This window comes from Telopea speciosissima, chromosome 5, assembly GCF_018873765.1.
Source record: "Telopea speciosissima isolate NSW1024214 ecotype Mountain lineage chromosome 5, Tspe_v1, whole genome shotgun sequence".
Lineage (NCBI taxonomy): Eukaryota > Viridiplantae > Streptophyta > Magnoliopsida > Proteales > Proteaceae > Telopea > Telopea speciosissima.
In genome coordinates this window covers 62,720,389-62,834,366 of record NC_057920.1, presented here as the reverse complement: position 1 = coordinate 62,834,366, position 113,978 = coordinate 62,720,389, and the positions used below count along the sequence as shown (strand labels likewise).

General features: G+C 40.9%; 6 protein-coding genes and 1 non-coding gene across 7 annotated transcripts; 3 read left to right on the top strand and 4 right to left on the bottom strand.

Moving 5' to 3' along the window:
- The first annotated feature begins 801 nt into the window (after positions 1 to 801).
- On the top strand, positions 802 to 4,535 carry LOC122661232 (glycosyltransferase BC10-like). Its single transcript, XM_043856574.1, has 2 exons — positions 802 to 1,152; positions 3,876 to 4,535. Exons 1-2 carry the CDS (start codon positions 817 to 819, stop codon positions 4,518 to 4,520), a joined length of 981 nt encoding a protein of 326 aa, XP_043712509.1. The 5' UTR covers positions 802 to 816; the 3' UTR covers positions 4,521 to 4,535.
- A 5,384-nt stretch (positions 4,536 to 9,919) lies between these two features.
- LOC122662213 lies at positions 9,920 to 16,129 on the top strand. Its single transcript, XM_043857790.1, has 4 exons — positions 9,920 to 10,023; positions 14,677 to 15,162; positions 15,274 to 15,505; positions 15,642 to 16,129. The coding sequence occupies exons 2-4, from the start codon at positions 14,695 to 14,697 to the stop codon at positions 16,115 to 16,117; spliced, it is 1,176 nt and encodes a 391-aa protein (XP_043713725.1). The 5' UTR covers positions 9,920 to 10,023; positions 14,677 to 14,694; the 3' UTR covers positions 16,118 to 16,129.
- Positions 16,130 to 26,893: 10,764 nt separating this feature from the next.
- LOC122663229 (vacuolar iron transporter homolog 4-like) lies at positions 26,894 to 27,529 on the bottom strand. The gene has a single exon (XM_043858919.1). The coding sequence runs from the start codon at positions 27,527 to 27,529 to the stop codon at positions 26,894 to 26,896; it is 636 nt and encodes a 211-aa protein (XP_043714854.1).
- Positions 27,530 to 37,341: 9,812 nt separating this feature from the next.
- LOC122662241 (vacuolar iron transporter homolog 3-like) lies at positions 37,342 to 45,000 on the bottom strand. Its single transcript, XM_043857825.1, has 2 exons — positions 44,972 to 45,000; positions 37,342 to 37,884 (listed from the first exon to the last, which is right to left on the bottom strand). Exon 2 carries the CDS (start codon positions 37,825 to 37,827, stop codon positions 37,342 to 37,344), a length of 486 nt encoding a protein of 161 aa, XP_043713760.1. The 5' UTR covers positions 37,828 to 37,884; positions 44,972 to 45,000.
- LOC122662240 (vacuolar iron transporter homolog 4-like) lies at positions 44,375 to 45,310 on the bottom strand. Its single transcript, XM_043857823.1, has one exon. The coding sequence runs from the start codon at positions 45,100 to 45,102 to the stop codon at positions 44,428 to 44,430; it is 675 nt and encodes a 224-aa protein (XP_043713758.1). The 5' UTR covers positions 45,103 to 45,310; the 3' UTR covers positions 44,375 to 44,427.
- Positions 45,311 to 57,166: 11,856 nt separating this feature from the next.
- On the top strand, positions 57,167 to 79,534 carry LOC122662446 (alcohol dehydrogenase). Its single transcript, XM_043858077.1, has 8 exons — positions 57,167 to 57,507; positions 58,307 to 58,442; positions 60,127 to 60,196; positions 60,346 to 60,439; positions 68,370 to 68,583; positions 74,286 to 74,427; positions 76,492 to 76,662; positions 79,244 to 79,534. The coding sequence occupies exons 1-8, from the start codon at positions 57,207 to 57,209 to the stop codon at positions 79,433 to 79,435; spliced, it is 1,320 nt and encodes a 439-aa protein (XP_043714012.1). The 5' UTR covers positions 57,167 to 57,206; the 3' UTR covers positions 79,436 to 79,534.
- A 29,318-nt stretch (positions 79,535 to 108,852) lies between these two features.
- Positions 108,853 to 108,934, bottom strand: TRNAS-UGA. The gene has a single exon. It is a non-coding gene; the product is annotated as a tRNA-Ser (tRNA).
- Positions 108,935 to 113,978: the final 5,044 nt, after the last annotated feature.

The window sequence follows — 113,978 nt, the reverse complement described above, 5'->3', positions numbered from 1 at the left end:
AGACACAACGCTACGCAAAAAGACCGGTGCAGCCCTTGAAAAGGTGAAAAAGACTAGAGGTGCATCTGGCTCTCCTCCAACTGTGTCCAGAGCTGGAGGATCCAGTCCAAAAAAAACATGGGGGTTTTGGTCATTTTATAGGGGGTCTGCCTGTGAAATGATTCAAACATGCTTATTTTTGGTCAGTTGGATCTTTCATCTCCCGCCACGGCTAGAGGAGAGTCAAATATGGACACAAGTATACGCCGAGGCACAACACCGATTAAAATTACTTTTCCCTTTATTTATTTATTGGGTTCTATGTATTGGATGACACTTCTCAAGAAAGTGTTAAGGGAACTTCAAGTTTCCTTGTAGCCTATGAAATCCCCTTTCTCTGACATTGCCAGATGGTTCCATTCTTGCTTCTGTTCTATTAACATTCCAAACAACTAGCCCTCTTTGAATGCTTCATGTTCTTACAATCACTCACCTTCTCTCTGTTCTCATAAGCAAAAAACAATGAAGCAGCAAGAGCACAAACAACCAACCTCCATCTTGAAGCTCTTCAAGGATCACTTGCGTCTCCTAAACTTTCTCTCTTATTTCCTATTACTTGGCTTTGGTTTAGCCCTTGGAGCCATAGCCAGTTGCTCTCTCATCTATAACAAATCTCTCCTTTTTAATGTCACCCAATTCTCTGTCTCTCCACCACTACCGCCACCGGCGGCACAGCCACAGCTGCTGCCAGCATCAACAACTCTTCCACCGCCGTCGCTGCAATCGACAAGTCTTCCACCTCTGGTGACTCCACCACAAGCACAGAAACCAGTATTGATGGCACTATCTCTAGAAAGAAATGACACCAAGGTTCAGCAAGGTGGAATGAAAGATCACTTGAAATTACCTAAGGCTATGCATGAGATGAGCGATAGGGAGTTGCTATGGAAAGCTTCAATGGTCCCAAGGATCCAAAAGTTCCCAAACAAACAAGCCCCAAAGGTTGCTTTCATGTTCTTAACAAGAGGGTCATTGCCATTAGCTCCTCTTTGGGAGAAATTCTTCAAAGGACATGAAGGGTTGTACTCGATTTATGTGCACTCCAATCCATCCTACAATGGATCTGTAGAACCAAAAGGGTCTGTGTTTCATGGTCGAAGAATACCCAGTAAGGTCAGTTTTATCTGTTACTTTTACTTTCTTTAACTTCCATTCTTGAAACCCATTTAGCTAAAATGAAGGTAGTTCTATTAATTTTGAGGCAATTCATGCTAACTCATTAAATTAAAAACTCCCATTTTGATCCTATTTATTGCATGTATTAAGCTTCCACCTTAATATGGGTCAAAGTGGGGTGGCCTCTTGTGGCTCTTATACTTGATAGTTGGAGCACCCACAGACAATGTGAGATTAGTACCTCAATACTCCTCTGTGCGTGCAGACCTCTTCTAGGCTCTGTCTTCGTGGGTGGAGCAGGACCCATCATCGACAAAGACCCAACATTCCCGCTCTGATACCATATTAAGCTCTTGCTGTTCTTAGTTCTTACCTCAATTGAAGACTAAGGTCTTGGTGTTCTTAGTTTTTACCTTTTGGGGTTTTTGGCTCAGAAAATGGGTACAATGGAATAACCAATGTAAACAAGTCATTCCAACCACAGAAAAATTATATCTGAGTCTTGCTTTGATTCTACTCCTCAAACTTGGATAGGAAACACCATTTTATTTTTTATCTCCTCATTTCCTTTTTCTTAACCTTCCTTTACAGAAAAATTCCTTCCTTTCTTTCTGAACTCTATTCATCTTTTATGGTTGGTTCTGTCTTTCACTTTAGTTTTTCTCTTTTACCTTTTTAAGTTAAGAAGGATACATGAATCTTGTCGGTAGAGAAAACAAAAATAAAAAACAGAAATTAAGCACGAGTATAGATGTTCTAAGGAGAATCTATTAATTGCAGGTTTGGAAGTTAAATAAAGAAAACTATTTCTAACCTCCAAACCAAGACAGAAAAGCACTTAAAGTCTCACACCGACATTAGGCTTCACACTTTGTTTAATGTATACTTTAGTTGTTTCTAATTGACTTGGAAACTTCAACAAACAACTTTTAATAAAGGGTGTTATCTAGGATACCTGACACAGTAATTTAACTCAATAATTGTTTAACATTTCTCCGTGTGTTTAGCTGATGTGAGACTAGAGGCATTGGTGCTTATTTGAGAATCTGTTTAATATCCTTATATTGGGAGAGTCAAACATTAAATAGAAACCAAAAAAAAAAAGATGAAAAACATATGAGAAAGAAAAGCACCACCTAGTCGTGCAGCGCACGTCGCCCCTACGCCTTGACATAGGGGCATATAAAATGATCTCTAAAAATGACCAACGATGAGGCGGTTATTTTGCACGCCCCTGTGTTAGGACGTAGGGACAATGTGTCCGACGTGATCGGGTGGTGTTCTTTCTCACAAAACATATATATTGTAATCTTAATTTTTCTATTTATAACATAATTTTTTTTCAACAAGAGCACTCGAAAAAATGTGAAGCTTTAATAATAATATAATAAAAATCACTTTTAAATTATTTGGAAAACCCTTATTCTGTCAAAGAAACTCCTAGGAATAAACCAAGGGGAATCAAAAGATGGTTACAACTTGGTACTTTACCATTTTTTGTGACAATAAGATGCTCTGTTTTTTAATTATTAAGGGGAATAAGGGTACTGGTTGAACCAACTACAAAGGAATCCTTAGTTGACAAGTCTATTTTTGCCACATAATCCTTCTACATAATAAAAGTAAATATGCCAACCAAGAAAGAATCATGATTGGCCGAATCAAGAATCTTTTTGTCCTCTTTCTATTCTTAATAACAAAAAATAAAAAAATAAAAATTGTATGCCATAAGCCTAAACTATTGATCGCTTTTTATACCTTTAATTAGAGATTCATGCATATATACAATTCTTGCAAGGAAAAAATTTATTCATATGACATTTAAATTCGGTAGACATATTGTCCACATCATCATTTATTAATTTAGAAAGTTTCAGTTCAATCCACTTCTCCCGCTTAGACACATGGAAAATATAAAAACCAGTTGATATTTCAACTTGGTAATAATTAATTTTGCGATTGTTACATTTCAACCATTAAAAATACTAAGATAAATATCCTAATATGGAGGACCATATAGTGAGATAGAACTAGAAAACATGAAAATGACTAACCAATGGATGACTTTCCTATCCAATATTTGATTTTGTCACCACTTGCCATGTGCCACAGAGGGAAGGATGTGGGTGGGTCTATGTGATAGAAAACCTTACATCCATTTTATAAATCAATTTTGACCTAAAAAACATATACACGTTGGTAAGTTATAAGAATATGATTTTAGGGGAAGTGCAACCGACCCTGTGCACTGACACAAGGGTGCATGAAATGACCGCCACACCCCCCTGAACCCTGGAAATGACCTGGGGTGCGGCGGTCATTTCCCGCGTCCCTGTGTGAAGGTGCAGGGGCAGCATTCTTTCTCCCGAGATTTTATTATAATTGAATCTATGGGCTTTATGTAATTTCGGTAACTTTGAACTCATTTCTGAGGTCTGAGGCACTTCCCTTCTTGTTTGGGGCTAAAGCTTCACCTATGAGGTGGGCTTTGGGTCCTAATGAGCATTTACCCATATTGAATAGACTATCTAAAAACATTGTCTCAATGGGCCTTGGCCCATGATACCAGATAATGGACCACTTTGACAATCTCAGTATATTATTTCCAGCACAACCCAACTCATAACACTTGGACTTCTATATTTGAGTCCAATTAAAACAAGGAAAACTCTAAGAACTACTATATTTTAGTTTCTCAGTTTAATCTTCTTATGGTGCAGGAGGTGAAATGGGGACAGTTTAGCCTTATTGAAGCAGAACGCCGCCTACTGGCCAATGCACTCCTTGACTTCTCAAACCAAAGATTTGTTCTTCTATCAGAGTCATGTATTCCCCTCTTCAACTTCTCTACCATCCACTCTTACCTCATTGGATCTACTAAGACCTTTGTGGAGGTTTATGATGATCCAACTGCTGTTGGGCGTGGCCGGTATAACCACCGTATGAAACCACTTATCGATCTCCGGCAATGGCGAAAAGGGTCTCAATGGTTCGAGATAGATCGTGATCTTGCAATCGAGATTGTTTCCGACCATAAATATTTCCCAATTTTTGGTAGATTATGTAAGGGCTCATGTTATGGAGATGAACATTACTTACCAACATTTGTGAACATAAGATTTCCAGAGAAGAATTCAAATAGGACTTTGACATGGGTTGATTGGTCAAGGGGAGGTCCACACCCAACCAAGTATTACAGAACATATGTGACCATTGAGCTTTTGGAGAAGCTGAGGAGTGGAAGTGAATGTGAATATAACGGCAAGAACACAACCATTTGCCATTTGTTTGCAAGGAAGTTCTTATCCAACACTCTGTATAGGTTGATGTTGTTTGCCCCAAAGGTCATGAGTTTCAACCCTTGAGCTATATGAGATGTACATATATAAGAGGTATTGTTGATCCTTTATTTGTATCTTCCTTAATAGTTATAGGCATGACTATATTCTTTATTTTTTATTTTTTGGATTTAAAAGTCTTGAAGACTACAAGTGATAGGTGATGAACAGCAGGGGTTGGAGACCCTTTATAGATAATTGTTTATGTGTTTTGTAAGAAAAATATTATATATTTTTTTTTTTTGTAAACATAAGAAAAATATTTGTTGTCTTATCTTTTTTTTGTTCGAAATTTTTTTTTTTTTTTTTTGATAAACTAAGAAAATATTATTTGACTAGGGTTTTTAGGTTAGATGGGTTCTATCCAGTGGGGCCCATCGCATCCTGATTCCTTATTCAAGTAGACTTATATTAGGACATATTTTAGGGTTATAGAATATACCCAACACTACCTTGCCATGCTAATTTATGTGCAGGTAGAATCAAAAGTCTAGGTTGCTTAATTATTATTACAAACCGGAAAAAACTGAAAATAGTTTTGATATCCCGAAGTAGATGAAAAAGTTCCCAAGGCTATGGATTGGTGTCCACATTTGTCAGCCAATTCTTAAGTTCTTCATAGTCCGTCCAAATTGTTAATTCTCTGCATTCCGATATAAGTGCCCCTTCAAGCCCTTCTTTGAGTCCTCTGACCTCTGTTTCTTGTGTTGTCCCTACCAATCAAAAATTCATTGAAAATGCATAGAATTGATGTTTGAAAAATAGAGCAGAACCCCAACCCCCTTGTTTAGAGGTGTGGTTAAAACTCCCATATGTATTCGGAATCCATGGTCTCTAGATCCTAGTAAAAATCCATAGGATACAGAGCCTATTGTTGTGAAAGATTCTGAGAAGATTGGATGTCCTCTACACTTGTATTGATTAGATGATTATCATTCATCCATCTGTTTATGTGCTCGAGGATAATACATGGTAAAAAAAGTTAACATAAAAGGATGAGTATACTAGTGGTATTCTGTAAGCTAAAACCCTATGTGTCTATCTCTCTCTTCCTCCCTTTGAGGGGTATGGGAATCATTTCAAAGGACGGAAGAGAGAGATAGACACATAGGGTGCTAGCTTACAGTATACCGCTAGCATACCCATCCCTCTCCCAAATGTTAATTTTCCCTTTATTTATTGGAGAAATTCATTCTTACGACCCACTCTCATTGTGCCACATGGATAAGATGATATGACCATTTTAACCGTTAGATAGATAGGAAATGGTCAAGATTAGCCATATGACAAATTTCAGGATTCAATTAGATAACCCCTAATGTATGTCTATGCACACCTACCATATGAACGTTGTTGTGTACTAATTGTCTTGATTATTCAAAGTTTTATTTTCCGACTTGGCAAACTCTGCTTAGGTGAAAATTTGACAAGTAAATAAGGGAACATGGGGTTTATATGCCCAAAATATTTTGGTGTCATCCTATCTGTCAAATGGTAGATAATTGGGAAATTGATAAGCTTATCAAAGTGACTCATGTTGGAAAGTTTTGCCCGGAATCTCTATATCCCATAACAAATGATGTAGTTATCTATTTGTTAAAGGAAAAAGAACTCATTTTGTGTGGTCCGCGCTTAGATAAGTGATCCATCCTCATTGTGTTATGTGGAACGATGATCTAACAATCCTAAATATTTGATACATGAACTGGACTAGGCGTATGTTAAGCTTTAGAGCCTATTCAATCTATATATTGGCTTGCATCTCCATGTATGTCCATGCTCTATATGTGAATCTTTAGAGTTAATTCAATGTACCGATAGCAACATGTGTTGGGGGTACAACGACTTGTATTCTATTGCTTGTGTTTGTCGGCTTTTTTTTGGCTAAAGGTCAGCAATGTATTGATAGTAAAATAATAAAGTGAGTTACATTACATAGTTGCGCAGCCAGTGGCTACCACTCAAAGCATCACTCAAATCTGTAAAATGGCCGGCCCATTGCTTCCCATGCTACTGATTGCGAAATGAAACCTGGTGTAGAACTCCGGTTCCATGATAATTTTGAAACAACCGCCTTTTTTGCTAAGGCATCAGTAGACGAGTTCCCTTCTCTGAAACAGTGAGTAATTCACCATTGGTGGTGCTAAGGCATCACCACCATGCTTGAAGAAAAGCCCATGGAACCTTGGACGTGAAGATTGCAATGACTACAGTTGCGGAGTCACATTCCACCCATAGCTTCTCAATTTTTAACCTTTGCACTTCTTTGATTCCAAAAAAGAAAGTTGCCATCTCTGCATTGAAGTTTGTTTCAACTCCTTTATATGTAGCAAAGCAACTGATCACTGTACCCAGGTGATTCTTGAATATCCCCCTTGCCCCAGAGGACCTGGGTTCCCCAATGAGGCTCCATCAACATTCAGTTTGAACCATCCTGGTGGTGGTGCCCTCCACTTCACTTCCATTAAGGACTTAAGGCCTCGAGGGTTGGAGGAATTGGCTCACCTTGCATGTTATCTTTGTTAGTGGAGCCTCAACAAACTCAGCTAAGGTCCATGCAAGGGTTCAGGGGCAGCAGTCCCAAGGACATTTTTTTACAGCTACATGGGTATTTCAGCAATGTGTGCCTATGTAGGTTAATTTCTCTAAAAAATTGTAATGATGGTTCATTCTTTGTAATTTGAGAGAGGCATGAGGATGAGCGGTTGTAACTCTATTATTCATTAATAGTGAAACAAATCTCATCTCACCGTAGACATTGGCAATCTTTTTTTATTTTTTTATTTTTTTGGTAATATACGTAGGCAGTCTTGTCAAACCACGTAAATGTTTGTTTACAGTTTTTGATTGTTTGTTTTCGATTTCGAGTAATTTCTTACATCATTATAGGTTTCAGTTTCTACAACATGAATCCCATGTATATCCATCAATGTTTATGGTACTCAAACTACTACTATATACTCTATAGTCGTGAATTTTCAAAGCTCTATTTTATCACTGGACGAACTTCATTTTGGCTAAAATTTCACATGCAAGGGATATGGGTTTATGGCAGATATTTGGGCCGCCATTTTGAAAAATTGTACCCTTGTGTTAAATGCCACAATTAGTAATAGTAAATGAAATTTTAGTTGACAGAGTAATGATGTGTCTAATTGAATACTCAATATTTTTTTTTGGTAAAAAAATACTCAATATCCAAGTGAAAATACGTGATCACTAAATGCATAATCAAGATGTTTAAACCTATACGTGAAATAAGAGATACAAGAATGGGGTTGTAAATATGAGAACTCTTATTATAGAAGAAAAAAAAAATACGAGAACTCTAAAATTGAATTTGGTGTGCATTCTAAGTCAATTTTGTATTTTAAGATGACAAAAACGAAACAAGAGATACAAGAATGGGGTTGTAAATACGAGAACTCTAAAGTTGCGTTTGAGATAACAAAGTATTATTTTGTAAATGTAAAATCGACCTAGAATGCATTCTAAGAATACATTACAAATGCAGTCTAAGGCTATGTTTGGTATGCATTCCCATTTTCAATACTCAGAATACATTCTTAAGTGAGAATGAAAACATTGTTTGTATATTCAACCAAAAAAAGGAAAAAAAAACCATTGTTTGTATACATGTTTGATTAAATGCATTCTTGATTTTAGAATATTAAGGCATTTCATCGAATACCTCATAGCCATTCCATTTGTCACATATCTCTTATTCAATTCCCCATCATTCCTCGTTGCACATTGAATGGGATTTGAACAATACAGGGGTGGGGAAATAAATTCCACAGTATTATTATAAACTTGCGCTTTAGATTCCTTTCCAGCCCTTGAATTGGCGGCTTTTTCACCAAGATATCCTCACTAGCTTTAAAGAGTTGTTTCATGAATGCATATGCTCACTCCTTCGTATTTATACTAAAACAAGTTCAACCAATCAAAATGCCTTCCCAAAATTTCCCTCTTCGATTTGTTTTACACAAGATGTAGATGTTCTTCGAGATCTTATGCTCAACTTGCCGGCTTTCAGAAACCTAGTGATTAAACCTAAATCCAAACGCTCGTCCTTCTCTTCGAGAACTGAAAACCCTGGTTCTCACTTCTTCTCCAGCCACAGTGGAACCCTAGTGGCGGCCACCCCCTTCTTCTCCGGCTCCGTTCGCCATTCACTGATGATATCAGTGGCGGCCAGCAACTGAAACTCTTCACCTAACCCTTGCCCTTCAAAATACCAAACCAAAGAGCACTGGGGTTGGAAGTTGGAACCCTAACGGCCTAGCCCCCTTCTTCTCCGGCTCCGTTCAGATTGTTCCCAGATGATTTCAATGGCGGTTGGCGATTGAAGTTCTTGAATATTGATTCATATACCTCGAGTTGAGCCTCTGCCCCCGGTGCTCCCTTCTTCTTCTTCTCCGTCTCTCGCAAATCAACGAGAATCGCTACTGTAAGTTTTTTCTGTAAATCTAAACCTATATCTCTCTGTATATATAAAAATTAAAGAGAAATGTAATGAACATGTGCCATGAGTAGTCTGGTTTCAGATGATCGCTTTGTTCTTTTTCATTTCGTTAGTGTTTTTAGCTTATTGTCTTCTACAAGTCCTAATAGATTCTACAATGGTTCTTTCAAATCTGGTTTTCATTTTTATGGAGACTGAAAGACGGATCAAAATTGCAAACTTTTTAGGTGATGGTGTTCCAATTTGACATATTTGATGTAGATAAACTTTGAGGTTGGCCATGAGATTGGTTATTGTTAATCCTGCTACTGAAATTTTCTAACAAACAATAGCTAAGTTATTGGTGATTGCTGCCTAGGTTAATAACGGCTTGATTTGCAAGGATTTAGGGCTTGGAAATGGGATCAGTTATTGTTAATTTTGATTAATACCTAGTCAAGTTGGTTGATATTCTTTTTTTTTTGGTAAACAAGTTGGTTGATATCCCATCGATCCAACTTGGGCAGTCAAAAGGGGATCAGCAAGTCAATTGGGATGGGGTGATTGAGGATGAATGCAGCATTTGAACCCAAATTTGTAATGTAAAAATTGATGATGTGCATCAATAATCAAATTTGGGAACATTAGCAAATGCTATTATTGTGTTTATTAGGTGCACATGCTTGTTGCATGGTGAATATATGTCCGTATTTTTGCTCCCGAATTTTTACAGAGCAACCATATTAAACATGTATTAAACACATGCCGTATCATTGCTGTACACGTTTTATTACGCCAGATTTTTGAAAAGTATTATTGCTGTGTAGTCCATTAAATTGCCGTACGTATCCGTACCAGTATTATTGCCATTCCCAAACTTACTAACTATCCGTGTGAGATTGTAAATGGGAAGCAGTGGGCACACAACTTTCTCTGTACCCAAGACCAAGAATGAAGAAAAAAAGAGTGAAGTAATTTCAAAACTGCAAAACCCTACTGCTCTGTGCTGTACTGTGTTTGCTTCCTCAGCCGAGAGATAGGAGACAGCACAAGAACACAAAGCAAAGCAAGGGTGAAACAGTGGTAGGTTGGTGAGCTTCATCTTTTGTCTCTCAAAGTTCAGATTTTGGCTATGCAGTTTGATAGTTTGGTTTTTTATTTGACCTTGAGATAATTTAGGTGTTGTTTGTTCTCTTCGTTTATAATTTTTTGTATCTTCCTCAGAATGTGAACCTGAGTCTGACGAACAGAGCTTTGTGAGTCAATGGAAACTGAAAAACCCAACTGATTAGGTTTGTGGCGAAACAAAAAACTTCATGTATTGAAGGATATGTATTTGCTGCTACTACACATTGACTGTATGGTAAAATACTAAAAAATGAAAAGTCATGCAAAACTAATCAATTGAACCTTCTTACTCCACTCCCCCCCCCCCAAAACAAAAAAAAGAAGAAGAATAATGGCTGCAGCATAACTGGCTGTTTTTCATTTTTTATTTTTTTCCTTTGGGGTGGGGTGAGGTGAGGGTGAGGGTGAGGGTGGGGGTGGGGTTGTGTAGAAACAAAATCCTACATGCACGATGCAGAAAAATAAATGGAAAACAAAAAGAAGAAACAATCACACAACAACAACGCAAGTATTTATGTGGTTCGGCAAGGTGCCTATGTCCACGGAGAGATGAGTGCAGTTTCAATAACAATGGAGAAAGGGTTACAAGCTCTCTTCCTCACGCCTCTCTGTGTTTACAAGGAATTCATAGTAAACCTAATAACCCCCCACCATAATAATTTGTAGGGAAACAAAGAGATACAAGTTTCCTGAATTACCCCCATGTAAACCTTAAAAAATATTAATGGTGCTTTGGAGGCATCCCACAACCCAGTCCACAGAATACAAGACATCAACCCTCAACAAGTGGGCGTGGGCCTAGGGAGCTTAAAGGTGTTGCCTCTGAGAAAAGTTAAGTAAATTTCTGGCCAAAGGCAAAAGGAATTGCAATACACCTGACAATTCCCATATTTTCTTCTGATACAATTGTGACCAATTTATCTAACAACATAGTGGCTCGAGCTTCTAGAGGAATAGCTTTAACGTGAATTACCTTGGTGTGGAGTTGGAAGGGATATCCTAGTTTCTTGCTTGCACATATAAAGTTCAAGGTTTAACTCTCAACTTTATATGTTGTCCACATCTGATGCATGCAACAAAACTTTCTGGTACACGTTAAAGTGATGGTAAATTTAAGCCTACAGAAGATATTCCATTACGAATCTCTGCATTGAATGTGACTACTTTATTTCTCCTTCAAGCCCCCCTCTAGGTGCATCCGGAGTATTGTGTGACCGACGCATTCCATTAAAGCTTAAAGGAAAATTCTACATGATTGTTGTACGACCGACTATGATGTATGGGGCAGAATGTTGGGTAGTTAAGAAATGTTATATTGAGAAGTTATGTGTAGTAGAGATGAGAATGTTAAGACGGATGTGCGGAAAAACTAGAAAGGAGAAAATGAGGAATGAACGTATTAGAGCGGATTTGGGGCTTGCCCCAATCAATGATAAGCTTCAAGAGAGTCGTTTGAGGTGGTATGGTCATGTTCTACGGAGGCCAAGGGACGCCTCAGTAAGGAAGAGTGTATTGATCTTGATCAAAGGAGTTAAAAGAGATAGGGGCAAACCTATAAGACTTCAAACGAGGGAAACCAGCGGGAGATCGATTGCAGCAGGATCGATACAATGAAATGAACAACAACAGAGTTCAAGATTGAGGTCTAGTGGACTCCTTAGGGGCCTGAAGCAGTCCTCCGAGTATCACTCTGATTGGGAGAAAGAGTGCTGAGATCAAGACCTTCAAATCAATAGTAGTGAATAGGAACTGATGCAGCCGCAAGTGTGGAAAGGGGTCTTCTTTGCCTCTGGACAGCAAGAACAGATTCAGTTGTTGTTTAGGATGCTCGCTAGGTCTTCACAGATGTAGTAGTAGGTAGCAGCATTTGATTGCACTCACACAACAGCAGGAACAGTAGGGAAACGAATAAGAGAAGAAGGGGAAAGGGATAAGGAGATTCAGCTCTCTCAGCCCTAGGATTTTGGCTCTCTCAGCCTGGCCTCCCAGGCCTTCATGTTACACACATGGACAAGAGAAAACTTGCTCAAAGCAATAATAAACTTCATTAAACGGTCTGTTTGGCTTCTAATAGCCTTACATATAAATAGGTTGCAATGACATGTTCCTCAAGTTCCAAAAATTAGAAAGTTTTAACTTTGACAAGTCCTAAAATTGCAAACTATAAAAATGGAAACAATAAAATAGCAAGTCTCTTATAAGGCTGAGACTTGGATTACAAGCAATGAAACTAAACTAGAAACTAACTGAAATAGAAACTTCTAAACAAAAGCTAAGCAACTAAAATAGAAACTCTAATTTAGAAACAAATAGCTAACAAAATAGATACTAGGCCTATGCCAAAATAGAAACTAAATTAATAACAGCTTCTAATAGAATATTCCACCAGCATCCAACACCTAATCTTCAAACCCAGCAGTCCATATCAACCCCAAATCGCTGTTCACGTGAACAGTAACCCGTGGTACTGTTCACGTGAACAGTAAATTTTTTTTGAGTTGTCTGTCTGTCTTCTTCATGCTTCGATCTACATCAAAGGACATGCATAGTGTAGGTCTTGTGCCAACTATGGCTTCGGATAGAGCCTATTGGAGAGTAAGGATCCATGTAGTAGATCCCATTTAGCGAAGATTCTCTTGACTTACTGGGCTGTGCATCGTTCCTCTTACTTCTATCTTTTTTCTTTCTTTGCATTTGCCACCTTTCATTTGTCAGTGTCCATTCTCCATTTTTTTTATTCATGTAGCTGACCCCATTAAGTTGGGATAAGGCTGAGTTTGTTGTTGTTGTTGTATACTTTAGTCAGACTTGTTTAGTTGATTATGTTCAGTGTTTAGAAGTAGAACTATTTTTGTAATTATGAGGGATCCTAAGTAATGATATCATATTTCAATCATAAGATTAAGGACGGTTTTAGAAATTAATTGCAATCTACATTTTTCCTTTAGAATGTATTGGCATATTCACTATGAGCCAATTAACAAGTAACCTTTTACAAAGGAGATTGTTTTGGTCACTCAATTGGCTTGGGTAAGAACCCTCCACATGACTAAATGATGTGAAGTCAAGTCCCAAAATGTTTAATCCCTTTGTATACTGAGTATTATTGTAAAAAAACTGTCGTTTTGTTCCAGAGGGGAGATTGAAATTTGATGTAGGTGACTTGTTAGAGTGGCGAAACTTAGAGAAGAACTTGTCACTGTCCTCATTTTTCTGACAATTAATTAATGAATAGCCACTTTAAGTGACAATCATATTTTTACAATTTGTGCAATTTTAAGAAAATGATTTAAATCTTCGATCTAATTATATACAATATAACTTAAACCTTAAAAGAAGTTTATTATAAGATTTCTTTGATTAGATTTATATCTTATGATTTGAATCCCAAATGGTATGATTTCTATGTGAGGACACATTGTATTTTCAAAATTCTGCCATGTTGAAGACTATTTCAAAGTACAGGAGGGTCACTGAGATATACTACTTGTTTCTAGACGATTTTTCCTGAAGGTGCTCTGTCTGACACCAATACCATGTCCTTTATCCTTGTTAATTAGTAGGATTGTTTTTTTATAAAAACCCCATTTTTTTATATTGCTATTATTTCAGTGGGAAGTGATATAGTTACAAGATTTACAGGTCTTGTACTTTGAAATCTTTTTCATTTTCTTTATTGGTATTGGATTCTTGTAAATTTGATAGAGAACTGGAGCAGTCATCTTGCCTCTCTTCTTTTTCATTCTGCCCCTCTCCATCCCTTTTGTTGAGCATGTATTTATTTCTCTGGTATGACTCAGTATTGGATTGATCTTTGGGTTTATGGCTCTTTCCATTTTGGATTGAGACAGTTGAAATCAAGTGCTATGTTTTGAGTCTGCAAGCATGTCCGTTGATCCCAGTGCACCAGCGACATTTGTGCAGGACGAAGCTTCATCACATTCAGAAGAGGACGTGAACATGTTGGATGGACACAACAAGCATAACTCTGTGATGCCACCGAATTCAGGTCGTCGCAAGAGAAACCGCAGATCTACTGTTGATGCTATAGCAGATGCTATGCTAGAAATAGCAGCTGCTTCAAAAATGAGGGCAAATGCAATGATGAAGAATGATGATCCATTTTCTATAAGCAAGTGTGTAAAAGTACTTGATGATATACTGGGCATTGATCAGGGCCTCTACTTTATGGCTTTGGATTTATTTGAGAACACTAATGCTAGGGAGACGTTCATTTCTCTTAGAAGTGAGAAACGATTGACATGGTTGCAGGGAAAGTGCAGTGCTCCGTCTAGTTCTTTGGTGTGAAGGACTTCCTGGAATATATCTTTATAGTGTTTTCTATTCTGAATTTGTTTGTCATGGCCAGAACAATTCAAAAGATTTCTTCTTATCTATCTTGTGTGTGTTCAGTTTAGCATTGATGTTTGTGACATTTCTGGGATGAATGAATGATCCTAAATTTAATATTAATGGTTTTAAAATATCATTTCTTATCATGGTTTCGTGTCTGTGAAATTTAAAACACTTGCATATTCAAATGAATTTGCACAGTAGCCATTGATTTTGTATTATTTGTTATGCATTTTATTTGTTAATTCTATTGGCACAGATATATCAGCACACATGGATGACTATGATTTAGAACTGGATGAGATGGAATTAGTTGCAGCTGCTGCAGGCTATTTCTATTATAATCACATCTGTAAGCAGCCTTCTGAATCATCAGTTATCAGATCTGAATTTATGGATGAAGTGCTAAATGGTAATGATGATCTTTTTCGTGAAATGTTACGGATGGATAAACATGTCTTCTTTAAGTTCTGTGAAATCCTCCGACAAAAAGAGCTGTTACGTGATTCTGCTGGTGTTAGAATAGATGAGCAATTGGCAATATTCTTGAACATTATTGGCCACAATGAGCGTAATAGAGTCATCCAAGAACGCTTTCAGCACTCTGGTGAAACCATCAGCCGACATTTTAATAATGTATTGAAGGCAATCAAATCACTGTCTCGTGAATTTTTACAGCCAAGGCAGGCCACCACTCCACCAGAAATCCTCAACAATACTCGATTCTACCCATATTTCAAGGTCTGGTTCTGATGACAGTATTTTCTTTTAATATTCATTCTGTTCATTTTCCCTCAGGAATTTTCTTTTAATATTCATTCTAATCTTTTCATTGTGTTCATTTTTCCTCAGGATTGTATTGGAGTAATAGATGGCTTACACATCCCTGCACATGTCCTAGCCAAAGATCAATCTCGATTTCGTAATAGAAATGGTGTTCCATCTCAAAATGTGTTGGTGGCTTGCACTTTTGATCAGCAGTTTATTTTTGTTTATCCTGGTTGGGAGGGTTCAGCTGCAGATTCACGTGTATTGAGAGCTGTCCTTAATGACCCTGATCAGAATTTCCCTCAAATTCCTGAAGGTTCTCTCTCTCTCTCTGAAGCGCACACACAAAAATCCACTAGTTATATTCTCTACCCCTGTATTTATATCTTCTGCCGTGCATTTTTTTAAAGCATGAGCTCCTCTTTACTCATCTTGAAATGGTCATGCTACAGGTAAGTACTACCTTGTCGATGCTGGTTACATGAATACGGTGGGTTTTCTTTCCCCATATCAAGGTGTTCGGTACCAGCTCCATGAATTTAGGGGTGCTAATCAGCAACCGAGAACTGCAAAAGAGTTATTTAATCATCGGCACTCTTCATTAAGAAGTATTATCCAGCGATCTTTTGATGTGTTGAAAGAACGGTTTCCTATCCTCAAGTTGGCTCCTCAGTATGCATTTCATATCCAAAGGGATTTGGTTATAGCTGCTTGTGTTATACATAATCATATACGACGTGAAGAAAGAAATGATTGGTTGTTTAATAGTGTCCGACAGAGAATGGTGAATGAATCACAGGATCCTGACCAACCCGAGATGGATTTTGGTGCCACGGTACAGGTACACGATGAGTTTGCTTCTTTTCTACAGGATTCAATTGCATCTACAATGTGGAATGATTTCGTACATGAATGGGAGGAATGGTAATTGGGGTTGTCAGTGGTGGGATTGTGCATATGTTAAAATAGGTGACCCATGACTTAGTCCTTGTGTTTCAGAGACTCCATTTGATATGCTTTCTAAGGTTCCTTTCGTTTTTTTTCTCAGGTAGGTCGTCATGTTGATGAATGATGATATTTGACAATAGCTTTTCTTGGTTCATTTTCTTTTCTTTCTTTATGATAGGATACATATTTCTGGCAAAATTTACAAGGACATCAGCGGTGTGCAGTGAGAGTTCTTGGAATGGAGAGGTATTGCCATCTAGCTTTCTTGGAATTTAGCTTCTTTTGGGTTTGGAAGTAGCTAAGTGACAACTGCCTCCACCACAAACCTTGATTGAGTAGGTAGTGGCATCAAGTCCTTCAGCCATTCATCACTGCGGTCATCTCCTTCTCATGGGTAGTATAGCATTGCTCGGTGTTGTTCAGCTTATGACTCTCATAGGTGATAGGTATCTTTCTTGCATCAACACCCATTCCTATTGTGAAATCAAATGCATCTGTATGCACCTTCAATGGTTTGCCATGTTACTCCATGACAAACCATTGCCATGTCTTCTTTAATCAGCCGATGGTAGTTTACTAAGCCAAGGATGGACCGTAGCTCATTCACCTTAAGGTGCATCCCTTCTTGTATAACCCTAACCTTGCTCTTTTTAGTTATGCCAGGAATTTGATTTCATAGAACAGGCTAGGCTGGGCTAAGATATGGATTTTAAAGCCGCAGATTAGGCCCCGGTTTGGGTTGGGGTAGGGGTGAGGTTAAAGAACTTATGCGGCCCATCCAAGTTGTAGTCCCTAGTTAAGTCAACTGTTCCCTCCATTGAAAATTTTCAGGAGGCATTTCAAATTTGTTGTAAGGTGGAATTGTGGAAGTGATCTTAACAGAGTTTATACTGCCCTTTTGGTAGAAGCTAAAGCGAAGGTAAATCTGAATTTTGTAGAGCTAAAGCATTACCACTACATATTACTAAGATTTTGGACATTGGGGGTGTCAAATGGGGTCAAGTAACCAAATCAGAACAGACGGACCAATATGAAAAAGAAAATAAGATTGACCAAACCAATCATCTATTTGGTCTCGTTTCAGTTTTTTTTGTTTTTGGGATAACATCGTTTCAGTTTAAGACATAAGAAGGTTATGCCTATTTGAGTAATCATGAGAAATCATCCAAGTAGGGTTAAGATCGATCTAAACCAGTCTCATTATCTATATGATTCATCAATCCTACCATTAAACAACTTATGTGATTTAGGAGTTTAGGGTTTTCACTTACTAATAACTCTCTTGGCCAAACCTATTCATGTTATGAATTATGAAGTTTATGGGGAAAAAGTTCTCTAAGCAGCTAGGGGAGGGTACAGTAGTACTCTCTGTCTCTCCCCTGATGTAATAACTTTAAGTAGACCACTTTGTTTATGTATTCACCACCAAAGGAAGAGCTTTTAGGATTAATCGAAAACCATATGTTTGGTAGTGTTCGTTGAAAGGAGGGATCTGGATCCTGTACTACCGAGCTTCCCCAATTTCCCTATTGTGTAGACATAGTAGGGTGTGAAATGACCGCCTTACCCTCACTCGGGCAAGGTGCTCGGGTAGGGGTAAGGCAGTCATTGCGCACCTTATTGTGTCTACACAGTAGGGCGCAGTACAGGCAGCTCGGCAGTAATGGGATCCAACCTTGAAAGGAGAGACGGTACGTATCTCCCTTTTTACATGGATGGGAACCATCTTCGGGTGTACCTTCTAGATGAGGGCCACATTTCGGTTTTACCTATTAACACATCCATTTTGACAGGATTATTATCATCCCCTATCATCTTGATCATGCCCGTGAGGATTGCATCCATTACCATATCTCGGGTTTGGGTTGTGATACTCTTAGGCTATGCCTTGCTATTTTTTATTTTTTTGATGGGTAATATGAGAGTATATAAAGAAGAAAAATAAATTACAGGAGAAGGCGACCTATTTCCACCCCTTAGATATCCCTAAGGTAGAGGAAAAAGCCCCACACACACCGAGGACACTCCCCTCGGACATACAAGAGCAAAGCCTCCCCAACCCAATCATGGTTGTCTAAAATATGTCTTCCTATCAGTATCATCCCGAACTAGCCTTATTAGGTCGTCAGGAAAACCTGAAGGATACATAATAGTTTCCCCATCCCCACTATCAATGGAAGCCACAAAATCTATCGGTTGATTCAGTTCTCTCCAAACATGTCTTACTTCTACTTTAGTCAGTTGGTTGATCAGAATTGTGATTTGGCATTTCAACACATACACCATCCATGGACAACTTGTCTCACCAGTAATAATATCCACCGCCAATTTTGAGTCAGATCTAATACACACACTATGGAATCCCTTCTCCAAGCACAAGGTCACCCCTCTATGTATAGCTAGTACCTCCATGCTAAACACTGACCTCTCCCCCCCTTTACCAACATAGGCTAGGATGGGTTCTCCTATGCTGCTTTATCCGCATTCAACGATCCATCACAATGAAGCGCCACCATATGGGAAGGAGGCTATAACCAAGTGCAACATACAGGGTCCGAAATTGTCCAATGTACTTGCACCCCCCACTTTTCAACCAAGAACTGGTTTCTAGGATTGCAAACAATCTTAATAGGAGGGTGAGAACATTTAGTGGCTACATCAAATTTAATATCTGCCCAAATCCTGTCTATAGTCCTAGCTGTATTGCGGAAAAGGCGCTGATTCCTCTCCCACCAAATATGGTAAATAGATGCGTCAAAAGCCAGCTTTGGAATAACATCTAGCTTGTCATTGGTGCATACCACAAAAGAAAGCCACCTAACCACATCCGCTAGGCTTGTAGGCCCCTTCCCATCAGGACAGCATAAAGAGCTAACCCCATCCCATATTGTCTTGGAAAAAGGACACTCAAAGAACAAGTGGCTATGGCTCTCCACCCCCCCCCCCCAACACAGGACACAATGCTGCCCAACCCGAATATTCCTTTTAACAAGTTGGTCCTTAGTTGGAAGACCCTCCTTTAGACACCTCCAAGCTGTGCATGAGTGCCTAGGAAAATACCCCGGAAACCAAACAATTTTGAAACATTCCACCTTATTAGCATTCCTTCTTAGCATCTCCCAAGCCGATTTTGTGGTAAATAAACCATTAGAGGTTTGTTTCCAAACAATATGGTCCTTCCCCCCCCTCACTATAGGAACACTAGGGAGATCTCTCCCAACCGTGATCAAATCATAGGAACTCAGACGAGGTGCACGCCAATCACCATCCCTAATTAAATCTGAAACCAAAGCGAGGCGATAGGATCCAGCATCAAACTGAATACGTTCCCCAAATCTTTTTAGCAGAACTCCTTTAGGGTGCCAATGATCAAGCCAAAGCCTAGTTGATCGACCATCCCCAATGATATGGAAGATATTGGCCTCAACTAGATCTCTGTACTTAAGCACTTTCTTCCATACCCAAGAGCAGTTTTGTGGAACTTTAGCAATCCAGATAGAGTCATTCTTGAGATATCTGAAATTCACCCATCTAACCCATAAACTATCCTTCTTAGAGACAATCCACCAGATTTGTTTAAGTATACCAGCTGTATTCATGTCAGAGATTCGTCTTATACCTAGGCCTCCTTTAGATTTAGGTTTACAGATATTGTCCCAAGAGATGTAGTGTACCTTTCTTTCAAGTGAGGGGCTGGACCACAGAAAATTGGAGAAGATGGATTCCAGCTTCTTCTTGACAACACCAAGAATGGCAAAAATACCTGACCAGTAGATGTAGCAGCCTTGAAGCACAGAACTCAACAATTGAACCCGTCCTGCCAAGGACAGAAATCGGCCTTTCCATCCCTCAAGCTTGCTCCGCACTCGATCCAAAATACAGGAACAATCTGCAATACCCAGCTTACGAGAGATTAGAGGCACACCAAGGTACCGGATAGGTAGCTTGGTGTCAACAAAATTCGTTAATTCCAGAAGTTGTAGTTTGGCAGTATGGGTAAGGCCCCCTAAAATAATAGAGGACTTAGCCCTGTTGAGTTTCAACCCAGAGAAGGTATGAAATTCATCCAGGGCCCCCAGACAGGTCGAAATAGAGTCACTAGCGGCCTTCACAAACATCATCAGATCATCTGCAAAAAATGAGGTGGGATTAATGTGAACTCCTACACCTGGGTAATAAACTGATCCTTCCCTCCACTTCCAACTTCCTCATCAGAGCTGAAAAACCTTCCATAGCAATAGTAAAGAGATAGGGGGAAATGGGATCCCCTTGCCTGATTCCTCTTCCCCCCTTGAAGTAGCCAGCAGGGCTGCCTTTCAGCATAATACAGAACCAAGGAGAGTCTACACAAGCCTTCACCCACTCAATAAATTTCACTGGAAATCCCATTCTTTCCATAATGGCAAATAAGAATTTCCTGCTAAGAGAGTCATATGCTTTATGGAGATCCACCTTCAACACAGCTGTAGGGCTTGTACCTTTCTGCTCAATTCCTCTAACCACATCATGACACACCAAGATATTGTCCACAATAGATCTTCCTTTAATGAAAGCAGATTGAGAATCACTAACCACCTGCCCAACAACTCTCCGTAATCTATTAGACAGAATCTTGGTAATTATCTTATACAACAGATTACACAGAGCTATAGGCCTATACCTAGCAAAAGAAGAAACATCACTAGCCTTGGGAATCAGGCTTATAAAAGTAGCATTAATCAAGCCAGCGAGGGAAGACTTTTGAAAGAACCACTTTACTGCCAAAGTCAGGTCTTCACCCACTACAGCCCAAGAATGTTTGAAGAAAGCAGCCCCAAATCCATCAAGCCCTGGTGCCTTGGAATTCTTCATATCAAACACCACTTTCATAATTTCCTTATTAGACACCTTCCCAACAAGAGCTTCCTGATCTGGTAACGACAGCCCTCCTTGTAATGGAACCGAATCAGGAAAAAATCCTCTGTCATCAGCATCTGCCCCAAACAGCTTCTTATAAAAGGACACAACTTCTCCCTTTATGAGATTGGGATCCTTCACCAATTCTCCTCCTTCCCCCTGAATCTCTAGAATATGATTTCTATTCTACCTATAGGTCATAGATTTGTGAAAATAGCTGTTATTTCCATCACCCAACTGAATATGCTTTATCCTTAACTTCTTTTTTAAAAATTTTTCCTCAATGGCTAATGCTTCCCACAATTTCACCTTAGCCTGAGTCTCCATAGCAACCAAATTCGGGTCATCTGGATGTGCACCAAGTGTGCTCTGAATATGGTTCAGCTCCTCTCCTGCTACCTTTACCGCAGCAAACACATCTCCTACACTCTCTTTGTTCCACTTCTTTAATTCCTTCTTAACATTTCTCAGCCTGGCAGCAAAACGAAGAATGAGATTACAAGACATGTCAATAGCCTGTTCCCAGCCCCTGACCACCGCATCATCAAACCCATCTCTTCCAATCCAGGCCTCAAAAAACCTGAAAGGTTTAGGGCCGAAATCAATCCTGTCTAAAATAGCAAACACTGCAGGGGAATGGTCAGACAGACTTGGAGGGTTAAACACTGCCTCAGAAGACCGCAGAGCATCCATCCAGGCTAGGTTTACCATCACCTTATCCAATTTATAGCATATTCTATCAACCCCACTTTGTCTATTATTCCAGGTCAGCCCTGCCCCCTTTTCAAGTCAACCAGTCCTGAGTCATCAATAAAGGAGTTAAAATCATCAACTGCCTCCTGCTGAATTGGATCCCCTCCAACTTTCTCTCTTTGGCTCCTTATCACATTACAATCTCCTAGCACAGCCCAAGACCCCACTATAGAATTAGCTAGTGTCCCTATATCCCTCCACAATTCCTTCCTCCCATCCAAGATACCCGAGCATGAATAAATTGCCTAGATTTTTGGATTTCTTCCACACTGAAAACTTTAGGATCCCACCCCATCCATATTCGAATAGAAGAATTAGCCTCTCCATTGTGCAAGTACTTCCAATCTGTAATAAAATGGTTAAAAATAGACGCACAATTTTCCACCTTCACTTTAGTCTCTAATAGGAAAGCTAACTTAACTTGATTATCCACACAGACCTTCTTAACCGCTAACCGTTTGACAGAGGCATTCATGCCTCTAACATTCCATGCCAAACACTTCATTTAGCAATATTTAAAAAGTGGGTCCCACCCGACTTCTTCCCTCCTAAAGCCGTTCCATCTAATTTCTTTTTCAATGTATTATTTAAAACCACCTTCTGGGCCTTAGACGTTGGTACAGCCCTTCTCTTCCTTAAATTATGGGCAATAACCACCTCCCTATTTTGGTCCACTTTCAAATTCTTATCCAAGGATTCAATATGATTATAACTCTGAGAAACGTGCACCATACCTTTAGAGAGACGATCAGAATCCTCCTCTATTTCACCTTCCTCCACATCCACATGGCTTCTCTGCGCCTTTCCTTCCAAAGACCCCCGTGCAAGCTGGACACCTTCCTCCACCCTAATCTGAGCCCTTCCCTTCTTACACATTGCTTCTATCTTATCTCCTCTCTCCTGCTCAACCGAATCCACCTCCACGCCACTAGGAGTCCCACCTTGAATGGAATAATGCGAATTACCCATCCCATTCCCTTCCTTATTTGAACCAGCCACTAGAGGAGAGCCAAGTGTCACATCCTCCCTATTATCAAGAGCCAAAGAATCCTCCTCGCAGTCCACAACCGAAAGAATATTCAGATAGGAATTTAGCTCCCCATGTGATCTCTCCTTATTCATCTCAACAACCTCCTCTTGCTCCCCCACCGAAGCAAGGACTCTAAACGAGTTCCCTGTAACGATAGACTTCCCACGAGAATTCAAATTTTGAAATAACCTCTTCTCCGGCACCGGTCGCTCCCCATCTCCGGCCACATGCTCCTGCTGATGGATATTTGGCCCAGACCTGCTACCCACCTGCCCTTTCTTAACTCGCCATTCCCTCCTGATAATTCTCTCTTCCTCAGCCCTTCCTATCAATCCACCTTCACACTGAATAGAGTGATGTCCAAACACCAAACACGTCTGACAACGAGGAGGCTTCCACTCATACACAACCCGTTGGGAAAACACCGAGCCATTCTCATTATGGACTGCCACCGCAGTTGGAAAGTCACACGCAACATCCACTTCCACACAAATCCGAGCATGCAACAGGCGCTCTTGAGATTTTGTCATTTTATCCATTACAATAGGCTTCCCAATAACACTACCAATTGAACTTAATGCCTCTGTAGACTAGAAATGGAATGGCAGATTGGGTAAACAAACCCACACCGGAATCGAACTCAAACTGATTTTCTCCAGCTTCATATCTGGACTCCATGGCCTCAAGATTATTGGCCTTTTTTGCACCGCCCAAGGCCCTCCCTCCAGGACCCTAATCTTATCCTCCTCCAGGCTAAAACGAAATACAAAGAACCCCCTATCCAACAGCTTCACATCCACACGCCCAGCTAGCTTCCATTGTTTTAAAAGAATCTCCTTAGTGTAGACAAAACTAGGCCTCCTCCCAATAAAATGTCCCAGCAACGTGTTTTTCCATTTAATTAACTCCCCCTATAACCCTGCAGCAGAACACTGGGCTACGCACTTGCCATCGACCATCGCTGGCATAATGAATCTCAGTTCAAGCCCTTCTCCACTGACGGAAGGCGCTCTAGAAGAGAACAAAGACGCCCAAGACACTCCTTTCCTGCTTTCAACACCTGCCGTCCCACTCGAGCCAGCTGCATCCCCACTCGCACCTGAGGCCTCCCCAGTCAAAACCATAGCTAGCACTCCTTCACCTCCATAAGAAACCACTCCCTCTTGCTGTAACTGACCCCCACCACCCTCAGCGCCATCCTCCACAGGGCCTGGAACCGCCACCGCACCACCACCTTCACCCGAACCTCCCTTCCTACCAACTCCTCCTCGCCCAGATGAAGGACCATTAGCCAAAGCTAATGGCCTGCTGGCCATGACCACACCAAACCCAATCCCCTCAAACTCCCAACATGCAACAATCTTGATGGTACATGGGTCTATGAAAACCTGTACTTGGAGGCACACTGTTTTTCTATGTTTGAAATGGTTCGACGCTAGATGCCACCTGCCTTACAAGAAAATCCAACTTGGGTAGGTATGGTTGCACAGAAATGTCCAATTCTGATTAAATCACCTAAAAACCAAGGTGGGCTTCGTTATCAGGTTTTAATTAGAGAACTCACCCTTTAAGTGATGGTGTGTGGTTAGGATTTTAGAAACCCTAATTGGTTAGTGAACGTTCATGTTGGCTTTGCTTTGGATAGAAGCTTGAAGAATAAAAAACTTTCAATCCCCCGCTATGCCCTGCTATTGATATCACTATACAAGCTTCCAAGCTTTTATTCTGCAATTTGGATCCTCTACTGTCACTTGCCCATCTTGCACCATGCTACGTAGACACAGCAAGGCGTGCAATTACCGCCTTACCCCTGCCCGAGCGCCTTGCCTTATTGGGGGTAAGGCGGTAATTGTGCGCCTTGCTGTGTATGCGCAACACGGCGCAGGACGGGTAAGCAGCAGTAGAGGATTTGGATCCTTTATTATGTTGATGACTTCTTGCAAAAGGTGGCTACTGTGAAAAAATTATCTCCTCCAGTTCCCTACCCAGTCCAGTTCCCCCGTGCCTCTAATAAAGGGGAGGTGCACCCCACCTGGGCAGAGTGTTCGGGTAGGGGTAGGGTGGTCATAGCTCCCCCCTTGTTAGAGGCACTGGGGAACTGGGCCGGGTAGAGAACTGGAGGGGATAAAGATCCGGCTACTGTAAGGGATAAGTTTAAAAAGGGTGGTGTTGTGGATGTTGAAGCCACAACAAGAATAATTCTACATGACTAGAATTAAGGTATGTTTGCTGGACCGAATTGGTTTTTAATATGGGAGTGTCTTACAAGTGTTATTCCGTGAAATAACTCGAATTTCAAATCATTCACTTGCTTCAACTACTCATGCTATGGATGTGGGAGCATCAACTCTGTCCTTGTGGGCTTTTGAGGAGCGGTAGAAATTGTTGGAATTCCATGAAAGAGTCCCGGGATAATATATGTTGTATATGTATATTTATGAAAATTCTAAATGTGAAAATATGCGGAATTCACCCATGAAAGGGTATAAGATATAAGAATAGGCGGAAATCAATATGCTTATGCTGAAATAAGAAACAGGGGCCAATGAGATAGAAATATGGAAACCTTGAGGGTATCAATAAGAAAAACCCTTATAATTGAAATGAACTCTGAATTTTAACATGTGACTAATACAAGACATGTACTAGCTATTCAAAAGTCAATTGCACATCAACGTCACAAGTAGCACAATGAGATGAGCCTCCTTGATAATCTTATTAAGACCCATGTATTAAAAAAATGAAGTTTCTTATTACGAAGTGTTTCAACCTCCCCCTTTTCTTATTGTATTTTTTTTAAAGGAAAAAAAATCTTAATTATTATATTTTTATTGAATGTAACCTCCTTGCTTATAGGGTTGAGAAATGAGAGTTTAACCTTTTACATGTCTTGTTTTTATTTTCTTTTATTTTTTTTTGGAGAAAAGTTCTCTGTAAGGTAATGTACCATCCACGCCCAGACACAGTTAGAGCAAAATGACTGCCCCGACCCCATGATGCCAATGCATGTGGTCTCATTAGCCCTCGCACATGTGCCAGTCCACACTTCCCAGAGAGAACATCAACATTTTTTTGGTGGAAAAGGAGTTCTATTAGAGGGTGAGGGAAAGAAGGACAGCAGCCGAAAAACCAAAAGAAGCAATGGAAAGGTCTCATGCTCATTTGCATTCTTTCATTTCCTAAACTTTACAAAGAAACTAGTAGATTGTTGGTGGCTTTGGTGATGAGTTGCGAAGGTGGTACAAATTCAAAGTTCAATGATATTTTCTTACTTCTACTAGGTTTGGATAATTTTGTCACTTCATTAATTAGGATTTCATGGAAGTAATTAAGGTTATTGGATGTGGCCAAAGTAAGCACCTGTGATATGGGAGGGCTTTTTTGTATAATTCTATCTCAAATTTCTTGTGTTTCTTCTCTTTTTAATTGTCAAATTTTCCTTGATTCTACTGTAGGGTTTTTGTATATTATTATACGTGGTTGATGAAAGTTGTTTTCAGGGTTTCTTGTTATTAGTATTATATCTAATATTTTTCCCCAGAAAGGGGTGCATCGAGGGGAAATTTTGCTATATAAGAATGGCTTAAATCTGTAATAAACTATGAGTCCTTTGGTTCATATTTTAGATTCCTTGTTTTCTTTGAAGGGGCTTCATTTCATGCCAAAATATTTCACTGAGAGTAGCCTAGCCTTTGACGAGAGAGAGAGAGAGTAGAGTAATAGTGGACAACCTATATTTGCATGTCATTAAAATTAATCTTAACAAGATGACATAAAACAAAAAAGGTGAAAAGAAATTTCTAACAGGAAAAAGAACTATGTTCGGGAGTGTGACCTACACCAATACATCCATGAGTCTATATCTCTCTTTCCCAAATGAAAAGATACATCTGACTTGCTGTGAAGAGGAGAGAGATAGACACATGGGTGTACAGGCGTAGTCCACACTCCCGAACAAAAAACTACTTATCCTTCCTATGCGAAGGAGATCCATCTCCCCATACATGTCACGTAATTCCATAACTTAAAAAGAGAACAAGAAAATAAAATATAGATAGGAGTTGGCAAAACTAAGCATCATATCCCAGCCAGCCCAATCAACTTGGTCAAGCCATAAGTTATAGCCATGGCCAACCATCCCCCAATTAATACCCTCAAGCAAGATCTCTTCACAGGTGCCTTCCCTACTACAGCACCTAAGACTCCAAACACCACCAAAGCCAAGCTTGACATAGCAATTACAACCCCCAATCTCACCTTGTAATTCTGTATAAAAGAAGCTGATAGTAATGGCACCCCAGCTCCAACAACAAATGAAAGAGCAGATGCTCCAGCAGCCATGAATGGGTTTGGCAAGTCTTCTTTCTCACTCTCATCAACACTTCCTTTCCCATCTGAAGTTTCATTCTGTCTCTTCAACTGAGAGAGCTCTATGTCATACTGCGAATACACCGACACAAACTCTCCGATCGCCATGCTACATGCTCCGGCAACCATCCCTGCAAAACCAGTAAGAATCATAGATTTTACATCTTGCTTAACAGCTCCTACTCCCATCATTAATGATGTTGTGGAGACCAAACCATCACTGGCTCCAAGAACTGCAGCTCTGAGCCACTGTGCCCTTTGGATGTAGTTGATACCATCAATCTGTTGCTCAACATCATTATTGGGGACTGGTTGGTTGGTAGCTTCTAGTTCTAAGGGTGCCATGAAGGGAGGGGAATTAAGGGGAGATGAAGAAGGCTTGTGGAAGCCACACGCCCTTAGAAGGGTATTTATGGAGGAGAGGGTCATGGCCAGGGACACTTACATGACATAGCCAACAAAAAGGCAATATCTGGTGATACCAATAAGCCTGCAACATGACACACTAATTGAGGTAATGGCACGTAATTAAGATAACTATATGTACTTATTTAATTATTTTGGATCCAATTAGTTTTTTGGGTAGAAATCTAGAAGACACATTAGATGGTGTCATCAATTAGAGAATACATTTTACCAGATTATATCTGAGCATGACCAGCATCTCAAGTGCCATTTACTTGATCAACTAAGAAATTCAAATACATTTGAGTCTTTTTGTGGTTTTTGGCATTAGGGTATTCTTCCCTTATTCCATTTGTTCTTGTATTCGTCTGGGTATGTAGTCTTGACTTTAAACATTTGTTATTTTTATTTTTTTCTTTCTTATTTATAAAATCTTGCTGACGTTTTGCAGAAAAAAAAAATAATACAAACAAGGAAAGATGGGAACACCTTATGGTGTTCTCTTGTCCTAAGCTTCTGATTTTTCTAATTTGGGAATTTGGAAAGAATATACGATCTAGATTCTAGAAAACCCGCATAATAAAAATTTTGGAATTAGAAGAGGGTAAAACAGTCTTGAGCCAGGCTAGGCGTAGTACCTCTCACAAAATTTGAGCAATGTGGTAGATTATATCGAAAGGGGGAGGGAGGGCTCCTGCAATATCAGGGTGTAGTTTCATGTCTTGGAGGAGGGATATTATTAGAGAACACTAAAAATAGAGGGGGTATATGAGACATTTTCCAAGGGGTGGTGATACAGTTATCTGAGTCTTATGAAGGGTTCCAACATGCAATTTCAAATTAAGCTGGTGTTGTGCAAATCTTTTGATTTCAACAGTTGGATTAGTTACAACCCTCCCCCCCCCCCCCCCTTGGATTTACCCAAATCTTTCTCACATATTTGACCTTTGCACGTAGGGTCATTATTAACCCTTATTTTCACTGTGATGCCCTCTCCAACCAAAAACAGCATGATGAGGCTGCAAAGATTAATTCCAAACCAAAGACAATCACGACATCTTTGGATTTCTAGACATGATCACCTCCCAAGCGGATTTCACAGTGAAGACACCAGCAATGGTTTGGATAAAAAAAAAAACAAACATCGTCCACTAGGGGGGAAAGGAATTTTAATCTACCTTGCTAAATCAAAAATATTCTTCAAAAAGCCCGATTCCACCTGTGGAAAGCTTGGTTGCTATATCAGTTCAGCCAATCTTGTATCTATGTATGTAACTCTCTATTTAGAGATATGAATGAATGAATGAATTCCATTTCCATTAAAGTGAGATAGCTCAACAATAGAAGACAGACCCAGCCATTTATCAAACCAGAAACGGACCTTATCTCTGCTCTCTATTGCCCATCTTTCATTGCTTGAGACAAAATCCCACATCCGTTTAATTCCAAGCCAGATCGAGGATGACTTGTAACATTGCTTCAACATTCCATCCTGGTTCAAGAATCTTGCCCGCATGAAGAAACCCAAACACGACAATACCCTTAAAATAACTCCCAACATGCAATATAACCTTACAACCTACTGCCTGCAATCCCCGAAACTCCAATCATGCCCTTAAAATACCTCCCAACATCCAATATCTTTGCAACCTGCTGTCTGCAATCTAGTTCATCAATCCACCCTGAAACTCCAACCATGCCCTTCTCCTCCTTCCACTCATCTCACCCCTTTCTCTCTCTCTCTCTCTCTCCTCCTCTTTGTAAATCTGACCGTTGATTGGGCGGGATAGCTTATCCTTATCGTTCCATGCCCTTCTCTCTTCTCCTCTCTGCAATTCCAATTGATATGCCAATCTTATCCGTATCCACCACCCCCTTCTTGTTAAGGTTAGGGTTTTAAGCACAAGGTTGCTTAAAGCATTACACCCTGAGTATCTAGTTTGGAATACCCAGACTGCTGCCTCCAGCTAGTATATATAGGGAAACTAGGGTTTAGGTCAGATGGGCTAATTACTAGATTGCTCCTCACAGCCTGGGCATCAACAAAAGTAGGATTATATTAGAACATATGAAGGGATATTACATAAATACCCTTACAATCTCCTCCTGTGTTCTACATATATCCATTACACATGTATAGGAACCATTGTTCAATCAATAATTGAATCAATATAAATTGAATATCAATAATCCAATAAATCAAATAAGAAATAAGTAAACTTCAAGAAATAAAACTAGGGTTTTAGATCAAAACTAAATCCAACAATAAATCCGAAGTTCCACATGCAAGTGGCTAAACCAAAAGAAATAATCAAAAGGAAAAGTCCTTGCAATCCATGTGACTTTACTCATCAAGTAAGTCATCCTCATCAAGATCCAGATTCAACCGTTCTCCTCTATCTTCGTCATTCTCTGTAATTTGTCAAATATGAATTTCATAAGATATTATGAATTCAATCATTTGCATAATAGTATCTAGTTCAACAATAAGAACTTAGTACATTTCATATATAGCTGAAGGTAAATCAAAAAACAATAAGCATCATCATCAAGTTTCTTTACAAGAACTCGATCCTATATAGTCTCTATCATAAGGACCATACCATGTTTCCATTTGGAATACTGTGTTCGTCATATCAGTCATAGATTTATGTTGTATCATCAAATTTGGAATGGTACACCATACTATGAAAGACATGTCATCAAATTTGGAATGACATAAAGACTAGCACAATATCATTGAAACATATCAGACATTTTCCATATTCCTTTGTAGAATAACAAAGTAAGGAGACTTCACATGAAAATTTGCTACACCATCAAGTTTGGAATGGTTTCACAAACCCCCATACTTAGTAACCTAACTAAGTTATCTGAAACATGTAAACTGTCCCAAATGCTTACCAAGGCTAGATGAGATTCGAATAATTCAAAATAATATTGGGTTAGGTTAAGACCTGACTTAATGGTCTTTAACCCCATCTCCCCTGTAGTTTTGAATGTTCGATCTTTGTTCAATCCCTTTGTAAATGCATCTGCCGTATTATCCTTCGATCTCACATCAATCAAAGTGATAATCCCTTGTTCTGTTCTATAATTCAGCATGGCCTGTTTCAGCCTGATGTGTCTTCTCTTACCATTAAAGAGTGAGTTATTCACAATCGTCTTTGTTGCTTGATTATCACAGAATATAGATATAGAGTTTAACTTAAAACTCCTCAATGGAATATCCATGATCAGATCCTTTATCCACTCTGCTTCATCTCCCGCAGAAGCTAGAGCATAAAGTTTCGATTCCATAGATGACAAAGCAATACTAGTCTGTCTTTTGGATTTTTATGCTACAGCTGCTCCTCCTAGTGTAAATACATAACCACTGGTGGATCTGCTGTCTCCCAAATCTGAGCACCAAGATGCATCAGAATATCCTTCCAAAGTTGGAGGATGTCCAGTATAACATAAAGCATAACTTTGAGTACCCTTAAGGTATCTCATCAGCCTCGATAGGGCATCCCAATGCTCTTTTCCAGGATTACTAGTGAAACGACTCAGCATGCCTACCGTAAAGGCTATGTCTGGCCTAGTGCAACTCATTGCATACATGAGACTACCAATCAGTTTAGAATAATCTAACTGATTCACGGTGTCACCTGTGTTAGGTTTCAACCGTTTGTTATAGTCATAGGGTGTCTCAATCGGTTTACAATCATTGTATCCCCAACTAAAAAGTAGCTTCTCAATGTAATGAGTCTGATTAAGGGTGATCCCTTGCTCACTGAAGCTTACTCTCATTCCAAGAATGGTGTCTACCACACCAAGATCTTTCATGTCGAATTCTTTGGACAAGGTTTCTTTAATGTCACTCACTACAGAGAGATCAAAACCTAGAATCAACATGTCGTCTACATACAAGCAAATAATCGCGACCTTGTTTGACTCAGACAAAAAATAAAGGCACTTATCTGAGTTACTGGTTTGAAAACCAAGGTTCTTTACTGTCTTGTCAAACTTCTCATGCCACAATTTAGGTGCTTGTTTAAGACCATAGAGAGATTTGTTTAATTTACAAACTCTTTTTTCAGAACTTTCCATGACAAACCCTTCAGGTTGGTTCATGTAAATTTCTTCTGTTAGGTCTCCATTAAGGAAAGCCGTTTTTACATCCATTTGATGCACAACATAGTGCTCAATAGATGTTATGGCAAGAAGAATCCTTATTGTTGCCAAATGGCAGACCGGGGAGTAAATGTCAAAATAATCTATCCCTCTCACCTGTTTATAGCCCTTAGCTACTAATCGTGCTTTATACCTGGCTATAGATCCATCCGGATTAAGTTTCTTCTTCAGTACCCACTTACACCCTATTGTCTTGGCCCCTCTAGGCAGATCAACAAGGTGTCAGGTCTCATTCTGCATTAAAGAGCTCATTTCCTCATCAATGGCTTCTTTTCATAACAGGGAGTCCCTAGATCTCATCGCTTCCTTATAGGTGGATGGATCAGCCTCTAAATGGTAGGATTCCAAAGGTACTCTTTAATTCTTGGGTACTCGATCTCTAGTAGATACTCTTCTAGATTCTGATTCAAGGAGCATTGTGGGAGTAGTGTCAGAAACAATTGGTTCAGATTCCAAAGGTGATTCTGTAACCACTTCAGTCAGACCAGACAAGGTCAGGCCTTTATCTCTAAGGAATTTATCCTCAAAGAATATAGCATCCCTAGATTCTATCACCACATTGGTTGATAGATCCAAAAATTGGTCTGCAACACTGTCTTCTGCACAACCTAGATATACACAAGTGTTTGTTCTAGTTCCCACCTTAGGTCTCCTAGGGTCTTGTAACCTAACATAAGCTATACAGCCCCAAACCTTAATAGTGTCATATCTACAAGGATGATTATGCCATAGTTCATAAGGTATAGAAGTCAGTTTTGAATGTGGTAGTCTATTTAGAATGTGATTTGCAGTCAACACTGCTTCTCCCCAATAGCAAGAGGGCATACCAGCTGTCAATAACATGGAGTTTAACATCTCTGTTAACGTCCTGTTCTTTCTTTCAGCTATGCCATTTGATTGAGGTGAGTAAGGAGCAGTAGTTTCAAGGATTATGCTTGCAGAGGCACAAAATTCCTTGAACTCTTTCAATTTGTATTCTCCTCCCCTATCACTTCTAAATCTTTTAATTTTCAAGTTCAACTGATTTTCTACCCTATTCTTGAAAAGTTTAAATTTTTCAAAAGCTTCATCTTTAGATTTTAATAGGTATAAATGACAATATCTAGAAAAATCGTCTATAAATGTTATCAAATACTTTCGACCTCCTCTAGTTGTGTAGCTTTTAAAGTCACAAATGTCAGAATGTATAAGTTCAAGAAGTTGAGTGCTCCTAGAAATCAGTCTGAACGGTTTTCTAGTTATTTTGGTTTGAGCACACACTTCACATCTGTTAAATCTAATTGAAGTGTCTAATGGTAAATTATGAGTTTTAGCTAGGTTGAGCATTTTCCTATAGTTCACATGTCCTAACCTACAATGTAGTATTTTGGGATCAAGTGAATTATGGTTAACCTGGTTTATTGTCTCATTAGCTAAACTCAACCTAAACATACCATTCAAATTATAAGCACATCCAAAATAAAAGGAGTTAACAGACAATGTTACTCTACCACTACTAAAAGTAATAGACATGCCAGTATCAAGCAAAATTCCAATGGAAATTAAATTCTTTTCAAAACCAGGAAAGATTTTAACATTTTTCAAAGTTAATATTTTACTCGATGATAGAACCAGGTTCGCTGTCCCTTGTTGAGGCACTTCCACGACGTCTCCATTTGCACAATGATGAGTCTCGCTACTTGAACAACATCGGTGAGCGGTCCTTGCTATTGCAAACATGACAAGTCGCTCCAGAGTCTAACCACCAATCTGAAGATGTATTGGCCAACCCCTTACCCTTGCCAACCATAGCAACAAAGTTAGTAGGCTCAGTCTTGTCCACCAGCATGTGAACTTCCTTCTGTGGTGTGTCAGTGTTCCCTTTCTTAGGACCCCTACACTCAGATGCATAGTGACCCCACTTTCCATAGTTGCGGCACTTGCCCCTCTTTTTAAAATTAGTCTTTTTGGCCTCCAACTGTTGGGGTTCTTTCTTAGGTGGCTTGGACTGCCTAGGATATTTCTTGGGTTGTGAAACCAAATTGGCAGATGTCTGTTGTTGTTTCACCATCTCCAAGTTATTCCTGGCTCTGTTCTTATCTTCGATTCTAATGAACCGTTTGAGATCATCCAGCCCCACTTGTGTTTTCTTTCTGTGCATCTCAGTTTTAAAGGAATGCCAGGTAGAGGGTAACTTAAAGATAATTGCACCCACTAAGAATGCATCAACAACAGGGATGTTTTCTTGGTTCAATTTTGTTCTCAAGTTCTCAAAGTCTGTTACTTGTGAAAGTATCTCCTTATCTTCTTGAAACTTGAAGTCCATAAACTTGTCAACCAAGTGAGTTTTTGATAGGTCCTCCTCCTTTTTGAATTGGGCTTCTAGGTTTTTCAAATCTCTTTTGCAGCTCATATTTACTATAGGTCTCTGCCACCTATCGACAGCGTTCAATAGGTAGTCTTTGCAGAAGTCCTCATCACTTATCCATTGGGTTTCAGTTAGGTCCGTACAATCAGAAAATTTATTTACTACAGTGTAGAAAATATTGAGGTACTTCAATCCAAACTGAGTCCTCCTTTTCCAAGAACTGAACTCAGAGCCACTAAAGCTTTCCAATTTGATCATCTCAATTGGAACAGCATGTTTCTCCATTGTTAAGTGATTTGTTTATATGCCCAAATAAAAATTTAAATAAAAATAAATACTTCAAGGAACAATCACACCTGATATGAAGAACCCTGGATTTAGACGACGGAGGAAAAGAAAGTGGTGGTGCAGCGGCATCGACACTTATGATGTGCACGTTGGTGCTTGTTGATGCGGATCGCTGACTGCTAACACTGGCTGCCGATGCGATCGTTGGTGGCTGATGATGGCTGCTGGTCACGGACAGGTAACCGAAACCAATAGAATAAAAGGAGAGTTTGTACGGATCTTTCCTCTTTCTTTTTTTTTTCCCAAATCCAACAAATCAAACAGCCTTGAGAATCACCACACAAAACAACTTTTGACTTTCTCTAATCAAATAATAACTTTGAAGAAAGATTCTGCCAAAGGTCAAATCACTTCTTCTTTTGATTTTTTTTTTTAATAAAATCAAGAGAAACGAATCTTGTGACAAAGCCCTTTCATTTCAAAGCAATTAATGCCTTTGAAAGCAATTAATGCGTTCACCCTTTTTATCTCTTGTTATCTAACAATGAAAGCACTGAGAAGATGCAAAAAACCGAAGCGTAATTTGAAGAGCTCTTGACAAAAGGCCTCCTGACAGCTTCTGCAAACGTACTTTGTGGTTTCCTTTGATCAAAACAGTAAGTAATTGGAGAGCTTTAAAGCCGATCGAATAACGCACTACCGTAAATGATAAATGCCAATAAATCCAGAACCGTGAAGTACGATCTCTCAAAACCAGATTTGTGAATTTCAAAGCCGAACGTGAATCCAAAAATCCAAAAATCCAAAGCGATCTTGATCGTAGAGAACCGAAATACTAATGCTTTAAGATTGTTAAGATTAGGGTTTTAAGCACAAGGTTGCTTAAAGCATTACACCCTGAGTATCTAGTTTGGAATACCCAGACTGCTGTCTCCAGCTAGTATATATAGGGAAACTAGGGTTTAGGTCAGATAGGCTAATTACTAGATTGCCCCTCACAACCTGGGCATCAACAAAAGTAGGATTATATTAGAACATATGAAGGGATATTACATAAATACCCTTACACTTCTCTCTCCTCTTTGTAAATCCCATCCACACTCTCAAAACATTCCCACCCAACCAAACAAGGTGGATGGAATGCTACAGTAACATTCCTTTTGACCTTACCCAACCAAACAAGGTTTGGGAAGCGATTTATAGGTTTTTCTCTATCCAATATAGACCATTTATGAGTGTGATTCGAGAAGCTAATTGAATTGCAAGGACATTCAAAAGGGACTCAATTGGTAGCATTGTCAAGCTTGCTTTTGTACTACCATTTCTCACATTTGGATAGAGAGAAATTTCTGCATATTTCGTAACAAAACTTGTACTAAGTCTTTGATGATAAAAGACATTAGATTGGATGTGGAGGATTTCTTTTGCGATTTCCTCCTAGGGTCCCCAAGTTTTCAAGAATTTATTCCTTTCCTTTTCTTGGGGTGTTCACCCCAAATAGACAAGGATGAATTAGCCCGGGAGGTTTTGATTGCTTTCCCCATTTCTATTTATCGGCTTATTTATTAGCCTTATTTTTGTTCTTGGGAGCAGTCAGTGAGACTGCATGTCATTTCTGTAATGAGTTTGGGGCTTCTTCTCAGTTTGGGGATAGTAGTAGTTCTTCGCTCTCTTGGGAGTGTCCTTAAGACGACCTAGAGGGATCCTCTCTTTTTTGTATATATCATTTTTCTTCTTTCTAATAAATTCGATTTCACTGATAAATTAAAAAAAAAAAAAATCCCCCAATAAAAATCCCACCAACAAGTGGGTCGCATTTTCGTCACAATCCCACCTCACCCTCCCCTCTAAACAAACTTACACCAAATGGAAAGGTGTCATACTTATTTGTACTTTTTCATTTACTCACCTTTATAAAGAAGCTCATAGAATCATAGCAAATAAAAAAGAAACTAGTGAAGTGGTGGTTTCATTGGACATTGGTGATGGGTTTGGCCACGGTAGTAAAAATTGAAACTTCAATGATAGCTGTTTATTTCTGCTCAAGGGATCTTTGAAGGAGCGAGGTTTGGATAATATTTTCACTTTATTCGGATTTCATTGAAGTAATTAAGGTGATTGGATGATATTGGAGGCTTTTTTGTATTATTCTACCGTAGATCTTATGTTTCTTCTCTTTTTAATTGTCAAAATTTTCTTGATTCTGCTGATAATAAGTTAGCTCGATCATTGTGCTTTCAATTTTAATTTTAAGTTTCACTGACTTTTTAAAGTGGCTCGGGCAGCCATGGAAAATGCTAAAGGTTAGGACCGACTCCAAACTCACTCATCCAAAGACTTTGCATATGCACTACCTAATTTGGCTCCCGCCTATGAAATGATCAAAATACCCCTGTTTTGGCTAGGCTGGATCCTCCAGCTCCTGCCATGGCTGAAGGAGAGCCAGGTCCTGCACGACCAGCACTAGGTAATTGCCTTATTTTTAATGTACTTTCTACGTGGTTGATGAATGTTATTTTGGGGTATAACAATTCCTTTTGGGGTTGTATCTTGGGAAAATTTTGCTATTTTAGAATGAGAACTAAAATCTGTAATAAATTATGGGTTCTTTGGTTGATATTGAAGATGCTTTGTTTGCTTTAAAGGATTTTTCACCTTATGCCAAAGTATTTCATAGAGATTGACCAAGTATTTTGAAGCTTAAAATAAATTAACAACAAAATCAGAGACCACATCTAAATTCAGAGATAGAGGGAGATCTGACCAACTAATCGGCTTAAAGAAGAATCATAAGTGGACAACCTATATTTACATATTATTACAATTAATTTTAAGAAGAGGGTGGGCCTTGGTGCAACGGTAAAATTGTTCCGTTGTGATCAAGAAGTCATGGATTCGAGCTTGGAAACAGTCTCTCTGCGAAAACAGGGGTAATTAAGCCTCATATCCCAGCCAGCCCAATCAACTTGGTCAACCCATAAGTTATAGCCATAGCCAACCAACCACCAATCAACACCCTCAAACAAGACTTCTTCACAGGTGCCTTCCCTAAGACACCACCTAAAACCCCAAACACAATCAAAGCCAAGGTTGACATTGCAATTACCACCCCCAACCTCGCCTTATAATTATGTATAAAAGAAGCTGATAGTAATGGCACCGCAGCTCCAACAACGAATGCAAGAGCAGATGCTCCAGCCGCCCTGAGTGGGCTTGGGAGATCTTCTTTCTCCTCCTCATCCAGACTTTCTTTTCCATCAGCTGAAGCTTTATGCTCTCTCTTCAACTGAGAAACCTCTATGTCATACTGCGAATACACCGACACGAACTCTCCGATCGCCATGCTACATGCTCCGGCAACCATTCCTGCAAAACCAGTAATAATCATGGATTTTACATCCTGCTTAACAGCTCCTACTCCCATCATTAACGAAGCTGTGGAGACCAAACCATCACTGGCTCCAAGCACTGCGGCTCTAAGCCACTGTGCCCTTTGGATGTAATTGATACCATCAATCTGTTGCTCAACATCATTGTTGGGGATGTCAAGTTTGGCTTCTTTGGGGATAGATTGGTTGTTAGCTTCTAGTTCTACAGCTGCCATGAAGGGAGAGGAAAGCAAAGAGGGGTATTAGGAAGAAATTAAAATGGATTAAGGAGAGAGATGAAGAAGGCTTGTGGAAGCCACACGCCCTTAGAAGGTTATTTATGGAGGAGAAATTAAAATGGATTAAGGGGGACAGTGTAGGCATGACACTACCCATAAAGAGGCAATATCTGGTGAGACTAATAAGCCTGAAACATGACACATGCACCAATAGAGATTGCCCAAGAAAAACCCTAACACATGTTTGATGGTGTCATCAATTAGAGAATACATTTGACCAGATCTTGTATGCTTCATGCTGCATCAAGTGCTACCGTTTACTTAACATTATCAATTAAGATTGCATTCAATTAAATTTGAAAGATATAACCTGCAAGTATACATCAAGAGGAGGTGGTAACACCTAAGTTGTTCTCCAAAAACCCTCAATAATTCAAAATTTCAGAATTAGAATGGAAAAAATCCTCTGCAACGTGGATCTGAGAGCTCGACACGTGGATGATGCGACATTCAACGGTGTCAAGCTTGAGAAGAAAGAAAAGTACATAAAAAAACTGCCTTGAAACAAGCTTGCACCATTGGATGAAGCTTCTTCCATGTGTTGAGCTCTTAGAATCGCACTATAGTGCACCGCCAAATGCACGCAGAGGATTTTTGAATAGAGTAAAACAAAACAAATCGTTATCCCCTCCAATTCCTCACATAGGGGGCAGAAATGACCATCTTACCCCCTGTTCGAACACACTGCCCAAGGTGGGGGTCCACTCCTCCTATTAGAGGAATTGGAATGGGCAGCGAATTGGAGGTGATAATTATTCAAAACATTATTGTGCCACGTTAGGCATAATCCCCCAACAAAATTTGAGCCATGTGGCAGTTGATATGGAAATTAAATTCGATCTCAATTGTTCATTAGATATATTCCCCCTTGGATGATTAGCCTCTTGTACTGGATTAATTTTTTACATATATATCCAGTCAATATGTATAGCTCTAACTTTGGACGTTTTAACTTCCTTTCGACTTTCTTTTTCAATGACGTAAAAAAACTTGGAGTAGGCTAAATTTTTTATGTGAATATAAAGTGCGGATCATGTCCTTGTATAAGTACTAGTAATGTACAAGATTCTTTAGGGTCACTCAAATGGCATCCACTGTAAGACCCACAGAAGGAGTAGATGCCGCATGGAAAAAAAAAAACAAAAAGAAATCTCAACTTCTCTACCCTAGCTCTCCTAGAGAGGCTTACAAACTGTCTTGATTACTTCTAATAGCAGAAGAATTGCTTTTTTTTTTTGGGTAGAAAATTACAGAAGAATTAAAATGTGTAATAAAACGATTTATATTAAACAATTCATAAAAAAATACTTTCTCATCAATCTTCGGGATTATCGATCTAGCTAGGTCAACAGCTCTGAATCAACTCAAGTTTCTATAGATTTACGATCCAATAGCATTGCTCTTTGGATCCCTTGAAGAAGTCCCCTTGCTTCTGCCTCAAATGCACCTTGTACCATACCATAGTCCATCCCAATGAATATAAACTGATTTTTATAAATAACAATAGACACCGATACTGCCTCCTTAGAGTCCTGGTTAAACTACCACTAGCAACAATGATGTATTTGTGGTAGCCAAGTCTGTGTAGTCGAAGAAGGAGAAAGAACCAATCTTCGGTTGGGAACATGGATGTCATCAACATAGAATTATCATTAAATATGGATAGGAAGAGGTTAAGATAGGAAACATTTGAAAATCTTTCAGTTTGTCAATCCCAACGCCTCTGCGGTCCAAAAAAACATGACATAATGATTCAGGTTCCTTTCTACGTGACACAAAGAATTTAAATTTGAGATGAATCTGAAGCTTCCATAGAAATTCCCACCATGTACAGTTATTCGTAGTAGAATTATGCAATGTGATTAATCAAAGAACCTGTCTTCATAAAGGACATTCATTTATTTATTTATCATGGAAAGGATAATTTGGGGCTATTCCACTTTATTTAATAGTTTAATTTGCAAATGTTTCGGTGGCTTGACTTTTTATTCTAACCTTGAGTTTGTTCTTATTTTCAGTGTCTTGGGTTTCATAGGAACTTTCCCTATTGGTTGGTTGTAATCCTTACCACTGATTCCCTTCATAATTCCTCAATATAGGTGAGAAGTAGAGAAATGTTCCTCTTCATAGATCTCTTCTAGGTGAGAGCGGGCTGAATCAATGGACTTGAAAAATCTTTTCTTCAAGAGTTTCACTTCTAGTTCACCTATTGAGATCCCCTACACTCAATACTAATACAGATGTAGTCCTCTGAGATGCACAGTCACATTACGACACACGGTCTGACAACCCTGACTATGGCACACATAACCATTGCTGCCAAGAGTTGGACACTCACTGATGGCATACATACACACACAAATCATACACATTTCCTCTCAAACCATAGGCAGACATACAATTCCTGTAACAAGGTCTTCTCAGTGTGCACACCCATCCTGCAAACAAGCACTCCAAATACACAAGCATACATCCACAACACAAAATATATGTGCTTCGGAAAGTTCCCTGCATGTACGGAGTAATGGTCACACTAACCTCAACATCTACTCATCACAATTTTCTCAGCATATAACTTAGAGGCCGCAACCATGGCAATTTTTTCAAGTTTCCACCCTTGATGTACACAGGCTGAGTCTTCACCCATTTACCCAAAATGTATCTAGGAGATTGCCGCAACTACGGCAAGTTTCCTGGCATCAAACCAAGAGGCCAAACAACTAGCCGATTCAGGTAATCAATACTACCAGTGTCCAGCAACCACTGAACACACCCACATACAAACAAATTTGGTCTTATTTAGATGCCCTACAATGAAATCCTTCTAGCATAGGTTATTGACAGCAATTAAACCTATCTGGCATACAAAGTGAATACACAAAATCAAATGAAATAAGCCAACAAGTAAAGAAATACTCACAACATGTACTATCTCTGAATCTGGTATCCTAGGTAGCTCCTGAATGGCTATGGAGCTTTGTTGGAGATGCTCTGGCAATGTTATCTCCACTTCTTCTTCCTCTTTCTTCTTCCCCTTTCTTGTTCTTTTCTTTTCTTTGCCAATCTTTCTGCCCTTTTCTTTTCTTTTCCTCCTTCTTCCTTCTTCCTTTTCCATTCCCTCTCCTTTTTCTTTTTCCTTTCCTTCTCTTCCTTCTTCTTTCTTTATTCTTCTTCCCCTCACTTTTTCTTCTCTTTTGAGCAATGAATCACCCAAAGGCAACAATGAGGCTTCACCTACCTTGGTAATGTCTTCAATGAACCCCAATCAATGCAGACAATAGGGTAGGAATGGATTGAAACATACAATCAAGAGGGAATAGGAGTTCTTAAGATTTTGGTACTTCTGAGGCTACAACCTCAATGCTCTCTTGCTTCTAGTGCGTAGAGCTCATCAAGCTAAGAATTTTGCAATTTCGAAGCATCAAAATGGCCACCGGATGAGGGAGATATGCCATTTTGAATTTTGACTAACCAAAGAGAGGGAAATAGAAACTCCGGGGTGGTGTAAATGTGCGTGTGCAATACCGGATCGGCACCTGTTCAAGTGAAGCGCATGGCAGGGACCGTTAGATTTGGATCTCCAGACACGCATCAAATACAGAGCATCTAATTCTATCAGACCCTGACAGATGGTCAGCGACAATCGCACTTAATCAACGTCGTCGGATTCGGATCTCATTACAAAAAGGAATGTAACGACTAGCAATGGCAAGCTACGTTTTTCCCAATCATTGGTCCATTAGATAAGACTTGATTTTGGCCGTCCGATTTTTTAGGTTTAAGAGAGAAGTAGTCTAGACCGTTCGATCGCTTTAAATGCATCAGTCATTTGCTGGGATGATCTCATCCAAGGAAATGGAATCTTCACGTGGCATTTCATACAACCACATAATACCAAAGCAGGAGTACAAGGTCTATGATCGGCGAGATTATGAACCGTTCGATAGCACTCGTTCCGTCACATGACACATGGAGCAGCCACTGACTCAGATAAAGAATCTTCAAAGTGTCTTCATGAGCAGGCATCATATTGGATCAAGATGAGATTTGGTGAAGCAGCGGCGTAGAGATTCTTCGTGAACCCAACAAATGACCTCGCTCATGGAAGAATCTATATACACTGCTAAACCCCTGTAACGTTGTTACTGCCACTATGAACATTGTAAGAGCTATGGGGATGCTGGGAACATTGCCCACTCACTGTCTGCACTACTAAAAGTTTGCCAATTTATTAAAAATGTTGCCTGAACTATTTAGTCACTGCCTGCACTGCCAAAAGTTTGCCCACTCATCTAGAATGTTGCTTGAACTATTTTGACCACTGTAACTGTCCCTCTGCTAATTGAACTACACCAAGGTGCACTGTGTTGACAACAATGACGACCAACATACAGTCACTACCATTTGCACCGTTTGTTCAACAATTCATCACCTATACTTGGTTCACAAAATGGAAGAGAATTGTTCTTGATAAGTTTAGTTTACATAAATATTTTTTTAGTGTAGAGATCACTTCAAGCAAGGTTTGTTGATGCCGACATATATCTAGCACCAAAAATAAAAAATAAAAAAAAAGAAGTCAACATAGATCTACACCAACTCGGATCCAATTCCTCTACTTCCAAGGCGGGCAGTACTTCCGTGCGCCCAACTTTGCCCAGCATACAAGGCGGGCGGAAAGTACCACCTTACCCCCGCTCGGGCAGGGCGCTTGGGCAGGGCCAAGGCGGTACTTTCCGCCGCCTTGTATGTGGGGCAAAGTTGGGCGCACGGAAGTACAGCCCGCCTTGGAAGCAGAGAAGTCTCTTCCACACCAACTCCACCTGTTATCTTTAAGTGGTGAATCTATTTTCATCCCATTAGCCGACTTATGATTTTTTTATTACTTTTTTAAACCGTATAAATCATAAGGGAAAAGAACTCTATCTGGGAACGTGGCTTATGTCAACACTATCATGTGTCTATTTCTCTTTTCTTCTTCTGAAAATACATTTCTACCCTCATCTTGTGAAGGAAAGAGATAGACACAAGGAACGTTGATATAGGCCACGCTCACAGCCGAATAGAGAACAATTTCCAAATCAAAAAAATAAAAAATTTCAAATTTTTAGGACCTCCCTATGGCCTCGATCATTTTCATATCCATAGCTCCAAAACACCTAGAACCACCCCCCCTCCCCCCTCTTCAAAATCCCAAACCCCTTAGTTCTTTTTGTTAAGAAGAGAAATTCAGAAATGGGCACAAGAAGATTAACCCAAGCCATGGAAAGAAGAGCAGCTATATAGTTTCTGCTCCCAAGTTTCAAAGCTTTCATCTCCCATGGTTTCAATAGGGACTGTATAGGAATTAGGAAGTCTTTACCCTTTCATTTTTTTCTTTTTCAATTTCATGCAGGGAAGCCAGTAGAGTTATGGCCATAGATTGCCTAAGCGTTACTGGTTCAATCTTCTATGTAATTTCATATTTGCCTGCTCCTTCAAGGTGAGTGATCTTTGGGGGAAAAAAATCTGCTTTACCATAACAGCTTAATTATGTGGTAAGTTTGGGTGGCTTGGCTGAGACTTGTTTGATTTGAAGGGTTTTTGGCTTTATGCCCTAAAAAAGGTAAAAAGGAGGATTCTAGAGGGTGGGTCAAGTTATTGAAGTTACTCGTGGAGAGATTGAAGTAAAGAACAAAATCAGGAGATGCTCACCCACAAATAAAGAAAGAAAGTGAGAAAGAAGTCTAACTAACTAAATTGGCTTAAAGCTACAAATAGATACTTTAAGTAAGAAAGCCAATATTTTACATCTCTTTATAATCTTCATTAAAAAAAAAAAAAAATAGATGGATGAAAGAAAGATTCTTCTGCAAAAGAGATCTGTCTCTCCATACATGTCTAGATTGCATAATTTTTTTTTTCTTAAAGTCAGCAAAATATTTTATAAAAAAAAAACCGAATATATTGCATAATTTTTTTTTTCTTAAAGTCTGCAAAATATTTTATAAAAAAAAAACCGAATATATTACAAAATTAACATCTTGGCATACTCAGACTACAAAAACAATACAAACATAAATTTGAATCACTTATCCACCTTCGACATGGCAATCAGCAAACAAAGAGATCCAAATCAGACATAATCACAAACCCGCCAGACGGATCAGTCAAATCTATACCGAGGTCTCTCCTGCATATCCCATCGAAGATCTTCGGCCATACAATCTGGTGTAGCTATAGTAGTGACAGAAACTTTAGTAATTGACGCTTACTTAGCTAGAGAATCCCCTCACGAAAACAATGAGAAATAACCTAAAATATTCCATATCATAAAAAAATAAAAAAAAGAGGACCTAGCTAGCTAGGGATAACCTAATCTTATATTCCAGCTAGCCCAATCAACTTGGTCAACCCAAAAGTTATAGCCATAGCAAGCCAACCCCCAATCAACACCCTCAAACAAGACTTCTTCACAGGTGCCCTTCCTAAGACACCACCTAAAACCCCAAACACAATCAAAGCCAAGCTAGATATTGCAACTACCACCCCCAATCTCACCTTATAACCCTTTATAAAAGAAGCTGATAACAATGGGACCAAGGCTCCAACAACAAAGGCAAGAGCAGATGCTCCAGCCGCCTTGAGTGGGCTTGGGAGATCTTCTTTCTCCCCCTCATCCAGACTTTCTTTTCCATCATCTGAAGCTTTATGTTGTCTCTTCATTTGAGAAACCTCTATGTCATACTGCGAGTACACCGACACAAACTCTCCGATCGCCATGCTACACGCTCCGGCAACCATTCCTGCAAAACCAGTAATAATCATGGATTTTACATCTTGCTTTATAGCTCCTACTCCCATCATTAACGATGCTGTAGAGACCAATCCATCACTGGCTCCAAGAACTGCAGCTCTCAGCCACTGTGCCCTTTGGGAGTAGTTTATTTTGATTTCTTGGTCAGTGATCTGAAGCTCAGAATCATTTTCAGGTATATCAAGTGTGGTTTCCTTGGGGATTGGTTGGTTGCTGGCTTCTACTTCTAGGGTTGCCATGAAGTAACTGAGAGGAAGCAAAGAGAGAAGAGAAAGCAAAGAGGGATATTAGGGACGAAAATGGATGAAGGAGATAAGAAGAAGGCTTGTGGAAGCCACACGCCCTCAGAAGGGTATTTATGGAGGAGAGATGATGCTACGGGGACACTGATATGACATCACCAATGAAGAGGCAATATCTGGTGAAACCAACGAGCCTACAACGTGACACACCCTATAGTACTATAGTGCCCACCCAAGAAAAGCCTGAGCTGACTACTGAGACGTTGTTCCCTTTTGTTAATTTATGGGAATGCTTTAGTGGACAGCATCCAACGGGCCTAAAACCTTTACCAAAAAAATCCAACGAGCCTAAAACGATGGATTGGTGTGTGGTTTCTATGATTACACTTTCATAAAACAAAAAACAAAGGGGTGTGTGAGTGTGGTATGTGTTGTATATATTCGACATTTCACGGTCCTAAAAGTCGATTAACCTTTTGGGATTGGTGTGGTTTGTGTGATTACACTTTCATCAAAAATAAAATAAAAATTAGACAAGTAGATCCAAGGCTTCTTGTTTACACATTAGATTTGAATTGGAGCTAGTCATGTAACACAATAAACCAACAAAATGGACCGAATTTCCCTCCACCCATGAGCGGCGGGAGAGTAGGGGTGCAAGTTTGGCCCTGTCGATCTGAACCCGCCCTGGCCCACCCTGAGTCTGAATAGGGCTTGGACTGAGATACCTAGCTCTGAGGGCGGATCAGGGCTAGAAATTTCTGGCCTTGAGTTAGGGTCGGGTTGGGCTAGGGTTGAAGACTCGGGCTGAGCCCAGCCCAGCCCCGCCCAGCCCGACCCTGTTTTAAGTTATGTTATAAATATATATATATATATATATATATATATATATATATATATATATTATAAATTTTAAAGCTCACACGTATTTTGTTATATAATATATTATATATGAAGATGGTACGTGATATAAAATTTTATTATATCTGTTATTTTATGTAAAATTGATAATTTTCTCTCCAACCCAATCCAACTCAGTCCAGTTCATGCATCTCTCCCTTCCCCCACTCCATGATCAGGGCCAATCAAGGTCAGCCCGACCCGACCCAAAGGGTGAGTCAGGGTTGACTTTTCCAAGCCCTGAGTTAGGGTCTGGTCAGGCCTGAGTGCTCTTCAAGATTATTCATCTCTGGTAACTAGCTATATATTTTGTCAGTGGTAGAGTTACTTTTGTCCCAGAAGTTAATGGAGAGCTTTTCCAAACTGCCATGTAGGAGAATTGTGGAGGTTTTTTGGAGTAGTCCGTTGTTGGATTTTCAAAATGTAGTCACTGGTAACCCGGGTTGTTCTGGAGCTAGTGGGGGTATTTAGGGATTATGGTGGTACCCTGATGCTAAGCTTAGTATATTATGAGGAAGTATGTTCTAACTTTATGGCGAAGTTTGCAGCATTCTTGATTGATCTTCATTATGCCTATGTTATGTGGATAGACAAATTATGGACTGAAAACGATTCCCAAATAATGGTGAGTTGTATCAAAAGCCAAAAAATCTCAGGGTGCTTTCAGCAGAAGTGGTGGTTTTTCAAAGGTTATTAGGATGGTATTTTACGGTCTATCTCCCATTGTTACTGTGAATTAACCTGTGCGACAAATAAATTGACAAAGCACGCGGCAACATCCAGAGTGTCGACTACTTGGGATAGTGTCCCGCCTTTTGTTATTCATGATATCAGCTGGGATTTTTAACTGACTCTGATACTGTTTTAAGTAATTGTTCCTACTTGTTTTGATTGGGTTGTTTTTCTTCTATAACCATCCCGAAGGTAAATCAACAGCCCAATACTTATCCTTTGTATTCTCTCATTTTTCTGTATTTAATCTAATACAATAGTCTTGCTGATTCTTAACACACAAAAAAAAATTACCGTACACGCCTCGATGTGTGTACAACACACATAGAAATAGAGGCAGATGGAAGTAGAGGATGTCGATTCCCTTTTGTTCCAAATTTTTAAATTAATCAAAAGAAAAAGCGAGGTGTCCAGTCAAATATATGAGGCTTAAGTGATAGAGTTCTAGCCGCTTGAATTGTTGAAGAAACAGGTTAATCATCCACAACTTGGTTTAAATAAAACATTTCTTGTTAACTACTATAGACCACATGCTTGTGATGCCCGAGGAGATAAATTAATAATTTAACATTTCATCACGTTAAACTTCTTACAAAGTCAAACTCAAAAAGGATCTTTCTGAGTATTCTAACAGGGATTTGGATCTTCTACGGGCAAGAGTTGAGCGGCTATCGTGTTATGTTCAACTCACAGGCCGTCACGTGAAATTAATGTCGATCCAATGGTTGGTAGATGGTGGTCTGGTATTTTTTTTTTAGTGATAATTTTAAATTTTGCATTGTCACCATCTACCAACCATTGGATCGTCAATTCAAAATTTAAAATTGCGCCTAGACATGGCACACTCCTCTGAAAAGACGAAAATCATCAAGGGTGTACCGGTCATGTCGTGCGGTTGTGTCTAGGCGCAGAGGCACACCACAATGCGCGACCAAGTGGCATTGTTTCTCTCTTTTTGTAATTATGCTTCTTAAGATGATGACTTCTTTTATGGACCATGAGAAAGATGACAATGGTTAAGTTTTATTTATGCAAGTGGTTAAGTAAATGATAAAGAAAGCGACCAATGGACGAAAAACAGCTTCCCAAGTGGGCTCACCATTATGGTGGCCCGGAGAGGGAGTGGGTGCTTAGTGGGCCAAGAGGTAGGGCAAGCACCGGTGCACTTGTGAGAATTTGATCAAGTGACCAAACCTCGGACATGCTTTCAACTAAGCAATGCCAAACCGCTAGGTCAAAGCCCAGATGTGCAATATCATAACAAACAAGCCGACAACAGTTATCTTATTAATAGTATGAAATGAGCGTGTGCTGTGCACGGATCTAATTAATAGAAAAGAAAAATTAGAACATAACAAACCAGCTGACAACAGTTATCTTATTAATAGTATTAAATGAGCGTGTGCTGTGCACGGATCTAATTATTAATCTATTCATGTAAACTTCAATAAAGTTTTAAATTTAGAAATAGGTCTTAGCAAAACCAACCCATCTACAAAGAAAAACAGTATTTAAATACAAATTCAAAGAATATGTACCTAAAAACAAGCTACTTTTAAAGTTTGTCCAAGAATCTTCAATAATTTTTTAAGGAGAAAGAATGCTAATCGATACTTTGTGTGTGGGCTTGTTACGTGTACCTGTGCCCAGACACAGCCCAACGCGAAAAGACTGTCACACCCTCTGAAAAGGTGGAAAGGTCCAGAGGTGCAGCAGTCTTTTCGTATCGAGTTGTCTGGGCACAAGTACATGTCCCCACACAGCACCGGTTAACATTCCTTTTCCCAAATTTTTATTTGAATTGTGTTATTATCTGTGAATTAATTTATATGTTAAAAGAAAAGTTAAATCTCTAATGACTAAATATTTGGAAAAAGATTCTTATTCCTATACTTGATAAGGTTATTTAATATTCGAAAAGGCAGAAAAAATAAATTGTTCTAGGCAGCAAATTTGGCACTTGGTAGGTTTGGGTCTTCTTCGGAGGAAAAATTTTAGGGGCTCATTTTCTCTGTGCCGCAGCGCAGGCTGCGCCCAGACACATGGGCCTGCCACTCAGGGGGGTAGGGTGGTCATTCCGCCCACCCCCATGTGTCTGGGCGCAGCCTACGCCCCCGACACCGGAACATTCTCCCAAATTTAAAATATTATTCATTAGATTCAACTTGGTTGTTCTAAGGTATCCCCACATGATTTTATTTAAAAAATTACACGGTTAATATTGCTCTTCTTCTTGTTGGGTTCATTGTTTCCAAAGAAATAGGAAAGAAAACAGAAAAAGGCAAGTAGACCATACTCTGTGCATATGACAAGAAAGGGACAAGTCACAAACTCTATAAAAAGAATATGGGATAATGTTTTCTGGGAACATCGACACAGGGGGGTTGGGCGAAATGCCTGCCCCGCCTCCTGAATGACCAATATTCCACCCTTGTCCCACCCCATGTGTCTGGGTGTAGCCTGCGCCCAAATGTGTTCCCGGGCTGAGAACATCGCTCCAAAGAATATATATGAGATAAAAGAGATTTATCCTCTACCAATAAATAGTAAAAAAAATAAAGGAAAAAGTTTTCCTCCTTAGAAAAGGATTTACCCATGATTCTATCACTATTATTACTCTTCCCTCTTCTCCTATAGGACGAATGTTTGAAACACCTCTTTCATCATTATTACACTTATCTAATAGACATTATGATGTATGGTGAAAAGAAACTTCTCTTAATAACAAATATTTATACTTCCACAAGCAATTTCCCATGTGTTTTTTTTTTTTTTTTGGTTGGAGCAATTTCCAGTCTATTTGAGCTCTACAAAAATATTAGATAAAAATTTTAAATAAAGACCAAGCCATAAGATCACTGTTAATTTTACAAGGATCACCCAATAGAATCTCACCATTTATCTTGTGGGTCTCACTCGGGATTAAATTCTTTTATCAATACATTGATGTTGAACAGAAATATCAGAAAAACAATTGATCATAGGAAATTTTAGATTCCAAATTCCTCTTTTTCCCTTCTTTTCTTACGACTAGGGATTTAATTGAACCCTAGCCTCCATTGCTCAAAAAGAGAGAGATCAAATTGCTGAGTGAAGACACCCGCACAAGTGCTAAAATCCTTAAAAAGTATTGCGCTTGTGACTACATAAGGAGGTAATTCTAACCCCTCGTTTGTTTCGTTTTAAATACCCTAAGTCGCTAATGCATATGAGGATGCGTTCATATAACCAAAATTTGATTTGGCATTCCCCATCCCTAACATGACCTACAATATTTGTGGCTTTATGCTAGAAGGAAATGTGATCTAACAAATTTTTTAATAAATAGATAATTTCATCAGCCACTAGTTAAATTGATATAATACTATTCACCCAAAAAAATTTATTAAAAAATTATCAATTTATATAATACTATCTCAGTCCAAACCCATCACACTTTTATTGGCTACCGTGCTGGTGCAGAGGCTGCAAGACCGGCTAATGTTCTTTTGCCCTAAAAAGAAATCAAAAACAATTATAAAAAGAAACATTCAGATGGGTTTTCTATCAATTTAATCAGGGTATAGGATGGGCTGAGTAGTATTATATCAATTTATAAAATAACATTATAATAAAATAAAAATGATATAATACATTTTATTATAGTGTTATTTTATGTAAAATTGATCATTTTCTCCCCGGCTCATTTCAGCCCATGCATTTTCTTTCCCCTCCCCATGATCAGGGCCAATCAGGGTCAGCCCAACCCGACCCTAAGGACGGGTCAGGCCTGGGCCAGGTAAGGGGACTTAGAGTTGGGTTAGGGTTCTATAAAGCCCGGCCCAACCCGACCCTGTTGCAGCCCTAACAGAAGATAAAGCTAAACAAAGTAGGCACATAAAACACTGATCTTTATCCTCTCCAATTCCCTGTCTGGTCTAGTTCCCAGTCCCCCTAACAAGATGGTGCAATGACCACCCTACCTCTGCCCAAACACTTTGCTTGGGTGAGGTCCATCCCCCACCCCCCCTATTAGAGGACTGGGTAATTGGAGGAGATAATTTTCTTATAAAACAGAGCTGAATCTAAGATGAGTAGGACCATAAGGAAATAATCTGTCAGATAGCTGAGAGAAAAATATTCGAAGGGGACTTGAGGCCTTTAGGGCGAAGCACTACAAAAATCTTCCACATCCCTACGGATCTCATTGACAATAGAAATCAAATCAAGCTTATGAACTCTTTATTTTTTTATTTAATATTCTTGATTACAACCCCCTCCCTACCCTACTCATTTGGTACCTATCTATCTATGGGCCTCCCTAGAGTTTCCTTATTCTCTTGTGCTTCACTTTCAAGATAGGTATTTTTTTTTAGAAGCTTTCTTGACTTTCTCTTCCAAGTAGGAAATCTAATGTATCATATACTTTAAAATCTCAATAATCATGTAAAGTGGCAGGAGGGCATTTATTTTAAGAAGAGAGCATCATTAGTGTTCACACGCTAAACTAGTTTTCAATAAGAAAGCATGATCTCATGCCTATTTAATGCTACAAGGTTTAAAAACTCCAAATCAAGTTCGGGATTGGAATCCATCGATTTTCTAATTAGTTAATTTGAATCCATTGGATTTGGTTAAAATTGGTTGGACTCGCCCTGACTCTGTAATTTGGTCAGATTAAGTAGTCGGGGATAACTGAAATCGACCCTCGATCTAATCAAACTAACTAATTTCACCCATTTGGATCTGATTTATAAAACCATTTTCCTTTTAAGTCAAATTATCATCCATAAAAGAAAGCTTTATTGTTAACAGCGAAGCTTTATTAGGCAGGATTCAATGAATTAGGAGACGGTGACGTGATGGACCAAGTTATGGGACACTGTTTTGCAGTTAAATAAAAAAATAAAAAAATGTGATGATTAGATTTTGAGAAATAGATTACCATTTAGGAGTGCCTGAAATTATCACCTAGCCCTCTACAAATAATAAAAATTACATTCGGGTTGACGTCTTTGTGTATGCTCTCATTGGCTCTCGTGCTAATGCAGAGGTTGTACGATTAAACCACAATCTTTTGCCCATAAATTTTACTTTAATTTTTATTCTAATGCCACTGAGGTTTAAGTTATACGAAAAGAACTCTGTCCGAAAGGGTGCATCCTGTGCTTAGATACAAAGATGGGTGAAATGACCGCTCCCCCCCCCCGCCCCAATGAAAGTTGGAAATGTTGCCCAATGCTTCTGCATGCATGTCCATTGCAAATTGCGCAGGCATAGGGGCGATGCTCCCGAACAGAGAACATCTTCCCTTAAGTTGTATTTAACTTTGACACTTTTTACTTCTATCGCTCTTACTTTCACTCTGTGTTTTGTGCACTTTATTACCTTCCTACCTTCTATATGTTCCAGTTCCACATAATTTTATATTACTTCAAAAGGAAAAAGAACGTTGTTTGCTCACACGTCCCCTACATCTAGATACAGGTAGTGGTAAAATGACCACTCTACCCCCCATGTTGGATGCATGTGCGAGTGCTCCTATTAACCCCCCTGCACTGGTGTAAGGGCCAAGTGACCAAGCAACACTCTCTCTCCCTACTTTACATCAATTTTACTTTCAATTTTTTTTAATAATGTGAAAACCCATTTGGATGTTTATTTTATAATTGCTTTTGATTTCTTTTTAGGGCAAGAGAACATTAACCGGTCTTGTAGCCTCTTCACCAACGCGGCAACCAATAAAAGTGTGTCCAGAGGCATTGGTTTGAATGAGATTTTTTATTTCACTGGGACTGAATGGTCATTTCGTACACAAAGGATGTTTGTGTCTAAGCGTAGAAACCACACTAACCATACGACTGTTTAGCATTCTTTTTCCCTTCCTTTTAACTTCACTTAATCACTGAAAATTAATTTTACTTTTATGTCACTGATAACTATTTTTATCATCTGAGAATGCAAAATCAACATAAAATGCATACCAAACGCTGCCTCAGATTGTCCACAACTAAATGTGTCGCTATATGAATCATGTTTCACCATTCAACCTTGGTCTAATGCCCACTTTTAATAGTTAAACTTAAAGCATCCCTATCTTTTGTGACTGCTTCTTTCCAAATAAAATTTGGTTTATCCATAGTCCTTTTAGCTTCTCTAAATTTCAAATTAATGCGCACCCTTCCTTATTAGTGCATTCAATGACATTCATTGACACCCTCTTTCAATTTATCACCTATCGGGAGTCGGGACCAGCCTAAATCACCCATAATCTGTTTATTTCCTATTATTTTCTGCTCTAATTTTGCTTCTCGTCTACTTTTACATCCTTCCTTTCAATTACACTTATTTGATTTATGTGTACTTCATATTAAGCCTTGGGCAGATTTTATAAAACTTTGGGAGGGAAACCAAAATCCTAGGTGGGTTGGGCTCGGGTTAAGGCCCACCATAAACCAAAACCCACCCAACCCTGAGCATTGAAAAATCCGAAGATGACCCAAGCATTTGTAATGTTTGGAAAAAGTTTGATTGGATTATGACCCTAACATACAAGGGGTTTTTTGTTTGTTAGTGAAAATGTAAAAAGTTTTCTCAAACCTTTAAAATAGGACCCAAACCAAATACTAACTGGGCCATCAATGGATCTGAATTGGTGTGAATCGGTCAGATCGGTCAATGTCGATTCTGATATGAATCGGTCGATTAGATCAATTGAATTACGATTTCTAAAACCCTCGTTGTATTATTGTACAAAGTTATCACTATGGATCCTATACATGTCAATGGTGGTAGAGTTTAGTAGCTTGAAGTTATAATTGTGTAAGGAGATGATGTGTATGTGTTTACTAGCTGGTGTTCTATCCATATAAATGGGTCTTCTTTATTGCCATTGTGTTTTACCAAGACTGAGAAAGCTGCCCAAGCCCAACTCAAACTAAGAAACCAAAGCCTGGCTGCGGGTATATATAATTTTGATTGGGTTGGGCTCAAGCTCAACAATCTTAAACTAGAGGGAAAGCTGGGCTCAGGCTGGGCTTGGCTACCTAAACCTTAGGTTGGGCTCAAGCAAGCCCTTCAGCCTCCCCGACCTCGCAAATGCCCACTCTTAGCCAGGGTGAGGGAGTCCCTTTTGGCCTTGTCCCCAATTCCCCCCAAAAAGAAATCCTTGTTGCAGTTCCAAGCAAAAGATGTTTTAAGAACAAAGTTTTCCTCCATCCATAGGGTTCACAAACCCCTCATAGGATTTTAGTATGTTCCAAAATACCCTCTCGATACCCATTCCCGCCCTCTCCCGTCCCTTGAATCCCATTCATCATGGGTGGAGGGAACTCGGTCCCTCAATTAAAGTAATAACCTAACTATGAGTAAAATAATAAGTAAAAACATTTCTTAGAAACAAAATCAGAACATCAGATAATAAGCAAAAACTTTTCTTAAATCAAAATCAGAACATCTGTCATGTGACCCTTTTTGTTGATTCTCAAACATTGTGGATCTAATTATGGGTTGTATTATCAAATTTGGTATTGCTAGTTGAAAATTGTGTAAAACTGTCAACCAAACTTGAAGGTGAACAAAGTAAGGAAATGTGAAGGATTTCCTCTAGTTCTTTTTGTTATGATAAAGGTAAATAATGCGAGAATAGTCAGGAAATGTGAAGGATTTCCTCTGGTTCTTTATGTTATGATAGAGAGTTTTTCCTACAGCACTAAAGTGAAGTTTAACCCATTATGCATCACTAGTTAGGGCACGAGCTTTAAAAGATCGAGTTTTCCTTCAGCCACGAATCCATTCACCTCGGTGATTTCATATGTACACAGGGGTATAGGGACGGTATTTTGGGGATTATATTATTTATAGGGTTTGTGAACCCTAAGATGGCGGTTGAACATTCACCTAATGATGGAGGACAATTTTGTCCATCTTTTAATAGTAGGTTTTTCTTGGAATTTTATTTCAATAAGCCTCATGAAGTTAATTCTTCATTAGTACACCGCAATACACCGCCTAGACACAGTTTTGCCCTACCCCCATGGAAAGGCGGAAATCCTGCCTAAGTCGATGCTTCTTCGCCCATTGGCCCGTAAGGGTGTGCAGGCTCTAGAGACCTAGGTAGTGTTCTCTTGCCCCTATATTTTATATTCTTTTATTTTTTTTATGAGAAAAAATAATTTAAAAAACCCAAAATCGAAGGGAGAAATATATATATTATAAGCTTTAAATGTCACCCATATTTTGTTATATAATATATTATATATGAAGATAATAGGTGATACAATACATTTTAAATAAATTTATTTTATATAAAATTGATAATTTTCACCTTGGCCCATTCCATCCCATGCATTTTCTTCTCCCTCCCCATGATTAGGGTTTATTGAGGTCAGCCTAACCTCACCCTGAGGGTGGATCAGGATTGAATTTTTCAGGCCCTGAGTTAGGGTTCAGGCCGAGCTTGGGCCTAGCTAGGAAGACTCAGCGGTTGGACTAAGGTTTTATAAAACCCGAATTATAAAACTCAGTTTAGAAAATAATTACACCCTGTAACTCCCTGCCCTGCCAAGATTTGTCCTTTTCTCTTCTTCTTGTTTTCTTATTTCTCTCCCTTTCAAGTAAAATATTGTCGTGGGTCCCCTGATTTGCTGTTGCAGTTTAGCATGTCTTATCAAAGCATGCTTTGGGTTTTGATCAATTGATGAAATTCTCTAATCTACCCCTGCACTCACCCCGACCTTTGGGCCGCCCTCTAGGCGCCCACTTGTTCACCTATTCTTAAAAACACAGTAAAATATTGGCAACGGTCATCACTTTTCTTGTCCATTGGTAGGTGATCTATCTCCTCCTCTTAGAGGATTTCTACCCCGTCTCTTTTGAACTATCATCATTATCCAGAGTCGCTTTCTTTCTTTGTTTTCAATCCCTTTCAGCACTTCCGATAAAACTTCATTTGCTGAGTGGTTTTCATTATGCGCAAAATAGGTTCACAACGAGTATATATAGGTTTTCAAATTCAAATTTCATGATTCAAAATATGGGATTCCTACATAGGCCGTTTGGAAAGGGAAGCAATGTCATTTGTAATATGTCAAATTTCAGCATAAATGGAATTGATCACATAATAAAACAAAGGATTGATGTTCTCTACGGGGAAATGTGGCTTCTGCGCATGCACGAGATCAATGAGAGCACAGATGTTGGTATCTTGGAGGGTGGGATTTTTGTCATTTGTGGTGGAGGGCAGTCATTTCGCCCTTCTCTACGGGGAAATGTGACCTCTGTGGGTGCACGAGGTCAATGAGAGCACAGATGTTGGTATCTTGGAGGGTGGGATTTTTGTCATTTGTGGTGGAGGGCAGTCATTTCGCCCTTCTTTACGGGGAAATGTGGCCTCTGTGGATGCACGAGGTCAATGAGAGCACAGATGTTGGTATCTTGGAGGGTGGGATTTTTGTCATTTGTGGTGGAGGGCAGTCATTTCGCCCTTCTTTACGGGGAAATGTGGCCTCTGCACGTGCACGAGGTCAATGAGAGTATAGATGTTGGTATTTTGGAGGGTGGGATTTTTGTCATTCGTGGTGGAGGGTAGTCATTTTGCACTTCTCTGTGTCTAAACGTAGATGATACACTCTCACTGAGAACTTACTTTCTAAACCAAATCATTAAAAAATTTAGAACTATAAAGAAGTTACATGGAATTATGAAAAGGGGTTCATGTATACAGATGAAAGGGCAAATGATCAAATCTGATGCTGAAATGTGTTAGTGGCCGGTAGGCAACTCCCTAACTATCCAACCGTTGAATTTGCCATATCAAGTTATCAACCTTAGTTGTGGCACAACAAAATATGCTCTCCTGACCATGGTTAGAGGTATCGTTATCGTATCGCTCATATCAGGTGATACGTATTGATTTTGCAAGTGATTAATCTTGATAATGTGTCGATACCGTATTGGTGGTATGGTACGGACAAAGAGTAAAATGATTAAAAAACATATTTTTAAATAAGATTTAAGGACAAATTTGTCTGATATAACCGATCTGTGCCAATACTGATCTGATATCGTTTTTAAAATTGATGGATACCCATGCCGATACCGTGCACTAATACATGCCTTTTTGTGAAAAAACACCAAAAAAAAACATATGCCCACCCATACATTTGGCGTAGTTGTCCGAATGGGTTAGGTTTGCGGGATTAGAATGTACTTTTCAACGGTCCAGACAAGCAGGAAAACTTTTATTCTTAAAATCAACGGTCCTCTATTGGACATTTGGACTCATAAACTGAGTCAAAACTTATGTGGGTTCCGCATCCAATCCTTAATCCTTAGTGAGTCAGTGGCCTTTTTAGTCTAATCCATTCTAGCCTTTTAGCAGTTCCATCATTTAGGACGGGCCGGCAAATTGATCAAATTGACATATAAAATTCGAGAATCTCAAGACAAGTAACGACTCCGCTGCTCTGCTAAGTGCTAGTGATTCGGCAATGGCTTTCTTCTCCATCTCTCGCTCTCTGATTAGACGCAGCTGCAACAGCACCCGTAATCTCATCTCGAAACGCTTCGAGGTATCATCGGATTCTTGTTCACGGTGGAGATCTAGCAGCCATGGCATCTCAACCACCACAAGCTCTAACTCTGAGAAAATCGATGCAAGCGGATACCATTTGAGCGGGGGACCTTCTTTCATGCGTGGAACAGTCTTCTGGGAGCCCGGCAAACCTCTCACCATTGAAGAGTTTCAAATGCCTCGTCCCAAAGTTGGTGAAGTTCTTATCAAAACCAAAGGTGAGTATTTCCTATCGTTCGACTCAATGAATCCCATATCTCCATTTGTTCCTCTGATAGAATTAACGAGGGATCGCCCACAAAAGATAGATTTAGTTAATGAAAAAAGTCTTTGCTTCAATTCCGATTTATTCTTTGTCATTAAATTCCACGTTCCTGACTACAGTCTTCTTATCTATGTTTTGTTCTATTTTTTTTTTTTCTTTTTTGGATAGTATTCTTGTCAGTCTTGAATCATCCTGAAATGAAATTAGGGAAAAAAAACAAAAATCCGTTACATTCGGTTGCTTGTCTCATTTTTTCTTTAAAATTCCTGAAAAGAAGGCATGTGAGTCACTTGTATGTAGTGGCAGCTCATCAATTCGCTTCCTTCCAAGAACGTAGAATCTTAAAAGTATCAAAATTGGGAGTAGTATCTTATGGAATGTTTTATGAACTGCTTGTCATTACTATCAGAAGCTCATGATGTAGAGCATATAGCTCTAGTTGAACGATCTCTGATGGAACGCATTTTGAACCATTGTACTATCACCCATTTCCCTTAGAATAGCACCATATCCAGATATAGACAGGTGAAGGCATCTAGTTGAGCGGAATACAGTCATTATTCATTTGGGATTTTTTTTGGGGTTAAATTTGCTTGAATAGTTGTGTTGGTGTTCTTGGTCAGTTTCAAGGACTGAGTAACTCATCTGTCAATATCCCCCCCCCCCCCCAAAAAAAAAATAAAAGAAAAAAAAAAGGTAATTTATCTATCATGGTAAGTTAATGGCCATTTAATCCTGAATTATTGATGCAGCCTGTGGAGTATGTCACTCTGATCTTCATGTCATTAAGGGTGAACTTCCATTTGCAAGCCCTTGCGTTGTGGGCCACGAAATAACTGGAGAAGTCGTTGAACATGGGCTCCATACAGATCGTGAAATTATAAGGAGGTATGGTGTGTCTTATGGAAAATATGATCATCCGTTGTTAGTGCCTTTTATTTGCTTGGTTTATTTGGATGATTCATATTATATGTATGTATGTATAAAACATGTGTAGAAAAATAAGATGTATTGAAAATATGCTGGTGATTTGAAGATATCTATGAATAAATTTGGGTAGAAAAATTCGATGTATTGGAAATGTGGAAAAGATTTTCAAATCAGTAAATGTCCACATTGTTAATGAAAGTAGGAGCATGGTGGTCTGTTAATTTCAGCATAGCTTATGGTACCAGGAAAAAAATCAACTCAAATAGGTGATGTGCATAGGGAAAGAGAACGCTACCTGGGCGCGTGCGGTGCTGCCCCTGCACCCAGACACAGGGGTGCGTGGAATGACTGCCGCACGCTCGGGAATTTCCACCTTTCCATGGGGGCTGGTGTGTTATTGGTGAAGCCTGATTTCGGTCCAAAAAGTGGTTCGGAGGATCTTCGGAGGGCCATTTTGGCCTCGAAACGATCTCGGATGGCCTAAAAAGCGGATACATCATTGCCGGAGGCTGTGTGTTGTGTAGAGCTCGTCGAGACCTTCGAAACGATATGTATTTCGACATATGTTTAGTTTTGGTCCGACCTTGACTAGTTGGTCATTTTTTGGGCTCTAGGGGTAATTCTGTACTTTCTGGGTTAGGGCTTCCCTATATAATGTTCTTTTCTCTAGGAGGGCTGGAAGAGAGGTTTTGTAACATTTCAAAGATAGTGAAATCTGTTCTGTTGTTCGACCGTGGACGTAGCTTTCATCTTGACGGTGAACCATGTAAATCCTTGGTGTTGTGCGTTGTCTGTCTTCTCTATTTTTCGTTTTCTTCTGCAAATCGCCACTTCTGGGTGTTGTTTTCTTAACACTGTGGTCATTTCACAAGCCCCTGTGCCTAAGCGCAGGGAACGCGCACCGTACACGGCCAGGTAGCGTTCTTTCTCCCATATATATATATATTTCCCAATTGGAGAACAATTATATACCTTAGTCCACATAACATCTTCACCTTTCCAAATAATGGTTCAGTCAATCTGAAAACAATCTCGATCAGACATGAGCACTGGTATATTAAAGAATATGATGAGTCATAAAAAGGCAAGGTTCTTCTTCAAACCATGGAAAGTAGATCCCTGGAGTATAATAAGCTTTTATGATGTTCCAATAAAGCTCTCAAACCTGGACTGTCCCTCTGTTTACCAGATCTTCTGAATTCTTTTCCTCTTTCCAAACCTGACCCTCTTCTTTAATAATACATAAAATAGTAACCCTACAAAAGCTTAACATTCTAAATTATATGGGAGGACCTTTTGTGGTTGTTAATTTAGCTATTTTCATCCTGGAATATTAAATGTTTCATATAGCTTGGTTGAAGGTGTTAACCAGTTTCACTGCATGGATTTGGATTGTCCTGGAACCAGATTATTCGATGGTTTTATGGTATGACTTCCCTGGTGAAATAGCTTTAGCACTGGAGGAAGTCCTTTAGGTTAATCTGGTCTAGGGCTTCACCCAAACTGTGAAGGGTCTTAGTCACCGTTTAAATGGTTAAACTGCTTCTTTCTATATCAGATTTTGGTCAAAATATTATGTTGCCATTATTAGATCTTGATATGAGAGAAATCAAAATATATAAATTTTGTCTGTGAATTTTAGGTTTCCTGTTGGAGCTCATGTAATAGGAGCCTTCATAATGCCTTGTGGTAACTGTTCCTATTGTGTGAAGGTGACATCACTGATAACTTCCCTTGCTTTATTTTCCATTTATTCATCCTTCATTGTTTACTTACACTTCTTATATGATATACTTATCTAATCATCTCCAACTACTCTTCTAGGACAAATTTTGAATCACTAATATTGTAATGAAAACAGGGTCAAGAAGATCTGTGCGAAGCTTTCTTTGCTTACAATCGTGCAAAAGGAACACTGTATGATGGTGAAACCCGGTTATTCCTCCGCAACAATGGTATTTATTCATTTTCTGACAATTTTTTTTTATCCCAACTCCCAAGTATTACAAACACTCAAGCTGATAAACCCTCATTTATTCAGGCTTGTCTTACCACATCTTATTGACCTGTGTGATAAACAAGTCCATAAGGTCATGATACGGTGTATTACTTTTAGAGTTTAGACAACTTGTATGGAATTTGACATACATGTCAATGTGTGAAGTACATCGTACCTCTTGTACAAAAAGATCTGTACTTGTGAGCTTTTCAGTACTTACACATACAGGCCTGTAAAAATAGGTACATACTTTGAGAAATTTCTTTGTAGTTTTATAGTTTTTAATCATGTATATTACTATAATTAAATATAATATATTCAGCAGAATGATCACTGTTATATTTGTCAATACCAGGCCTATAAGCAGTTGGATATTCATATAGAAAAGTTATTTTTGTACTAGGCATATAATTTTCATCCCATTTAGGACCATAAATATTATTCTATTTTGTTAAGTCAATCATGGTTCCCTAGAATTTAAAATGGTTAAGCCAGTTACAAAGCTACACATGCACATGTGAGTGATTGTGCTACTGGGGTTTTGATCATGACTAGGGATTCTGAGGTCTTTGAGGGGTCTTTCCTGCAGGATATTTTCGAAACGGTAGTGAATTATTAAATTTATCATTTTAAATGTTATATTTTATGGAATAAGTGCTTACTTCTTCTTTAGGTAATATATTTCTAACTGATGACAGTTGACTTTATTGGAAGATGGAGATGATCAAGTTCAGCAACAGGCAAACTGAAGTAGCTTCTTGGAATCAATGATTAGTTATGAAGAATGCACCAAGACCACCTTCACTTTAGACAGCTAACTGGTCCTTGATTGATGAGGTTCAACCAGGTTCCAGCATGGATGAGGAGACCACTATTGATAGGGTTTCTTTGTGGTATAGCAGGACAGCTATCTTGAGTCCCACTCCTTTAATTACTGGTAACTTAGGTATTAGTTTTTCTTCATTACGATTTTTTCCTTAAGAGAGTGCTGTCTTGAGTCCCAGACCCAAATTCCTAGTATCTTAGGTGTTAGTTAATCTTCATTGCAGTTTATCTTAAGAGGTTTTCGCTATGTTAAGTCAAGTATTTGTTATAGAAAGTTTAGTTTTGTTAATTGTTTAGAGTTTTAAGTCCTAGAAGATTTTCTTTTGGTGAATTAATTTGGTGCAAGGTTAGCGAGTCCATCAAAGTGGTCAGAGTCTTTTTGTCTTTTAATATCATTGCATGGATAGGAGGTTCCTTTAGCTTATAAGCCCAATTTGCTTTGGTTTGACTGTTGAATGAAATTGAGCAGAAGTGCTTGTAGCCATTGTCCTGTAACAACTGAAGGAATCTATTAAGTTTCTCTCTTTATATTTCTCTATATTTTCATCTGCTTCTTCTCCACTTGTTCATTTTCCTTGTGCTAACTTTTCTGTATCCTAATTCTATGTCCAACAGCTAATCCACACTACCTTTTTTTTTTTTTTGGTTCTCATTCCAGCCATTACTCAGTATCTCCTTGCTTAAATTCCAAACGCAATTTCCCATTCAATCAGTCAGATCCTGCTGCACAGGTATGACAGACCTATCTGTGATGCAGATCAGAGGAACAAAAGGAAGAAGATCCGCTGGTTAGCAAGCTTTATGCTGTTGGCTTGGTCAGACCTGGAACAAAAAACTTTGTCCAGTTGACTGGATCACTTCAGTGCCCAGAACTGTTGAAACACTTCAGCTTCTTACTCTCTTAGGGCACTACAAGCTAGTCAGTTGATTGGAAAAATTGGAGTCTTAGTAGTAGATCTTTATTTTACTTATTTTTATTATTTAATTTTATCTTCAGTTGGACAAGGGCTGGTGTTTGCAATCCAGCTCAGCTTTATCTTATTTATTTATTCTTATTGTATCCTATCTCTATGAGTCAGTCTTGTAGTGTATTAGGGAATCTATCTCTACTATTATTATTATTATTTCTTTTGGATAAAGCTTACCATTAATTCAGTCCTTATTCTATCTTGCTACTGGCTAGCAGAGTCTATAAATACATGCACAGGTCATAGGTGATGTGATCCCTGGTTTGAAAAAACCCTGTTTGGGTTCGCTATGGGTCCACACAAGTGCACAATAGCCAATAGTAGGAAGGTAATGGCTGGACCATAAATATTTCGAAGTTACAAGGGGTGCGGCAGGACCTTAATTAGCCAGAATATGAAAGGGTTGTTTGGTAGCTAATGAGGAAGAGGATACAAGAAGGTTTAAAATATATTGACCAGGGGTAGATTTGGTATAAAATAAAATGAGGGACAAACAGAAATAAGGAAGAAAGGGGGGTATTTTGGAAATAAGCAGTAATGGTTTTATTACTTATTAAGGGAGGTTGTCTTCAACCTCTAGCCATCGTACAGGAGCCAGCGGGAAGAGGAAGGGTTTGTAGATGGAGGAACTTTCTCATAGGATCTTCAAATGGCCTGAAATTTCAGAAGAGGTATCGCTCACCAAAGCTTTATTGACTCCAGTTGGTATTCATCAGAAACAACAAGTTAGTAAGCCAACTGAGGAGCCTGCAACAGAGCTTGGCAATGGTCTGCCGAACCATTAACAATCTCTGGTTCAATCTCACAGCAGGTCAATGGTTTGGGACTGAAGTTCTCGGCTTTGAGTTGCTCTAGGTAGGAGATTCGTGCAACTTCTAATAAGTGCCGATTCTTATGGAGAAAGGAGACTTGTTATCTAGACAGAAGAAGGCATCCTATTTATGAGAAAACATGCACCAAGAATAGCATCACACCAGAAATGTTTGGGAACCTGCATGTGGATCATAAGAGATCGTGCAACTTCTAATAAGTGCCAATTTTTTACGTTCAGCTACCCCATTTTGTTGAGGGGTATAAGAACAACTAGTTTGATGAATCATGCCATTATCATAACAACAATGTGATATTTCTTTTTGAACATACTCAAGTGCATTATCAGATCTAAAATTTTTAATTAAAGTATCAAACTGAGTTTTTATTTCAATGTGATTTTTTTTTGAAAATTGTAATAAATTCAGACCGATCCTTTAACATGTAAATCCACGTTGAGCAGGAGTAATCATCCACAAAGTAACAAAGTAATGAAAACCAAATCTATTCCGGACACGGCATGATCCCCAGATATCTGAATGAACTAAATAAAACAAAGATGGATTTCTAAACATACTCCTAGAGGGAAATGACGATTGCTGATGTTTTCCTAATTCACAGGCTTCACATTCGAGACGGGTAACTTACTTGCAACTGGGAACCATAAGCTGAAGCTTGGATAAAGATAGATGGCCCAGACGATGATGCCACTGAAGAAGAGATGAACCACCAGTAAGTGTAGTAGCTGCAGCAGAAGGTCTTGTGCCATCTAGATAGTAAAGACCTGCCTGTTCAACCCCGCTACCAATCATCTTCGTTGTCTGATGGTCCGGAAAAACACAATGGGAAGGATAGAAAGTAACAAAACAGTTAAGTGCTTTAATAAGTTGGCTATCAGATAAGAGATTTAATGGTAAATGTGGAACATGAAGAATAGATGACAGTGTCATGGAAGAGGTAGGAGAAACAGTGCCATGACATGTCACCTTGGTAGAGGAACCATCAACAAGAATAACAGAAGAAAATTGTCGAGATTCAGTAATAGATGAAAATAAATTGGTCTTTCCAGTCATGTGAGAGGAAACTCCGGAATCAATGATCCATGGAGTAGTCGTAGTAGTAGTTGTAGTAAATAAAGCTGAGTTACCTTTATGAGCTAGAGTGGCTGTGGAAGTGGTAGCTGCCTCAAGCTGTTGCAGTCGTTGAGGATCTGATTGTAATCATCTCGAGGAACAGACACAGTGGAAGAAGAGGTAGATGGAGTATCCACAATAGGTGCTTGCTTAGTAGAGTTATCAGTTATAGCAGAATTGACCAGTTCATCATTCAGGACGTCCATGTTTGGCCAAACATGTATCAGCAGTATCATTTTGCTTGCCACAATAGGAGCACTGTCGAGAACCTTAGTCAAAAGATTGGCCACCTGTGCCACGACCACCAGTACCTTGGCCACGACCTCCTCCAGATGACCCATGGCCTCTACTAGTAGTAAAGGCTAAACCTTCTTTGGGAGATGGGGGAGGTTCACTTTTGGAAGCAATAGATGTTTGTTGAAGATGAGTGAATGTCTCATTCAGTGAATGTACTTTTTTCACAAGCCAGGAGCTGACTCTTAATAGATTGATACTTGGGAAGCAAACCAACCAAGAACTTGACAACATGAAATTCATCTCGTTGGAGTTTTAGCTGTTCTAAATTTGTGGTGAGAGGTTGGAGTACCTGAAGTGCTTCAATGATACTTTTGTAGTTGCTAAAGTATTCATTCAAAGATTTGTCACCTTGTTTACAATTGAATAATTTCTCGTACAATTCATAAGTTCGAGAAATATTTTTCTCTTGAGAAAAGCTTTCTTTCAGATCATTCCAAACTCCTTTCGCAGTATTATGAAACTTGACGTTAGCAGCTATAGTATGGTCAATGCTGTTCCACAATCAAATCTTAAATTTGGAATTCTCACGCATCCAATCTTCATATGCCGTGAGAGAAGCGGGATCTTTGGTCTCAACTGTGGGAGGATCTTCAGTTAGGTACTTCATATTCCCTTTGGCATGAATGTAGACCGTAACAGCTTGAGACGACAGCATGTAATTGGACACACCATTTCAATTTAATATTGGTGGTCTGAACATGAACAGAATCTATTGGAGCCTTTGGACCAGCCATCATGCAAGTAGGTAGAACGGGAATCAAAGATAACATTCACCGAGTTGTTCACATTCAGTGGAATTAAAGGAATCAGTACTAGAATACCAGCAGCAGCAGCAGCAGCAGCAGCAGCTTGTAGGTGATAACCAGTAGCCGGTAGGAACAACACCCAGATTTGGGTAATTTCAAATCTCGGGATCAAAAACAGGTCTGATAGACCTAAAAGATGATCGAAGGAGAGTCTGAAGTAAGGGAATGAGTTCCCAAAATCTTAACCAAATTGAATGGTGAGATTAAAATTGATTGCAGGAAGCAGAGAATTCAAAATAGCCCTAAAAACAGAGCATCTGGAGAAGACAAGTTGCAGAGAATCAGACCAGTGAAATCCAATGAAAAGTGGATCGAATTGGCCTTAGATATAGTCTAAGTAATCCTCAAAATGAGAGCAGTATCAGATGGCTGATAAAAGAGTAATTGCAGATCTCAGAAATTCCATGAAAAAGTAGCCGCAGGTTTCATAACTTGATGTCGATCTTCAGAAAACCATGTTCTTCATCGCCAGAAATGTAGACATAGAGGAATGACCTAGTTTAATTCATAGTTGTCAATAACTAGGGCAACTTGAAGCAGGTAGGCAGCTTATAGTTGCCGCGACCAAGGATCAAAGCTTTGTTGAGAAAGAACAATCAAACTAGGATTTGAGAGGAAGGTGTTACTGGTTTAGTGCTCTGATACCATACCATGTGACAATTATCAGAATAGAGAACCCGCAGAACTGAGAGAAGAAGTTGAGGAAGAAGGGAAAAAGAGGCTGTCAGAGAGTTCAACAACCGATGGCAGCCTCCCTCTTTCCAATCTTATTTATATGGTAGACACATTACAGGGGCCTTCCTACTCAGACTAGGAAAATACAAGGAAAAGAAAATAGAAACAAACTAAGGGTATGTATGGTAACCATTTTGATTCAAAAAATTGATTCTGGGTCAGAATCGATTTTTTCTGTTTCTGAATTTTTGGAGTAATTCTGTACCAACAAATGTTGTATGGTAAAAAATTGATTATGCTATACAGAGAAACAGAAACATGTATGGATTGCCATTGATGGTTGGTTTTTCCCTCTTAGTAAGACTGGGAAGTTTTCTACAAAAATTGCTGCTAAATGGTTTACTAAGATCCATGATGGTATGAGTTTGAGGCCAGGTTTTGCCAGTTTTTGGAATTATATTTGACATCTAAAGATACATCCAAAGTTTTGTGGTTTTTTTTTTTAATGGACCCAGTCGAATCCAAACTCGATCTAAACTTATCCTATATCCTTCCTGTTGATCCTTACTGTAGTTTTTGTAAGACTGAAATTAAAACTGAGTGGCATATTTTGTTCTCTTGTGAATTTGCGAAAAGGATCCTAGCTGCTGGAGCACTAGGTTTAAGGACTGAACGCCTTCAATCATCGTCCATTCTTGAACTGTTTAAATCCTTTGTTGCTACTTGTCCTATTGATAAGAATGAAAGCAGATGTTATTATCTGTTCTTGCTGTATTTTTTACTTCATTTGGTTGGCCCGAAACAATGCTATTTTTGGTTCTCATAAGCCTAATCCCCTACGAAAACAATCCAGGTTGATTTTCAAATGGGCCAATGCTTTAACAATGAGAGAAAGAAAGCCTCTTCACCTGTGATTGGGCTCCTCTGTCCTGCCCTTCATTTCTACTTTAAGAAAAGAATTTTTTTTAATGAATTCCAACCAAAAAAGAAGGGGAAAAAAAACACAAGAGGAGGAAGAAAAAAAAGAGGGGCAAAAAAAAACACAAGCAACCTCTGTCCTGCCCTTAATTTCTACTTTAAATACAGAGGAGGATTCTCAAAGAGAGATCAATTTATAGACGGTGTTTTAATTTCGTTTTTGTGATCTAAGGTTTTAAACCCTAGATCACAAAAAGAAGAAGAAGAAGAGAAATAGTAGTAGAAGTACAGATGAAGAAGAAAGGAAACATTACTTGAGTTGAAGGAGATGCAGATGATCCAAGCTTTGATAAATCAGAGCTTTTCCCTTCGTTCGAACAGAGGCTGAAACGATGGAGAGAAGAGGGCTGGCAGTGTTCTTCGTTGGAGAGATGGAGAGGCACAGTGTTCTTCATTTGAGAGATGGAGAGGGTAAAGCCGTTTTAGGTTAGGTTTTGTTATGTTTTGAGGGAAAATTCCAAAAAATGCCCCTCTAACTTAAGTCGTCCTAAGTCTACCCAATTTTTCATAAAATCAATTCTTAGAATGGAGAAACTCCATTTTGGTGTTTCTCAAAAGCTTGCCAGAATTCATTATATCATCCGGTCCGTTTCAAAGAATCACAGAAACGGACCGGACAAACCATACATAATTTGATTCAATTCTGCCCTCAGAATCAGAAAAAACGCCAGAATCCATTTTTTGAAAGGTTACCATACATACCCTAAACTACTAGAGTCGACTTACGATCCTAATCTAAGTACGAAAGCTAAATAGAAGAATAGAAAAAGATAAGAAAGAGAGAGATAATAAGGAAAAAGGAATCCACGTTAGGAGGAGGACTCCTACCGTGGTTACATGTAGTTATAATCTTAACATGTTTCATTCATTTTATGTACTTAAGCAATCAAAATACCATATCATGGTCTGATACAATATTTTGTCTTCGATTATAGACATTCAAAGTAAATAGTAGTTTTTTGGAAAGCTTCACTTTTTTGTGAAGGTCAGATATTTTTCCTTAAACTTTTTGTTTAAGCAGAATATAAAGATTGTGAAGTGGATATGGTCAAGAATATACCAGTTTACAGAAAAGGTTGCATACAAACATACATGATATTTGTGCTCTTAACAGTTGGTATACCACACACAATAGGCAGTTCTTGGTGTTAACGTTTTGTCCCTCCCTCTCTCTTTATCCCTGCCTGCTCCTACTTTCTGTTTCTGTCACGCTATATATCTGCTTGCTTGCTTGCTTTTGTAGCGTCTCCCTTTATTGTCTTTTCTGTTGACTATTGTTATATTTGTAACTGCAGACAAGAATAATAGTACATTGACCTTACATTGTTATGCCCAGTGTCTACAAAAAATGCATTTGGCTTTTAACTAAATTTTTTTTTTGTCATATTATGTAGGAAAACCAGTGTACATGTATAGTATGGGAGGACTTGCAGAATACTGTGTTGTTCCAGCACATGCATTATCAGTTCTTCCAAACTCATTGCCATATACAGAGTCAGCTATTTTGGGTTGTGCAGTTTTCACTGCCTATGGGGCTATGAGACATGCAGCTGACTTGCGTTTAGGGGACTCAGTTGCTGTGATTGGCGTTGGAGGTGTTGGTTCAAGGTGAAGAGCTAAATTAGTGTTGTTATATAAAAATGTGTGCACTTATCTTGTAGTTATGTTTCTAGACATTCATTTCAATAGTTGTAGTCCTTGACATTCTTGCTGCATTTCTTGAATTTGTAGGACTTCTGAATGTATGATCGTAAATTGCCTTGGAGCAGAAGTGTCTAATGTGTTTCCTGGTCCTAGCAATTAGCCTTCACTTTTTCATCTTACCTTTGGATAGTACAGTTGTCTCTTGGTTGAAATTGTGATTTTTTAGCACACTAGTTGTTCTAAAGAGTTGGCATTTTCTTGGGAAAATCAATGTTCATTGACTAGTGAATTGCGGATGATTGGATACTATTAAATCCTTGTCCTAAATGAAAACAGTACAGTTATTGTAAAAATAGGATCTCTTGTGATAAATATTTATAAACAAATAATCTCTTATAGCCATAGTTGTCAAGGTGTTGCCTCCAAGGCATTGTTTACACGGTTCTTGAACCCCTAGGCAACCAGACGCCATATTGTTCAAGGTGCCCAGACAGAAAATAGGGGGAACAGAAAGGAAAAGAAAATGAGGAAGAGTGGGAAACAGAAAGGAAAGGATGGGAAATGGGGAAAAAAAGTGAAGAAATTAGAGGAAAATAGGGAACAAGAAGAAGAGAAGTCAAAATCAGAAACACTACAGCCCCTGCCGCCGCCACCACCACCACAACTGCAGCGGCAGCAGAGGTATTTTACACAAACCTCTTGATGACAACCTAGGGGCCAAGGTGACAAGGCGCCTGGTCACTGCCTAGGCTCGCCTTGCCTTGGTGGTGGGATGATGAGATTCAAACAACCATTAAGACTAAGAAAGCTAGTTTTAAGACATGGCAAAGGACTAAGGATGTATATGATCTACAAAGGTATAACTTTGCCAAAAATGAAGCTAAGAAGATTTTGGGAAAAGCAAGGGTGAAGAAATATGAAGATCTATATAACAATCTGAGCACAAAGGTAGGGGAAAAAACTATTTATGAGATAAAAGTGAGGGAAAGAAGAGTAGAGATCTTGACCATGTTAGATGTATTAAAAGTGAAGATGGTAAAGTACTAATAAGGGATGAGGACATTAAGAGAGATGGGAAGGTTATTTCTGCTGCCTCCTAAATGGAGACACTTTGAGTAATAGTATTCTGGAAGACTACATTATCCATCAAGAGTACTAGGGCTGTAAATGGATAACCGAAAATCCGAATTCGATCTGCATCCGTATCCGTTTAGGGGCATCCGTATTCGATTACAGATATCCGGAAAAAAAATCCGAATACTCCGATAAAAATCCGAATCGGAATACTTAATTATAAAAAATTAAGTAAATAATGATCTTGAGGGTTTTTGAAGATTCAACAGGTTCTAGAATATGAGGAAAAGAGAATCATGATCTAAAACTATGGATTGAGAGTGAATTGTATCCACTAGGGGGAGGAAGGTTCGGGTTACACAAGGCAGAGGTGTAAACGGATGGTCGAAAATCTGAATTCGATCCGCATCCGAATCCATCCGTTTTAGAGGTATCCGTATTCGACCAGAAAATATCCAAATCCGATTACATCCGATCCGTATCCGAGCCGAATCCGATCCGTTTACAGGCTTAAATTCAAGACATCACATATCGTAGATATATACGAAGAATTAAGGTGTTTGAAGTAAAAGAAACTTTAAGGAGGATGAAGTGGGCAAGACACAAGGCCCATATGAGATCCCAATAGAAGTGTGGTAGAGCTTAGGAATTTGTGGTTTATGTTGGCTAACCAAGCTATTTAATAATATTATGAGAATAAGGAAAATGCCAGATGATTGGAGAAGCATAGTGATTCCAATTTAAAAAAACAAAGGTGATATTCAGAGTTGCAATAACCTTTGAGGCATAAAACTAATGAGTTAGACTATGAAATTGTGGGAGAGGGTTATTGAAAATTTGAAACCCACTTGAGATAAGAAACTACTATTACGAACCAATTTGGTTTTATGCTAGGAAGATCCATGACGGAAGCTATTTACTTAATTAGGAGACTTATGGAAAGATTTAGAGATTGAAAGAAGGATCTCCATATGGTCTTTATTGACCTAGAAAAAACTTATGACAGAGTCCCTAGAGAGTTAATCTAGCAAGTACTAGAGAAGAGAAGTGTTTCAAGTAAATATGTGGACATAATTAAAGATATGTATGATGGTGTGGTGACAAGTGTAAGAACTGTGGGGGGGCCAAGATAGCGAATTTCCCACTTACAATTGGGTTGCATCAAGGATCTTGATCAGCTTTAAGCCCTTATTTGTTTGCACTTGTCACGGATGATTTAACTAAAGACATTCAAGATGAGGTTTCTTGGTGTATTCTTTTTACTGATGATATTGTTTTGGTGGATGAGACAAAAGCAAGGATTAATGCCAAGTTAGAGTTACGAGGATCAACCTTGGAATAAAAAGGTTTTAAGATAAATCGAACGGAGACAGAGTATATGGTGTGTAACTTTGGTTATGTTGAGAATGGGCCCTTGTGCCTTGGGGGTACAGGGGTAGTTTGGGTAATTTACCATGAATAGGGGCATTGTCCCTATCTTGGTTTTTTAGTTTGTTTCCATCGTTTTATGTTAGTTTCCTAGTTAGGGTTAGCTTCTTATTATATTTAGTTTCTTGGTTGTCAAGGAATGAGTTTCCTATTTTGATGTTATTGGTTATTATTATAAATACAAACTATGGGAGAGGAACTCTGAACATCGAGTTCGCTTCTTTTCTTCCCATCTCTTCTTCTTCTATCTTTTGTTCTCTGGTTTTTCCTTTTCTTCTCAGGAATTGTAACAGGCTACACTCGGACGGATAAATGTAGTCCTAAATTGGTAGAAGACCAACTAGAAACCAGACAACCAGGATCTGGTCTGAAGATTAATTCGGGTAGGCCAAAAATAGGGTTTTTGGTAAAATTAGGGTTAGGATTTAATAGGACCTAGGGTTTGATTGTAGGGTTATGTTAGGTTGATGTAGGAGAGTCTTTCAGTGAAGGTTATGTTAAGTTTTAATGGTGGGAAGTGTGCTGGAATGAATTGGCAGCAAAGTTAGGTTTAGGGTTTGGGTTTTTGAAAAGAGGAAGAAGATGGAATCTAGGGTTTAGGATGGCCAGATGAGGACCAGGTTTGGATCGAGTTTCCCAGTAGGTCAGGGGATGGTTCAATCCAAATATGGGACAGAATTGATGGGTGATTATGGCTGGGTGATGTTTAGGGTTTTGGGGGAAACCAATGGAGATGGGGTTTGCTAGGGTTTTAGTGGGAGGAAAGGGCTGCAATTTGGATCGAGTTCTCCAATGGGGCAGGGGAGTATTCAATCCAAAATTGGGGTTTTGTGGATGGCTGGAATGGTCTGGACAGTGTTCAGACCTTGGGAAAATTGAAAATAAAAGAGGAAATCTTAGGGTTGGGCTGTGAGAGGATTAAAAGAATTGTTGGGGATGAGGATGCTTCAAACTCACTGCTGTTGTAGAATTTCCTTGGCAGTAGCTTGTTTGATTGTAGATTTTGAATAAAAATTAAAACTTGAATTGAACTTGAAAGTAGAGATTCAAAAGAACAAAGAGAGTTTGAACGAACCACCCAGGCTTCACACTGCAAGGTGTCGACTGGATCAAACACCAATCCTACCAGCCTTGATCAAACACAAGTCAAAAATCTTCAATGGAGAAGAAGAGAAGCAAAAAACTTTTCATTAATATCAAAATTCGTAGTCAATACTTGCCCCCCTTACAAACTTTTATATAAAAGACTCAAAAATAGACTCCTACACTAAAAAGGAAAGGCCTAACCCAATCCTTAACCTATTAGGTAACTTAAACTGACTAGGAAACTGAAATAGACTCAGAACAGAGTCCTATTCTAGCCCCACTAAACACTTAAAAGAAAACTACTAAAATCACTTAAATTGATCCATTGGTTGAACCGATTCAATTTATGAACAAAAACACCAAAATAAAACTACGTATGGAACTAAAACAACTAATCCCGTATGCAACCCTATTACCCATACTGTAGGTCCATAAAAGTGACCTATTACGTTGGAAACCCATGGGATCAAAGGCCCAACATGCATAGAACCCAACCCTAGACTTATTCCTAATAAAAACAAGCCTATGTCAGTGATGAATCTGCATCAATGAGGTGGTGAAATTTGATGAGAGGGAGATTCTGCCAAGTGATTATTTTAGGTATCTTGGCTCAATCATAAATAAAGAAGGTGATATAGAGGATGATGTTTCACAAAGAATTAAAATAGGATGGATGAAGTGAAGAGGTTCGTCCAGAGTGTTGTGTGATCGGCGTATTCCTTTAAAACTTGAAGGAAAATTTTATAGTATAGTCATATGTCCGGCTATGATGTATGGTGGAGAATGTTGGGCAGTGAAGAAGCATCATATAGATAAACTCAGTGTAGCAGACATGAGGATGTTGAGATGGATGAGTGGCAAAACTAGGAAGGATAAAGTAAGGAATGATCATATTAGAGTTGGTTTGGGAGTAGCTCTGATACATGATAAGCAATGTGAAAGTTGTTTGAGGTGGCATGACCATGTTCAGCAGAGGCCTTTGGATGCTCCAGTACAGAGGAGTGATTTTATTCAGATTGAAGGAACTAAAAGAGCCAGGGGCAGACCTAAAATGACCTTAGGAGAAGAAGTGGTGAGGAAAGACATGCATAGCTTAAGCCTTGTATCAAGTATGACCTCGAATAGAGCTGATTGGAGGGCAAGGATCCATGTAGCTGACTCCATTTAGTTGGGATAAGGCTGAGTTGCTGTTGTTTTTTCAAGCTGGAGCCTTTGATATATATATACTCCAGCTTGAGGGGGAGTGTTAAAGTGTATCATTGGGTTGTGTTCCATGGCGGTTCCATGGGACAATGTACCATGGGATCATGTCTAATAGTTTAGTTGTTATTTCTCTTTTCTATTATAATTAGACTTATTAGACTTAGGTTGTTGTTTCCTTTCCTCTCATTGTAATAAGTCTTTGGTTCTTAGTAGACTTCCTACTAAGAGTCGGTTCTATTTTGTATAAAAGATATAGCAGTTCACAGTAGAGCTATTCTGTCTATCATGTTCTAGCTCTTCCCCCACTCTTCTCTTCTTCACAGGTTCTGGTTATTGATGTTTTGTTACAAAGCTTTTAATTAACAGGTCTGGTTTAAAATGGAGAGATATTGGGGACCTCATGCAGCAGAGCTAAGTTTTAAATTCAGGTTGAAGGGTTAGTTATTGGTGCAAAGTAATGGGGGTTTCAGGTGCTGTAAACAGGGAAATGAGCTGTGGTCATTTAGGCTATAGATTGAAGTGGAGAAGGAATTAGGTAGAGAGACTTCAAAACTACTACTTATTTTTACAATTTGTTGTGCTTATGAAAATAATATTTTTTGGTAATAGATTTTGTTGTATCTGTGGCGGTGTCTGTGCACTTTAGTTAGTAGATCAGCTTGTTTTTTGTTTCCCCCCCCCCCCCCCTTTGTTTTTTGTGTCATTTGTTTCTTTACTGGAGCATGGTGTTCCGAGTGTAATTGAGTCTCTTTTGGGAGCCAGAGGTGTATGCCACACTTTGGTCAAATTTCTCAATCATACTCTGGACATGACTCACCACCTCATTTTTTATCGGTTTATCTTGTATATGATTATGACTACGTCATATGTCCCAGTTGTTTGCAGATAGCAAGGGCATTTGGTGCTTCTGAGATTATTGCTGTTGATGTTCAAGATGAAAAACTTGATAATGCAAAGAAGCTAGGAGCAACTCACACTGTAAATGCAGCCAAGGAAGATGCTGTTGATAAGATAAAGGCACCTACTCTACCTAACACTTTAACCTTTCTGATTGGGTGCAGAATTGCCACTTAAGTTCTTTATGTTGAATTATGTTCCTTATGTTGTTTCAGAATTCGAACAGTTAGCGAATATCTTGATTTGCTGATGATTTGGGTTGGTTTATTAATACTGGATTTCATTATATTTTTAGTCTTTCAATGTTTATCACTAGGTATAAATGGTCATGCTTGATTGATTAATTATCCTGCAATGGTTGATGTGATGATTTTGAAGGTCTTTAAGATAGAAAGGTATGAATGACCTTGCATTTTTTTCTACACCTGGCTTCTCTCTTGCATTCTTGCCTTTAATGATTATTTTTCTCATTCGTCAAAGACCCTGTTAACTGTTCATTGAATTTAAACAGCAAGTAAGGTTATTATTGCCCTTGACCACTATTTTTTACAAGTTATGGGTCTTAAATTTCTTTTGGTCATTTTGGAAAAGGTATCTCTTCTTTCAAATGAAAGTCTTTACTTTACAGATGAAATATTGGAGCAATTGATGAACGACCTTTTGGCACTATTACATGTTATCGTTTCTTTAACAATTTTTTGAATGAGCAGGGAAACTTTATTTGTAATTGTTAAAATATACAACTCATTACAACCAGTATATGTTGTACCACATAGACTCAAGCTCCTCAGAAGTTTGAGTGAGCACATCTGTGAATTCTTTCTGCAACAATGACTGGTCCACTAGTAGGGAATCCAATGGTTTGGATCTTCTCATCAAATACCCTCAGTTTTATTTCCTTCCAAATTTATCAACATACTGGAAAGGGCAGCGTCTTCCAACGGGGATAAATTTGCAAAATCCATTATACAAAAGAATTTCATAGAATGTGTACCCAAACATCTTGTGAAACTTGCCAATGGCCAAAGAGACCATTAACATATTCCTCCTACAACCCTTAGGGGGGAGCACTTAGTTGGCAAAGACCACGCCTTACACTAAGAGATCATGAGTTCCACTCTCCTTGGGTCCTACCTATCACTATATATATATAGATAGATACCTCCTCCTTGGACCATAAATCAATTAACTATTTGATTTGAAACCTTCTCTCTGTTGATATTGTCTCTTCTTCAAATTATGGTACGAGAAACTGATCTAGTGCAAAAACCTGCACAAAAGCTTCTACTCTTGGTGATAGCATTTTTCCTCATATCATTCCATCGGAGATGCTACTTCATCATTTGCAGCTAATGTTTTTTAGAAGGGTTTAATGTAAAAAGAAAAGGTTTAATCATTTGTCACCTTCATGTTCTTTTATCTGATACTCGTGCAGCATGTGAGGCCTCAAATATATTACTATGTGAAATACATTCAGCATATTCTTCTCATTTGAGCTCATCTAACATTGGCCCCAAAGTGTTTTTCTTAAAGAACTAAAAGGTCTTGAAAGATTTTTAGTTTCTTTGAGAAGTACTGTCGGAAAGCATCACATGCAAAGTCTTACCCTTCTGCATCATCCAACATATAAGTATTCTCTTGGAGGTCCCATATTTAAAGCTTGTTCATGAAAAATATAGTTCATGTTTCATAATACCCTTAAAAGCACATATATAGCACCCCCCCCCCCTCAAGAAAAAAAACCCAACTACATGTGTATTTAGTCGATGCTTGACATAAATCCCAACCTCAAAATGGTCTCATCTTGTTGCTGGAAACTCCATAGCAGTCTCCCTTATCATGCATTCTTTATATTCCATTCTCAAGCCAAGATAATTTATGCTTTGAGTGCACCTTTCTGTTGTTTCAATGGGCGTTTCTTTAGACAATTTTCTGATGATGTTGAAACTTATCTTCATTCAAATTTGGTGATGAAAAATGTTTGAAGATCCTGACTTTATGTAGTGATTTTATCTGGTAATGGTGTTGATCATATTTCTTTGGTTCCTCTAGGTGTTTCACTGATCACATTATTTTACCAAAAGATATGCAAATAATTCATTCATTTCTTCTCCTTGTTCAAAATAAATACCTTCAGCCCATGGTTAATGAGCTTACCATGGTTATTGTTTACTCTACTGATAGGAAATAACTGGAGGAATGGGTGTGGATGTTGCTGTGGAGGCACTTGGGAAACCACAAACTTTTGTGCAGTGTTCACAAAGTGTAAAAGATGGGGGAAAAGCTGTTATGATTGGACTTGCACCTTCCAGTTCCATTGGAGAGGTGGATATAAACCGTCTTGTTCGCAGACAGGTGCGTGAGATTATCCATCAGAACTTATTATTGGCTCTTTCCTTTTATTTGTGAACATTGTTGAGGTCTCTACATCATAATCAGTCCTACCAAATGATGGTTTTTTTGTACCGGTTCACAATAATGGCTTGTTCTACAGCATTAAACTACTTTTCATATGGTTTGGATATATTTTCTTTCTTTTGAACGGGCATTTAGAGGCGCATCCATCTGTGTGGTGGATTCTTTTATAGTTTATACCAGTTCTTTAATTATATTTTAGGTGTGAGGTCCCCACTTGGTACAATCTTAGTAGGGGTAATGTTGTTGGGGATTGCGAGTGAAAGTTTGAGTAGTCTGGGAAAGTCCAAGCATTAATAACAGAGGTTGCTTTGACACTTTTATGGCCGGTGGAATTTTTTTTTTTCTTTCTAAAAAATGACATTCTATGCATTGGGCTGCATGACATGGGTGTTTTTTTTTTGGAAGGAAGGATAGGGTATTTTTTATTTGGGAAATTTACAAAACACCCCTTGAAAATGGACCGATACTCAGATCACCCCCTCTTATTTGAAAATACTCAGATCACCCCCTGCATGAGAGCCCTATACTCACATTAGTCCCTACCGTTAGTTTGACACTGTTAAATATATTTAAATCCCTAAATTACCCTTGACTAGTGTAGAGTTACTATTTTACCCTTGAATCTAAAACCCCCAATATCCATCTTCTTCCTCACATGACCTGCAACTTAATCTCCGCCTTTCCAGTCCAGCCATGCATCGGAGAAGAAGAAGAAGACACTCGAGCTTTTGACAGGAGCGACTGAATCAACTGCAAAGGTCTTCTCAGATCCAGCCAGAGCTTTGTTAAACTCGAAGATTCCGATCGTCAGCGACATTCGAGCACAACAGAGGAAGAAGAGAAGACACTCGAGCTCCAATCGATCCCGAACAGAGACATTGAAAAACCTTCACTTGTTCATCTCTCTGATCTCTCTTCCTCTTAGGGAAATTAAAAGTCCCTTCGGACCACTCCGCCTCTCTCTCCTCCGGCACCGGCACCGGCCTATGCATCTTCCCCCCCCCCTTTCCCCTTGACCTCCGGCACCCTCTGGTTCCAAATTATCAATCCGGCCCTGGTTCCAGATTTCATAATCTCTGGAGTCTTTTAGGTTTCCGTTGATAATAGAGATTGAGAAATCTCTTGAGTCTTTTAGGTTTCCGACAGAAGTTATACGAATCTGCAAAATAATAGTTGCAGAGACAGAAGATGTTAAAATTTTTTATTATTCTTTTCTAAATTAAAAATTTTGGCTCGTAGTTGTGGAAAAAGAGAGAAGGAAAGAGACGTGAGGATTTGATTTGGTTCATCTAACCCCTGTTGAAGGTGAAGAAGGGGTATAAAAGGAGACCCAACGGGTAGGGTTTTGCTTGAGAAATTATTTGTTTTTTTGGGAACGAAAACAGGTAGGGTTTTGCTTGAGAAATCAAAGGTTCCCCTTGAATTTCAAGCTGGTGCTGATATTAGTTAATGATCAGAGACGGTTTTATTCACCTGCTGTTTGGGTTTTCTCCCAAAATTCTGCTGCTACTTCGAGATATTAGATCTCAGCAACTATTCACTCACCTGGGGTGATATTTGGAGGATCAATTAGCACCATCAGAAGCACCACTCGACATGGTTATTGGCCTCTTCTGGGTATGGTTTGTGAGTAATAAAAGATCTCCAGATTTAAGCCTAACTAAGGAAAGTTTGAGAACTCAGAAAGAGGCCTCCGAAGGATGCATGGATTGATTAATTGCATAGAGGAAGAAGAAGAACAGGAACCACTGAAGGTCCTAAGCCGCAAAAATCAAACTGTACCATTTTAAAGAATACATCTCTGTTTATGGTTGTAACGAACAACTTTTGTTCAAAAATTCCATGTTTTCCGATGCTTTTTCCCCCGGCGGTGAAAGGTGAATTTCAAGTCAGAGCATTTACATATATGTACAGATCGATTAAGGGTCGACAGCGAAGCAGAGGCGGCGACGGCGGTGTTGCAGGGCGAAGCAGAGGCGGTGGAGTATTTTAGGTTGAAGATGAAGGAAAGGGTAGTATTGTAAATTTAATTCTAAAGTTTTAATACAAGGCTAAAATAGTCCTTTTACAACAATAATTAACAGCAGACTAACACTGTTACTGTAGAGGGGGTGATCTGCGTATTTTCAAATAAGACGGGGTGATCTGAGTATCGGTCCATTTTCAGGGGGTGTTTCGTAAATTTCCCTTTTTATTTTGGTGGGCTTGATTAGGTCAATTGAGATGGGAAGCAACTTCTTTAGTGATAAGTCCTTTTTTTTGTGATAGTAATGGGAATAGTCCACATTTTATGGTTGAACTAGTTGAATGATTTTATCAGGTTGGTATTTTGCTCTAACTAAAAATATGGTCATATTCCATAGATCACTTGTTGCATTTAAGATTATGATACTATTGCTGTTGCTATTTCCATCTCACTTTGCATATTGCTTACTGTTTATGCTTTATCTTCCTTGCAACTCATTCATGTTTTAAAATCAGAGAATAATATTTTAGCTTTGATAATATCATGAATCAGGTAAAGATTATTGGCTCGTATGGAGGCAGAGCAAGGCAAGATCTACCGAAGTTGGTTAAACTTGCAGAGACAGGTATCTTCAATCTCAATGCTGCTGTTTCAAGAAAATGCACATTCGAGGAGGCAGCCAAAGCATACCAAGATCTTGACAAGGGATGTATAGTAGGCCGAGCTGTTGTTGAGATAATGTAGATTGTATCTCTCTATGTGTTTTGCAATTTGATGCCAGCTTTTGAGTCTGCCATCTAAGATCTGTAAGGTCACTGGAAGAATAAGCAACTCACATATCTCCCCTTTTTTTTTTTGTCTGTGTGTAATTGCTGGGTTTACTTAAAGATTGTTTTCTGGAAATTGCCTTTCATTCATTATCTACTGAAAACAGGTCCATTGGAAGTGTCATACAAAGCCAATAATTGTGTATTACATCTTTTGGGGGTGAATCCTCAATGATGCTTCATGTAGGTTTTAGGGAGAAAGCCATCTGAAGGCCTAATATATACAATGGCCCCATTTGTTTAAAGGGGAAGGAAGGTGAGGTGGGATTGTTGGGAAGATGGGACCCACATGTTGGTGGGGTTTTATTGGGATGGAAATGTTGAGGTAAAGTTACTTTTTCTATTAAAAGTAACGAAAGTCCCACCAATTAGACCTGGTTCTCTCCCAGCTGTTGCGGGAGCTAGAGGATCCAGCCCAGCAAAAAAGGGGAGGAGGGTGTTGGTCATTTCACAGGGGAGCCACCTGTGAAATTACCTAAACACCCATTGTTTTGTTGGGTTAGATCCTCATCCTCCAGCTCCCGCTACAACTAGAGGAGAGTTGAATTGCTACCAATTTGGTGGGATTTTGGATAACAAAAGGGGTGGGATTTTGAAGTGTCACATCAGCAGATAGAAATTAACGATGTTCCCTTAACTATTGTAAGTTCACCACCCCAAATTAACCAAATAAGATTGGGGTGGGATTTTAAAGTGCCACATCAGCATTTCAATTCTTCCACCCCACCTAAGTCCCCTTTTAACAAACGGGGCTAAATGTCTAATGGAAACATCCGACTTATAGCAGCACCTCAAGTTTCAGGCTCATTACAAACCCAAGTTAACTTTGTTTTAAAATTTTGAAAGTATCTGGTCCTGTGGTAGGACTATGCAGCAGCGAAGCATGGCTGCCCAGAAAAAGGGATAAACTTGAACTTTTGGCTGCCAGATGTGTTTAAAGGTAAGATAATACTATGCTTTTGCCATTCCCTCTTCTTCACCAACACCAAGCACTGATCTTGTGCACCCCCTTCCCAACCGCAGCTCCAGAGTTTTGACCTCTTCTCCCTCAAAATATTCGAGACTTAGATTATGCTTAGCTATGCCATTCACAAGAAGAGTGTCTTGAAGAAACCTTCTTTTGTTCCTTTATCTTGACTGCTTGGCATTTCAATTAAAAAAGGATGGACTTTTACTCTAGCGACACTCAGGATTGAGAGTGTATAAGTGATTTCTCTCTGCCATTCTCTCTTCCCCCCCCCCCCCCCTCCCATTTCTCACAACCCATCCCTTGATCTTTTCCCTTTAGACACCATTTTTTTTTTCTTGGTAATAGCATTTTATTTATTAACGTAAAAACTCATGGTTGAAGATTACATAATTCCAAGATCCATGGATTGGAAATAAGCCAAACTGTCGTACACGTCACCGATAGGGCCTTTCTTGTCAAAGAGTCAGCCAAGTTGTTAATCTCCCTTGGAACAAAAAGAAAACTACATGTTTTCAAACAAGAAGAAAGATAAGTGATATCTTCCAATATAGGATGGAGGTTAAGCGGTGAAGAAGATAAACCTCCCTATAGATAAGTGATGATGCTCTTATTATCGGACTCCAATTGCACATGATCCTAACCCTCCGAAATAGCCTTCAATAGTGATGGTCTTATTGCCAAAGCCTCCCCGATTGCAGAATCGTTGAATACCATGGGAATAGACACAACATGAAGAGGTTTTCCATGGTAATCACGACATATAATGCCAAGTCCAAGGCCTGATTTATTTGATGGTAAACTAGCATCACAGTTGATCTTCACCACACATAATGGAGGGAGCAGTCCAAGACGGCACAGTGTTCGAAAGAGGAGTATCCACTTGGAGAGATGTAGTAGGTTGAGCATTAGAAAACTCATTGAAGGCCAAAAGAGACACTTGTATTACTTCATCTGGTGTCCAATTTCGACGCCCAAACACCTCATCGTTTCTTGCTTTCCATAGGTTCCAGTAAATAAAGGTTCAATGAGAGATCAAGAATTTCCTAATCTTCTTTAGACACCATTGGAGTTCTAGGATTTATCAGGGTTGAGTTATGAATCACTTGAGTCTTGGGTTGACACTGTTATGACTTATGATTCTCCATCAATTAATTTTCAAGGTGAAAATATATATGAAGAGGATCAATTAATTCTGTTTCTTCCAAGTTGAATCGATTGGACAATTGAGGGTGTGAATCAATTCTGGGTTTTCTGTTTGGTTCAGGTTCAGGTTTCGGTTCTCAACTGATACCCTTATTATTCTCTGTATCTATGCAATGAGAGCTTAGTTTTCTGGGCAAAGGCTGCTTTGGGACTTCTTGGCTGAAGCTTGATTATAAAGTCAATTTGCCAATGACTGTCAAAGGTTATAGGATAGTTTTCGTCCACCCATAGAGAACACAGTTCACCCACTATCTTAGGGTTCACAAACCCTTCCTAGGGTTTTGGTATTGATGAGGCATAAAACACCCCGCCAATCAGAGGCTGCCACGTGGCCGACCTGAGGTCAATCTAAGAACCGAACTGAGCTGAGCAGAGAATCGGGCCGACCCGGTCTCCAATAGGTCACCTAACAGAGCCGAGCTCACACAAGTCAGTCGAGGCTGAGGCCGAGCTCTGAGCCGAGTTCACACAAGTCAGCCATAAACTCCTGGACGAGACCAACCTTACAGGCCGACCTCCCAGGCCGAGCCCTCCTCCACAGAAGCTACCATAGCGCCCCACTGGGGATCGCGGGGCCACGTCAGCACATCCCGAGAATCACGGGATGGGGATCGAGCCACGATCCCTGCGTAATACGAAATCACACTCTACATGGACTCTTACCTTAATAAGAGCCCGACCCCGAAAATAGCTCTCCTTCCGAAAGAAGGATTCCTACCATACTAGGACTCTCCCAACCGCCTCATCTCATCCTCACTCTATAAATACCCAGGTATGGAGCACCATTCCCCAGCTTGCTTTCACTAGGTAGTTACGCTGTTGCATTGGAGACCTGACTTGAGCGTCGGAGAGTCCTTGGCCGGAGCCACACCGGCTCTCTTGTGCTCATCGCTTAGTTTTTATAGGCTCATCCATGGGTGAACCGAGCATCGGAGGTTTTCACCCGCAATAGAATTGGCGCCGTCTGTGGGAATGACATCAGTAGGTCATCGTCGTTTCTACCAACTTCAAGAGCAATGATAATGGTGCACACGAGATCAGGGCAGCATGGCTCAATTTCCCGTGTCGATGAGCCACAGCCCGTTGTGCAGGCGAGGAGATCACCGCACCCTGAAGCCTCGCGGCCGGGGGTGAACAGAAGACCCCCTCTGGCAGGGGGTGCGCAGCCCACCACGGACACCATGATCAATCCCATTCCCCCACCAGAGGGTGGAATGGGTGAGGTGTGCTAGCCACAGCCGCGGCTGACCGGGTACAGGCCGAGCTAAACTTGGGCGGGCTGGGCCTACCAGCGCCGCCGCCCTTATCGGAGAGTTTGGACCCCGAAGCCCCGGCAGATAATCGATAAGTTATGGACTTGCAGCTGCAGATGCTCCACACCAACGAGATGCTGCGGACCTTCATGAACCAGATGGCCCGGGGCGGGCTGATGGGCCAACCACTGGTCGCGCCCCCTCCAGCCCCGGTCCGCATAGAGAGAAACTTGCAGCAAAATGGTGGCCAGCATAGGGCCGAGCCTAGTCTAGCCGTGTCCTCACACCCGTCTCATCAGAAGACTACTCCTCTGCGCCTTAGCAGAGGCGCTCGACGGGGTGAGCAAGAGCATCACCGAAGCCCGAGAACAGGGTAGGAAATCGAACCACCAGGCTCGGTAGCGAGGAGGTTGATATTTTCTAGATGGCTCGGAGAGGACGGGCAGCCAAGGGGAGTCCGAGAACAGGGGAATAAGCCAAATGGGAGACGTGTTGTGAGATAAGGAGAAGGATCTCATCATAACCCCCCGTGGGTCCAACTTCCAGGTGGAAAGAAGAACAAGGAGGGATGGTGCTGACCGAGCTGACCAGAACGGCCGACCACAACGGGACGACCGAGCCTACCGACCTCGGGCCGAGGAGCCAAATGGTCGACCTAGGCCGAGCGAACAAAACAATTTGTACCGGGGGGATGAGCCGAGCGGCCGAGCACCTGAAACTGAGCTAGAGAGGCGGCTACGAGACTTGGCGGAGCAAGTGGAGGGATTGAAAAAACAAGCGACCCCGGACGCCTATTCGCTGGTCGGGCGTCACCCTTATCCTCCTGAGATCATGACCGCGCCACTACCGATCGGGTTCCAACCTCCCCCCTTCGACCGCTATGACGGGACGACCGACCCGACGGATCACATCAACTACTTTAATGCGATGATGACCATGTACGGGGGAACCAACATTGTTTCTTGTCGAGCTTTCCCTGCATCCCTCAAGGGCGCGACGACCTCATGGTTCTCCTGGTTGCCGCCGAACTCCATAACAAGCTTCGCTCAACTCTGTCGAGCTTTCGTCACGCGCTTCCAAAGTAGTATGAAACATAAGAAGACAACGGTCAACCTCCTCAGCGTGAAGTAAAGGTCCGACGAGTCGATCCGAGCATTCGTCTCCCGCCTCAACAAGGAATCCTTAGACATCAAGGATTTGGATGAGGCCACGGCCCATACGGCTATGAGCAATGGGCTCACCGACATGGACCTCATCAACGACTTGGCCCGAAAGCCGACCAGAAACCTGGCCGAGCTCTTAGAGAGGTGTAATGAATTCACAAATATGGCTAAGGTTCTCCAGGCCCTGAAGGGAAACGAAGGTCGAGCCGATAAGAAAAGGCCGACAACCGACGATCGCAAAGAAGACAAACGACCTAGGACGGATCGCCGAGCCGAGAGATCGGATCGAGCTCGGAGCCCCGATTACACCCCGCTAAATACCTCGCGCAAGGAGATTTTGATGCAAATACAGGACGGTGGGTACATCCGCCGGCCCCGACCTATGCAAGCGGGGTCATCTCGGAATCCCAATAAATATTTTCAATTCCACAAGGACACCAGTCACAACACCGAGGATTGTTATCAGCTGAAAACAAAAATCGAAGAGCTGATAAAAGTGGGCCACTTAAAGCGATATGTCAAGGAAGGCCGTGATAAGCGTGGGGGTTGGCGACCTGAAGAGCGGGAGCAAAGAAGAACCGAGCCGAGGCCCAAAAATAGGCGAATCGAGCGAGATGAAGATAAAGCCCGAGCTGAGAAGAAAAAGGACGGGTCCAGGCTGAGCAGCGATAAGGGAGCTCCCATATACACCATCCTTGGAGGGCCCGGACAAGAGGCTACTCGAAAGGCCAAGGCGAATGCGCGGTTTGTAGGAGTAGCCGAGATGCCCACCAAGAAGCTCAAGCCAGCGGCGATGATGTCCTTCACCGAAGCCGAACTCGAAGGTATAAGTTTGCCGCATGACGATGCTTTAGTGGTGTAGGTCAAAATTACGAAGAGACCCGTCCATCGAGTATTGGTCAATACCGGCACATTTGTGGACCTTATGTTGCTAAACGCGTATCGACAATTTGGCTTAGGCGATGAAGCGCTCAAGCCGGAGGGCACCTCACTTCATGGGTTCTCGGGAGCTGCCGCGACCATTAAGGGTTCAATCAACCTGCTGGTCACGATCGGACAAGCTCCATGCCAGGCGACGGTCCAGGTCAAATTCATGGTAGTACGGTCGGTAGTGGCTTTCAACGCCATACTAGGCCGCCCTTCACTGACCGCTCTTAAGCCATCATCTCCCCGACGCACTTGAAGATGAAGTTCCCCACCGAGAATGGTATCGGCAAAGTCCGAGGCGACCAGAATAAGGCACGGGAGTGCTATGCTACTTTTGTCAAGCAAAACAAAGGTAATGTTCGAGGAATGGCAATGTGCGTCGAACACCTCCCCGAGGATCAGCAGGATGAGGTCATCGAGAGGAGAGGATGACCTGTGGAAGACCTGACCGCATTCCCCCTCAGCGATGAGGACCCAGCAAAGGTGGTCCAGCTCGGATCATTGCTGAATGAAGATCAAAGGAATCAGCTTGAAATTTTCTTAAGGGCGAACGACTATGTCTTTGCCTGGTCGACCGCCGACATGTCGGGCATACCCAAGCATATAGCTGAACACCGACTCCACATAGATCCAAGCCGAAAACCAATCCGGCAAAAGAGAAGGAACTACGCCCTTGATCGGCAAACCGCGATCAAAGAAGAGGTGGAGAAGCTCCGCCGATCAGGGTTCATCCGAGAAGAAAAATTCTCAACCTGACTGTCTAATGTGGTCATGGTCCCCAAGCCAAACGGGAAGTGGAGAATGTGTGTAGACTACATCGACCTCAACAAGGCTTGTCCAAAAGATGAGTACCCGCTGCCTCGGATCGACCTCTTGATCGACGCCACGGCCGATCACGAGATGCTGAGTTTCATGGACGCATATTCCGGCTACAACCAAATCATGATGCATGAGGAGGACGAGCCATACACGACATTCCGAACTGACCAAGAAAATTTTTGCTACAAGGTAATGCCGTTCGGATTAAAAAACGCCGGAGCGACATATCAGCGGCTTGTAAACTACATATTCCACGAGCAGATCGAAAGAAACATGGAAGTTTACGTAGACGAGATGTTGGTGAAGAGCTTGAAGGCCGAACACCACTTGGCCGACTTGGAAGAAGCCTTTGGCGTATTGAGGAAGAACCAAATGAAGCTGAACCCCGCCAAGTGTGCATTCGGCGTGACCTCGGGGAAGTTCCTCGGCTTCATGGTTTCTGTCAGAGGCATCGAAGCCAATCCGGAAAAAATCAGGGCCATCCAAGAGATGAGCCCTCCAAGGACGATCCGAGAAGTACAGAGGCTAAACGGGCGAGTGGCGGGGTTAGTACGATTCATGTCAAGGTCGGGTGACAAGTGTCTTCCGTTCTTTAAGGCCCTCAAGAACATCCGTAACCCGAAGGACTTTATCTGGTTGAACGAATGCTAGTAAGCTTTTGAAGAGCTGAAGAAACACTTAGAGAACCCGCCTCTTCTCAGCCGACCCGAGCCAAAAGAGGAGCTTCAAGTTTACTTAGCCGCTACCCCGGTAGCAGTCAGCGCGGTGTTGGTTAGGGAAGAAAGTCGAACTCAAAAACCTATATACTACATCAGCCACGTTCTTGTCGACGCCGAGACAAGATACTCCAGGTTCGAGAAAGTAGCATTCGCTCTTGTTACGGCCGCAAGGAAGCTAAGGCCGTACTTCCAAGCTCATCCGATCACGGTATTGACCGACCAGCCACTCAAGAAGATATTACACAAACCCTATGTTTCAGGATGACTGATCACCTGGGCGATTGAGCTGAGTGAGTACGATATAAGCTATCATCCGAGGACGACGATAAAAGGATAAGCCCTGGCCGACTTCATTATCGAATGCACGGGGCCCGACCCCAAAGTCGGGGAAGAAAAGACAACAAAAGAGGCTGGGGCTACGGCTGACCCGACCTGGACCATGAATGCCGATGGCTCAAGCAACTCTGGAGGAAGCGGGGCCGGCCTGATCCTGGTGAGCCCCGAGGGGTTTTTGATCCAATATGCCCTGAGGTTCAAGTTCCTCGCCTCGAACAATGAGGCCGAGTATGAAGCCCTCCTAGCCAGACTTTGAGTCAGCAAGGCAATGGGTGTAAAGCGGTTGAAGGTGCGAGGAGACTCCCAACTCGTGGTCAACCAAGTCAATGGAGACTATGAGGCGAAGGACGAAAGGATGATGGCTTACCTGAGCCGAGCACGAGATCTGATTTTTGAACTCGAGCACTTTGAGATGACTCAAATACCGAGAAAAGAGAATGCCGCGGCTGACTCCTTGTCAAAGTTGGCCGAGATCGACCTCCAATATCTGAGCCAATCAGTGTACATAGAGATCTTGGAGAAGCCATCCTTACAAGAAGAAAGCGTAAAGCACATTGAAGAGGACGGGCCGACCTGGTTGGATCCCATTGTTAACTACTTGGAGAATGACCTACTCCCGGAGAACCAAGATGAAGCAAGAAAGGTCAAGATCCGAGCTGCCAAGTACACCATGATCGACGGGGTGCTCTATAAAAGAGCAATCTCGGCCCCTCTTCTCCGATGCCTTGGACCGAAGGGAGCCGAGTATGCCTTGGCCAAGGTACATGAGGGAATATGCGGGAGTCACATGGGTGGTCGAGCTCTTGCATACAAGATACTTCAGCAAGGATTCTATTGGCCAAGAATGCAAGAAGAGGCCATGAGGTATGTGAAGACGTGCGAGAAGTGCCAGCTGTTTGCACCAATCCTGAGCTGACCAGCAACAAAGCTGACCTCAATGCTGGGCCCAATCCCTTTCGCTATGTGGGGAATGAATATTTTCAGAGATTTCACCCCAGCATCGGGAAACAGGAAGTACTTGGTAGTGGCAATCGATTAATTCACTAAATGGGCCGAGGCCGAGCCCCTTGCAACCATCACTGAGAAGAACGTAGAGAAATTCTTCCGAGAGAAGGTCATCTACCATTTCGGGCTATCGAAAGTGCTCATCACAGATAATGGCACGTAATTCAATAACCCGACCTTTCGAGATTTCTGCGAACACTTCTATATTGATTTTTGACCCGTCTCAGTAGCTCATCCATAAGCAAATGGACAGGTAGAAGTGTCCAACTGAACATTACTCGCTGGCATTAAGAGAAGGTTAGATGAGGCCAAAGGAAGACGGGCGGAAGAGCTCCCAAGTGTCCTATGGGCATATAGGACGACAGTAAGAACACTAACCGGGGAGAACCCTTTTCGCCTCGCTTATGGGACCGAAGCCCTCGCCCTAGTCGAAGTTATGGCATCGTCATACAGAGTGCTCAACTTCAATGAGAAGACCTATGAAGATGGGCTGAGAGCCAACCTTGACTTCCTCGACATAGTTCTAGAAAATGCCCTACTCCGGAACACGGCATACCAACGAAGGACGGCAAAGTACTATGACTCAAGAGTAAAAGAACGACACTTCTATCAAGGGGACCTTGTCCTCAGAAAGCTCAGCGCATCCTAGCCAAGGCAACAAGGAAAGTTAGCACCAAATTGGGAAGGCCCGTACATAGTCTCCAAGCAAATTCGCTCTGGGACGTATCGCTTGCAGACTCCGGGGGGCAAGAAGGTACCGAGACCTTGGAACTCAGAAAATTTGAAGAAATTTTTTCAGTAACTTCCATAAGAAATTTTTTCAGTAACTTCCATAAGTATTCTCCTCGGCAAGGTTTTTGACGAGCATGTTTGTATTCGGCTTCAGCCCCGACGTTTGATTCAATTAAACAAAATCTTTCTCCACCACGTAACATATTTGCAAGCTCCTAAAATCAAAGTCGTAAGACCGGTCCTCATAGACCTGGCCGACCTCAAAGACCGCCCTCGAGGTCGGCAACCAAGTAGTAAGATCGAATGACTCGTAAGACCTCAGGTCCTCGTAGACCGGTCCTCATGACCTGGCCGACCTCAAAGACCGACCCTCATAGGTCGGCAACCAAGTCGTAAGATCGGTCCTCATAGACCTGACCGACCCTCATAGGTCAGCAACCAAATCGTAAGACCGGTCCTCATAGACCTGGCCGACCTCAAAGACCGGCCCTCATAGGTCGACAACCAAGTCGTAAGACCGATCCTCATAGACCTGGCCGACCTCAAAGACCGGCCCTCATAGGTCGGCAATCAAGTCGTAAGATCGGTCCTCATAGACCTGGCGGACCTCAAGGACCGACCCTCATAGGTCGGCAATCAAGTCACAAGACCAGCCCACAGGCTGGACGACGTCTAAACCAACAAGAGCAAACTCTCCCCTTGGCCGAGCCGAACAAAGTTTGTAATTAAGCTAAGGCATTACGCTCGACCAGGAAGGCTGCTCGGCCACGCATCCGCTGATATGATAGCCAGTCTGATCTGACTGATGGGAACGACAAATTAACTAACCAAGGTAAAAATCACCCTGACCTTGGGCATGGCATGGCCGAACCGACGACCACGTGAAGCATGGGTAAAAAATAGACAAGTCCCTAAGCTCGGCTAGTGGAACGGGCCGTCAGTTCAGTCACAACCTCAAAGGGAACAACATACACAAGGAAAAGAAGGCTAAGAATGCCGAGCTAAAACACTTGGACAAATTCTGGCAAAATTAAAATTTTTATTCAGTACAGGCCGACTGCTCGGCATGGTTACAATGAGGGTAGTTCGTCCCCCCCCCCCAAAAAAAAAAATATATATATATATATATATTTTACATCTCAATCTCCTCGGCAGTAGACTTGGAGGCGACCTCGGCAACGTCCACAGCGGTAGGCTCGACAAGGGGGTCTTGGGGTTCAGCGTCAAGGGCGAGGAGGTCAGCCTGCGTAGGTTCCTCAATGGGCAGAGCCTGGGTGACCTCTGCTCCCTCCTCATCTCCCAACTCCCCGGCAAAAGTAGTCACGTTGTCGTCAAAACGTGAGAGATTGAGATCGGGATAGACCGCCTTGATCTCGGCCAAGAGATCAGCCCGACCTGCCTCAAAACCTTCGGCGTAGGGAGGCTTCCTGATCTCATGGCACACATCAGCGTTGTCACGCCCCTATTCCAGACAAGGAATATAATATCATATAAAGGGTGACTAGGACGATGCGTGTCATCCTACTAAACTGCCCGGATCACTGACACAGTGTCCCAACGCACAGTCATAACCAATATTAACACAATATAATATCAGAACGCGGGAAAAAGGAATATTACATTCCAAAGATCAGTAGTATTGCGGAAGAGTATAAAATCAAATAGTTACAAGATGTTCAAAGGCTAGATGATAATTACAGTAGTTAGTTACATTTCCAATGACCATCTAATCACTATCAAAAGGGTATAACAACAAATGTTTCAACATGGGCCTAAGCCCCAAAAGTAAATAAAAAAGGGACCAAGTCTCGAATATCCTCACGGCCCGTAGGCGCAATCATCACAAGGACAACCGTCACCATATTCCTCACCAATCTCATCGTATCCCGAGGGCTGAACTCCAAGTCCCGCGAGATATCCATCACTTGCATCATAATCTAAAAAGTGTGCGCATGAGAGGGTTAGCTCCACTGAGCCAGTGAGGGGATGGGGATGCACAAACACGTAATTCACATAGTCTAATGATGTATGCACATGTTAATTCCATTTTTCCACCTAACAAACAACTAAGTCAATGGTATATGCTACTGTGACAACTCGGGAGACACTGTGGGTCACTTAACTTATCGCCACAATGAAACCTCAATTGTCACCTGGGACCTACGCCGATCGAAGCCTCCAAGACCACTCAGTGGCAGACCCCTGATAACCAATACTATCATGACTGGCCTCTCCCACCTCCACAGAATCCGGTGTACTGATTACCCAACACCTAAACCCCTGTTGGTAAGGGTCGTAGCATAAGGGTGTGAAATCCTAGCCTCAGATATACTACATGCAAGTCCTATCATCCCGAGAGGTAATCTGGGTACATCAACTTTTCATCTGGTTTAGTGCCCGGTTACCAGCACGGCACGACGCATACAGTTCAACATGACATTCAACATAATTACTTCATAAATGTATATAGTATCCGGGGTTTCGGCACCGGCACCCACCGGCACCGAGACCCATCAAAGTAAAGCATCTCCAATCCACATTATAACAATCATATATAAAAGTATGCAATATGCACAAGCATGCTTAATAATTTCTAATGAGGACATAATATACAATGCAATAATAATATCAAGCCCAAACAACCAAACCCACTCATCGTATGTATTATGTCTCAAGTTATAGGTTGCTGCCGAGGTTAAGTAACACGTTGTAAGAAAAGGAAAATACAACCTAATGGAAAAGTGGAAACAGGATTAATTATATAAAAGGGAAGAATCCCCAAAAGATACCCCATAATTTAGCTAAGTTTAAGGTTTCAGAGACAGGGTGGTTTTATGGGTGGTTTCGTGCCCAAAACCTGAATCCACATGTAAATCCTAGCTAACCAGGGGCTTAGGAAGGTCTCTGCCCAGTGTGGTTTTATAGGTGGTTTGTCTCAGAACATGAAACCACACCTAAAATCGACTTTAACAGAGCTTTCTCAGGAGGGTGGTTTTAGGGTGGTTTCTCGTAGGTACTGAAACCGTATGTAAAACCACATACCTGCAAAATCGAAAATGGAAAGGTTTCTCATTAGGGGTTTCTTCCCCAAGGGGTTTGAGGGTAAGGAGGCTTCAAGAAAGCTTCCCCCTAAGTTTAGAAGGGGCCTATGACCTCATTAGGTCCATGTAATCCCAAGAACTCAAGAGGGAAAGCAACAAGAATCCTATTTTAGGGTATAATAGGGTAGAAACCCTAAGCCTTTCGATTGGAGAGGGATTGTGAGCTTTAGGACTAGCCATGGAGTGAAATAGCTCCACAATAATTACAGCCAAGGGTTCCAATCGACCTTTGGGTTCAAAGACAACCCTAGACCGATTCTCTCCCATTTCTCCAAATCCCAAATCAAAATAAAAGAAGGAAGACAGCTTTAATGGCTTACCTACCTTAAGGGAGAAGCTCCACGTTGAGGCTTCAAGAGGTGGGGTCTCTAACCTCCCACTAAGCTGCTGCACTCTTCTCCCTCCTTCTCTCCTTCCTCTTTACTCCTCCACGTTTAGGGTAGATGAGAATGATGAAGGAGAAGTAAATGTTCTCTCTCTCCCCCTTGGACTTATTTATAATAAGTGGGTATTTGGGTACCTCAAGTCAAATGGGTCATGAGGGCCTAATGGGTTGACCCATTAGTTCTATGTGGGTAAGTGAATGGAATAACCCATCCTTGGGTCAATAGGTTAAATGGGCCTTTAGTGAAATGGGCCATTTAAGTTAAATGGCTTCTTAAGTTAAATGGGCCTGCCCACAAGCTTTAAGTAGGAAAAAGCCCACTTTAAGATGGGTTCACATGAGATGGGTATAAGTCCTCAATGAGGGACCCGAAATTAAAATATTCCCTTCTCACATGAAATAGCTCGAGCGGTTCAGGCCTTGACCCGTACTTCGAGGTCACCAAGGAAAGAATAAATAATAAAACTTGAGGGCTAGAACTTACTTTTCCCCTGTCATGGTTTATCACCCATGACCCCGAATAGCTTGGCCACCGCATTGCCAAGCTCATCACCGAACAAAGTGTCCAACTGAGGCGACGGTCCAGGATGCTCTCTCCTAAACTCCTCGCTTCCCGGGCTGGTACTTGGAGGATAGTCAACGAAGTCGTCGTCAATGAACTTTTCCCACTGGCGGTTGAGGAACCTTTCCTCTACAGGTAAACCCGTACTGTGGTCAATGATTTTGTAACTAGGTTTGACCATCATGGAGAACAGGTCACCAGCATACATGGCAGTGGTATCTACACGTCACGAGAAGGAATAATATTTAATTATCTCCCAGGATACGGGTATAACATCCCCCCCACCTTATAAGAAATTTCATCCTCGAAATTTGACGTACCTTGTAGATAGGCAAGAAAAGGGTATTTCGCCCGCATCTCTACCTCTGCCTCGCAAGAAGCTTCCTCTTCAGGATGGTTGCACCATTTCACCTTCACATAATGGATGGGCCGATTACGAAGATGAACAACCTTGCTATCCAAAATCTTTTCAGGCAGTTCTTTGTAGGACATGTCGGCCGCGAGTTCTGGCGGTTCGTGGGTCAGTACATGGCTTGGATCATGGACATACTTCCTCAACATGGACACGTGGAAGACATCATGCACACTTTCTAAAGATGGAGGGAGTGCTAACCGATATGCCACTGGTCAAATCCATGCAAGGATCTCACAAGGTCCTATAAATCTCGGACTCAGCTTGCACTTCTTGCTGAAATGCATCACCCCTTTGGAGGGTGATACCTTAAGGAACACTTTATCACCGATAGTGAACTCAAGGTCTTTCCGCCTCAGGTCTGCATAACTGTTTGAGTTAAAATAATACCGCAAGCGTACGGGTCAATCGTAGCTACGGGTCAAACACGAGGAGATATACGCCACTCTATTTAATTAACTTAAAAGTAATGCAAAGTGGACCAAATTAAAATGTTAAATTAAACTAATTAAACTAATGAAAATTAATGCATCCTAACTCATAAGCATCTAACAAAATTAAGGGATTAAATTGGCGTCCTAATGCATGAGCATCTAACCTATCAAACTAAAGCGAATTGAAAGGAATAATAAAAACGCAAACACTTCATAATCACAAAAAAGAAATAAGGGAATAAAAGTGCATCCACATACCACAACCATATAAAAAAATAAAAGAAATAGAGGGAGAAGAAGAAGAAGATAGAGAGAGATAGAGGAAAGGGAGAATGAGATTAAGGGTTTAGAGAATGAGATACCTTGATGTGCTTGAATACTTGAATAAACTCACCATGGCTTCCTCTTCTAAATCTCCATGTCTTGTCATCAACATAGGAACTTAGACTAGGAAGCTTTAAACTAAAACTATTACAACCATTAAACTAGACTTATGAAATCAAAACTAAGAACTTGAAATCAAAACTAAGAACTTAAGCCAAAAATAGGAAAAGAAGAGAAAATTTCACTAAGTGAATGAAATAAAAATTACACTAAAAACTGAATTAAAATTGAACTAGAAACTAACTAAAAACTGAACTAAAACTACTAACTTCTACAACCCAAAGGGCAAGGGGTATTTATAGGGGGAAGAGAAGAGAAGAGAGAAGAGGAAGTGTAGGAGAAATATTCCTAAGAAAAGAGAATATTCTCTTCTCCTTCCTCTTTACAATGCCTTGAATCCTAAGAAAAAAGAAAAAATAGAAAGAAGAAGAAGAGAAGATTGTTTACATAGACCTTCTATTTCTGAAAGAAACTTCCATTCTAACAAGTCTTTCCTTTCTTTGATATCTTCTTCAAGCAATAAAATCAAAACATCTTTGATTTTTCAACTTTCCATAGGTGAGAGAATATCTTTCAAAATAAATCTATCCCAAGTAGAATTTGTAAGTGCCCTTGAGAAGTTGGAGGAGAGAGAGAGTAAGGGTGATGACTAGGATTCCTTCAAGAATAAATAAAATACCCATTCTGTCCTTCAGGAAACGTGGAGCATGGGGTGCTTATATAGGCCTCACCATTGTATTCCTTGCGAAGAATCACCCAAAATAGACCCAAATTTTGTCCAATTTGGAGTTCGGGAGCCCAAGATATCTCAAGTTGAAGTTGGACTGTCCAGAGCCCTCCAAATGGAATCTTTCGGGTACAAGAAATATAACTTCTAATAATTGCGTTAAGGCCCCTGAAATCTGAACTTTCGTTTCACTTTATCCCCAGACGACTGTCAATAATTACAAATAAACCCCTATAGACCATTTTCGGCTTCGTACTTTAAACATCCGTAATTCTTCGCTTCAACTCGAATCATGTGCCGCTTGAACCGCTACGGTGACTCGATGGGCTACACATCCAAGCCATTAACACCTTTAAACAGCTTAAAAACATTTCCTTAGCATCATCTCCTCCATTTTCACAAGAAATCACCTACAACCTGAAAAGCACAAGAAAGCACCAAGTAACTCTGTCCAATGTGATAAAATGTATGCTTTATGCCCTAAGATTTCACACATAAATGTGCTCATCAATAACCCTTCTGCCTGGACTGAGCCGCCTTGATCCGCTCACGAATCAAATCCACCTTCTCGCATGTTGCCTGAATCAACTCGGGTCCAAGAATACGCCGTTCACCTACTTTGTCCCAATATAAAGGTGTCCGACACTTCTTCCCATACTGAGCTTAAAACGGTGCCATGCCTATAGTAGCCTGGTAACTGTTATTGTAAGCAAACTCAATAAGTGAGAGATGCTCGTCCCAGCTGCCCTACATATCAATGGCACAAGCTCGGAGCATATCTTCCAATGTCTGAATAGTCCTCTCTGACTGTCCGTCCGTCTGAGGGTGGAAGGCTGTACTGAAATTCAACAGTGTACCCATTGCCTTCTGAAAACCACCCCAGAACTTAGATGTGAATCTGGGATCCTGATCGGAGATGATGCTAACAGGAACTCCATGCAGACGAACTACATTATCAATGTACAAGCGAGCCAGCTTGTCCATCGAATTGGTGATCTTTATGGGGATGAAGTGAGCCGTCTTTGTCAATCTTTCAACGACAACCCATATGGTATCGACACCTCTAGGTGTGCGGGGCAACCCAGTGATGAAGTCCATAGTAACATGCTCCCACTTCCACTCTGGAACAGGCAATGACTGTAAGAGGCCATGAGGTCGCTGTCTGTCCGCCTTCACCTGCTGACAAGTAAGACATTTTGCCATATACTCGGCCACATCCCTCTTCATTCCACTCCACTAGTAATATTCCTTCAGATCTCTATACATCTTCGTACTACCTGGATGAATAGAATAAGGAGAGTCATGGGCTTCAGCTAACACTTCCTTCCTCAACTGAGGGTCACTAGGAACACATAAGCGATGTCTAAACATAAGAACACCACTCTCTGTTAAAGTAAAGTCTAGTTCCCGCTGCGTGTCTCCCTTGATAGCCTCAATAATCTTTTGAAACTCCTCATCAGAAGCCTGGGCTGACTAGATTCGCCCTACTAGTGTTGATTGTATTGATAAAGCTGACAGAGATAAGGTAACACCATCAACCAGTAATTCTAGGTCCATTCTTCTAGCTTCCTCAATGAGTTTCTCACTGATTGCCAATGATGCCAGTGACACGGACTGAGATTTTTGGCTCAGCGCATCAGCTACTACATTTGCCTTGCCGGGGTGGTAATGGATAGTACAATCATAATCTTTCAATAACTCCAACCACCGTCGCTGCCTCATATTGAGTTCCTTCTGTGTAAAGAAGTATTTGAGGCTCTTGTGATCACTGTATATTTCGCTCTTTTCACCATATAAATAATGTCTCCAGATTTTCAGAGCGAAAACCACAGCGGCAAGCTCCAAATCATGGGTCAGGTAATTCTTCTCATAGTCCTTCAGTTGCCGAGAAGCATACGCCACAACCTTTCCATCTTGCATTAGGACACAACCTAAGCCCATTTTAGATGCATCACTGTAGACTACCATCCCTCCAGTACCATTAGGAATGGTAAGTACTGGAGCGGAAACCAGCCTCTGCTTGAGCTCCTGGAAGCTCTTTTCACAGCTATCAGACCACTGGAACTTCACCCCCTTTCGGGTTAGTCGTGTCATGGGAGCGGAGAGCCTTGAGAAGTTCTCAATAAATCTCCTGTAATAGCCAGCTAGTCCCAGGAAACTACGAATGTCTGCCACACTCTTGGGTGTCGCCCAGTCAACTACTGACTTCACCTTGCCAGGGACAACCTCTATACCCTTGCCAGAAACCAAGTGTCCCAGAAATGCCACCTGTTGTAGCCAAAACTCACACTTACTGAATTTGGCGTACAACTGCTTCTCCCTTAAGCGTTGCAATACTAGGCGAAGATGGTCTGCATGCTCCTCCTCGCTCTTGGAATAGACCAAGATGTCATCAATGAAGATAATGACATACTTGTCTAGAACATCATGGAACACCCGGTTCATCAACTCCATAAAGGCGGCCGGGGCGTTGGTCAACCCGAAGGACATGACCAAGAACTCATAATGACCATAGCGAGATCTGAATGCTGTCTTGCTGATATCACTATCTCTGATCTTTAACTGATGGTACCCTGACCGGAGATCAATCTTCGAGAACACCTTAGCACCCTGTAGTTGATCGAATAAGTCATCGATCCTAGGCAAAGGATACCGGTTTTTTATTGTCAATTTGTTTAACTCACGGTAGTCAATGCACAGACGCATACTACCGTCCTTCTTTTTCACAAACAACACAGGTGCTCCCCAAGAAGATACACTGGGTCTAATAAAACCCTTCTTCAACAGGTCATTCAACTGCTCTTGTAGCTCCTTCAACTCAGTTGGGGCCATCCTGTAAGGTGCCTTGGATACTGGGGCTACACCAGGAATCAAATCTATCATGAACTCTGTCTCGCGATCTGGTGGTAACCGCGTTAGATCCTCAGGAAAGACATCTGAAAAGTCTTTCACCACACACAACTCTTCCAAAGGCCTGACTTTGGCTTCAGTATCTATCACAGATGCCAGATAACACTGACATCCCTCTGCCAACAACTTTTGTACTTGGAGGGTAGAGATAATAACTTTCTTGGGTCTCTCCCGCCCAGTACCCATAAACACAAACTCTTCACCTTCAGCTGGTTTGAACAGAACCTTCCTCTCTGAACAGATTAGACTGGCCTTGTGAGTTGATAGCCAATCCATTCCCAAAATCACATCAAAGTCTTTCATATCCAGCAGTACTAAACTTGCTTCGAGCCCATGACCACACACATGTACAGGGCAAGGACCGCAAACTGAGTCAAGTTCAACCTTGCTACCCGTTGGTGTACTAACTATCAATTTCTAGGCCATTTGCTTTGGTTCGACAGGTATCTTCTTAGCAAAACTAGGGGACACAAAAGAATGTGATGCCCCTGAATCAAACAAAGCATAAGCAGGCTGAGAGAAAATAAGAACCACACCTGACAAGCAACAGACAGCCAATCATAGAAACAAAAGCTATAAATATGCACATCTTAAGAGAGAGTGCATTACCTGTAATAACACTAGGATCGGCTTGGGCCTCTTCATTTGTCACAGAATACACTCGACCTTGAGATCTATGGGCCAGAGTAGGAAGAAGAGAACGCACAACTGCCTTGGCTTGGGGTGCCTTTTGTGTAGCTGCACCTGGACGACCTGTCATCCAAGGATGAGGACAGTCTCGAACCATATGCCCGGACTCCTTGCAATTGTAACATATAAGAGTCTGGGAACCATAGTGAGGAGTCGATGTAGGCCTGGGTGCTTGCATCGCATCTGACCTACGGGACTGGACCGGAAAAGCAGTAATGTAGGATCCTCTCTTTTGGAATTTTGTGGATCCCTTAGGCTCATGAGAGGTCATGGGTCTTTTACCAGCCTGAATGGCCCTGTAGTTCTCTCTCTGCTGGTCCTCAATCACCTTAGCGGCCTGGACCGTCTCAGCATAAGTAGGGTACTTGTGTAGCACCACAGAAGTACTAATGCTAGGTCTAAGCCCCTTCTCAAACTTCCTAGCCTTCACATCCTCGGCCTTCATGTGCACCGGGGTGAAGTAAAATAGCTCCTCAAAAGCTTGCTAGTACTCAAGGACCGATTTGGATCCTTGAAAGAAGCTCATAAACTCAGACTCCTTCTTATCATGGAAGTTCTGAGGGAAAAATTTTTTGAAGAAAACTTCTTTGAATTGAGCCCAAGTTGGCTCTGGGTGAGTTGCCCAAAAATGGTCTTTAGAGGAGAGCCACCAAGCATCAGAATCACCCCGGAGCTGGTAGGTAGCACACCGGATCTTGTCCGTGTCATTGCACTATATCACTTCAAAGATCCTCTCAAGGTCCCTTATAAATGTTGCCGGGAAAAAGGAATCATGGGCCATCTTGTAGAAGGTTGGAGGTCGATGTTTCTGAAATCTTTTCGATAGCCTAGCAGCATCTACCCAAGCCGAAGCCACCGCTTGGACTGGAGGAGCCACTGAAGTGGGAGGTAGAGTAGGTGTTAGCACCTCTTGTGCCAAAGAAATTCCCGCGATAGTAGGAGCCAAGGGAACATTAGGTGTGACAGAACCCACAGGGGCAGGTGGGGGAGGATTGACTTGCACAGGAGGGGGCACTGGCTGCCTTTCCTTAACAAAGTCTTGGAACATAGCAGTCATATTTTGCATAAATTGGCGCTGCTCTTGTTGCGCCTCCCTATGCTCTCGTTCCATGGATTGCAACCTATTGCTCAATAAGGCGGCGACATCCGCGTTATTATTAACTGGCGGTGCTACCGGTAAAAGCGTATTCGAAGCCTCGCCGGCTTCCTCCCTAGTAGGGGAACGGTTGGCATTGGACAACGTGTTAACCATGGTAAACACCTGGTTACAGTCAACACCCACAGTTATGGGCACAATAGCAATCATAGGCAATCAACCATAAAATTGCTTTACAAAGGTAGCCATAGGCCATAAGAAGGGTAAGGGAAACAATAATGAGGGTAATAAGCAATAGAAACAAGTCGGTTAAGCAAAACAGGGTCAAAAACTCTTTCTGGCCAGGGTGGTTTCACTTAATTCTCAAAACCGCAGGTAAATCCGACTTTAACAGAACCCAGAAAATAGCTTCTGTTAAGTGCAGATTCACAGGTGGTTTCACTTAACTAAAACCATAGGTAAAACCACATGGCCCAAAACTTAAAATTTAAAAACCCGCGACTTAAAGGGTTACTATTCTATTTTCAAAACACCTTTGAAAGGCTTTAGAGAACCTTAGGAGCAACCATAGCCTCTCTCTCCACCATTTCTTGGTAGATTTTGGTACTCAAATCACTCCACCACAGCACTCGATCGATTTCAGGTATGGTCTCTTCCTTTTCTATCGATCCCTCTCTCTCTCCCATTGATTTCTCTCATGGAGAAGCCCCAATATGGGTTTTCTGGTTTATGGAAACTTGGGGTTTCACTTCTTTTTGTAAGATAGACTGTTTATAGCCCAATCTTAATTGATCTCACATCATATGCAACCTATATGAGGCATCTCCCACGATTTTGCACCTACATTAGGGATTTGGGTTGGGTTTTGGAGAAATCCCAAACCCTATCCGAAAATTCCTTTTCTTTTTGCCCCAAATGAAATCGGTTTTGTTATGTAGTATCAATTTGCACTTATTTGGGGTTGTCACTATCATCTTCACTTTGTTTTCCATTACTCAAATTCCCAACCCCAAGTCTGGACCGAAATTTTTTTTTTTTGTCAAATCTGAATCGATTTTTGCTCTATATATGCTTAGTTTCCTCTAATTTAGTTGCCTCAAGACATAATTACTTATTTATCATGATGTAAACTCCAAGCACCACATTTGAAAATTTCCTTTGAAATTTCGAGCATGCTTTATACCAATAAATCCATATATATAAATATATACTTTTTTTTCTTCTTGTTTGGTCTTGTTGTTTTGTATGAGATATAACCATAGATCTTTGTTATCTACCAAATCACCCCCACAATGGCCATGCATTTCCTATTTTCCTAGCATCTTAGGCCATAGATTGATAGAAATCTGAACTTTCAAATTTAAAATCCTGCTGTAATTTAGTTACTTGAAAAGGGAAAATCGAGGACTAAAATTTAAGCTTCATTTTCCTTACTTTATTCATTTGTTCATGCCTTAGCATTCAATATATTAACCTGCTATACATGTTTGGTTTTGGCTGCAGGTTAACAAAATTCATGGCCCCTAGGACACGTCGTGCACAGGCTGAACAAGCTGCACCTAGAGTTTTGGATCCACTGTGGTTTCGAGACATAGAGAAACAGGGGCTTTACCGAGACTACTTCCGCCTCAAGAGTATCGTGGAAGGACAAGATGTAGTATTGGAAGACCTCAAAGCCTACAAGGTGGGGCCAAGATTTGATGCATTGGGGTGGACCAACCTCCTCAATCTCCCAGAACCATTTTACCCCAAGCTCATCCGTCACTTTTACTCCAATCTGGTCACCGAGAATTTGGGCACAAGAGACTATAGAATTATCTCATATGTCAAGGGAGTTACTATAACTTTCACAGCAGCAGACAATAGCGGTGTATCCTAAATGTGGGTGTTTGGGGAGAGAAGACCTATAGTGCACCGGGAAAGAGCCCTTACTCCTTCCTCAAGCGGGAGGCTTACATAGGACTATACAAGGAGCTTACCCACGGGGCATTTGAGAAGAAGGTGCCTGAAACTTCATTTGCTACGTCTCCAAGGATACTGAGCCGAATTGTTCAGCACAACATCGTGCCCATAGCAGGTCACCGCACCATGCCTTCTATCTTTGTGGGGTATGTGGCCTATCATCTTTACAAGGGCATACCAATCTGCCTACCCTACATCATTATGCGCACCATGGCTCATGTTGGGGAGAATCCTAAGAAGAACTTAGATTTACCTTATGGGAGGCTGCTTACAACTATCTTTCTACACTTCAGGGTTGACTTGAGCGGGGATGATCAAGACTTAACTGAAGATCCACCTCTAGATCACGATGCAGTGGCGAGGATACAGATTGCAGTTGACACATACAGTGATGGGGAGCCAATTCCCCAAGCAGAGGGTTACGGGCTTGAGCCTTAGGTACCGGAGCCTCCTCCTCAGCCAGCTGCACACGTGGCCTCGACATCAGGCACTGCTCCAGGAGGGTCAGACATAGACAGGATTCTTGCGGCCTTGGGTCAGATGAGCACTAACATGACTCAGGGCTTCGTTGGTGTAAATGCCCGACTAGATGTATCTGACCAGCACGTCGAGAACCTCGAGAGGCAGGTGCATGACATACATTCCTATCTTCATGATGAAGGGACCGATGATGAGTCAGACAACGATGATGAGATGGACTTATAGACTCTCAGCCCTTTCTAGCATGTTTCTCCTTGGAACTTCCAGTTATTAGCCTTACTATTTAGCATTTTCTTTTTCTTCCCTGGTTGTAAGAACTCGCAGTTATCACTTCAGTTGAACTTCTGTAATTCCCCTTTTTGGACTTGTGAACCATGTACTAAACAGCTGAAAGAATCAAGGAATATATATATACATATGTCTTTTCCTTCTACCATTATTCTTATTATTCACTATTGTCACCGGCTTTCACCCTGACTTGTCTTCTCCCTAAAGTACACACACATTCCAATTATTCTTGTTGAAGGCTTTTAAATTAGACCCTAGTTGTATAGAGTAAATCATAAGTCCGCAAGACTGTGGCTGGTGCAGAGCATCACGCTCTGATACCACGCTGTTACGCCCCTATTCCAGACAAGGAATATAATATCATATAAAGGGTGACTAGGATGACGCGCGTCATCCTACTAAACCGCCCGGATCACTGACACAGTGTCCCAACGCACAGTCATAACCAATATTAACACAATATAATATCAGAATGCGGGAAAAAAGAATATTACATTCCAAAGATCAGTAGTATTGCGGAAGCGTATAAAATCAAATAGTTACAAGATGTTCAAAGGCTAGATGATAATTACAGTAGTTAGTTACATTTCTAATGACCATTTAATAACTATCAAAAGGGTATAACAGTAAATGTTTCAACATGGGCCTAAGCCCCAAAAGTAAATAAAAAAGGGACCAAGTCCCGAATATCCTCACGGCTCATAGGCGCAATCATCACAAGGACAACCATCACCATGTTCCTCGAACACAGCTTCCGGCTCTACCTCACCAATCTCATCGTATCCCGAGAGCTGAACTCCAAGTCCCGCGAGATATCCATCACTTGCATCATAATCTAAAAAGTGTGCGCACGAGGGGGTTAGCTCCATTGAGCCAGTGAGGGGATGGGTATGCACAAACACGCAATTCACATAGTCCAATGATGCATGCACATGTTAATTCTATTTTTTCACCTAATAAACAACTAAGTCAATGGTATATACTACTGTGACAACTCGGGAGACACTGTGGGTCACTTAACTTATCGCCACAATGAAACCTCAATTGTCACCTGGGACCTACGCCGATCGAAGCCTCCAAGATCACTCAGTGGCAAACCCCTGATAACCAATACTACCATGACTGGCCTCTCCCACCTCCACAGAATGCGGTGTACTAATTACCCAACACCTAAACCCCTGTTGGTAAGGGTCGTAGCATAAGGGTGTGAAATCCTAGCCGCAGATATACTACATGCAAGTCCTATCGTCCCGAGAGGTAATCCGGGCGCATCAACTTTTCATCTGGTTTAGTGCCCGGTTACCAGCACGGCACGGCGCATACAGTTTAACATAACATTCAACATAATTACTTCATAAATGTATATAGTATCCGGGGTTCCGGCACCGGCACCCACCGGCACCGAGACCCATCAAAGTAAAGCATCTCCAATCCACATTATAACAATCATATATAAAAGTATGCAATATGCGCAAGCATGCTTAATAATTTATAATGAGGACATAATATACAATGCAATAATGATATCAATCCCAAACAACCAAACCCACTCACCGTATGTGTTATGTCTCAAGTTATGGGTTGTCGCCGAGGTTAAGTAACATGTTGTAAGAAAAGGAAAATACAACCTAATGGAAAAGTGGAAACAGGGTTAATTATATAAAAGGGAAGAATCCCCAAAAGATACCCCATAATTTAGCTAAGTTTAAGGTTTTAGAGACAGGGTGGTTTTATGGGTGGTTTCGTGCCCAAAACCTGAATCCACATGTAAATCCTAGCTAACCAGGGGCTTAGGAAGGTCTCTGCCCAGTGTGGTTTTATAGGTGATTTGTCTCAGAACATGAAACCACACCTAAAACCGACTTTAACAGAGCTTTCTCAGGAGGGTGGTTTTAGGGTGGTTTCTCGTAGGTACTGAAACCGTATGTAAAAGCACATACCTGTAGAACCAAAAATGGAAAGGTTTCTCATTAGGGGTTTCTTCCCCAAGGGGTTTGAGGGTAAGGAGGCTTCAAGAAAGCTTCCCCCTAAGTTTAGTAGGGTCCTATGACCTCATTAGGTCCATGTAATCCCAAGAACTCAAGAGGACAAGCAACAAGAATCCTATTTTAGGGCATAATAGGGTAGAAACCCTAAGCCTTTCGATTGGAGAGGGATTGTGAGCTTTAGGACTGGCCATGGAGTGAAATAGCTCCACAATAATTACAGCCAAGGGTTCCAATCGACCTTTGGGTTCAAAGACAACCCTAGACCGATTCTCTCCCATTTCTCCAAATCCCAAATCAAAATAAAAGAAGGAAGACAGCTTTAATGGCTTACCTACCTTAAGGGAGAAGCTCCACGTTGAGGCTTCAAGAGGTGGGGTTTCTAACCTCCCACTAAGCTGCTGCACTCTTCTCCCTCCTTCTCTCCTTCCTCTTTACTCCTCCACGTTTAGGGTAGATGAGAATGATGAAGGAGAAGTAAATGTTCTGTCTCTCCCCCTTGGACTTATTTATAATAAGTGGGTATTTGGGTACCTCAAGTCAAATGGGTCATGAGGGCCTACTGGGTTGACCCATTAGTTCTATGTGGGTAAGTGAATGGAATAACCTATCCTTGGGTCAATAGGTTAAATGGGCCTTTAGTGAAATGGGCCATATAAGTTAAATGACTTCTTAAGTTAAATGGGCCTGCCCACAAGCTTTAAGTAGGAAAAAACCCACTTTAAGATGGGTTCACATGAGATGGGTATAAGTCCTCAACAAGGGATCCGAAATTAAAATATTCCCTTCTCACATGAAATAGCTCGAGCGGTTCAGGCCTTGACCCGTACTTCGAGGTCACCAAGGAAAGAATAAATAATAAAACTTGAGGGCTAGAACTTACTTTTCCCCTGTCATGGTTTATCACCCATGACCCCGAATAGCTTGGCTACCGCATTGCCAAGCTCATCACCGAATAAAGTGTCCAACTGAGGCGACGGTCCAGGATGCTCTCTCCTAAACTCCTCGCTTCCCGGGCTGGTACTTGGAGGATAGTCAACGAAGTCGCCGTCAACAAACTTTCCCCATTGGCGGTTGAGGAACCTTTCCTCTACAGGTAAACCCGTACTGTGGTCAATGATTTTGTAACTAGGTTTGACCATCATGGAGAACAGGTCACCAACATACATGGCAGCGGTATCTACACGTCACGAGAAGGAATAATATTTAATTATCTCCTGGGGTACGGGTATAACAAGCGTACTCCTTCGATTGGAGATAGTCGTTGATCGCCTCATCCCGAGCCAGGGCTAGGTCCTCCTTGGCCTCCTCCCTCGCCTCGATGAGCTGAGCCTGCAGAGCCTGGACCTTCTCTTTCTGCCTGATCACCTAGGCCTTAGAGCTCTTCGCTTTGGTCTCGGGAGCAGTAAGCTTCTCTTGGGTCTCCCGATGCCTCTGAACGGCATCTTGGGCATCCTAGTAGGCTTTCTTGCATTGGACGCCCAAGGAGTAGTTCTTGATCAAGAGCCGCTCAAAATGAAGCATGGTCTCCACTGCCTTGGCGAAGCCCTGCAAAAAAGCATTAGAACAAAAGTCAGGATAGGTTACACAGGTCGGACCTGATTACAAGAGCTGACCAGGAAACTTACCATGTTGAAATCCTGAAATAGGGTGGAGAGGAGCTCGGGGTCAGACATCTCCTTGAGCTTCTCCCTGTCGGCTGGAAGCCAACCTGCATCCAGCCATTCCTTGGCATGGGCTGCCGACGTCAACGCCGAGTCCCCCGAAAAGAGGCGCTAGGTCGGCCTCACTGGAATGTTACTGGCCGAGGCCCTCCCCAAGACATATCGGGAGATGTTGGGGGGTGAGGCCACGGGCGGAAGGCCACCACTCGTCAGATTGATCGAGAGCTTCTGACGCTTGGTATCTTTCGGCGGGCTCCTCTAGCCTTTTCGGCCCTTCCCTTTCCTCGGAGACCCCGCTGGGCCCGTACTCTTCTCGGCCTCAAGATCGACCACAGCGTCTGGTGGGCTCGGCAACACGACCTTGCCCTTGGGGGCCTTGGAGGACTCGCCCTGAGACTTATTCTCAACGTTTTTCTTCCTTCGGTCCCAAGGGTCTCGGCCCTTAACCGAGCTATATCCATAGGGGGAATATGGCAGACCACTGCAAGAGAAACCAGACGTAAAAAATCAATTAAAAAAGAAAAGAAGACTAAGTGAAGAGGTCAGCTCGGGCGACAGAAACGGGCTCGGCTCGGGCTCCTACCAGGGGTCATGTGCCACCTTTAAAGAAACCCCTCATCGTGCAGCTGAAGGACATCGAAGGGCGGACGCTGGAGGATCAAGTCAAGCGAGGTCAGCTCATTCTCGGTCAGGGGCAGTACCCTATTGACGTAGTTCAAGTTGATCTCCTTCCACTCGGTTCGGAGAGGGCTGTTTGGAATGGAAGCAAAGAAAAAATGAGGCTTCCAATACTTATTGAAGGTCGGCATGCTGACCAAAAACTTATGGCTTCCCAGGGCCGCAATCTTCCCAGATCGGCGGCTGAAATAGTACCACCCCTTCTCTGGAGACTTCTTCAAGAAAAAGAGCCGAGAAAAAAGCGCCACGCTTGCACCTCGGCCCATCTCACAAAATAGGGCGTAGAAGCCGTACACGGCTAGCCAAGAGTTCGGCACTAGCTGACTTGGGGACAGGTGGAAGTGGTCCAAATCTGGTCCTCCAAGCCGAGGATGGGGAGCCTGAACGCGTACTTGAAAGGCGTCTCATACAAAGCCACCTCACCGGGCCTGATGAAGCAGGCCATCTCCCCGGGGTTGGGAGCTCGGAGCTGGATGTCCTCGGGGATAGCATAGGTCGTCCTGAGATAGTCAAGGTCGGCATCTGTGATCATGCTCAGGACGGTACCGGCACTCCCTTCCTCGGGGGTGGGGGCGTCAGCGGACGAACTGACCGAACCAGCCCCCACTTCTGAAGAATCGCCCTCACTTGACTCCTCATCATCGGACGAGGACGATCCAGAGTTCTCAGCTCGGTCCCTGGCGATTGGTTGGGCCGCGAGGCCGGACTCCAGGAGCAACGGAGGCTCGGCAGCCTGGCCCTGACGAGGCTCCACTACATCGAGCTCGTCCGAGGTCGAGCCCAACAAGTCTATGGTGGGAGGACGAGCTGGGAGCTCTCGGCTCGGACTCGCGCCCTCTGTCGCCCCGGCGAGCAGCTCGCCCATGTAACAACTACCAACTGACATATGGGGCGGAGAGGACTTACTGGTTGATGAAGAGCTGAAGATGAGCCAAACACAAAGAAAACAAAGGCCGAGCTGATCACGAACCAGAAAGTACCGAACACTGCAGGGTTGAGAAATCCGAGCTTGCCGAGAAGTCAATAACCTGGAGCAGTGAAGAATGAACAGTTAGGAGTCACCTATTTATAACTCTTGGGTTGGATTGATCCAACGGCCAAGGAGAGCTCAGCATAATTCAACGGTCCAGATCAAAAGACGTTTCGAATTCCCGAGCCTGCCATAATGACTTTGCTGACGTGGCACTGACGCCCAACCGTCAGACCGTGCAACGTCAAATCCACGGCAAAGAATAAGCTCGGCTCGGCCGTAAAAATCTTTCAGACAAGCAGACCTGGAAACTTCACTCATCAATGCCGAGACGACCCCTGATGAGTAGGGGGGCCTGTGATGAGGCATAAAACACCCCGCCAATCAGAGGCTGCCACGTGGCCAACCTGAGGTCAATCCAAGAACCGAACTAAGCTGAGCAGGAAACCGGGCTGACCCGGTCTCCGATAGGTCACCTGACAGAGCCGAGCTCACACAAGTCAGTTGGGGCTGAGATCGAGCTCTGAGCCGAGTTCACACAAGTCAGCCATAAACTCCTGGCCGAGACCAACCTTACAGGCCGACCTCCTAGGCCGACCTTTCAGGCCGACCTCACAGGCCGACCTCCCAGGCCGAGGTGACTGCCAAGAACGACCTCCTAGGCCGACCTCCGAGGCCGAGCCCTCCTCCACAGAAGCTACCATAGCGCCCCACCGGGGATCGCGGGGCCACGTCAGCACATCCCGAGAATCATGGGATGGGGATTGAGCCACGATCCCAGTGCAATACGAAATCACACTCTACATGGACTCTTACCTTAACAAGAGCCCGACCCCGAAAATAGCTCTCCACTCCACTCTATGCGAGAGAGCCTTCCGAAAGAAGGATTCCTACCATACTAGGACTCTCCCAACCGCCTCATCTCATCCTCACTCTATAAATACCCAGGTATGGAGCACCATTCCCCAGCTTGCTTTCACTAGGCAGTTACGCTGTTGCATTGGAGACTTGACTTGAGCGTCCGAGAGTCCTTGGCTGGAGCCACACCGGCTCTCTTGTGCTCATCGCTTGATTTTTGTAGGCTCATCCGTGGGCGAACCGAGCATCGGAGGTTTTCACCCGCAACAAGATACTCCAAAATATCCTTCTGATACTCATTCCCGCCCCTCGGTGAATGGACCGTGGGTGGAGGAAACTAAGTCGGTCATAATAAGTTAAGGAGAAAAGTTCTTTGTGGAAGACACAAGGCCATGTATAGAGGCCCTAGACACAATGGGAGGGTAAAATGACAGTCCCAGCCCCCATGAAAGGCGAAAACACCCCCAAGATGCCAAGGCACTCTCATTGGCTGCACATGGGCCCTGCTCTCCCCCATAAGACCAAAAATGTCAAAGGTTGAAACCAAATTCCCTCTTCAGCATTATGAGCCTGTCTAGATGGTACTAATCGAATTATGCTAATATAACAAAAACAAAACTCCGTCGACAGCAGGGTTCGAACCTGCGCGGGCGAAGCCCAACAGATTTCAAGTCTGTCTCCTTAACCACTCGGACATATCGACGAGATGACTATAACCACTTTTTTCTATTTAATAAAGAATAATTTCTACATCACGTTCTAATGTTTCATAGGAACACATTCCCCGGAATATTTTATTGTCACGTTCTGATTTCTAATTTCCATAGGAGGTTGGTTTTTTTTCACGCACTAATTCAAGGTGTGGTTTTACCGAAAAAAAAAAATAAAAAATCAAGGAATGGGACCTTAATTTTATATCGTTATGTTCTTGAGATAATCTAAAGGGTCGAGTCTTCCTCCACCCAAGGTGAATGGGATCCCAATATCTCATATACCATGGGGCTGGAGTAGAGGAGGTATCGGGAGGGTATTTTGGGAATATACTAAAATCTCTTTAAATACTAATAGAAAAACACTCGTATATCTAGGCATAGGCAACGCATAATATTCAGACAACCCTTTTTTTGTATGAAAGTGTAATCACACAAACCATACACCAATCCCAAAAGGTTAACTGACTTTTAAGACCGTAGAATGGCGGATATATAATCAGACAACCCTTTCCCCAATAGTAAATGGAGATATTCCTCAACCAAAAAAAAATAAAAAAATAGAGATATTCCATCGGATCAGGATCGTCTCCCAAGAGCCCAGCATCCAAAGGACATCCAACGATTAAATTATACCGCACACATCTCAACGCACATCTAAAGATATGTATATGGCATAGCCCAACGGCTGGCAGCACCTGGGCGTGGTGGGCTCACTGGAGACGAGCTAGATTCTAGTCTATAATGCCTTCTCTTTTTCACAATGTTTGCACCGAGTATACCTATTTCTCAACGAGTAGAGGATACAGCGTCACGTCACCCTTAAGAGGACCATTTAAAGTATTGACGGTTTGACATATTCTAATTTCCACAATTTCCAAAGCAGTTAATTAGAAAAGTTATGACAAGTTGGAGTCCACATCATCTCCAGTGACATTTAACCAAAAGAAAAGAGAAGGTCTACTTGTCTCACAAGTACGCGCTTGGTTCATCTCACTTGACTTTTGAGATAATGGATCATCTGCATGCAACAATAGGTGAACGTACATCTTAAGATCAATCACATTTTAATTTTGTTTTCATAAAAACTCTCCTCCTTTTGTAAATGACAAAAATAAGATAATATTTACAAAAATAGGATAAGTGGGTGGTTCTCACATGTACTATATTCCTATTGATACGTACAGAAGAACCAAACTCTACTTTTGATGGGTTTTTAAAGTAAGAAAGATAAGTGTTGAATGCTAATCATAGAGTAGTGCTCCAGGAAGTAAGGTTGTCAAAACCTACCTTGAATCGGTAAGATCGATAGAAATTGATTGAAAAAACTTAGATCAAACTGAAGTTTCTTAATGGTCTGGTTTTGGTCTCACTCATTTCGAGACCAAAATCAATTCAGCCTGACAAAACCAGGCCAAACCAATCGTTTGACACCCCTAGCAAAAAGTTTAGTTCTTTTGCATGTATGTTGATATACACATATATTTCAAAGGTCAACACAACACCTGTCCCTTTTGTGTTCATAAATATCGATATCTTTCAATCCACAGGTTCAATTTGATATACACATATAGTCAGGATTATTTATTACGGAATCTTTCTATCGTAAATTTCAAATAACGATATCTTTCAATCTGCAAGTTCAATTTTCACGGGTTAGGGTCATTGGAAACATCTAGACATGTACTATTCAATGATTTAAGAATTGAGTAGAGAATTAGCCAAGAATAAGTTCAAAAGTGGGTCTCCAGTTTCATCATGTTGATTAACAATAAATTGTATAAAGCAATGGCTGAATCAATCCGGTTTTTATACCATTTTATAGGATATGGTCTATAATGATAAAATGTACTGGCATGACCATTCTAAAATATGTGGAGGTTATATCCACTACAAGGGCATTTTAGTCATTTTTTAAGAGAACCCTGCATATTTTTTGAGACTTGAGATTTTTAATGAGAATCTAAGAAACTCTAGTTAGCACTATTGACACAATTCCCTATAGACACCTTATTTTGTCAGAGTAGATTAGGCAATGATGAAACCAATTAATATTGTTCCGAAGAAGCATAGAACCCATTATTTATAGCCCAGGTTGGGGAAGCTTGTATTCTAACAATTATGCGTTCAACACATTTCAATGAATAAATTATTTTATACAAAAAAAAAGTTTTATTTAGCTTTGCTAGTTCCCATGAAATGACATAATTGCTTTCCAATACTGAATGATACCATTTTGCCACACTTTATTGGTGCACGCCTTTAAGCCGCTTGCTCAGAATATACTCCCTCAATTACAATCTAAAGAAACCTAATATATATTTAAATGGATTTGAACTTTATAAAGAAAAGGTCAAAGATTTCAGTGTACAAGTGAAACAAAATAGTAGAAAATGTTGGTGAAGTATGAATTACATTATCAAACATTTTAATCTAATCGTAATCGTGGTGACTTATCCCATGTTTGTCATTTGTTAGTTTTGAAGGCCGCCTAGTTTACCAACTCTTTGTTGTTTAAAAAAAGATTGGCCTTGAATTTTTCTACCAATAGTTTTGGTGTACGTACGTGGTTCCATACAGAAATACCCGTCAGTTTGGATAATTATTCATGCCCCCTGCTTTTAAAAAAAATTAACAAATGCACCCATGCCATTAACTTGGGATTAAAGACGTTAAAATTAAGTAAATGTTGACCAATTTACCCTTACTGATAGGATAGAATGAACATTCGATTGTTTAGTTTGAAAATAACCCAATTCATCTTGTATGTGCAAGAATATCTCCAGATGAGATACCTGCAAGTCATATTACCAATCATGACCTAGCGGTAAGCTTGTCTAGAGAAGCTAGGCATCCTCTCGTTCACCGTAAATTGGTATACTCCTCCACCCTCTTCGACTGCAACTTGGAGCAGGTGGATTGAATTTTAGTGGCAGTGCCTTTCATCTCAATCTGCAACTCTTCAATTGGAACCTCTCTGTAAGTGGGACAAAGCTGGGACGAGATGCAGGTCAAACAAAGATGAGAAGAGAGGAGTTGTAGGTCGAATAGAGCTGGGAGGAGAGGAGTTGCAGATCTTAGTAGCAGGCTTTACCTTCCAAGTCATTGGAAGCCATTGGTGGGTTGCTTGAGCTCAAAGACAATAATGGTGGTCACCTTTGAGGTTTAGGGTTTCTCATCAGTTTGTTCTGCTCAACAATGGTTTGTTTGTGCTCAACAAGTGAAATAAAAGAATATCTTATCAGCAAGGTAAATTGATCAACATTTATTTAATTCTAATGTTTTTAGTCCCAAGTTAACAACAAAGGTGCATTTGTTAACTTTTTTAAAAAGTAGGGAGGCATGAGTAATTATCTAAAATTGACAAGTGTTTTTATAATTATGTGATACCTCATGAGAAATACATGTAAATTTCCCTTTTTTTTGTCTGCTTATTGCATGTTTTCTGTTTTCTTTCATCATACCACCGATCATTTTATCCATATTAGTAATCATATTAATACGTATTGGCCAATATGACTGATACATTACCAATACTTAACTCCATTTGTCCCAACATCCCTAAGTTTTCGTCCAGATTTTCTACTGTTTAAATAGTAAATAAGGGATATTCCATAATGTCTCCTCTATTACATCATGATTGCATCAATAAGAGTTGGAAAAAGAAGAACGTTAACTGGTTGTATGGTTCTTAGTCTAGACACAGGATCACGTAATTTACCATTTGCTCCAATGAAATAAAAAAAATCTAATTTTGAACAGATCCTTCTATGTGCATTCTCATTTGGTCCCTACACTGGTGTAGGCACTACTCATTCCGATAGGGTTTTCTTTCCCATAGCAGTATATCTACTTCTCAATCAGCATAGGATATATACAGCGTTACCGAAAAGAGGATCATTCTAGTATTGGTGGTTTGACCTATTCCAACTTCCACAATTTCCTAAAAGTAGTTATTTAGAAGTCTCTCCTTCTTAATCATGACTAGTTGAGGTAGGAGAAAAAATCTACGAGTCTTGGCAAAAGACCAACTCCTCATGAGTTCAAACCACCTTGGGGCCTATCTTTATCCCCTAATTCCACCCCCTCCCTTTTATTATACAAGCTCTTAATCTAAAAAAAATAAAAATCTACTAAGTCTGCTAGATACGCGATTGCTACATGAAGGGTACTTTTGGAAGTTAAAAAGACATGTTGAATATTAATCACACCTGCAGCGTAGCATCTCCCAAAAACTATTGGACGTTGAGGGGTATTAGGGGGTTTGAGTAATTATCCAAAACTGATGGATGTTTTTGTAATTATATGATACCTCCGGGAGGTATATATAAATTTTCCTTTTTTTTTTTTCCCTCTTTTTGCGTTGTGCTTTGTTTTTTGTTTTTTTTTTTTCCCATCCACTGATCATTTTATCCATATTAGTATCATATTAATACGTATTGGCCAATTTGACTGATACATTACCAATACTTCAACTCCATTTGTCCCAACCTCCCTAAGTTTTTCGTCCAGATTTTGTAGTGTTTAAATTGTAAATAAGGGATATTCCATAATGCCTTCTCTATTACGTCATGATTGCATCAATAAGAGTAGGAAAAATAAGAACACTAACTGATTGCGTGATTCTTACGCCTAGACACAAGATCGTGTAATTTTACCATTTAAGTTCCAATGAAATAAAAATTCTAATTTTAAACAGATCCTCCTATGTGCGTTCTCATTGGTCCCCCCATACTGGTGTAAGCACTAATCGACCAGATAGGGTTCTCTTGCCCATAACAGTATATCTACCCCTTGATCAGCAGAGGATATATACAGCGTTACCCATAAGAGGACCATTCAAGTACTGTCGGCTTGACCTATTCCAACTTCCATAATTTCCTAAAAGTAGTTATTTAAAAGTCTTTCCTTCTTAATCATGAATTCATGACTAGTCGTAGAGGCCTGTCAGATACACGATTGCTACATGAAGGGTATTTTTGGAAGTTAAAAAGATTTACGTTTGAATATTAATCATACTTACAGTGGTGAACGGAA

Excerpts from the sequence above, each read along its gene's own strand:
- LOC122662240 (XM_043857823.1), bottom strand. The coding sequence starts at position 45,102 with ATGGCAACCCTAGAAGTAGAAGCCAGCAACCAACCAATCCCCAAGGAA.
- LOC122662213 (XM_043857790.1), top strand. The coding sequence starts at position 14,695 with ATGGATGACTATGATTTAGAACTGGATGAGATGGAATTAGTTGCAGCT. Across the intron at positions 15,163-15,273 it reads GATTCTACCCATATTTCAAG|GATTGTATTGGAGTAATAGA; the intron begins GTCTGGTTCTGA and ends ATTTTTCCTCAG. Across the intron at positions 15,506-15,641 it reads TTTCCCTCAAATTCCTGAAG|GTAAGTACTACCTTGTCGAT; the intron begins GTTCTCTCTCTC and ends GTCATGCTACAG.
- LOC122663229 (XM_043858919.1), bottom strand. The coding sequence starts at position 27,529 with ATGGCACCCTTAGAACTAGAAGCTACCAACCAACCAGTCCCCAATAAT.
- LOC122662446 (XM_043858077.1), top strand. The coding sequence starts at position 57,207 with ATGGCTTTCTTCTCCATCTCTCGCTCTCTGATTAGACGCAGCTGCAAC. Across the intron at positions 57,508-58,306 it reads AGTTCTTATCAAAACCAAAG|CCTGTGGAGTATGTCACTCT; the intron begins GTGAGTATTTCC and ends TTATTGATGCAG. Across the intron at positions 68,584-74,285 it reads GTTGGAGGTGTTGGTTCAAG|TTGTTTGCAGATAGCAAGGG; the intron begins GTGAAGAGCTAA and ends CATATGTCCCAG.
- LOC122662241 (XM_043857825.1), bottom strand. The coding sequence starts at position 37,827 with ATGATGGGAGTAGGAGCTGTTAAGCAGGATGTAAAATCCATGATTATT.
- LOC122661232 (XM_043856574.1), top strand. The coding sequence starts at position 817 with ATGGCACTATCTCTAGAAAGAAATGACACCAAGGTTCAGCAAGGTGGA. Across the intron at positions 1,153-3,875 it reads GTCGAAGAATACCCAGTAAG|GAGGTGAAATGGGGACAGTT; the intron begins GTCAGTTTTATC and ends CTTATGGTGCAG.